Source organism: Phyllostomus discolor, chromosome 5 (assembly GCF_004126475.2).
Source record: "Phyllostomus discolor isolate MPI-MPIP mPhyDis1 chromosome 5, mPhyDis1.pri.v3, whole genome shotgun sequence".
Lineage (NCBI taxonomy): Eukaryota > Metazoa > Chordata > Mammalia > Chiroptera > Phyllostomidae > Phyllostomus > Phyllostomus discolor.
This window is the reverse complement of record NC_040907.2, coordinates 57,438,224-57,571,502: the sequence shown is the minus strand read 5'-3', so window position 1 is coordinate 57,571,502 and position 133,279 is coordinate 57,438,224. Positions and strand designations below refer to the sequence as shown.

General features: G+C 36.1%; 1 protein-coding gene across 1 annotated transcript; it reads left to right on the top strand.

Annotated features, from left to right (window-relative positions):
* Positions 1-29,625: 29,625 nt before the first annotated feature.
* Positions 29,626-132,960, top strand: PIGK (phosphatidylinositol glycan anchor biosynthesis class K). Its single transcript, XM_028512916.2, is given in 17 exon segments — positions 29,626-29,718; positions 33,085-33,138; positions 35,326-35,417; positions 57,855-57,990; positions 60,122-60,233; positions 63,076-63,172; positions 65,554-65,572; positions 65,575-65,650; positions 65,653-65,672; positions 66,390-66,465; positions 66,468-66,499; positions 71,112-71,126; positions 71,128-71,169; positions 71,171-71,221; positions 71,223-71,287; positions 91,943-92,030; positions 131,961-132,960. Coding segments are annotated over 17 exon segments (1,185 nt in total). The 3' UTR covers positions 132,078-132,960.
* Positions 132,961-133,279: the final 319 nt, after the last annotated feature.

The window sequence follows — 133,279 nt, the reverse complement described above, 5'->3', positions numbered from 1 at the left end:
AGAGAAATTCCAGTTTGAAATAGTTGATCCATGGTAATGCCGGGTACTGGCGATATAGTTATATAAACCCGCATTCTATTTCAGCTCTATTCACATCCAGAAACGCTATCTTCACCCTCACCTCAGCTGTACTGTGCAGTTCCCCGCCTTGGCACCCTCCTGGAAGAGAGGAGGTACATCTAATGGGTGGGTCAACCAATGCCACTGGGGAGGGTGTTTTCTTCCTCTTAAGTGGCCCTTACACTTTCTCACTAGTAATTAGGAGAACTGACTCTGGCAACAATTTGTTGAGTGCTTAATATGAGCTAAGAGCCCTTTATCTCTTCATGGCCTCTGGCTTCCCGTGACTGGAAGTTCAGGTGTGAACACAGGGAGAAGGAGTCTCACTTCTCTCCTGTGCTACCCTTCTTGATAGGAAACAGAATTCGACTTGACAATTACATAACCTCTCTACTGTTCCAGCACCACATGGCAACATCAAAAGGATCCTAAGGAGACTGGGAAATCAATTCTACACTTGATTTTGAACCAAGTATAGGAAAGATTCCACCAGTGTCTTCATGGAACCTAAGCAGACTAGTACCTTAAAATATTCTGGAACCAGTTAAGCTCACAGCTGACTTATCATCATTTCCCTTTATGTGTTTTGAACCATGAGTCATCTGTTCCTCTGAAATTGTGGACACACTGGTGTATTTTTAACTTACTATGAGCCACTCTTCTAGAATAAAACAGAGCAGAAATGCAATGTGCAATTGCCAAGGGGGAAATGGTGTACAAGGTGTCTCATGTAGAGCTATGTCCTGGGTCTTTCAGGAGCTGCTGAGGGGCTGCCTTCCCAATCCAGGAAAATAAACACAGCTCCCAGAGTGAATCAATCCTTGGGGCTCATAGAGCCCTTGGTTACTGGACTACCTCTTTTCTGGACCCTGTCCTATTCACCTTTGTAGTTGGTGTCTAAATCATGGTAGAATATGCATACATATTTTTTCAAACCATCCATCCAAGCATTCATTCCTTTACTTAACAGATATTTATTAAGTACCTATTATGTACAAAAGTCTATGCTAGGTGTTGGGGATGCAGCAGAGATCAAGACAGACAGATGCTCTGGTGTGTCAAGGGTAGGGGAAGTTGGATTACACATGAAAAATTACACAAATAATTCCAGCTTCAATATTCATACATGCTCTAAAGGACCAGAAAGTCCTGACCAAACCCTGCTAATTAATTAGCAATATAACACGGGCCAGATTACTTAACCTCTCCAAGTTTCAGTTTTCTTATTTATAAAATAAGAGATGTATGAGTTAATGTCTAAAGTCTCTTTGTAGGCCTGAACTTTATGATTCTGTGCTGGCTTAGTGAAATGTTTTATATAAAGAGTAGTTGATTAAAATTATTCATTGAATAATAATACCAGTAATAATGATCAGAAAAGTTCATTTTATAAATTTTCAAACTCTTCATGACTATAATGGAAACTTCACCACACAGAAAGAAATAAAGTATAGAACCCACTAAATAAACAAAACAAAACAAAACATAGTGACATTAAGAATTAGAGTAAAATGAACGAGATGTCTTGAACCTTAACTATCTTGGTGTCATTGTGGATGAGGAATGGGGCAGTGCGAGGTATTAACTGAAATCTTTTCTAGCTCTGGATCATTTCAAACAGTGTGGGGATTAAAAAAGGGATAACATTTTTCTGAGAATAAAATTACTAAATTTGCCAATGCTGTGTTTTAAAGGGACCAATTCTTGGCAAGCAACTCCTGGTTTGTTCCCCCGTGAAAGGGGAAAACTGAATTGATGATCTTTACCAGTGAGATACACAGAGGATGTGGAAGATTGGGAGAGTAGAGTGCTTAGGGGTTATCCCCCTTTCCCTATGGAGGAAGAAGGGGAGGAGCTCACATGTTTTTCTTAGCTGAGGCTGAGGGAAGACAGCCCAAGAAATTCCCTTGTAAAGTTTGTGGGGTAGCTGGTAGAAGAACAGACTAACATCTCAAAGCCTGGCGGTTTTCCACTGACTTGTGGCTTGTTGAGCTACCCTTGGGCTGTTAGAGTGAGGGACAGCACACTGGGAAGGGAAGATGTGACTGGAAAGCCAGATGGCCTGGGAGCAGGCACTTTCTCTGCAAGTTCACTACTCCCAAGACATACAGGACACACTCACGAACAGATGGGACTGAACTGTGCCCCAGAGTGTCCATGCGATGGGGGTGGGGAAGAGGCTCCCTGGCTGGGGACTGCTGCAGCAGGAGGCGAAGAGCACACACACATCAGGGGTATGAGGCTGAACAGAGATCCTCCCACTGCGCAGGACCATCATAAGGTATCACCTGTGACCCAGGGGAGTTTTAGGAATCTGAGCACTTTACCAGTGGAGTCTGCTAAGTAGCCTCGCTCACTCCATCCTGGGACAATGGATTGGCAGCCAGAGCAGTGGTGGTAACCACAGAAAGAGGACAACTTCACCACCACCAAGGGTGAATATGTTCATAAAAGGGAATAATGATTGCATCTTCGGGTTCCAGAGGCCAAAGGAAGCAGCAGCTGAACAGGTGACCTCACCCAGGGACCAGAGGAAGCAGAGGACCTGAAGCCTAACATCTGTAACTCTTCTCCGGCATGTCCTCACCTAGGATCACTTTAACTGATGTGTTGAGAATAGAGGAGGGCAGCAGAGCCTGGAAGCAGGGAGACCAGTCAGGAGCCTACTGCAATATAGCAGGTGAGAAACGATGGTACTCAGACGGTGCAGCCCAATCAGCTGGGGAACACAAAATGAAAACCTCAATGAGATATCCTGCCACGCCTGTTGAAATGGCTATTATCAAAAAGTGAGAAGAGATAACAAGAGTTGGCAAGGATGTGGAGAGAAGGGAACCTTTGTGTACCATTGGAGGGAATGTAAATGGATATGGCCACTGTGGTGAACAGTATGGAGGTTCCTCAAAAAATAAAAAATAGAAGTACTATATGATTCAGAAATCCCACTTCTAGGTATATATTTGAAGGAAATGAAATCATTATCTCAAAGAGGAACCTGCACCCCCAAGTTCATTGTAGCATTCTTCATAATAGACAATACATAGAAACAACCTAGTTATCCATCGATAAGGAAATGGATAAAGGAAATGTATATTATAATAGAATATTATTCAGTTATAAAACAGAAGGAAATCCTGCCTTATGAGAAAACACAGATGAAGCTTAAGGACATTATGCTAAATGAAATAAGTCAGACAGAAAAAGACAAATGTATTATCTCATTTATACATGGAATCCAAAAATGCTGAACTCATAAAAACAGAGGGTAGACTGGTGGTGGTTGGTGGGGGAAGGGGCTGGGGAATCGTGGAAATGGGTGAAGGTGATCAAATGATACAAACTTCCAAGTTTGTAACTATAGTTACAAGATGAGTAAGTTCTGGGGATGTAATGTACAACATGGTGACTATAGTTGGCAATATCACATTGTATGCTTGAAAGTTGCTAAGACAGTGGGTATTAAATGTTCTCACCACAAATTAACAAATAATAATGTGAAGGATGGATGTGGTAACTAATCTGATTGTAGTAATAATCATTTTGCAATATAGACATGTATGAAGGCTTGAATTTATATATTATATATCAATTATATCTCAATAAAGTTGGAGGAAAAAAACTGAAGTCTTGACCAAAACTACTAACAAGTTATTTATTTAACTACAAATTATGGTCGAATTTCTTGCTTAATATGCTAAACATAATCATTATTTTTAAACTAAAGTTATCTGTTAATATCTTTGCAGTTTGACTTAGAAATTTTCTCAGAATGATTATTTTCTTCCCTGTTTTGCTACTTAGTGTTTTCAGATGTGATGAGTAATGGCATATTCTGTTTCACATTAGGAAAAAGATAAAACATTTCTAACCTAAAAATCCCATTATCTCACCACATTCCCCTGTCCTTTTCCTCCCACCCTTGCCTTCCTGCTTTAAGCACCACCTCACACTTGCTCCAGGCCTCCTGGAACTGGATCACACTGTGTGGAATTTAGAGATCATTCCCTCTGACGTTTCTGAATGTTGGGAAAGGCTTCTTACGCACACAGGGCAGTCTTTCCATTCCCTCTTGGCTGAGTAAGAATGGGCCTTGAGCTTGGAATGGTTACTTTTTTATCAAGAGATAAAACACTCACAGCCTATTCTAGACTTTTCACCTTGTGGGGGAATGTCCTTCCCTGTGTCAGACTCAACGTGTACTCTTCGTTTCACTAAAGTGAATGTGTTGTATGGCATCTGGCCAGGCCCCCAATACATCTGTCCCCTGTGGGAAAGGGACGAGAGCTTCCTGTGCAGTATAGGAGGGATTTGTGCAGGCCAGGTGCTGTGTTGGCTGCTGAGAGGGATCCACTAGCTGTGGGAGGCTGATGCTCACCCTGGAGCTGATCTCTTCTCCACGTCAGAAAAGCATCGTCATTCCTCTGGTGCTTGACCGCACCATGTTCTCCATGGCAATTCCGATGCCAAGATGCAGTGGGCAGAAGTGCCTCGACCTCTACTCCTGACAATAGGTAACAGAGGCTGCTTGCTCAACACCAACTCTTCAGTCAAATTACTGTTCATGTGTTTTATTTTATTTTTATTTCATGGAAACCTGTGGTTGGCTTGTACTTTGTGCCTGTGGGGAGGCACCTGATGAAGACATAGGACAGATACAGAGAGGGCCCTGTATCACATAAGCCTTGAAATGAAGGCATCAAGCCAAATCGCCATAACTCATTCAGGGTAAAGAGAAAGCCTCAAAAGTTATACAAACTTCACTCTAATTTTCAAATATCAGAGGGAATGCCCACTTAAAAAAGCACTGCTAGACATAGTATCTTCATTGTACTGTAGCTACAACCATCCTTTTGAAATCCAAAAGACTAGGAACTATTGCCCGAGCCAGCAGTCCTCTACTGTAACTTGTATATACACTCTCCCAAAGTAAAAACAGTTCCCCAAGTGTCATATAAGCAGAAAAAAGAAAAAAGTTCACAATAAAATAACATGTGGGATAGAAACTAGCTAGATAAAATTATTTCTAGATTAAAGCCACCCATTTATTTCTTCATTTTTAATTTACAAAAAAATATAAAATTTTGCTCTAAAAGAGACAGTGTAGCTTACTGGATAAGAGGGAGACTCTAGAGTCTGACTACCAGGGTTTGAATCCTGATTTTGCTCTTTCCAGCAAGTTACTTAAGCTCTTTGGCAAATTACTCAGTCTCTCAGTGTCTTAATTTCCTCATTGAATGCTGTGGATTGAATTAATAGTACCTTGGAGAGTTGCTGTATTTAGTAAGTTAATACACCTAAAGCCCTTGGGCCAGGCTCAATAAATGCTGGCTGTTATTAGTATTGCGAAATGGTTGCATGAAACCATCGGGCACGCTAACACAGAAACGGAGTACATATGTAGACTTTCTGTAAAGATTTATACTGTTTTCCCCTTAATTGAAGCTATTTTCAAATATATGTAAAATAGAACTCTTTTCCCCCCAAACTGAAGAGAGCTCTAGGCATGCACTCTGGAAGGAGAAGGAGAGAAGTCCAGGCTGCGAGGACAAGCAAGCTGAGAAGTAGAAGTGACTAATAAGCCCTGCTGGGAGGCTTGATTTTGAGCTCATAAACTCATGGAGTCAGGGATTTAAAACCTTCAGAAGTTATAGAAGTGAAAAGCAAAATGCTGCTTTTTCACCATCTATGCCAACATGCTATGTCATTGCCAAGGGTTACTGCTGTTAATCGTCTTATTTTTCCACAGAAACTATAAATATGGAAGCATATTTATTTTAATTGTACATATATAAAATAAAGTGTCTATTTGTCTCTGTGTTACTGTATCATATGACAGTAACTGGAAGATTACACCACGTTTGAGAGGAATTCACTGAAGATGATTTGACTTAAAATACAGAGTGCATGACTGAGATAAAAGTCACTTTGGAGAGTGACACTTTTGGGTCATTTCAAAGACACAGGCAGTTGTCCTCTAAAGCAGCAACACTGAGGTGCAGGAAGTTTGCGTGCCACCAACTTGGGAAGAAGTACTACTCAGATTAAAAGATCAAAAACACCCCCTGGCTGGTGTAGCTCAGTGGATTGAGCGCGGGCTGGGAACCAAAGTGTCCCAGGTTCGATTCCCAGCCAGGGTACATTCCTCCTGGGTTGCAGGCCATAACCCCCAGCAACCCCACATTGATGTTTCTCTCTCTCCCTCTCTCTCTCTCTCCCTCCCTTCCCTCTCTAAAAATAAATAAATAAAACATTTAAAAAAAAAAAAGATCAAAAACAGAGAGACCAAACCGAGATTTTACACATGCTTCCCAAGTGGAAATTCACACGCAGTAGGCACTCCAAGTGGCAGGTGATTTCCAATGAAGCTCTTTGTTACATAAGATGTTTTGGCAGAATCCTTTAGCATGAGTAGCAGCAGGGATTTATTTATTTATATTGGTTACTGAATTTTTCAGGCTACCCTGGGCAGGTTCACTAATTTTATGTAGATTCTTTCCTCCCTCACATATTGTAATTTATGATGCATAAAACAAATGTACACGTATGAATGTCTCCTTTGTGCAAGGCATAGTAAGTAAAGGGTCAGTTATAACCAGCCCCTTTCTTAAAATTTTTTAATTCATTGATGTTAGAGAAAGAGAAAAGGAACAAGAGAGAACATTCATTCATTCATTATTATACGTGCTCTGACCAGGGATCAAACCCACAACCTTGGCATATAAGGATGACACTCTAACCAAATGAGCTACCAGGCCAGGGCCCATCCCTTTGTTCTTGATCTCACAGAGGTCAAGTCAAATTAAGAAAAATTTTCCACTAATGGTCTAGAGGGTTAGTCAGGTGTAACCCACTTTGAACATGAAGCTCCTCACTTTGTAGGGAGGAAAGCATAAAGAGGGCACCATCAGATACTATGTGTAGGGTAAGTGGAGGCAGTCTGGCTTCCTTGCCCAGGTGTCTGGGTAACTAAGGGGAGCAGTGTTCCTATAGCCTCGGAGGGGCCTGATAACTAGTGTTCTCACAACCTTGAGACTGGGTCCAATAAACTGTTCCCACAATGAAGTGGGCTTGCATGCACAGAATTATGTTATGTAATTTTCTGGCAGTTTTCTGGCTTTGTTTCCCTTTAGAGCTTAAATAAGTAGGAGCTTCTCACAGGACAGACACATAGCTTGCAGTGTGCATGGCTTGCCCACCCATGAATAAAGGCTTGCCAAGCATCCGCACGGCTCTGTGCATTTTCTTCCTTCTACCAGAGGCAAGAGTGGATCTGCCCAGCCTTGACTGGTTACAACACACCATGGATACACTTTTAGAACAGTTCTTTATTCGTTTTTTCAACACATATTTACTTAGTACAAATATTTGGTCCATAGGCCATGGTAGGTCATTTTAAGGACTTTGGCTTTTACTCTGGGTGGGATGGAAGGGATTAGAGTTTTTTGAACGGAAGAGTGAGGTGATTTGATTTACATGTTAACAGGTTTACTATGGCTACTCTATGGAGAACGCAATCTAGAGGGCAAGGACAGAGAAACCAGTTAGAAGGCCATTAAGCTATTACAATAATTGAGAGAGATACACAGAGAGAGAAAGTGGCTTGGACCAGGGTGTTGATGGTAGAGGTGATAAAAATCAATTGTAATCAGTATATATTTTGAAGATACATTGGATTAGACGTGGGGTTTCAGTATGCTGTTGATGGAGAGTTGGATTTAACAGGAGTAATTAGGCACATATATACCATATGCTGGAATATGATGAAATGAGCATGACTACAGGAGAACTGATTGTAATGACTGAACATGGAAGTTGGATAGGGTGGGATGTGGGCACCTGAGATGAGGTGAGGGAAAGGAAAAAGCTGGTAGAGTCAATGAATTGTTGATTTTGATAGGGTCAGAGATATTTGGAGATAGGGTTCTAGGACAGTGAGCCAGAAAAACAGGTGGTGGTGGGAAGCTGGATGCTGAAAATTCATATTATGGAACAGTTGCAATTTTTGTTAATAACATAAATAAATATATACTGCAAGAATGAGTGGCTGATCTAAGGTGATGGGCAAGATCACGCAGTCAAGTAGGTAAAGAAATTTAGAGGCTACAGTATTGAAAGAATCACCAATCTGTATTTTTTCTTTTTTTCTATTGATTATGCTCTTACAGTTGTCCCATTTCCCCCCCTTCACCTCCCTCCCCCCTGAACACTCCCTCCCACCCACATTCCCCTCCTTTAGTTCATGTCCATGTGTCATAAGTTCTTTAGCTTCTACATTTCCCATACTATTTTTGCCCTTCCCCTGTCTATTTTCTACCTACCGTCTATGCTACTTATTCTCTGTACCTTTTTCCCCTCTCTCCTCCTCCCACTTCCCTGTTGCTAACCCTCCATGTGATCTCCATTTCTGTGGTTCTGTTCCTGTTCTATTTGTTTGCTTAGTTTGCTTTTGTTTTAGGTGTGGTGGTTAATAACTGTGAGTTTGCTGTCATTTTACTGAACATGTTTTTTATCTTCTTTTTCTTAGATAAGTCCCTTTAACATTTCATATACTAAAGGCTTGGTGATGATGAACTCCTTTAACTTGGCCTAATCTGAGAAGCACTTTATCTGCCCTTCCATCTGGATTTTGAAGTGACTAAGAAGACAGTAACAGTGAGCCAGGAATTAAAATCTGGATGTCCGCCAGAAGAAGAGGTAGTAGGTGGTACAGTCAGACGGGATGAGATTCAAAGTCAGAGAATATCAGGGAGGAGGAAAGGAGAGTGTCTTGGAAACGAAGCAAGGAGGACACCTGTCCCACATCTTATTTTGCTTGCAAGCCCAGTATGTCCAGGAATATGGAGGAAAAATGAACGCCACTTGAGAGGATCCCAGGGGAAAGCCAGGTTTACAATGGCAAGAGGTGAAGGAAATGTTGGGAGAAGAGACAGAAAAGAAGAGAGTTTGATGATGATGATCCACGAATTCCAGAAGGCATAGGGCTCCCCCTCTCATTGCTGACACTGGAAAGCAGAGGCTGGGAGCCTGCCGGTCTTATTCCAAGAGCCCTCTTGGCAGACATAAACTTTCCAGGCTTTGGTAAATCATGAATCTACGTTAGCAGAATATGTATTCTTTGGGATTTTTTAAGCGGAAATGTCTTTTGCATTTTAGAATTAATGCACATTATCTACTTTACTAAGGATCTAGATGTAGAACCATTCCACCTACCCACTATAGGTGTTCTGTAATGGGCATCTGGAGGGATTTATCAAAAACAGAGAAAAGACCCATTTGGGTGGATGATGGCCCCCTAGGACTAAGATTATTAAGCAAATATCAAGGAACAGAGACTTCCGGAACCTCTCAGTAAGTCCCCTGTTTGGTAAAAAAAACAACAACAACAAAACACTAAGGTAGAAGAGAGTCGAAGGTCCTGGAACGTTTTGTGGTGCAACACTGATAGATTTCAGCAATTCCATGAGATATAAGTTCAGAGCCAAAGGCTGTACTCATCACCTAGTTTTTGGTAGGCTCCCCCCTTGACCTCTGGAAGCTGGGACTCCATACAGCTTAAACTGATCAAATCTGAAAATGCACGATACTAAAGCAGCACATTGCTCTTCTTTCCCCTCTTAAGTCAGATTTTCTTTGCAAAGCTTTGTTTTGTTATTAAAATGCATCTTTACTACACTTCACTCACAACCATCAGCTGGAATAATGTACTGGATTTTTAGAAGCATTTTCTCCCTTGATACATCATTTTGGGGTAAAAATTCATCCTATGTCCACGTAATTTCAGAAGCATTTAATAGACTTGTTTCCAAAACATTCCATTTCTATATTCTTAGAGTAGAAATTGAATGGTACTTGACTTTTTTTAAAGCTATTGTTAGAAGTATTGAAAATTGCATGGATATATCATTTAATTATATACAACAGAATAAAAACATATTTTTTCTCTGATACCCGTAACCTCATATAACCCTTGTGGCCCCATTACATATTGCTTAGGTACAATATTATCCCTAATTCTCAGCAGTTTTGTGCCCTTTTTATCTGTATCAAAAGTAGGAGATGGTAATTACTCAAGGAACAAAATAGTTGCCATGTTTGAATGTGTGGCAGGTGCAAATTTCAGAGACAAACTAATGTGTGTGGGAGATGACTCACTTTATTTTCCCATAAATAAATTAAATTTCTATTTTTAGCTTTTGTTTTTGATGGATGGAAGAAAGCTCTATCTTGTAAAATCTGGCAAACACAGTAATTTTTCAGTCATTTAGGTTTAAATGTAGTCCAGTTCAGAGCACTGTCCCTCTCCTTTTCTTTTATTTGGCATCTAATTTAAGGGGGGAAAGAGAGGCATCAGAAGTTGGGGGGAGGGCACAGGCATTATGGCATTGAATAAACAGAGGATTCTGCCCTGGAATGCTCTGAGGTGGCTGGTCATCACTCATTCTGGCACACGCTAGATCTGCACGCGCTTCCCTGTCTGCACAGTCCCCACTGGTGTCTGCAGATGGACTGTCAGTCACACCCTTTGGGCCTTGGGCTCTCTGCTTTATGTATTTTATTCTATGAAGCAAGGAGAAGGTTTGGCCATTGCCCCTCCTCCCCACCCAGCTCCGCCCTCACTTCTCTAAGTTTGTGAGAAACTCAGAGCTTTCTCTGGGCTTCTCTGTCCCACTGTTTTCGCCCACTGTGGTTCAAGGCACTCCTTTGGATTCTTGAGCTTCACCTTGAGAGCTCCAGATGTGAAACGGACACAAGTCCCCTCTGTAAAACCCCTCCCCCAATGTGTGTATGGTGGGCGTGTTACAATCCACCAGCCTGACCCAAAACCAGCTCTTGGGGGGAAAGGGATAAGGCCTCTTGTAAGGACCTCCCAGAATCTAAGCTTTCTCCTGTCACTCTGGAAACTTCTTCTCAGAGGATGGTTGGTGTACGTTGTGTTGCCTCTCTTATTTTAGGTCTCAATTCTTCTAGAGCTCAGCCTTTTAAAATTCAAAAACTTACTAGTTTTAAGAAACCCCTTTGGAATTCAAAACATAAGTGCTGACTATTTCTTTTTACATCCCTGCTATCTTCTGGAGGCAGCGGATTCCCCGACCAAGTGGAGGGAGCTACTGATGCGCAGAAGTGCTGGGAAGTGGGCAGAGGAGGAGGATGTAGAGAGGAGTAGGAGACCCACTGGTGAGCCCCTGGAGCTATTATCCCACAGCATCTGCTCTGACCGAGTGACTGTCTCCATTTATATGGTGTTCCTGTCTAAGCTGTGCAACATCAATCTATTTTAGTTTTCTTCCTACCTCTTCAATTAGCTCCTTTTTCTCCCTTCCTACCCCTGTCTCAAAGAGAGGTTCTGGTTGAAGCTTTTGATTTTTCTCTTTTCTTAGCCTCTGTGAGATTTCATGCATTTCAACACCTTCATCTGGGATAGCTACACAGAGTGCCTACCTCCACTCCTCACCCTTGGCCTCACATTTCTGCTTAGACCTCTCCTCACCTCACCAATAACATGCCAGAGACAAACTATTTATCCTGCTGTCATCTTTCCCACCTAGCCCCTGATTTTCTCCCCATTTCTCATAGCCACTATATTCAAAACTCCTCTTCTTGGCGTTAAGCAGTCAACAAATCTCATGTATTCTTACTCTGAAATACTTATATTTGCAACCCCATCCCATTCTGGCTCTGACCACTGGATGGCGGCATTTTGTGATCTCAGTCCCTGCTCTCTGACTTCGCCTGGCCTCCTGCTGCTCCGTCCTTCCTTTCAGATCTCCCGGTTAGTCTCCCCCTGTCTTGCTTCTGTACCTTGGCTCTCACATCTATCTTGCTTCTTAGATGAGTGGACGGATTTTGGATGTCCTAACCTGGCTGTGTTTCTGAGTGTCTTTTAGGGTATTTGTTTTTCAGGTTCGTGTGCCTATACTTGACTGATGAGGATTCTGCTTGATAGAGCCTACCCCCGCAACCCTACCTAACTGGGGAAGAGCTCACCGTGCTGCCTGAAGTGTGCCGAACACCATCCTCAGATTAATGGTAGTCTTATCCCGCCTCTTCCTTCCTTTCCAGTTCCCAGGGATTCTTCATCACTTACAAGAGAAGATTCAAACATGTTAAATCTTGCATTTAAGTTCCTCCACATTATGCCACCAACCAGCTCTTTAGCTTGACGACTACTGACTGTCATAAAAGAACGCTTAGTCAGCCCCACTAAATTGGTCTAATTACCATCTCTCCTGCACTTTTGCTTTTGGACATCTGCAGTTTTGCATCTTTTCATATATCTGAAATCCCTGCCCCAGTTCCACCTAGGGAAAACATGCTCTGTTTCAAATTTTAGCTTAAATTCCTTCCTGAAGCTTTTTGCCAGCTTACTCTATGCCTCCTACTAGAAACACAAAACAATACCAGGCACTGAAATAATAAACAATTATAATCATATAAACAGAAACATAAAATAAAAAGATATCTATATATAATGGCTGCACTTAAGTAATGTTACTGGTTGTTACAGCAATTGGATTGGCCAGGCTCCAGATGGGTTTCTGTGGAAAATGGGGGATGATTTTTAATTTTTCTAGCAAAGGTCATAATGAACTAAACTCTCAAATTTAGTCTTTCTTTCTGGGCCTCTTCTTTCTTGATGTTTATTGCACGCATCCTCCCGAAATCCCCCCTCCCCCCAGTTCCCTCTCTCCTCATTGGTCCTCCTTCTTCCTCAATGACTATCTCTTTTCAGGTTGTTTTCCTGTCTTTCTTTGCCCAAACCCTGATCCACAGCTGCTCTCTGAGTGATACAACCTTTGACTTCACACCAGCTTACAACTCACCCATAGTGACACCCACCTTTGGCTCTTCTACTAAGTAAGGTCCATTCAGACCAATGTTGCTAGTCTGGAGGTCCTGGAAGTAATTCAAACTCTAAATGTCCCAAACCAAACTCACTATTAGGCCCCACAACCCCAGTTTGCTTCTCTGTTTCTGCCATGTGTGATGAAAAGAGCATCATCTTCTCAGTCATGCACTCTGAAGGGATCCTGCACTGCTCCTTCTCTTCCCTCAACACCAATTCACTCCTCTCCATGACCGTGAAGTCCTTCAGACCATCTGGTTACACTCCAGGGCATATCAAAACTTTCACCACGGCCTTAATGTCCTTTGCAAACTAGTCTCTTTGTAATTCTCCAAACTTTTCTCATGCCACTGGTCTCCTTTTGCCAAATTCTAAGTCATTCATTCATTCTTTCTTTTTTTAACCCATGTCTGGCTCATTGGGATTCTTCATATCTTAGTTCAAAGACCATTTTCTCAGAGTCATCATTGACCTAACTGAAGTAGCTGCCTTTTTAAAATTTTCTATTACCCACCCATCATTTCTATTTCTTTCTGTCCTTGTTGTAACTTTGAACTGCATAGGGTCACTCTTCCACTGGCAAGTAGGCATCATGAAAACAGGTGTTGCCTTTTTTTGTTGTGGTGGTTGCAGGTGATTACCTTGTAGTAGGAACTTAATAAATCTTCATTGAATTAAAAATAGGTCATCGAATTCTGTTCATTCTACATTCAGAATGTCTTGTGAGGAAAATCTCCCTCTCCATTCTTACTGATTTTTCTCTAGCTTAACTCTATTACTGGAGAATCATGAAGGATAGTAGTTGAACATGCAGATTCAAGAGTAAGACTTTTGGGGTTTGAATCCTAGCCTCAGCACTGGCTATGGCACCTTAAACACATTACTTAACAACTGTATACCTAGGTTTCTAATCTGTAAAATGGAGATAATAATAGCATCTGCCTTACAGGGCTGTTAGAAGGATTAAGTCACATAAATTAGGAAAACAACATATGCACAGAGTAAGTGTTATGTGTTAGCTATTATTACTTTTCCCATAGAAACTATTATTGTAGCCTCGCAACTATCTCCAGTGTCTTTACTGCTGTCTTCCTAAAACATACATTTGATCATAGTACTTTGCTACATGAACATTTTTAATGGCTATGTGCTGTTCACAGTGTGAAGTTCAGCAATTGGCATTCAGGACAACATCTTCACAGTCTAGCACCATTCCCCGCACTCAGACCCACGCTCCTGCTTTCTAGTCATGTAGGTTTCTCATACTTCCTCCAAAGTTCACAGAACGGCTTTCCTTGGTTCTGCATCTTGGCTCATGTCCCTGCCTCTGCCTGAAATGCCAGTTGCCCCTTCCAAAGAGGCAAATTCTTGCTTTTTCTCCCTAGCTCTGAACACTCAGTTCTAATGTTGCCTGCTCAGTGAAAACTTCCCTGACTCTACTTAATAATAATTATAGCAATACCAAAAATAATGTCAGCCATTAAATTTGGTGAGGACTTAATATGCCAGCCACTGTGCTCAACACTTCCCATTTATTATCTCATTTATTCTTTTTAACAACCTTATGAGATAGAAATAATGTCAGTTTCCATCACACACATGGAGAAATCGAGGTTAGAGAAGTTAATTGGGAATTAATTTTTCTGTACTCCACTAGGATTTTAGATACACCTCTGTTAGAGCACTAGGTCTCTGCTACACTATAATTTATTCGAGTGTCTGCTCTCTGCCTTCCTTCCAAATGAGCCCCTTGCAACTAAGAGCTGTGCTATTCAACTTTTTTTTATAAAGATTTTACTTATGTATTTATTTTTTAGAGAGGGAAGGGAGGGAGAAACAGAGAGAGAGAGAAACATCAATGTGCAGTTGCTGGGGGCTGTGGCCTGCAACCCAGGCATGTACCCTGACTGGGAATTGAACCTGCGACACTTTGGTTCGCAGCCCGCGCTCAATCCACTGAGCTATGCCAGCCAGGGCCGCTATTCAACTTTTTATCTGGAGGACTCACTGATGTTCGTGACACAGTAGTTATCAGAAAGCACTTTTTCTTGCTTGAATTGTGTCTTGTCTACAGTGTCCAAAATCAGTTTTAGACAAATTTCTCTAATGTTTAAAAATTTCTGTTAATCCTTGTACTTGACTTCAAAATTGCCTCAACAACTCTTTTTTTGAAATAAATAATATGTAAGAAGAAATGAGAAAAAGAGGGAGACACATGGGAACATTAAAATTTGTTTTACTTATTTGAAAATAAACTTAGCCCTCAAATAATAAAGGGCTTTAACAGTAAAAGAAATAAAATGCAAACAAAGCATTTATGTTCATTTTGTGGTACTGACACAAAAGGAGTAAAAATGCATTTTATTGTGGCTAAATTTGTCCTGATATGTCTATAACTAATGGTGCCCTTAAGAACTAAAGTAATTTTTTTTCTAGGAACAATAGGATACGGCTACAGAAATTTATTGATGTAATAACCCTACATATCTCTCACTGATGGGTACTTCTCTATTCAAAAGGTGTCTCTCTTATTGGAAAAGAAGCTTTTGAAACCATACATGGAAAGATTGGGCTTTTTCAACAGAACCGACAGATAAAATTAGAAATTCTACAAAATGTCTACTTTATGAGGGGGGACCCCCCAAAACTCAGAATTATCTTTTGGAGGATGGGCCCCTTGTAATACAAGCTTCCCCTGCTAGGTGAGTGTTCTAGGAACCCATCTGTACCAGTGCACCAGCTGGTCTTGTCATGAGAGCTGTGTTCAGCTTCAGTGAAATTTTTTGAAGAGTCTTTCAGTGTGTTTGTTCATTACATGATGTGTGATTTACAAGCACACCTGTCTACACTGTACTGAGTATTCAGCAGTTTTTGACAAAAAACAACATGACCGCCATACCCCACCCTCCCTACTCACCAGATCTTGCCCCAAGCGACTTTTTGTTTGTTTGTTTCCCTGGATGAAAAAAATCCTGAAGGGAAAATGTTTTGCCAACATGGAAGAGGTGAAACAAACAAACAAAATGGCAGAAGCACTAAAAGGCATCAAAATTGATGAGTTCAAAAACTATTTTGAGCGGTGGAAAAAATGTCTCAATAGGCGTACTGCATCAAATGGAGAGTGGTTTGAATGTGGCTGAAGTTTAAACGTGTAAGAATAAATTTTTTATTTTAAATAATTTAATTCAAATAATTATTTATGTTTTATAAATGAATTCTGTGGGGTTTTTTTGGGTCCCCCTCGTATGTGAAAAATTAGTTAGTTTTTGCCAGTATATGCCACTTCAGCGAGAAATGTCTGGCAATGTGAATTACAACTTAACTCTATTTATTTTACTATTCCCATGGATATAAATATTAGAAGAACTAATTTGAATTTTGGAAACATTTCACTGAAGTTTTGGGAAAAACTCAGGAAGACAGTGGAAGTAAATTCTACAAAATGATGATGCACTGCAGTTACACATCAGACTGACAGTCATTTTTGCCTCTGTAGATCTTCAGTTTGATGTTCTATTGATGCAGGAAGAGAATAAAGAAGAGAACTTGCTGGAGGCAGGGAAGGAAATATTAGTAACAGACATTAATTACTTGTTATACATCAGACACCATGCTAAGGGTTTTAGTATGCATATACTTGTATATGCAATGTCTCAAGGAGTAAGCATTATTATTATTTCCATTTATGTGTGAGAAAACCAAAGCTTAGTAGAATTGCATAACTTGTTTAAAGAGACATAGCTAGTAATGTCTAGCTGAGACCAAAACCCAGGTAGTTCTGACTCCATTGGCTGCACCTTTAACCACTATGCTGTAACAGACTCAAGAGGCCAAAAGGTGGGATCTGGAGGTTCCATGTTAAGTTTTAGCCTCCATAAGTAGTAGTTCATGCTGTTTACATTGATATAAGATTCTCAAATTCTACAAAGAAATTCACCAAATAGGAAGTTGAGAAAAGCATTTCTAGTCAAGACCAATCAGTGTTGTCTAGGGGGTCTTGGAAGAGGCTCCATGTTTTAGGTATGCTCCTTAGACAATAAGAAAATTAAATGCCCAAATAAAAAGATTAAGGTGTACATATAAAATCACTAAATTTTTGGTGGCAACTGAAGAGGTCTTACTCCCAAAACCATTATAAAGATCAAGTCTTTAAAATATTTTCAAAATTTTCCAGAGGAGGGAGTTCACAGCCTCTTTAAAATTATGGTCATCAATTTCTTTCTGAAGTATAATTGAAATTCATCAAACTGAAATCAAAACCTCTAATTTCAGTAAATGGAAATGATGAACATTTCCTCATTCATGTAGATTCAAGGAAACTATACAATATGCTGACTATAACTCTGCAGGGACATAGTGACATTTGGGTAAGTTCAGGGTCATTACTGGGAAGAATTTTTAAGCTGGTGAAAAACCTTATGTTTCAAAGAATTTCATCATTGTTGATGAATCTATCAAGTGTTGATATATAGCCAAAACAAAAGATTTAGGTAAATATTAAGCACTAATGAATTATCCATGCCCTTTAACTTTTCTTCTCTCCTTTTGGCTGACTGTCCCATGTAATTTCTCTGCTTATTTGCAGTTAAAATCTAGACATCTTGCTGTTTGTTAACTGATGTGGTTAGAAATGTTTGTCAGTAGTTAAAACAACACTCAGTTAAAATACTTATATATCATACATGGAAATATCATTTTAAAATGGGAACTCCCCTGTAGGTAGCTAACTTTTTTTCTCTTGTTAAAGAGAGATTCTCTCTTTATCGTTAACCTTTGGCATTTTATTGATGATGTGTCTTGGAGTGGGCCTCTTTGCATCCATCTTGTTTGGGATTCTCTGTGCTTCCTGGACTTGCATGTCTATTTCTTTTACCAAATTAGGGAAGTTTTCTGTCATTATTTTTTCAAATAGATTTCCAATTTCTTCTCCTTCTGGCACCCCTATGATGTGAGTGTTGGACCTTTTGAAGTTATCCCAGAGGCTACTTACACTATCCTTATTTTTTTTCTTCTTTTTTCTTCTTGTTGTTCTGATTGGTTGTTTTTTGCTTCCTTATGTTCCAAATCATTGATTTGATTCTGAGCTTCATCCACTCAACTGTTGTTTCCCTGTAAATTGTTCTTTGTTTCAATTAGTGTATCCTTCATTTCTGACTGGATCTTTTTATGCTGTTGAGGTCCTCACTAAGTTCCTTGAACACCCTTTTAACCAGTGTTTTGAACTCTGCATCTGACTGGTTGCTTATCTCCATTTTGTTTAGCTCTTTTTCTGGAGTTTTGATCTGTTCTTTCACTTGGGTCATGTTCCTTGTCTCCTCTTTTGGGCAGCCTCCCTGTGTTTGTTTCTATGTAGTAGGTAGAGCTGCTATGACTCCATGTCTTGGTAGCATGGCCTAATGTAGTAGGTATCTGTAGGGTTTAGTGTCACTGCCTCCCCTATCACTCAAACTGGGTACCCAAGTTGTACCCTTCATGTGGGCTGAGCACATCTTCCTCTTGTAGTTGAGCCTTGATTGCTGTTGGCAGGTCAATGGGAGGGATTTACCCAGTCAGATGCAAGAACTGGCTGTGACCACTGATCATCAACCTCCACTCTTTCTGGAGGCCCAGCTGTTCAGGGGCAGGGTGGTGGTGTTCTGATGTGGTCTATAGCTGTCTACTGGGCACATAGGCTCTGGGATTTCCTGGGTAGCATAGGCCAACATCAGCTCCCACCTGTGTTCCTGTATTCCTGTATTCTGCTCAGGGCCACCCTGCCTGAGCTATAAAGCAATCAGATTTGGCTGCTACCTGTGCTGGACCTTAGCAAGAGGTATGGGGGCTTGGGGCTCACTGAGTCTGGCTGTTGCTTATTTGAGAGGATTTAGGAAGTTGTGAAGCATGAACCAAGACCAGCCATTCATATGGAAAAGCAGCTTGGGTGGGCCCATAAGTTTGGTGGGACAGAGTCTCTAGGTATCTTCAGGGCAGGATAAACTGTGTTAGCCAGGTTGGTGGATTATCAGGTATGGCACCAGCCTGCTGGCTCTGTGGCTCCATGTGGGTAGGGTTCAGAAAAGGGACAATGGCCTTTGCTCACCCTTCTGTTGGGAAGAAAGCTGTCCCCCAGCTCTCACCTTGATTCCAGTCACTTCAGTTCCTCCCTGTATGCCACTGATGCCTTTCAAGCTGCTACCCTGGTGCTGGAGTCAGAGAGAGTGAGTCTGAGTAGGTCCATGTGTGGGTTATTTAGGAGGAACTGCTTGGGACTCCATAAGGTTCTTCCACTGACTCAATTCTCCACTGGTTTTTGCAGCCAGAAGTTGTGTAGACTTGTATTCCTGGCATTGGAACCCTGGGCTGGGTGTCTGGTGTGAGACTGGGAGTCTTTGTTCCCAAGATATCCCTCCTAAATTTTTATCCACCACATGTAGATGTGGGACCCGCTTGTTCCACATCTCTGCCTCTCTAACTAGTCTAGATGGATGTGGTTTTTTTAGTTCCGTAGTTGTCCGACTTCCATTCAACTCGATTTCTGATGGTTGTGAGTGATGGTTGTTTTATAGTTTAGTTGTAATTTTGACATGGTGTGCGAGAAGGTGATCCATGCTTATGTACACTGCCATTGTGACCCTCTTGGTTAATTTTCTTATTGTTAACCAAGAGTTTTAAAGAGTTCTTGTATATTTTGAATAATAATCTTTTATGAGATGTGTTTTTTGCAAATATTTTTTCCTGTTTTATTTTTTGAAATATAAAACTCTCCCATGATTTCTAGAGTCAGTCTTTTCCTCAGTTAGTATTCTTCATTATTTACATTTTTTAAAAAGATTTTATTTATTTATTTTTAGAGAGGGGAAGGGAGGGAGGAAGAGAGAGAGAGAAACATCAATGTGTGGTTGCATCTCGCGTGGCCCCCACTGTGGACCTGGCCTGCAACCCAGGCATGTGCCCAGACTGGGAATCGAACCTGCGACCCTTTGGTTCACAGCCTGCGCTCAATCCACTGAGCTACGCCAGCCAGGGGCTCATTATTTAAATTTTTTAATCCCCCTCCTTTGTTTATATATTTTTTCAAAATACATTTATTGAGTATATTTAGCAAGTCCTATGTCATGAGAGTACAAGATGAATAAGGCATGGATGGTCCTTGGCTTCACAGAGTATAGTCTTTCCAGAATGAGAGATAGTATAACAATTGCTACAATAAAAATACCTGCAGGTTATTATGGCAGCAAAAAATAGTTGTGACTCTTCTGGGAAAGATAGTGTCAAAAAAATAACAATAACAATAGTGATAATAATATCTAAGATTTATTTATTAAGCCCTTACTTTGTACTTGGCATAACAGCCAAGAGTTTTATATACATTATCATATTTAAATGTCAAGTATGAATAATTTAAGCTCATTAAAGTAAAGATATCTGTTCAATAGAGGACAACATGGACAAAGTTGAAAAACCAATGACAGTAAAGGGAGCATACCTGAAATATATAAAACCAATAAAGGATTAAATATCTGTACTTTGTAAAGAACTCCTGCAAATAAACAAGATAAAAAACTCAACTTTAAAATGGACAAAGAATATGAACAGCAATTCACAAAAGAGGACATCCAAAAGGTTAACATGAATATGAGGACATGCTCAAAAGTATTAATACTAGGAGAAATGCAGTTTTCAGTTTAACACTATTAGAAATGGGGTGAAAGGGACAGGCTAGGTATGGGAGCAGAGGAATCCTCATCCACTGCATCATAGTTTAGATGGAGTGTCTATTTTGGAGAGAAACCTGGCTGTGCCTCATGAAATTAAAAATGTGTGTCTTTTGCCCAGTGACCCTGCTGCTTCTTTACTCACAGAACTCTAGCTTTTTTTCTGGATGCAGTGTTACCAGCTGGGGGACAGTGATGGATCTTGGCTAGTCCTACCAATCCTGTGTTCCTTTATTAGGTCTGGATGTGGGCATGTGCTCAAGCCCTGGACACAAGGGCAAGTCTGTTAGGAGGCTACTAAGATTGTCTTTCTTGATATGTAAGGTTATGATATTTGGAGCTTCAACAACCAGTTGCTACCACAAGAAACAAATCAGAGTCCTGCAGCCAATAGGCTGAGATGATAGAACAGGAAGATCCTTGGTCTTTCAAGAAATCATTGAGTTTGCAAACCAACCTTGAAACCACCTTTCAGTGGACTGCTGATCTTATCAGATAATTAAATATCCTTTTGGCTTAGATCACTTTTAGTGGGAGTTACTGTTGCTTTAGGGCAGAATCATTCTCACTTATGTTGTACTCAAGTGTTTATTGAATGAATAAATACTGAATGCTATAATCATCACAAAATGAACTGTTCTTCTCTAGTTTCTATTTCTACAATATAAGAAGTTAAAGAAGTGGAGGAAGTAACCAATGCAGATAGAATATGAAAGATATTGGTTGGTTATGAAAATAGCTATGTTAGATCCTGTATTACTTCCTATGGCTGTCATAACAAATCACCCCAAACTAGGCAGCCTAAAACGGCAGAAATTTACTCTGACAGTTCTGGAGACTAGAAATTTGAAACCAAAGTGTTGGCAGGGCTATCTGTAGGGAAGAATCCTTCCTTGTCTCTTTCTAGCTTCTGGTGGCTGAGAGGAATCCTTGATATTTCTTGGCTTGTACTTGCATCTTACATGTCATTCTTCTCTGGGTGTGTCTCTCTGTGTGCTTTCCCTTTATAAGAACACAAGTTATTGGATTTTGGGGGTGTACCTTAACTCAGTATGATGTCATCTTGATCCTTTTCTTGATTACACCTGCGAAGACCCTCTTTTCAAAAAGGTCACATTCTGAGATTTTAGGTGTTCATAAATTTTGAAAGGACACTATTTTATACACTATAGATCCAAATATTTTATTTATTTCATGTTTAGGAATATCTGAACTCTAAGTCTTCCATTTTTATGACATTCTGATTAATAACTTTAAATATAGTTTCTCTTATTTGCACTATAGCTGATTTAAATCTATTGCAAAAAGTAACTTATTCTGTCACCATTATTATAAGTCATTTCTATACTGTGATATATTATTTGTCAAGCATAGACACATTTATGCCAATTGTCTTTAAAGAACACCACCACTCAAAGTGTTATAGACACCTAAGTGTACTAAGAAGCAAGAAAACAAACATAAAAAGAATCACTCAAAATTGATAATATTTTACTTAACAATTTTGGTAGCATGGTATGTATTAATAGACTCCATTTTTCTTCCTTTTGGTTTTCCTAGAGATGTTAATCCTTAACTACAAACAAACTTAAGGCACATTTATTATAGAGATATTATTCTCCTCTCTTCCCTTCAGAAGGTAATATCAAATTATAGTGTAGAAAATTAGCACTCATCTGAAAATTGTAACAGAAGATTCTAATGTTGAAAAATTTAGAGTTTTATTTTTTAATATTCACTTATTTCATTTGTGAATTCCTTTGAGAAAAAATCCTTTAGTGATACATTTTGTATTGATTTCAAAATAGTTTTTGACTTTTGTTTCCCTAGTGCGTTCCTTAATTTTAATATGATAAAAATACAACTTCAACTGGCAAAGAAGCTGTGTCTTATTTCCCTCAAGGCCAATATTAAGTGAATTTTACAAAGGCTTCTTTTTAAAAAAAATTTGTTGATTTCAGACAGAGGAAAGAGAAAGAGAGAGAGAGAGAGAGAGCGAGAGAGAGAGAGAGAGATAGATTTGTTGTTGTACTTACATGTTCATTGGTTGCTTCTTGTATGTGCCCTGACCGGGAATCAAAACCCACAACCTTGGCATAGTGTAATGATACTCTAACCAACTGAGCTACCTGGACAGGGCTCACAACCTCTTCTTGATAGATATATTACCAAATGGTAATATATCTAATAGTCTCTTAATGCAAACTGGACAAGAAGACTATTTAACCATCATTTTATTTCATATTTTTGTCCCGTGGCTTCAGTTTATTAACTTAAATATTTCATTTGATTGAAGTATGTGAGAGGCAGAGAGAATACCTGATCATTGAATTTGGCTAAGTCAACTGCTGAGCAGACCATTTCCATCACTGAGCTGCTGCTATCACCAAATATAAAGAGTGGGAAGAATGTTAGTTACTCCTCTAAAAAACACTAAAAGTGTTCATTAGTTATGATAATAAATGTAATATTTGCTTTTTCAGGAAATTAATAAAAATTTATTCCCCATATCTGGTAAATTTCCATTTATCCTTTAGTTCTTAGGTGAAATTTCTCCGGAAATCATTCCCTGACTAGTTAGGCTGCCCTAATACATGATGATGTCACTTGTACTTCTTTGTTGAAGTTATCACAATTAATTAATAATTTGTGTAATTATCTACATAATACCTGCCTTCTCTACTATGTCTAAGTTCCATGCCAGCAGGGATTATTCCCAGCTATATTCTCACTTCCCAATACCTTCTCTAGCACAGAGTAGAATCTTAAAAATAACTTTTAAGAGATGAGTGGATAAACACAAACAGAATGTTCACAATCTCAATACTCAAGAACAACACTGATAACATTAAAAAAAACACTTGAAATGATCTTAATGTCCATCAGAAAGGTGCTGGTTAGGTCCATGATGGCTGTTAGGTACAGCCTTGGTCTGAAATGAGGGAAATCTGTGTTAAATATGTGTGACATGTGCTTTTCAAAAATGATCCTACGTGCCAGTATAAATATTTTTCCTGGATGGATGGTTACCCAATAAACTGGTGAAGACGGTGACTTTTGGAAAGAGGGACTACAGATGAGGGCTGAGGAGAGCTATAGCTTTTATTTGATACCATACGGAATTATTTCACTCTTTGCATGATATTGTATTATTTTATGCTTTAAAAAATGAATTGGAGTTATCTGGGTGTTTGTAGAATCCCATATTTATTTTCCTCATAATACATTTTGGCATTAAGTCAAAGACATGTTTTGTTTTTGTTTTTAAATATGCTGGTATTTTAGTTGGTGGCCTTCTTATTTTTGTCTATTTTTTACAAGGTTGAAAAATTATTCTATATACAATTTTCTACACTGTCTATTTACTTAGTATTATCTAGTTTTCCTTTTAATGATTATTTTTACTTAAAATGATACATAAAGTCATTAAAACAGAAAAATTGAAATAATAATGAAGAGTGGAGAATAAGTCCTCTGAGACCCAGTCCTCATTCTCAAATCTCAGGGGATAACCGTTGCTACAGGTTAAAGTGCCTGTAGTGGTTTTCTGTTGCTGCTGTAACAAAGCACCACAAACTCGGTGGCTTCAAACAAAACACCTTTATTATCTACAGTCCTAGAGGTAAGAAGTTCAAAATGCATTAGTAGAGCTGAGTTTCTCTGGAGGTTCTTGGGGAGACTCCACCTCCTTGCCTTTGCCAGCTTCTAGGAGCTATTCACATTCCTTGGCTGGGGGTGCTTCGTCACTCTGACCACTGCTTCTGCCATCACATCTCCTTGTCTTCACTGGCCTGCTTGTTCTCCTTTTATAAAGACCCCTGTGATTACACCTGACCTACCGGAATAATTCAAGATAATTTCTCAACGCAAGATCCTTACTCTCATTTGCAAAGTCCCTTTTGTCCTGTTAGGTAATGTATTCACAGGTCCTAGGGACTAAGACATTTACATAATTTGGGAGCCATTATTCTGCCTACCACAACACCTTTCTAGCAATTTTCTATAAAACACACAACTCCATCTCTTCTGCACCACTCCATCATCTTCCTAACAGAGGCCTTTCTGGATGTCCCACTCTTTACAAAACACATGATAATTAAGACATTTATTAAATGTCCTTGGGACTTCAGAGAGTCTCATAAAATGCTTGATAAATAAAAGCAATATACTGATGAATAAAAATCAATTCAATAAAATCAATTGTACTTGTAGGAAATTCTCAGCTCATGGAGCACTGAACTCTATCAATTAGCTTTATACCAATGGAAGCAGTGGCCTCTTGACTGATGAGGGAGGATTGCACCACTAATAAGATACTAAATTTTTCATCACTAAAGCATGCAACATGACTTTCTCTGTGGGTCATTGTGGCATCTTAATGACAACACAAGATTTCAAAAAATCAGACTTTGAAGGGCAGCTGCTGGACTCCAGCATTGTAGCAATGTTATTATGACTTAGTTCTGAAGCTAATGAGGAGGTCCTGAGATGGAAATTGATCACAACAGAACACTGAACTATTATTAAGTGGCTTACTGGAAGGGGGGAAGAAAAATATCTGAGGCCAAACTGACATGGAGTTTAAGGTGGTTCAGTATTAAAATCAGTACTAGGAAATGATACAAATACACTGGAAAGAAAGCCCTTTTGCTTTATTTTAATTTTTCTTCTATTTGTATTTTATTATACATATAATTTCCTTTCACTGAATTTTACTTTGCTCAAAGAAACATTTTGACTGTTAGATATGAAATATTTCCATCAAAACCCATGGTGCTGATTCTTGTAGCAAACAGACTTGCCTGCAGTGATGACCCCATAGTATAAAGCACATTGTAAAATCTCTTTGGCGCCACATTCTGATCCTGATTAAACTTATCTTTTCCACTCACTTTATTTTGTGTGAAGATTTACTTAGTAGTCACCAACATACTTATAATAAATTTATGGAAGTTTTTCAAATTACTTCAGGTAAATTTGAACCCTGATCTCACTTGTATTTGAATCTTAAAACTGGTCTACTTCCTGTGATTCTTAAATTTTAAAAAATGGCATTAACATACATTCATTCAGTTGTACAAGTCAGATATCCAAAAGTCATCTTTGAAATTGTTCCCTCTTCCACTTCCCAAATATAATCCATCATTATGTTCTGTAGGTTGTAATCTTAAAGTAATCTGTAGCTTCTTAAAGAACCTTTTTGGTTCTGTCCACTTCTCATTGTTTCCACTCTTACCAGTCTGGTCCAGGCCACCATTGTCTGGACTGCAGCAATGACCTCCCAGATGCTCTGCAGCCATTCTCCTTATCCCGGCCAACATGATCTTTACCATCCTGAGGCTTTCCATGACTTGACCCTGAAGATTGGAAGGAGGTGGCACCTGCTCGGCAATGTAGCTTCTTCTTGCAGCACTCTTTCTGTTCTTTGAACTGAAAGCACAAAGCCACTTAAAAGTGTTTTTCCAATAAGCCAACCTCCCTTCTGCCATAGGTACTTTGCAAGAGTTGTTTCCTCCGCCTTGAAAGCTCTTCCCTCCCTGCCACCTTTATTTCTGTCCCATCTGTTTTTTCAGGGAAACCTACTCTGGTTTTTCTTACAAGGGTGTGTCCCCAACTAGGAACTTTCCTGTTAGACTTTTACATTTGCATAAATGCTTCTATTGTTAATATCTGCCTCTTTTTAGACACTAAGCTCCTGGCAGGCAGGGACTTGCTCAGGGTTTGCTCTCTTTTCTATTGCCCGTGACTAGTACAATAATATGGTACATAATTGATGCTGAATAAATATCCACTGAGTCAGTAAACACCACAATGGCGTCCTTGGTACAGAAAGGAGAGAGATTAAAAAATGAAAAAGAACATATAGCAGGGGCACGGGTAATAGCAAAGAGCAAAACTCAACAGTGACCTAACACTAGAGTCAATACAACCACTGTGAGTAATTACTTGGATGATAGTAAAAAACAGCATGGATAGACTTCATGGTGTTTTTATGGTGAGGGTCAGGTAGAAAAACTTGTAATAGAGAAGCCATGATTTTGTAGGGATGTGTGATTTTGATCTGATAATCAAATGCTTGTTTTCTCTTTTAGTTGCTAAGTTAAGTCAATTATTAATTTAATGAATTATCAAATTGAATTATAGTTCAAATGCTGACTCTGGTTAACAATTCTTTTTTTTAAATTGAAATAAAATTGATATATAACATTGTGTTAGTTTTAGGTTGTACAAGGTAATAATTTGATATATGTATATATTGCAAAATGATTACAACAATAAATTTAGTTAATATCCATTACCACATAGTTACAATTTTTTTCTTGTGATGACAACATTTAAGATCTATTCTCTTAGCAACTTTCAAATACAGCAGGTCCTTGAATAAAGTTGCTTCATTCAACATCAGTTCATTATAACATTGATTAGGGGGGAAAGTATCAGTTTCTGGCTGGAGCTACTGTCTGTGTGAAGTTTGCATGTTCTCCTCATGTCTACTTGGGTTCTCTGGGAACTCTGGTGTCCTCCTACATCCCAAAGATGTGCATGTGGGGTTAACTGGTATATCTACATTGTCACCGTCTGAGTGTGGTTGTGGGTGAGCAATGGAAGGTCACCCTGAGTCACCCAAATGGTCTCCAGTCACCTGCAAACTGAACTGGAATAAGCAGATGGGAAAGTAATGATATTACTTGTTTTTAATAACCTTTCTTAAATAAATGTATAGTTCACACTGTATCAATGTTTAATATTTGAAGTGTTTTGGGTCTTCGAAAGAAGTTTGGTGATGTTATTTGTCACCAGAAATACGCCATAGGAACTTAGCTCTTGTTTATATGGATTAGCCTATAGTAGAGATTTTCAATTGGTGTGCTGCAAGAATTTTTAAAACATGTAATACCAGACTATTTAGTCAAAGGCACTGACCTCTCTTCCCTTTGTCAAATTAAAAGAATTATAATAGCCAACACAACAATAGCTTTCCAGTGTGAATGCTATGTCTTGAACCATAAATGTATCAGCCATGTAATGGAGATGCATCCTATTGGTCATGTTGCATCATAAAGTTGGGTCTGATTGGTTAATTTTTGGTAGCAGAAATCCTTATATACATTTAAGAACCTGATTTTTTATAAAGTGACTTTGGAGCAAAAAGGGTAGATAGTTATGATTATTATTTTTTTGTAAATCAATCAGAATTATACCTATTTTTGTTAAATTGGCAAAAAAATATACTTTTCGGTGTGCCACAGATTTTTAGTAGTTTGTGTGTGCCATGAGATGAAAAAGGTTGAAAATCATTGCCTTATGATATTAGTTTTGTTTTACATCATTTTGCTTCGTCAGCATTCAAGAACCTATTGATGACATTAAGTGAGGACTTACTGTGTAGTTGTCTCCTCTTATTTGACCCCCCATGGATGCCAGGAGCCACAGATGGTACTAAAGCCTAAGCATACTACTTTTCCTATACATTCATAACTATGATAAAGTTTAATTTATATATTAGGCACAGTGAGAGATGAACAATTACTAATAAAATAGAATAATTATAACAGTACATTGTAGTAATAGTTATATGAATGTGGTCCCTCTCTCTCAAAGCACTCTATTGTGCTGTACTCACTCTTCCTGTGATGATGTGGGATGACACAGTGCCCTTGTGATGAGACGAAGTGAGATGAATGAGGCAGGCATGGTGACGTAGCATAAATTTACTCTAAGGGTTACTTGAACACAAGCACTTCAATGCTGCAACAGTGGATTTGATCATCAAGGTGGCTACTAAGTGACTAACACCTGGGGAGCATTTACACTGTGGTTACCCCAAATAAACGATGACTCATGTTCTTCGTGGGATGAAGTGGAACACCATGACATTTGGTCCTTCAGAATGGTATGCAAATTAAAACTTGTGAGTTGCTTATTTCTGGAATTTTTCATTTACTATTTTTGGATTGTGATTGACCGTGGATAACTTAAGTTGGGAAAAGCAAAACCATGAATAAAGGGAGCCTACTGCATACAATACAGTACTGTTAACTATGGACACCATGTCGTACATTACATTCCCAAGATTTATTTATCTGGAAAGTGGAGGTTTATAAGTTTGTACCTTCTGACTGCCTTGACTCCTCTCCACACCGCCTCACCCTGCCATTGCCTTCGCCACTGTTCCAATGTAGAAGGGGAAAAACTGCCATTCTCTGGAGCATTTTCCCAATCTGTCGAGATTTTGCTTCCTGGCAATTGTCATCAGTTTGGCTCAAATAAACTAAAAAATTCTTACAGGTTTGGACCAGGTTTGCTGTTTCTTGCCTTGATATAACATAAACACATGTTTATGTCATGCTATTTGAAAAAAAACAGAATTTAAAATTGAATGCATATAATAGACATAATTGAACAAACATACATGGTCTTATTAAATCCTTAGGCTGTCTTTGAGAAGAGTTTTAGCGCCACAATTATGGAAGAAAAAATATATATAACTAATTTTTACATGTTCATACTTTCAATAAGTAATAGACTCCAAACCTGTTGCAGCATATAACTAATTTCTACATGTTCTTACTTTTAATAAGTCATAGACCCTATTGCAGCACCCACCAGTTGCAACTGATGCCGTTAATCATCTTTCTGTGCCCAGAGGCTTGCTCTTCGCGCATTCCTGCTTCATATATTCAAAGAATCGGCAGCCCTACTCAAAAGAGGAATTAGCTTCATAAGTTTATGGGATCACAGGTTTTTCTTCCTCACCTTTCAAAACTTTTTTCAAAGTAACTTTTATAATGCCAAAATTGAAAATGCAGTAAAGATGAAGGACCAATGCCCTCTATCTTCACCCAGCAATCTGGAAGACCCCAGCTCTGTGAACCCGCTAACTTTGTAGACGCCGGCTACTGCTGCGGCTCTAAGAGGTGGGGCTGATGTCGCAAAGCAAAAAAACCCAACTCAGTAAAACCCTCCGCGCTGCTTTACGGCACTCGCTCCGCCCCCTTCAGGTGCGGGAGGCTCAAGCCGGCCAAAATGGGCGCCACCTGCTTTTTCGGTGGGGGTGTGACTGCCTTGGCAGGCTTGTTGCTCTTGTCTTTCGGCAGCTTGGCCACTAACCAGACGGAGGTAGGAGTGAGGCCCTCTGCGCGACCCGGCCCTGGGAGGACAGCTTTCTCGTGGCTGTGAGCGCCCAGCAGTTGTCCGATACACCTCCGGGAGGGAAGCCTCCCGGAGTCGTTAGCCTTTTCCGAAGCCCACTGGACTGTGGGGAGGGTGTCACAGGGGCCGGGATAGGACTCTGTCGGTTTGTCTCAGCCTTTTAGAACGGTGAATTAAAAGAATTAAATTCTGGGGATGGGGAGGATCTCAGCCTTGGCTCCGACAAGTGCGTGCCCCCTTGCAGGTGAAACGTGAGCACACAGGGCAGCGCTTAGTTCTGCTGTTAAATCAAAGCTCTCCCCTTCGGTAGGAGTCAGGTGGGTGCGGTGTTGCATTTTTGGCTCACGGGGCCTTCTGGCCTTTCGTAAAGCTTTGACTGTCCCCTGCGCTTTGATAAGACCTCAGTCTTCTGCAGTCTGCATCTCGAGGATCATTTTCAGGCCTGCATTTCAAGCTGGTTAAGGGGCCTGTGTAGTCCAGACATTTGAAAATCTGTGTCCAAAGTTTTATCTTCTGCCTACCCCATTTCCTATGGGGTTGCTCTGAGGCTAGAAACCTGCGGTTTTAAAAATAAACTCCTCTCTTTGCCCCACTTTTTAATCAAAGCTAAATTCTGTGTTCTGAACTTTTAAAATTGCTTTTACGTATTTAATCCCACTGGCTTAATGGAGGCCTGGCCATTTCTTGCCTGGGCTACTGCAGTTACTTTATCTTGTTTCCCCCAGGCTTCCAAACTCTTTTACTTAGATGCTAGGTAAGTCTTCATAAAATGTAGACGTTAAACATGATCACGTTATTCTTCTGATTAAATCTTTTCAGTTCTTTCCCATTGCATACAGAATCAAGTTAACGCAGTGATCTGCTTTTCCAGTCTTCATATTGGATGGAGCCCATCTTGCCCATAGATCAGTGGACTCCAAACTTTAAATGCAGTCTCCACCAGTTCAAAGGATACTGAGCATACACACTCTCTGTATTCATGAATTACTGCTAATTTACATATTCAATGTTGAAGCATATTTTTGAGATAATAAAAACATGAATGGAAGTCTCTTTTCCTCCTTTAGTGGATTATCTTGTATACTTCATTTTGGATACCATTACCTGCCCCATCCTCCCTTTTTTGATTGTTACTGTGTTTTTTCACTTTACCATGTTTTACACCTCTTGTTTCTTCTGCCCATTTACTAAGATGTAGTAAAAGCTTAACCTCTATAGAACCTTTCCCTATCCCTTTTCCTTTGATTTCACTGTTGTAATTTGTAAATAAGCTAGTAGTATAGCACTCATTGATTATAACCCATGTGTGGTTTTTATTATCTATTATTTCATCATTTTTCACTTGGAGTGCAATAGCTCCCTAGGTAGTCCATGTCAAGTCATTCTTCTTCCTTCCAATTTGTTCTCCAAGCCAAAGCTATAGTAACTTAAAAATGCGAATCTGATCATGTCACTTTTGTACCTCTTACTATTGCTTTAAGAATAAAGATCACAATCTCGACTATGACTCATAAACAAGGCCCTGCATACTTTGGCCCCTGCCTACACCTCCAGTTGCCTTTCTCTCAGACTTTTACTTGTGCTAATCTTTCAGTTTCTCAAAACCTTTAAGCCCCATCTGCCATTAGGGTCCATGTTTCCTCTGTCTGGAGCTATCTTTCCTCTTCTCTTCATCTTTTGGGCCCTAACCCAATTGTCATTCCTTTAGGGAAACCTTCCCTAACACTCCACCTGCCTGTCCCCACCAATCAGGTCATTTTCCCCTGTTACACTCTTTTATAATACTGTGTATCTTAGTTACCTTTACAGAATTTAAAGGTGGTTGTTATCTGCTTAATGTGTCTAGCAAGTTGTATAGTAGCCTCTTTGGAGACAACTACCAGGATTGTTTTGGCCCATCATTCTATTCTAAACACTCAGGACAGTGACTGGCACATATGGCTCAATGAAGTGATGAATGAATGAATGAATGAGTGAATGAGTGAATGAATGCATGCATCTACATTGTAGTGTAATGTATTTGCACGCTTGTGTTCTTTATTGCACTTTGGGATTGAGAGAAAGCAGCAAGCTTTTCAATGACTTTTATATCACTGTATGATACATAGTATCTGGCACATAAGAGGTACCAGATACCAACTATACATAGAATGAATAACTTTGCCTTTATTGTCTAATCAAACACAAAAGAGTTTTGCCATCTCAGATTTTTCAATAAAGTCCTAATGATGTAAGAATTTTGGAGCTGGAAGGGACATTAAGCTCTCATTTTCCACATGAGAACAGTCAAGTTTAAAGAGCTAAATGACTTACCAGAGTCTTGCAGCCACATGAGAGATATAACCTGGGCTGAAACCCAAATCTTCACATTTCTAAACCAGTACTTTACCCACTATCTTATATTGCTTTTTTTTAAAGCATCTAGGTAGCTGTTGAAAAAGGTTTTAAAAAAGTGTGTGTATGTCTATATGTATGACACACACATTTGAGTGAATTTTTAATTTCATTCTCCCTGAAATTTTATTGCCAGCTGAAAAGAAAAGAGCTAACATTTGTTATGCAGTGACTAGGTTCCAGTCACCATTTCTACATTCTGTGAGTCAGGTAACATTACTGTTTTATGGATGGGGAAGTGGAGACACAGAGAAGTGAAGCAGCTTTCCTAAGTTTATACAGGTAGTGAGTAATCGGGCCCAGATTTGAATCCAGGCAGTTTGACTGGTCTGGTAAATTAATACTGCTTAGGAGCAGATCTGAGGTCATTATGGTTTATATTCATTATTATTGTAGTATATAATAAAAATCATGTTAGTTAGGTATCTGGATGCTGAGGTTTTTAATGTTCCATGCCAGCAAATACAATTCATATTCACTTTAGCATGTTAGTGGAATGGTACATGGCAGTATGCTAGATAATGTACTCAGTCAAATATATTGGTGAGTTTAAATAAAGAAATTTGAAACGCCCCACAGAGTATGAATAAATATTGAATGAAATTTCAGCTGGGGTGGTATTGTTGTATATATAATCAAGATAATAAGTCATTTACAATTTGAAGACTGAATGGAAAATTAGAAGAATGTAAGGAAGAGATGACTGGGACAAATTGTTTAAAAACAAACAGACCCTCCCCCAAGAAATCCCCCCTAACAAAAAATAAAGCTCTTTATTGGTCCATGAGGTCAAAAACTAGAATCTTTATATCCCTGCATAATGACAACTTACTGTTATTACTACTGTAAAAACTCCATGAATCTCACCTGCTCTTTACCAGTCTTTATTCTGGGAAACGTGGCTTTCTTCTAATCTTTTGTTAATTATTTGACTGGTAGGATCAAGCAGAACAGTTCTTTAGAAGTGGCCACACAAACAACTGGGCTGTTTTGGTAAGTATATGCTGTAAAGGTATACTGTGCTGTTCACCTTAGATATGTATCTGGGAAATTTTTGTGTGGATCAATTTTTTGAAAATAAAATTTATTATATTTTTTACTAGAAATTCTTTATTTTGATTTGCTATACTTTAAATTGACCATATCAATTAGTAATATTCTTTGCCTTCATATGTCTGTCAATTGGTAATGTGTTAATAACTATAACAATAAGTCAGGGGTGCTATTTTTAAAGGAAGCATTATGTAAAATGAGTTATTTTAATGATAAAAACTACTAGTTGTATTTCTTATTTATAATACTAGGTTATAGATACTCTCTACTTAGGCTATTTTATTTTTATTAAAGATTTTTTCTCTTTATAAAAGCATATGATCATTGTAGAAAATTCAAATTATACAGAAGAATTTAGAAGACAAGATTAATTTTATTTTTTGTGAATTTCACCTCAATTGAAAAAAGACAGGAAAAATATCTTCAAGTTCCACATGCCAGAATCAACATTTTGGTGAATGTTGTTCTCTCGTCATAATTAAGCATAAAGATAGATGATTTTATGTAACGGATCATATTATTATACCTGCTATTTTGCAACCCCATAGCAGTATATCTTGGGGAATCTTTCCTTGCCAGTAGACATGGAGATACATTATCTTTTCCAAAGCATGTATTTTTTTCTTTTTTATGAATGTATCATAATTTCTAGTTCATGGGCATTTAGATTCTAAATTTTTCATTATTTTAAACAGGGCTGTGTTGGACATCCTTATGCATACATCTTTGTGACCTTGCCTGATTTTCTCTTTAGGATAAACTAATAGGCTGAGAAGTCATGGAGCACAATTGCCCTCTGAAAATGCTGTACCTCTTTTTGTAATCTCAGGTCAACTGTACATTATTAATTTTTATCTTTTCTTTTTGATCACTGAGCAACAAATTAAATTTTGTTTTAATCTGCATTATTTTGATTCTTAGTAAGTTTTGCTTATCAGCTTATTTTTTTTTCTTTTGCCATTTTTTCGTTGTTATCTTTAACTTATCTTTAACTTACATGGATTCATAAATTTGTATTTTTAATTTCCAAAATAGAATACATGCAAATGTTTCATTTTTCTTGGGCTTGGCAAGTATTTGGATAATACTTTTGTTACTGGAGATTCATTTAATGATATTTACATGATTAGAAGATACAATAAATTTGACTTACTGAGAAAACTGTATGAAAGGGTCCACTGGAAGAAAGGATAAGGAAATACAGAGAGGCAAGAAAGGAAGCTGATTTTTATGAAAAAGGAAGGGAGCAAGGAATGTGTAGCGTTTCCAAGCCAGTAACTGTTGTTGGAAAGGCAGGAAAATGGGAAGCTAAGAATACAGTGGGAGTGTAAAGGAGGTAGGTACGGGAATTCAGGCAACTGACCCCAATCGCTGTTGCCTCTGTTGGAATGGATTCTAAAGGGGGCTGACTTTTGAGGCATGGTATTAGATTTTTCTAGTACCTTTGATACCATTTTTAGGAATGGTTCTTTGTTTATTTTTTTGAAATGCCATTTTGTGTCACTTTAGAGCTTGAATTTACTATATCAATATAAAAATAATTGCAGAACATTCTACTAGTGAGGTTTTTTTAAGCATAAAGCTAGTGTAAATTATTTCTAGTTTTCTGTTCAGTTCAGCAGCTTTATAATGCATTCTCTTATGTACATAAAAACTGTTTTGTATGTTGTGTTTTAGTCTCTATTTTACATTTTTTACAAATAAAATTAGGAAGAATTCCAGAGTAAAAGAAATATTACATAACCCAAGGTAGCCAGTTTTTTCCTATCATGTGAAGAGATTTTATGTGCACTGTCTTTGATTTTAAAGAATTTAATCTTTTAGAAACAAGAACATTATAGAATCATATAAATTGAGGGTAAATGAGTTGGTTCACTATTTGATTGAATTTGCCAAAGATTTGTTTTCTCTTAAGCTAAGTGGTCTTTTTATTTAACACTAGTTATGAAAGACTTCTTCTAGAGATTGGTTTTGTTGACAATTCTTTATATCCTTTACTGTTTCTAAGCCTGAATTATTATATACTCTTTCTTTAGGCATATCTGTGTTCTATCTAAGGAGAAATAATTGTGTAACTTCGTGGCTTTTTTTGATTCATAAAAATAATACATTTTTTAAATACTTTAGGTGTGTACATCCCGATTCTGGTTTAATTATCGACATGTTGCAAATACTCTTTCTGTTTATAGAAGTGTGAAGCGGCTAGGTATTCCTGACAGGTAAGAATTCTTAATAAAGCTTACCTCTGAACCTCAGTGAAAATCACCCTTAGGTGATTGTTATTATATTTGCATTTTTGTGTTACTTCTGAAAAAAGATAGGGAAACTTGAAGTTTTTTTTATTGTTGTTAGAACGTGCCGTCATATACAAGGTAACTTGCTTAAGAAAGGCAAATTATATAAAATATCAGTCAATACTAAGGTAAAACAGTTTGATAAAGTATGATTGTTTAGTATCGTTTGTTTAATCATTAAGTGCCTCAGTGTGTGTTTTTAATTGCAGACAACAGAGGACAATTCTGACTAATTCAAGTGGAAAAGGAATTTACTGAAAGCATATTGATTAGTGCACCAAACTGATGGGAAGGTGTAGTTTTCAGTAGTCAGGAACAAGGAAGACTAGGTAGCAGAGAACATCTAAAAATCCTGACATGAAACCAGCCCAGTGACAGTAATGCAGTGCGAATTGCTGAAATCTACACTCAGCTACTGCTGAGCTCATGCCCTTGACTTTGGAAACTTAATGTTGGTCCTGTTGCCTACTATCAAAATCCAATCTTTCCTGTCCTAGTTTCTTACAGTCTGTAGCTCTTAATTTAGAGCCCTTGGAGAGATGTCATTGGCAGAGCACAGTGTAAGTGCTTATGTCGGGCTGGGGTGGGGATGGTTGGAGGGAGTAATGGGAAGAACAACTGTGTGGCATTGCCAGCTTCTTTGTAGGGAAGTGGCTCTGCCTTCTATGAGGACTCATGAAGTAGGATATTTCCTAATTCCATGAGGGAGTTCAGGTACTAAGCAGAACCCCCACACCTCCACCCTCAGATACATGTCCTCTGCGTTTGGTTTTCAGATGTGATAGATCTGCTTTTCCTACTACCAAAGCAGTTATAGAAGAAAGTGCAGTCAGTTCAGTTAACTTTGATTTATTTAGCTCTGTGTTCCTCTCTACCTGTGAGGCAGTATGTAAAGAACTTAGCAGTCAGACAAATCTGAACTTGAAGTCTGGGTTTAGTCGTGGTTTTGGTTAAGTCACTTGGTCATGCTAAGCCTATTTCCTCATATGTAATAAGGGTACCTTTTTACAGAATTCAGGTACTTGCAATGAAGGCAAATAGAGCTGTGCGGAAAGTGCAGCAGGAGTAGAACAGCAGTGAATGCCTCAGGAAACAAAGTTCTACTCCATGTAAATATATCATTTTAGCCTGAGAAGCTGACAAGAACTATAATTTAATTCCTGTATTTTAAGTAGAAAATAAGGCAACTTTATAATATTACCATTTTTTAAAAAATTACATTAAATTGAGTCTGAAAAAGGATGATTTGTTATATCGAGTATACAGGTATTATTCTTGTAATTAGCCAGTTATGATTTGCCAGTTGGTTCTCCTTAGTAGGTCATACAGTTAATCCTTTGTTTTTTAACCCTTGATGCTTCTATATATACCATATGCACTCTTCCAGGGTGTTACTGTGTATGGTTTGGCAATAGTTTTCACTGTGGTAAATGAATCTTTCTTTGCTCTATAAGTCATTAGGAAATGTTTAAGTGGTGGAACTAAGTTTTAGATGAACTTTTTAGGAGTAGAATATAACTATAGGATATATTTTATATATTATAATTAGTAGGTTTGTCCCTAGGTTTCTGAAGAATATTCTTTAAAAGCTTATTCTTGTTTCAAATGATTGCCTGTCTATATCTCTGTTTATAAAGTCTTTGTTGGGAAATGAATTGGGGATTTAAACAGTTTGTTATTTAACAAACAGAAATCAAAGAAAAAGTCTATGTGGCTTTTCACGTACTATGGTGAATACTTCTGTCTGATGACTTGTCCCACTTTACTTCTACCCAGAATTAAATATAAAAATATAAGTAAATTTTATTCAGAAAATAAGAAATTATGCAATAACAGCTTGGAAACTTAAAATAATTAAGAATAGTGAATTTTAAAATATGGTTTGAATTTGTGTTATGCATTATGGAATCTTTTCAAGGTAAAACAACATTATTATAACTTCTGTCATTGCAGTATGTATCCTGAGAAAAATGATGGTCACTGTATTTAATGACAATTATGAGTAGAATTCTGGGTTTTAAAAAACTTGGTTTGCTTTTTAAAGGAGCATTTTACTTTTGTTTTGAAATGCAAAGTATTTGCATTTAGTTTTCCCACATGTTTCAGTGAGAAATTAGTTCATGTCAGAAATCATTTACTAAAATGCATGTCACCTGTGATTCATGTTATGCAAGTTCACATCAGTGTGATAGTTCCATAGATGCTGTTTGAAATGTCGCATTAGTCATGTCGCTACTTTTGTTCTGGTTTCTCTCTGATCTTCTGTGTTTCACATTCTCTGACCACACTGAACTATTTATTATCTCTGTCTGGAATGGTTGTTTATTCTTCTGGCTCAGTGCTACTCAAACCTGGCTGTGATTCTGAATCACTTGTGGTACACGTCGGAAATACTGATTTCTCAGCTGCACCTCTGAAGATTCCAATTTGTTAAATATGCAGTGAGGTCCAGACATCAGCTCTGAAGGTGATTCTGATACACTGTCAAGTTTAGGAAACACAGCTTTTCACTTTTACCTGACTTCCAAATTCACTTTAATAGTTGAAAAAGCATTACCTGACCCCCTTGTTTTTATTCTGTGGTATCTTGTGTATACTTTGATTATAACATGATTATACTAATTTAGTATGTTTCTTTTATTAGATTATAAACTCTTCGAAGGGAATGAGGATTACATTTTATTTCACTTTTGTACTTGCAGCATCAAGCACAGTGCCTGCCACATAATAGGTGCTCAGTAGGTATTAGATAAATAAACACATGACTTGGAAATACTTCACCAGTTAGGCAAGGCAGACACAAGTTTGTACTTTAAAAGTAAAAACATTCCTATCACAGAAATTATGTTAGTCTGATTTTTAACAGACATTTGTTATATGTCTGTTAAACAGACATATAAAAGACATTTTAATAAATAGGTTTGCATAATTTTATAGTACTGTTTCAAAATATTGACTCAGGGAGAAAGGATTTTATTGGCTATGTGGGAAAATAAAAAGATAGGCTCATAAGATCTTTATGGCCGCTTTCTAGCCTGACTATTATTTTTATACTGGAAAGCTCTGTGGATGATGTCTTGCACTTTGTGCTCATGCTTTCTGTAACCTTACCCAGCCTCAGAGATCTTGTTGTTGTTTGTGTGGTTTTAGCTTCTGAAACATTTCACTATTTTTAGGAAATTTTTTGCCCTCAATTGTTTTGAGCTAAACCCTTATTGCATCACCTCCAATATGTTTGATATGCGTAAAATGAGGAAAAGGCATTATTAAGTAGGGATTAGTTTTAAAGTCAGGATGTGAAGCAAAAATTGAGCCAAAATTAGTCTATACAGTTTCTTAAGTAGCACATAAAGTTCAGTAGAGTATTGTCTTTCATCCAATCTAACACAGCCAGTTTTTCCTCCAGTGCTAGAGCAGATTACTGTTTTCTTTGGTGGAGGACTTGATGAAGTGGTGCACTGATGACTAGGTTATGAAAAGCATACATACGTTTAATATTAGACTTGTGATGTTCAAGCTGTGAGAGGCAGTAGAAAGTGACTGGGGGAATGTGGAATCATTGTTCCTATCTCATGTTTACTTTGAGGAATATACTTGGAGTATTATGGTAGGTGAGATTTGTTTCTCCTTTAAAAAAAATACAATTTACCTCTACTACAGGTTGGGTGGATGTAAGTTTTTATAATGATCCCTGTCTGATAAACTGTTTCTGTAATTAAATCCAGCAACTTTTTGGACTATTTTCCCTCTACATTTTAATCATTATGTGAGATTAATATTCCTAACTTAAACCTTTCATTCTTCATCTCCCTTTATTCATAAACTGTAGTGTATGCAAAATAAAGCTCAAATCCCTTATGGTGGTATGCAAGGTTTTTGCACTCCGGTTCCAAATACAATATTCTGATCATTGAATTTCTGATCATTTAACCTCAATCCAGTTTCTTCTGTAAGTCCATGTATTAGCTAGCCTCTGTCATTGTCTTACACTGGTCCCGCCACCAAATTTAATCCATGCATTTTCTAAAGCTTTCTTGGTTCTTCTTGCATAAATAATATTTTATTTATACTTGCACCATGGAATCTTTTTGTATGTATTGGTCTTATTTCTTCAGTCTGGTTCTAATTCCTTACAATGTATTTTTTTTGTATATTGTGCACAGTTAGATGTGAAAGTACGCTGAAGACCCCTAGTTAAGTGAAACCTGGTTGCTCCAGACTAGACAGGAAATATTTATAAATACTGCAAATTTATATTCTCTTCAAATGTTGTTTCTCAAACTGTACTGAGCTAAATGTGCTGTATAGTTGATTTGATAAACTATTTCCCAATTCCTACTTCAGGGATCCATGGGTGGGATGATCTCATCAGGGAACCTTAAATTCATTCTTCTGTCAAGTACACATTGATGAGAGTCTTGCCTAAGGCAAGTTAACTTCAGCTTTACTTATTCCCCACCTTTCTACTGTTTAAGTTCCCTTGGGATACACTTTTTAGTTTTGGTCTGTTGTCTGTTTTAACTTCTTTCTTAAGTAATAACCATTGGAATTATAAATGTAAACTCTGGTAATTTTTTTTGTAAATTAAAAAAGGAAACATTACTAATTGCCTATTGTTATTTTAAAAATGTCAGAAATATAGCTTTTGATTACTGTTTTTTATGCTGATGTGGACTAGATTATATACATAAGAGGGTATTTTCTGAAGTAGAGCATTAATAATATCTTTCAGAAGTGTTTTTGTATGTATTAAAATAACATGGAGGAGGGCATGACTGTTGTGGTTCCTTGAAAATACTTGTGCATTTTCTCTAATGAGATCAGCCAAAAGGGAACCCTATTTCTGCCACCCCCCACCTGCTCTGTACCAAACATTCATCGTCCATCATAATTCAGGCACTGTGTTAGGGATTTTATAATGAATTATTTCATTTATTCTTTGAGGCCTTAGTGAGATTGTATTTTTTCCCATTTTACATATTAAAAATGGTTACTTAGTATGGTTAAATGAATTAAGGTCCATAAAGCTAGCATTAAGTAGTAGAAACCGAACTTGAATTTAGGTCTTTTGACTTTATGACTGCAGCATTTCTATTATATCATAACTATTTCCTCCCTGAGAAATTATAAAAGTTAATATTTATGTGGTGTTTGTAATTAGAAATTTTAAAAAAATATCTCATTTTAGTTTTATGTCATTCCTGTAGAGGTTGGTATAATTACACACACCAATTATTGAATACCCTATTAAATTAAAAAATATATCTGCATGATGAATATAGTACTGAAGTGTTATAAAAATAATATTAATTTAATAAATATAAAGAATGCCTCTGCTCTGTTCCCATTTTCTTATTTTTTCCAGTTTTTATTATTGTCTAAGTCTTTGTTATTTCATGTTTCATGTACTTCATGCTTTACTTCTTCATGTTTGTAACTGTAATGCATGCTTCTGTATTTCAGCAGCTTTGTAGCTCTTTATTGCTTGTCACAAATTCTTTCCCCTCCGATCCATCCTACACACAGCTGTTAGAATTATCTTTCTCAGATACTGCTTTTGTCTTTTTACTCCCACGATAAGAACCTGCAGTGACTGTTGCTTCTCTGTAAAATCCAAATTTTTCAACCAGCCTTTAGTCTTTAACTGCTGCTTTGTTAATTCTAGTATACTCTATTCATTTTTTTGTGATGACACCTGCTATATGATATTTAGTCATTCCGGTTTCTATTTGCTTTTTCTTTTTTTACTATTTATCCCACCGAGAACACTTAGAATATCCACTGTGCTCTCCTTTCTTACCTGTATATTTTTCTTTTCTTTGTGTCACTGTCTACATCTTTCTAGAGTACTGTGTATAGTGAGCTAGTTGAGTGATTTTTGTTTTATTTTTAAAGGTTTTATTTATTTATTTTTAGAGAAAAGGGAAGGAAAGGAGAAAGAGAAGGAGAGAAACATCAATGTCTGGTTGCCTCTTACATGCGCCCTACTGGGGTCCTGGCCTGCAACCCAGGTCTGTGCCCTAACTGGCAATCAAACCAGGAACCCTTTGGTTGGCAGCCCATGCTCAGTCCACTGAGCTACACCAGCCAGGGCTAATTGATTGATTTTTAAAAATCATTACAGTTTATAAAGTTTTCTAAATTAAATATATATTTAAAATGTTATTTTATTATATTTTTATTACGATTTTGCCTTATTTTTTATGAACAGAAGGACTGGAACCATAGTAAATGTGCTTTGTAAATAATTTGCAATATATTTTTGTAGTTACTGTCAAGATAACATCAACTCATGCCTTTGAATGTTCTGGTTCTTGTTTCCTGTCACTTCTCAACAGTTTTTTCTCATGTACTCCATAAAAATATAAGTAATAATGTTTGAATATGGATACTTAGAATAGTTAAAAGGTTGAAATGTGCTCTAAGGAGGAGAATAATGACAAAGGTAAAAGGAGCATTTCTGCCGGGGCCATCATGCTCTTACGTTTAGATAATAAGTAGAACCCATTTGCAGGACTAAGAAGATGGTGAAGGGCTTTATGGTGCAACAGGGAAGTATCTTTATTGGTCTGCAAGTAGACAGTAAGGTTTTGGAATGTTGAATATGTGAGATGCATATTCCTTCATCAGTATCACAATGTCTACATTATTGACACTTTCCTCATATCTGGCAACCTGATTTTCTTTATTGTTTTTTAGAATCATCTTTACTGTTCTTGGGTTTTGTTTTTTCTTTTTTTTTTTTAAGATTTATTTATTTATTTTTAGAGAGGGAAGGGAGGGAGAAAGAGAGAGAGAGAAACATCAATGTGCAGTTGCTGGGGGCCGTGGCCTGCAACCCTGGCATGTGCCCTGGCTGGGAATCAAACCTGCGACACTTTGGTTCGCAGCCCAAGCTCAATCCACTGGGCTACGCCAGCCACGGCTGTTCTTTCATATTGGCTTGCAAAGTACTTAAAACCATGCTCCTTTCTCTTTTGTCATTATTATCTTTAGAGCACATTTCACTTCTGATTTGAACCACTGTGACTTTTCGATTAAGTTAGAATAGGCTTCTTTATGGTATTAAATATTTCAGCTTATGAATAATATGTACCTTCATTTAATTATGTGTTCAACATCTTGCAACCAAGTTTTATAATTTTTAATTTTTCTCCATAAACATTTTTGGTGGAATTTTTAGTTCTCATATTTTTGTTGATATTGTAAATAGTTCCTTTTAAAAATATATGGTATATTTTTCTTCTGTTTTGTGTGAAATTAGTTTTGTATATTGTTTTAGCACCTTGCTGAACTCTTATTAATTTTAATAATTGACTATATTATATTAATAATTTGACTATAAAATTTTTTTTGCACATCATATATGTGATAAGGGGTTAATATGCAAAATATGTAAAGAACTCACACACCATAGTAGCAAAAAGACAATCCACTTTAAAAATGGGCAGAGGATCAGAACAAACAGTTTTCAAAGAAGACATACAGAAGGCCAACAAGTTCATAAATAGGTGCTTGACTCTGCTAGTCATTAGGGAAACGCAAATCAGAACCACAAGGAGATATCACTTCTTGCCTATTAGAATAGCTGTTATCAAAAAGATGTGATAGCAAGTGTTAGTGAGGATGTAGACAAAGGAAAACCCCTGTGCACTGCTGGTGGGAATGTAAATTGGTGCGGCCACCATGGAAAACAGTACAGAGGTTCCTCAGCTACAATGATCCAGCAGTTTTATTTGGGTATTTGCAAAAACTGAAAACACTAACTCAAAAAAGATGTGTATCCTAATGTTTATTGCATATTATTTACAGTAACCAAGACATGGAAACAACCTAAGTGTCAACATGGTTGAATGGGTAAAGAAAATGTGGGATATATAAACAATAGAAAATTATTCAGCCATAAAAAAGAAGGAATCCTGCCATTTGCAACAACATGGATAGACATTGACGGCATTATACTAAGTGAAAGTAGACAGAGAGAGACAAATTTTGTAGGATTCCACTTTTATGTGGGATCTAAAAAAAGCTAAACCGGAAGATTCGGAGAACAGATATTGGTGATTGCCAGAGGCGGGAATGGGTAAAATGGGTGAAGGTGGTTAAAAGGGATAAACTTCAGTTGTAAGATTAGTAAGCCCTGGGGAGGTAATGCATAGCTGTGGTGTCTGAAAAGAAAAGTACAGGCTGTGGAGTCAGATTGCATTAGTTTAAATCCTGGTTCTTTTATTGAGTTAGACCAGACCACAAAGTCGAGTTGAACTTTAGAAATGGGCAGGAATGATGGCTCGACTTATGTTGCTTTTGCTTCTCATTGTTGTGAAATCAAAGAAGCAATGAAAAAGAAAAATGAGATACGGATATGAGTAAGTGGCTGCAGCTCCTCTGTATTTCCCTAGTTCCTTACTTTGGTGATCCTGAGCCTACAGAGTGAGAAACCATCCAGGTCAGAGGAATCAGAACAGTCACTAGCGGGGGTGTCACTCAAAGTTCTACCCGCTATTATGTAAGGCAGTGCCTTGCTGTGCCTATGGTTCATACTTACATGTTTTACTTCCTGTTGTATCATCAGGACTTTAGTAAACCTAAATGTGACCTGAGAAAGATGCTGCTATTTTTTTGATCTTGGACAAATTATTGAATCTCCCTCACATTTAGTGCTCTTGTCTGTAAGATAGGGGAACAATACCTGCGTGAGGGGAATCTTCTTGGTTCATCATTCTGGTTGGGAGTAATTCCCAGCACCTTTTTTTTTTTTTTTTTGCATCATCCCATAATCTCTTGAATCAGCCTGCCATGTTCCCTGATTATTTTCTTTGCATTGGCTTAACATCAAGTGACTTATACTAGTTTTATTATTACTGTAGCAGTCTGAATTATCCTAAGGAAGGTCATACATAGGTAGAGGCTTGTGAGTTGAGCCGTTTTCAGTCATGAGTTGCCTGTGTACAGACCAGACTGGAACAGTGTGTCTATTAGTAGGAGAAGCAGAAAGAGGCAGATGTAAAGTCATGTGAGAGAGAAAACCCTGGAATCCGTAATGTTCCACAAATTTTTAGTATCGATATATCTAAAACTACTTTTGAGTTCTGTTCTCTGTAAGGCTTTATTCTTGAATTTCTGTAAAATTGTGTGCCATTCTAATATCCATTCTTCTTCTTTGAACTAGCTTTAGTGATTCCTTGAAATTAAGAGAACCTGACTAGAATAAATAATAAGGTGTATGTAAAGGGTTAACAGAACTCCCTTTATAAATGAATTTGACTTTTGTTTACTTTGTAATTCTGTTCCCTTGGATATCTGATAATGGTATGCAACATTGCTTATGGTAAAAACGTTTTCTTATTAATTAGATAAGTGCAAATGGACTGGGATAAATAAACCATAAATACTTGAGGAGAAAACCATACTTTTGGGTGTCTCTGAATGTGATGATTCTTGTAATTGGGCTTGTTCCATTTAGGAACCCTGAAAACTATATCTCTGGGGCTGTTGCTAAGGTATTAACTCCAGTGGGGTATGAGGATTCTAAGCCAAAGTGGATATAAATCTCATTCCCTCATACCTAGGTTGTCACATGAACAAAGAGAACAGCTTAGGAGGATCACACACACATATAAACTTATGCGGTGCTGTCAACTGCAGCCTCTTGAAAGAGAAAGTCCTGGACAGTTGCTGTGTGCATTGTTGTGAGTGTACTCCCATGGAAGAGGAATACCTTGTGCTGCTGAACAACTGTAAACCTACTTTTGCCCCACCCTGTAGTAGTTTCCGATTGCTGCTATAACAAATTGCCATGGATTTTGCAGCTTAAAATAATACAGATTACCTCTGGAGATCAGAAATGCAAAGTGGTTGTCAGGTAAATCCATTTTATTGTCTTTTCCAGCTTCTAGAGGCTGCCAGCTTTCCTTGGCCAAGCCCTGTTCTTCATTTTGAAAGCCAGCAGCATAGCATCTTCAGTGATTCTGTTGTCACATTTCTTCCCTCCCCTCTGCTTCTGCTGTCACACTGCCTTCTCTGACTCTGGCTGGCCTCTTGCCTTTCTCTTAGAAGGACCCTCATGATTACATTGGGCCTACCCAGGTAATCCTGGATAATCTCCCCAATTCATGATTTTTAATTTAGTCTTCTGCAGAGTCCCTTTTGCCCTTTAAAAGTAACAGATTCATAGGTTCTGGGGTTTAGGACATGGAGCTCTTTGGGGGTTGTCTTTAAGCCTACCATGCTGTTTTATTGGCAAACATCATTTGCTGTTCTACAGTCTAACTGAATTTGATACCAAGTGTGGTCATCTTTTAAGTTTGAGTGTTTAATGGGTCCTGTCAAGAAGACATCTGGTAGGTGGGGCAGAGAAGGCGTATTTGGAATACTGGAAAAGTGAGCAGTCCTGAAACCCAAGAGGAGTTTCAGAAGGGAATAGCTAACAGTGTTAATGTAGAAATGTTGTATAAGAGGTACACATGGTTTCTTTTGAAACTAGTGAGTAGAAATATTATTACAGTAGTTTGAAGAGTTAACAGAAAGCAAAGAAGTAGGAAAAGTGACCGAAAGATATTGACTGAGAACGAAAAGGGAGCATAGACTGAGGGGACTTGGAGCTAAGACAGATTTTTGATTTTGACATAGAAGGAATTTATAGGTTAGGGGAAGATATCAAAAGAGAGGAAGAGTAAACACAGGAAGACAGGGACTAAAAGTAATTTAGGGGTTCTTAGTATCTCCATTGACTCATCTATTTATGCTTTTTTTTCTAAACTAGGTTGAAAACTATTGGGGAAGTAATAAAAGGACCCTAATGCATTTAAGGTCATATGACTTAGGTGCTAGAATATACTTGCCAACTTGTATAATTTCATCTTCAATGGAGATACAGGGAAGAGAAAAGGGCAGGGGAGAAATAGCCTCCAAGGAAAAAACACCTAAGTGCTTGGGTGGTGGCAACCTCAAATAAGTCAGACTCAACTTGACATTTCACCATGAAAAGTGGTGATAGTATTTCTTAAAAAATTCTGAGGACTTCTAATGGAGAATTGATAGAAACAATGTCATAATTCTGTCATGTCTGACTCTTTCAGGGGTGTTAAAAGAATAAGTAAAATTAACATTTGTGAATCTAATTTTCTTTTTTTGGAGGAAGGATATTTCAGAGTTTTATATTAATAGCTTTTAAGAATTTGACCTGAGTATGAATGGGACATGACTCAATTCAGTAAAAATGTAACCTGATGTTAAATTTTTACACCCACCCATTAATTTATATTTAAGATTACATCTATCTCCAAGGCTACAAATCATGGAATTCAGATATGTTATTTTAGAAAGTAAAACCTCTGTTAAGCAGAATTTAATTTACTGTCAATTTATCTCAACCATACTGGAACAAAGGACAACCAAATATCTTAGTAGGAAGGTTATTCTACAACTATAATTTAGGGTTTATTCTGGGCAAATAAAATCTAATTTAGTTTCCTGCACTTCATTTATCTATCTGTATTGTTGTATGTAATAAAAATAGATATTCAAATGTTAGCTTTGATATACAGATAAGGGTTGTTTTGCAGGTTACACTTATTCAAGAAAGTAGTTTACATTGTCTTTTTTTTTGCATTTCATTAATTATTTAAATGTTTAGCTCTTATACAAGGTTTTTACAAGTTGGTGAACACTGACAAATTATTTCTCCCACGGAACTATAACCACACATTACAAGACCTTATAAATAATTAACATTAGCACACATCACCATTTGATCAGTTATATAATACAATAAATTGTCAAGTATCCAAATAATGAGTTACACAGCTCAAGAGGCACATGAAAATTCCATATCTGCTCAGTATACTAGCAGAAACCCACTTCTTTTTTACATGTGAAGTTGAGAAGAGAAGGGAAAAAACAATGCTTCAAACAAATAGTAGCTGGTAAACAACATCTAATAGGTATGAGAAAAGAACAAGAATTTAAAAAATTTATTATTAAGCATTGTTTCTAGCTATAATAAGAAAGCATCTGCCTTTAAAAATATTTACTAAAGAACATATTCTACATATTATTTACAATTCAAGTATCTTACTAGAAATAGTTAATAGCCCTACCTGTTGTCAAGTTGCACCCAAAAATACAAACATTAGATTAAGTCTAAAGCTTCTTCTTCTTCCCCTCTCCCTCCTTTTCCTTTTTTTCCGATCTGGAGACATTAAATATGTATTTCTCTACAATGCAGATTTTTAAAATGGAGGTTTCCATAACAGCTTAAAATGACATTCATAGACATTAAGTACACTGTACAACTTAGTAAAAAGTATAACAAAAATTAATGATTGTGAAAACCTGATGTATACGTGGTATGAATGTGGCAGGTACAAACATAAAGTGAGTAAGCAAATAGCCATATAGGTTCTGTTTCAATGTTTGAAATGACTGAAGAAATAAACCATATAAGATTTAGAGAATTCATTGTTCCCAGGGTTTTAGTTCTATGATACTAAACATAAATTTTATACTGGATATGTTGGTACCTAATCTGTCTAAATTTCTCATGTATTGGTAAGGTTCTGACAGGAATAGAGTTAAAGAAGACTTTTTAACTCAATACTGCGTGATTTCAGTAAACCTGAACTGGTACAAATGATAGGCACATTTTAAATACTGAACAGCAAGAATCTTGGGTTGATTGTAACACAGAGGTTCTGTCCACCATTTAACCTGGTAAAACTGCTTTTCTTTGCTGCTATAGAAGCTTATTTAGACTTTCTCACCAAGTTAATTTCTTGGCTAATGTGTAACCATGTCTGAAGTTTCACTTCCAGGACTGCAGCGGGCGGCACCCCAGTTTTATTGGCCATCGAAGTGTTTGCAGCACAAACCATTTCGAGTGACACTTCTCTAAACATACAAGTTGCTTTATGTTAAAAGCTCTAAGCTGCTTTTGTCTTATTATTTTTACTGCATCTTCATGTTTCTTTCTATCTTCTGCTAATGCTTGGCCAGTAAGCATGGTGCTCTCCCAAGCTGCAGCATAATGAATAGCAGTACAACAACCATGTTCTTCATAAAACTTGATTTTTTTTTTTACAAGACTTAGCCAGTCATCACCAATCTGGTTGGACACTGGTGTGCCTTCATCAAAAGTCAATCAAGAACATGGATGTCTTCTTTTTCCATATGACAATGCCATACCTTGCTTTAAATACTCTTACTATTTAAAGAGTAAAGAACTGTGGTAACTGCACACTTCTGAAGTTTCTCAGTAACTTTGTTTAAGGTCTTGTTGTTTGTGTCACTTATAAAAAAATGTGTGTTTGTATGTGACTTCATGGGAGGCAGTTCATTCAAGCCATGTTAATTTAGTTACAAAGTGCTAGGGTTATTAAAGAATTAAAAAAATTGGATACAGAAATGATGTAAAGAAACTTCAGCATGTGCCACTTGAAATTCTCAGTGCTTCAAAGTTGGGAGTAATGGGAAATGAAATGAACCTCCTAACAGGAAGCTAATTTTCATTCTGTAGTGTTGAGCAAGAGAAAGGAAGTGCGCTGAGGCTTATTCCACCTGCGTCAGAACTGGGAAAGGCTGTGCGTATTTCAGTTTGACATTTCTGTGTACAGGTTAACTGCTCTTATGCAGCTTCTTGGTAAAATAATAATGATTTTTTACAGTTCTTTTGTGCTCATAAAGGTTATGCTGTGTTTGACAATAATCTTCATTGTCCTTCAGAAACTCCATGAATGGGTGATGGCAAAAGGAATATGTTTACTCATTGAAAATTGTGGTTTAATCACACACTGGTACCCAGGTGGCAGTGACATAGGCACAGTGCCTGTGGCCGCAGGGCAGGGGCCCATGGTGGTCAGTTGCAGGGTGGAGGTGGCAGTGCAGGTGTTGGCAGAGGCACCAGGCTGATACCGAGTTTTGAAAAAGACTGAATTCCGTTCCTCAAGCATTCTTAGTCAGATTTTATTGTAATTGAAAAAAGATTTTAGGAAGATTTTCATTTTTTTAAAGTCAAAAATAGACTTAAAGTCGATAGCTATAAAATTAAATGATTTATTTAAAATTTAAGAAATATTTGTAATGAAATTTAAAGCATAAATACAGGGGTGGACAAAAGTAGGTTTACAGTTGTGAGGATGCGAAAGTTTATTCTGGTATTATTAACTTATTAATTACTGTAAACCTACTTTGCTCACCCGTGTAGTTTTGAACCATGGAAAATGGAGATATTAAGATGATGTTCTTATGAGGAAAAGTGATGTCCCTTTAATATTTGTTGATATGAGTACAGAGATTATGAAAGCTTATCTTTGACTCTGCCCACTGCCTGAGAGTGGTGTGAAAGGCAATGTATTCCTTTGTGCTAAAGAATGTAGTAGTGGATGGAAAGTGTGTGGGCCTCACTGAATTTCTTTTCTTTAGAATGGAGATAGCAATACTCTTCACAGGATTGTTTCGATTTAATGAGAATTAAGTATCTGAAGGGACTATAGCCCAGTGCTTGTCCCACAGTAAACTCAGGTACTTGCCTCCATTGCCTTGTACCTCACCCTGTTACCTCTAGTATATTATAGGTACATTTTGAATATTAGTAATCGTCACTCCTATGTTAGAACTGGAGGAAATTTTAGGAGTTTATTCCCCAGAATTCTGCCTGCCCTTTTATTTTTAATTTGCTTGTCTACTAAGATTCTGTGTTCAAATATATTTTTGGAAGTTCTACCATGTTGTTTAACCTGCCTTTTCTGAATTTAAAGCTGTTTTCCCTTTTACTTTCCAGAAATGATGTACAGTGGTTAGTTTTATAATTTTATTTTGTTTCCATTTTCCCATAACTTCTAATCTATTTTTTCATAATCTTATTGAAATGTGGAATCCAAATTTGATAATTTGGATAAAATATTATAGTAAATGCTTGCACAATTTAATATGGAATGGTTAAATAAAATTAATAATGTCAGTGAAAATCATTATATTGCTTTTAAAAGTAAATTGTTGAATTTCAATTGAGATGTATTATTTTCCAGTTAATTACTTTTTATTTTGTCTGTGACAATCTCTATTTTATATATTTCCCTTTATTTCTTGTCCTAGTTGACTTTTTTGTCTTTTTTTTTTTTATTTTAGTCATTGTTCAAGTACAGTTCTCTGCCTTTTATTCTCATTCCAGCCCACCCACCCAACCCTCCCCACCTGCCTCCCATTTCCACCCCCCACCCCCTGTAGTTTTTGTCCATGTGTCCTTTGTATTTGTTTCTGTAAACCCTTCCCATTCTCCCCTGAAATTCCCCTGAAACTCCCTCCCCTCTCCCCTCTGGTCACTGTCAGCCTGTTCTCTATTTCAGTGTCTTTGACTATATTTTGCTTATTTCTTTGTTTTGTTGTTTAGGTTCCTGTTAAAGGGACTTTTATAATCAAAATGAAGAGCAGCAGTGGTGACAAAAACTTTTTACCACCACTATATTACTTCCTTTGCCAATTAGACTTTTAAAAAAATATGATAAAAGTGATAACTTCAGAGTAAGCATAGCCATCCAGGTCCTCTTAATGAAAATATCTAAACTATGTTGCTTAATGCCCAGTGAAAAATAAAAGAAGCTTTTGATTTTCTTGTTACTTGAGAATGGAAATATACCAGAGAAGGCATATAAATGATGTTTGCATGTATTTTTCTGGCAAAATATGTAATTCAGGCATTGTGGTAAAGTCCCAAGAAACTACTTATAGCTTGCTAAAGAGATTACATATAGATTGGTAAAATCTGCTAGTGCTAACAAAATTCCAAGGCACTTGTCATAAAAGTAGTTGAGTTGGGGAGACTGACTAAATTAGTACAGATATTTACTGGAAAAATTAGCAAAAGCCAAATTTTTGTCAAACATGAGAATATGTGAAAGATTGCACATAGTGATTTTTATTATGATGGACTATATGTGATATATCAAGATTAAAAAATTTTTACTATCATAAAAATAGGTTAAACTAAATCAGTGGCATTCATTAATGCAGCATTTTTTTCATTTTGATTGTTTCTGTGAGCCATTAAAATGTTTGAGAAGTATAGTAACTTTTAGTCTTGGTAATAGACTGTACAGATTTGAATTCCAAGCCTTGAGGTTGGTGTGCTTGAGTAAGTCAGTGAACTGGTTAGTGAGAAGCTCCGCAATAGAAAACAGGAGAAAGGGATAAAACACTTTTCTTCACAGTACTGATTTACTTTTGAAAGGAAAGGGGAAGAAAGTGGGTGTCTCACTCCTGCTGGTCGCCCCAATCCTATTATAGGAAGAGTGGTTAATATTGGTGAGTGTTTGGAAGCAGTGAAGACCTGGGGGTAGGCTATAGGTGCAGGTGATTGAGAGTGAGGATGGCAGGCTTGGTGGCCGAAAAGACCCCGTGAGAGAAGGGCCAGCTGTAGGATGTAACCCCAAGGCCTTTCTGTAGGAAAGATTTGGGGGCTTTGGGGAGTTGATTGGAGACTGTATAGAACTTTAGCCTCTGTATTTCTTCGAAGTTCTGTTCTCTTAATTTTTGCAGTTAAGTGGGCACTTAAATTTTTCAGTTATACTTTATTATGTTTAAAGGAGAAAATTATATGCTTTAGTGCTACCTACAATTTGACAGTTTGCTAAGGTCTCTGGATGGTTACAATTAGAATTTCAAGGGCCTATTTTTTGTCATATTATATGCCATAAATATTAAATAGCAATAATGAGTTCATGCATTTAACTGAATCACCGGAGTTGATTAAACTGTCAATATCAAACAACAGCACATCATTAAATTCTTTCAGATGCCAGTTCACATAGTCTCAGGGTATCGCAGAGCAGTTAAAAGGAAGAAGGACTTGTGGATACCGACATCAGTGTGATGATTGTGAGGAGGGGGAGGGGTGTATAAGGAGAGTGAGTGGTAATGGAAAATATGCAATTAAAAACAAAACAAAACAGACGTTTATGTTAAAGAAAGTGAGTTTGAATCCAGACTCCACTCCTCACTAGCTGTGTGACCCATGACATGCTACTTAACTTTAGTGTGCCTAAGTTTTATATCTGGTAAAATAGGGAGATAATATACAGGGTGAGGCAAAAGGTTTATAGTTGTTTGTATGGAAAATAATACAATAATTAATAAGTAATAATACAAGAATAAACTTTCACATACACAGAACTGTAAACCTACTTTTGCTCTGCCCTGTGTATCTTGAAATTAATGTATGAGATAGTGTTTACAGTGTGCTTATTTTGTTAGTGCACTGCTTGAGATATATCAGGTTCTCAATAAATGTCATCATATTAAAACACATGTGATTTTGAATGTGAGTGTGCTGCTATTGACTTCCTATCTCTGCAGTGTAGTTTTTTTAGTTTTACTTCTAGTAATGTAAGTTCAGAGTACCTGGCAACATGTAGTCTAATAATGCCAGTTGTCTGACATTTGATGAGTTAAAAGTAATTTGTTAAATCTTAACAGTCTAGCACCTGCAGCTAATAGATTTGCTATGATTAGCTGCATAGTACATTGGTGGTGAGATTTATTAACTTGGAGATTCCCCAAGATGTGGGAGAGGAGAAAGAAAAGCCTAAAAGTGAATTACTTTGGCATACAGCTAATGAAAATATAACACAGTTTGTTGCATTTGCTTTGTCCCACAGCCATTAAAATCCTGAAGAAGCAATAATATACAGAGTATCCTGAATAATTTATGTCAGGAAAAACAAAAGTGACGCTTATGAGCAGAAACCAGAGATTTAAGAGAGCGTCAAAGATCCTTGTGATCCTCAATCCGCTGCTTTACTTGCAGCCACTGTTCTAGGTTGGAATGGTGATGTTACTGAAAAGAGGCCTGGTGGTCCTAGCTCTGGTAGCTAAAGATGCTATGTAGTAGTGGTACCTGATCAGTAGTATGGCTATAGAATGTATAGCAATGTTTTTTTTTAAAGATTTTATTTATTTATTTTTAGAGAGGGAAGGGAGGGAGAAAGAGAGAGAGAGACAGAGACATGAATGTGCGGTTGCTGGGAGTCATGGCCTGCAACCTAGGCATGTGCCCTGACTGGGAATTGAACCTGCAATGCCTGGTTCACAGCCCGCGCTCAATCCACTGAACTACGCCAGCCAGGGCGATAGCAATGTTTTTTAAAGATTAAACTTATTTATTTTTAGAGAGAGGGGAAGGGAGGAAGAAAGAGAGGGAGAGAAACATCAGTGTGTGATTGCCTCCTGCACTCCCCCAAGGGGGACCTGTACTTCAACCCATGCATGTGGCCTGACTGGGAATCCAGCTGTAGACCTTTTGGTTTGTGGGAATGACGCCCAACCCACTGAACCACACCAGTCAGGGCTGTATAGCAATTTTAAGTGAACATTTTAAAGATATCTGAACCCATACAGTAATTTATTTAAATTTCAATTGGTGAAGTTTTTATTAAGGTAATAGTGGTCTATCATAAATGAAAAATTATGGCTTTTGAAATTTTACACTCTAATAGTCTGTGTTGGTAACAGATTATTCACTTATTTAAAATGTGTGTGTGTGTGTGTGTATATATATATATATATATGTATATATATATATATATATTTACCCATTGGTTATTGGTTTCTGAATGGGCCCAGAAAGAACCAGGAAGAATTTCAGGGAGGTGGGTCAAGAGAGCTAGCAGTCCTGATGCAGGGCTTACCTGTTCCTTCAGTGTTGGGCAAACATGGTAATAGGAAAGTATTTTAGACCATTTTTCCCCCACATATGTTTCCTTTTGGACAAGTTTTAAATTTTCATTTTTTAATTTATGATCTTTAAAATCTATATAAGCATGGTCAAGGTATTCTATTTCGATTATATCCAAAGAGTGATAAGGGAAGAAAATATTAGCAGCTTCTTTTTTTAATCTAAAAAAGGAAAGAAATTATGCTTCACTAATATTATATGTACTTAAAGTAGCAGATATATATGACTTAGAAATTAGTAGATATATATGGGTTTGCCCTCACAGTTATTTTAAACTTTTCTGGAGTACCTGATTTTAAAAATGTGAAAAGTACCTATGTAAATAACCACTATATTGTTGGGATTCAAACCCAGTTTGAACTTCATACAATTTCAGTGCTCACTTTTTCTTTTGGTTTTGTTGAGAGAAGGCCACGTTCCCGTGTGCGTTGCTGTGTGATGTAGGTTTTGCAGGGGTGTGAACGAAGTGTGAAAATTGAGTCAGCACACCTAGTAGTGTAAGACTGCCAAACTAAAAATATAATTTTCTTATATCGATTGGATTATTTGAGGGATCTTATTTTAATAAGATACAACTTCCTAATATTATTTACTGGGAATTAGTAGTTTTTCTTCAGTGTAGATTGTTTTGGTCTTAATTCCAGCAGTGATTTGATATCCACTCAGTGAAGACTTAAATCACTGCTATGTGGCTAACCTGTTATTCAAGCGAAAAAGAGACTTTAAGGAGTCAAGTTGGATCTCATGATAACTGGTGTGCAAAGAATATTTATTGGCAAAGTATAGTTAAATATAAAATCTTATTCTCCTGAATAGTAGACAGAGTCTGTAAGTTATGAATTGCATTTTGTATAACATATTTTTTGTGAACAGATTTCCAGTATCATCAAATTATTTTGTCGTGTGGATGTCAAAATGTAGAAAAAAATGAACTGTAGAGCCAGGCCTGATGTTATACTTCTTTCTCTTGTTAAAGGTAACAGTAGTCATTTAGTTTTAGCAAAATAACATATCCTTCAAATGGAATTAATGTTTTTAGAATATTAGCTTGATAGTTTTTTAATTTATAATTTTATACTTACAGTTTTATAAGAACTATAAACCTAAGGAATTTACTCTTGTGTATATATTTAAATATCATTAGCAAGTGAGAATTTTTTTTCCTTCGTCAAGCAGTTCTGAACAAACAGTGAGCAGAATATGTGGTTGGACTTCTACACTTTTGAAATCCAATCTGTTTCCTGTCATGGTTTTCATTTATTGTCCACAAATAAAATGAATTTTAAATGTATATTGATTATGTTAACAGAGGGTTACAGTACTTATATTGAGGCTCAAAATTATCTGTAGGAAAACCTGAAACTAATATTTTATGTCAATTGTAATTGAAAAATGGATTCCAATAAAATGATCTGTGGGAAAAATACTGATTGAATTTATGATTTGAAGCTGAAAATACTACTGTTTTATGATACTGACATTGGGTAGGTAGTGAATCTTAAACCAAAAATATGGCCTAATGGAACACTCACATTTATATTGACATTGGGAGATCAGTTCAGTTTGGTTTAATAATGGCTTGTTTGGGTGGGTGGGCTGGAATGGGAATAAAGGACAGAAAGATAGACTTGAACGATGATTAAAATAAAATTTTAAAAAATAATGGCTTTTAACAAAAATATATGATTAATCATAACAATGTCATTTAATTATCTCAAATTATTAAAAAAGATATTTTCTATTTTAAGAGGAATAACTTTCATAATTATGTGAATATGAGTCAGTAACAGCTGAATAACTAATCTTTGAATGTGACAGAGTTGGAACCCTTTCAAAATACAAATCTAGCCAATTTCTAAGAAGAATCACAATGATTCAGTTCTGAACTTCAATGTATTTGGAACATATGCAGCAGAACATTTCCTTCTTGTTATCTCCTGCCAGACTAGTTACATATGCCATATTAATTTCTCCCTTACCTTTGCGAAGCTCAGGTATATAGTAAAGGATTGCCTGATTCATGTTCAGCAGGCTTAATGGTAAGATCATGATAAGTAGTTTAGAGGAATTAATGTAATTTTCTTTCAAAGAAAATATATGCAAAAATGAAAGTATTTCATTCACCCAGCGGATATTGATTGAATACCTACTGTATGTCAGGCTCTGCTATGAAGCCTGAGTGTCACAGTGGTGAACGGGAGAGATGAAGCCCTGCCCTCGCAAAGTTTGTGGGCGTGCTGCTGGGAGATGATGGGATTTAAGGTTGTAAGTGACCTGTAGAAAGTAAGACACATAATGAGAATAGAGTACCTTAGCTGAGATTAGAATGATAGGAAGATTTGGAGGAGACAAGTCAAATTTGGTCAGTAGCCCCTAAAGTGGGAAAGACTTGCCATATTCATAGAACAGAAAGGTCAGTGGCAGGGGTGTCCAACCTTTTGGTTTCTCTGGGCCACACTGGAATAATAATTGTCATCTTGGGCCACACATTAAATACATTGTGACATGTAATCACAAAAAAAATCTCATAATGTTTTAAGTAAATTTATGATTTTGTGTTGGGTTGCATTCGTTGCCATTATGAGCCACAGGTTGGACACCCCTGCTGTAGACGAGTGGTAGGGGCTAAAGTTAGAGTGATACAGAACCATGTTAATTGAGCTTTTTAGACCTTGTAAGGCACAGGTGGTAAACACAGGGCCCAAGGGCCGAATCTGGCCCTCCACCTTGTTTTACCTGGCCCAGAACCTTGTTTCTACCTGGCAGCAGCGCCAAGCTTTCATTTAACTGTTAAGGCGTTGTTACATTTGTACAGTCCTAAAATTATGTTTGGCCCTTCGAAGGCAACCGAGAAGCTGATGTGGCCCACAGTGAAAATGAGTTTGACACCCTCTTGTATTGTAAGGAGTTTTGATTTTTTCTCTAATTACAGTGGGGAGTCCTTAGAGGGTTTTAAAGTAAGAAAGTTTGATGATCTGACTTATTTAAGGAAGATTACCCTGGTGGTTATAAGGAGAATGAACTGTAAAAAGGTGCAAATGGGAGCAGGAAGCCAGGTGGGGGAGCTATTTTAATAGCACCTCGTTGAGAAATGATGGTGGCTGGCTGATATGAGGGAGATGGAGGGGACCAGTGAAAAGTGATTGGATTGGAGATGTGTTCCTATGATACACTGATTGTACTTGCTGATGGATTGCATGTCTCCTATTCTTAATTAAGCATTTGTGCTTCTGAAAGTCAGGTTCTTTGGAATATCATAGTTTAATGCGGACTGTATAAGTCCTGAGGATGTCAAACATTACTAACTTGTTTCTAAATGTTTGGGGAGGACAGTGTAGCTCCTCCAGCTTCCCCTTTCTATATGGCATAACGTATACTTTGTTGTGAAAAAATTTAAATTAGTGACTCAAATTCTACATATAAATTCATGCCAGATTGCTCCAATTTCTCTACTTTAAAACTTGTACTACATAAAAATATGAAAAAATAGTTCTGTTAAATATGTACTCAATAATTATGTTGAGTTATTTTTAATGAAGAAAAGAATGCACATAACTGCTACATGATACAAACAAAATGTGGCTGTTTTTAACTTTTTCATTTTATTTAAATAATGTATTCTCTGAATTTTTTTCTAGTCACATTGTTCTGATGCTTGCAGATGATATGGCCTGCAACCCCAGGAACCCCAAACCTGCCACAGTATTTAGTCACAAGAATATGGAACTAAATGTGTATGGAGATGATGTGGAAGTAGATTATAGAAGTTATGAGGTAAATTGTTTGACTTAGCAACATTTTTGAAATGTAGTTATTGTTATTTTTAAGCTCTAAAACACTGGTTGAATAAAATAGTCTTATTTTTTGTCTTTAAACTTTGTATACAATTATCACTAAAGCTTTTGATATAATTCTGTCTTGAGTTCATGCTAAGGAAACAATATATAAATAAAACTGTCACAAGATGAATATCTTAAATATGTATTTAGGATAAAACAATTTTATCTTGGTTTTTATGAGAGTATTTTAGAGAGTTTTCCTGTGTTGAGTTTCTTTTATAGTAAATGTATTATATTTTTTTATATTTGACCTAAAATTTAAGTTTTATATTTTTAGTAAATATATTCATTGTGGAAAAATTAAAATGACTAACCAAAAACTCACCCATATTTTCACTGCTTAGAGGTAGCCACTTTTAATATGCTTCTAGTGTTTTTATGCACATATGATTAAAAATAAAAATGTAAATTTGAATAATGCATTATACTGTATTTTCTCCCTTGAAACTTCATTTTAAGTTTAGTAGATTGTGAATACATTTAAAATTTGAGGTGTTCTTTGATGAAATCTTCCTGGATAATCCTTCTTTTACCAAGCCTACCAAAAGTAAGACACAATTTCCTGTGTTCCTAGGCTTGTTCTGAAGAAATTTTAAAAGCATATCTGTCTCCTTCCAGGCTGTAAGCTCCTTGAGGAAATGGCCTATATTTTATGTCTTGTATCTAGCAAGTAGCTGTAGCCCTTTGCAGACATTGAAAAATGTTGTTCAGTGACTAAATGTGTATAAATATTGGAATTTTTACTTGTTTGTTTAGTCATTATAAAATGTAGACCCCAAAATTTCCTTCCTTGTTAGCCAATAAGAAGTCCTATTAAACACTTAACATTTGCTGTCTTCTGGGAAAAAGGTAAACCAAACATCTAACACACACACACACACACACACACACACACACACACACACACATTTAGACACACATATATCCATGATCTAGAGAAAAGTCAAACAAGAAAGCTAGAGATATTTTCTGCTTTTTAAATTTGTAGCTGTATAATATAACTAAATTAGCATTACATTCTCCATGACTTTAAATATGCTTTCAAAAAATCCCAGAGGTCCAGAAATTCCAGGTTGGGAAATCTGGTTTAAAGTGGTATGACTTTTTGGGGGGGTGTGTATTTCACCAGGAGAGAATTTATTATGGTTACCAAGTACCATATTTATCTTTTTTTATTGTTGACACAATTACAGATGTTCCCCTTTTCCCCCCTTTCCTCCCCTTCATCCAGCCTCCATGCCTCCTCCCCCACTGCCTTCACCACATTGTTAAAGATAGCCCTTATGAAATTTAAGTAACAAAATGCCCTAAAAAAATCAAAGGTACATAATAACTTTGGGATTATTTATGGATCTCTCCTCAGGGTTTTATTTCTGTGATTTATTATGGACCTGTCTTTCTGGCTAATATTGAATTGACTAAGTAGTTGTACAGATTAATTGCAATAGTTATATACCTGAATTTATTTACAAGTTTGTTTTTTTTAAATCTTCCTAAATAATTGCTTATGAAGACAGATTTATAAATTTAAGGTTTTGACAACACTTTGCATAGCATTTAAAGTTTTAAATTTAGAATTAACTTTCTTTTTTTTTTTAAAGATTTTATTTATTTATTTTTAGGGAGGGAAGGAAGGGGGGGAGAGAGAGAGAGAGACAGAGAGAGAGAGAGAGAGAGAGAGAGAGAGAGGCACATCAATGTGTGGTTGCTGGGGGGTTATGGCCTGCAACCCAGAAATGTACCCTGGATGGGAATCGAACCTGGGACACTTTTGTTCCCAGCCCACGCTCAATCCACTGAGCTACGCCAGCCAGGGCTAAATTTAGAATTAACTTTCATTTTCCTCTAAGTATTGTTAGTTTGTAGTACTTAAGTAGAGGCAGTTAAAGATAAATATTTAAATAAATATATTTTCAGTTTATTTCTTTTTGTCTTTTATTTTCAGTTTAATAGTAAGTAATACATAGAGAAGGAAGAAAGAATGTTTTCAAAAGTAAAGACAGATTATCAGGTTTTCCTAAGTTTTTTATCTGATTTCTCCTTCTCTTTGTTTTTTGTTTTTTCAGGTAACCGTGGAGAATTTTTTACGGGTATTAACTGGGAGGATCCCACCTAGTACTCCTCGGTCGAAACGTCTTCTTTCTGATGATAGAAGCAATATTCTTATTTATATGACAGGTAATTTCAGGATTTATATATTTAATAATAGAATATTTTGTAACTCTTGCCAACAAGGAATTTGCATGGAAAGAAATGGGAACACCTTAAATGATTTTTGGTTAAAATAGTTTATTTGTTAAATAGTTTCTTTTTCTTATAATATATAGCACCTTGAAATAATATTTGAAAACATTATAACATTTTGTGCTGTCCTTTAGTTTCTTATTTCTATTCTTTTTACTATTACCCTGGTAAAACTCATTACCTTTTACTTAGTGTCCTGCTGTAGCCTCTTTGCCTTCAGTTTTGCCTCCTGTTAATCATTCTACCAAAGTGTTTAATAGAAATTGCGTATCTGTCCCTCTTCTTCTTAAAACTCTGGTTTCCAATGATGGAGTTCAATTTTTAGTGTGCATAAGGATTATCTGAATGTAAATTCTTAGGCCTTTTCCTAAAATTCTGATTTAGTTTTGGTCTAGAGTGGGGCTTATGAAAATACATTTTAAATATGCTCTCTTGAAATAAACTTCTGTAGTCTTTTGTCTCTCCTTTGAAGACCATTGTGGATAAAGTCCTCCATAATATAGTTTTATTATTTATTGATTTATGCCATATGCAATAGATAATACATATTTATAGATATATTATTTATTTAATTTTAGTTCTTACACTTTTTGTAATTCCCTTCCAAGCACTGGACTCTTTCTGTCCTCACATTGTTTGCCTAAGCTATTGCCTTTGCTTATTGATGCAGTCTCAGTTCATTTTGCCTACTTGATTACTCCTTATTGTGTTAGTCTAAGTGATTTTCCTTTCTAAGTCTAGGGTGACTGTATTTCCAATTGCCCGGGAACGTTCTAGTTTATACCTGTTGTCCTAGTGTAATTATTAATAGTGCCTCCTTTCTTCCTCAGTAGTTTCCTGGTATGTATAATATATTTTATAATTGCCCTAATAAGATTTTCATCTCCATGGCTGGTGTATGCTCTTCTCTTTGCACTGCCATGCTAATCTATAGTTTCCATTTTAGCATTTAACTTACTGTTACTTTTTTGTCTGGATATTTATTGACTTTCTTAGCTTTTGAGCTCCAAGGTGTCAATGATAGTGTGTTTTTCATTCTATCACCAGTGCCCTGTCTTACAGTAGTATTCAGTAAATATGAATGTTGATCAAGTGGTATTTAAAAATTTTTTTTCAGGGGCATTCCATTCAACCAATGATAAAACAGGATAAGACAGGTGCAGAATGATTTGTAGATGTCACAACAGGGTGGATACTGACCCCTACTTTGTGATTTACTTTTATTTATCTATCATGCTGCAATTATTTATAGCTTTTCAAATTTAGTCACTTTGTGAACTTTATAAACTCAGCAGAGTAAATAAATCAGAAGAAATTTTATTTTAGTTTAACAGTTAAAAGAAATTTTTAAGGTTTTTTGGTAATTAGGATGAAGTATAGCCTGGTAGCTTAGCTTTATTTGATATACTACTAAACTAGAGATTTTACATTTTTTTTCTCTGAGTTGATTTGTATGGAAGAAATTACAGTAGTCTAAAATAGGATTTTGTAAACTACGGCCCATGGAAGGGTTTCCTGTTTTGGAAATCAAGTTTTATTAAACACATAGTCACATTCATCTGTGTTGCATGCAGTCTGTGGATGCTTTTACACTGCAACAGCGGAGTCCCGTAGTTGCAACAAAGACCAGGGGACCCAGGAGCCTGAAACATTTACCACCTGGCCCTGTACGGAAAAAGTTTGCCAACCTAAGGAAAATAATAGGAGGGTTGATAATTATAATATGATAATAAAAGTGAAAAATAGCTAGTGTTTATTGAGGCACTATACATAAGGCAGTATTGTAAACCATTGTGTGCAATTCATTTCATCCTCACAACAACCCAGAGGTTTAGGTGCTGATATTTAGAGCTGATACACAGTGGGTTGTGCATTGCATGTAAATGTCTGAGTAGAGAAGTGAGTGGGAGCTGAAACCCAGTATATATTTACACTTACTAAGCTGTGTACCCTGCATAAAGTTGTCTAATGAGAGGGAGAACTGTTTTTCCCCCCCACAGAGACAGCCGCTAACCACGTTTGAGCTCACAGGACTACATGTATTCAGAGGGGACACTAAAATAGACAATTTTTTTTCTACTTCGCTGCCCTTTGGCAGGTACCTCTATAAAATCAGTACAAAGGAGCTATGTAAGTGTGGAATTGATGGTCTCACTGAGACATTTCTCACTTTGCAGCTGAGGAAACTGAGGCATAGAAAGAAGTAATTTGTTCAAAATAACTGAGTCATTAAGTGGATAAGCTAGTATTAGAATCCAGGCAGATTTGTTCTATAATACATTCTAAATTTCACAATCTTCTGGTCAACTCTTTCTGGGATGGTGTTTAATAGTAGTAAAAGCATCAATTTTAAGTGATAACTGCATTTCATAGTAGTATAGCATTCTATGTACAAGTATAATACTGTGAATAGTACTCGCATACCATGGGACTAGCTAGTGTCTTCCATTCTTTTCTCACCAAAAAAGATTCACCTGGTGTTTGAGGACTTTTTATTTATGGAAACACATTTCTGACATCATAATGGAGCCAGTGAAAAAATATAACATGCTTTCATATAACTGAATAAATAGAAAAACTCTTAAAGATATTGTATCTACTATTTTTATATAGTCTATTATTATTTTCTTTCCAATTTGTATAAAATTAAGTTTATTTGTTTTCACAGTATTTTTTACTTTAGAATATAAAATAACAAATGTTCTTAATAATTGTTATGACTTAAGTTTGCATTAAAAAGTGTGTATATTTTATATTTTTTGACTCTCCTTATAAGGACATGGTGGAAATGGTTTCTTGAAATTTCAAGATTCTGAAGAAATTACCAACATAGAGCTTGCAGATGCTTTTGAACAAATGTGGCAGAAAAGACGGTAATTAGCAAATAACTACTTTTCAAAAGTTAAATTAGCACCTAATTTTTCCATGGTTAGTAGATTTGTAGGTCTTATTTTATGAGACTTTAATTTATTTGAATCACTTCTTTTAGATTTGTATTTGTTATTTCAACTGAATGGAGTTATTTTTAAAAGAGAAACTCAGGGTTATTAAAGAGCTTCAAAAAAGTTAACCTTGTTATTTAGCATTCTCCTTGGATGAAATAAGATTCCCATTAACCAAGTTCCTTATTAATTAGGGGGATTATGAACATAGACTTTTTTTCCAGCTTGTACCTATTCTCACTTTTTGCACATTATCTGGCCCACAGTGTGATAACAATCATTAATTCTTCTTTGACAAAAATGTTGAAATTATGATGAGTATAAAATTTGTAACTTGACTCGCATTAGGGATGATATATTGTTAGTAGTTTAATGGTAAGCATCTCTTTTGTTAAAAGTTGTCATATGACCTTATTAAGTGAATTTAAAATAGCAATAAAACTGCTTTCAACTTGAATACCTTCAATAACACCTGTAGGTTACCTTCTAAACATATGGTACAGAGGGGAATATGATGCTTATTTGCTTTGAAAGAGTTTAAAATATAGTAGAACAGAGAGGTATATGTATATAGCTATGCTACAAATTCAGTATTATAAATATTGAATTATAAGCCCAAGTAGAATATATGAGATTCCCAAGAGGTAGAAGAGGACCAATGCAAGAAGAGCTATGTGAACCTTAAGATGAAGGGTCAGCTCCTCTGTTATGACAGGAGGGAGGGGCCAGGATGGGCAAAAGTTCATCAGTTTTAACAGAGAAGAGAAATTCCATTTTAGGGCTCTCATTTGCTCTGGGAGTTCTGGGAAGAATGCAAGAGAATGGATAAGTTTTGACTTTTCCTGTTTAGCTCGAATTCTCCCCCACCCCCCCCAAAATTATAAATATTGAATTAAAGCACACACAAAATATATGGAAATATCAAAGAGGAAGATTTTGCTAGTTACTGGTTTTTCTTATTTTAAAACTTAACATTTATTGAATATATGGTAGGTATTGGGCACTGTGTTTTACATGTAATGTCTGATTAGTTTTAATAACAACTCCATGAGATAAATGCTTTTATTATTACTGTTTTTCACAAATGAATAAATTGAAGTAAACAGATGAAGTAACTTGCCAAATTTTGCATAGCTAGGAAGTGCCAGCACTAGGATTCATGCCCATGTGGTCCAGTATTGTACTGCTTCACTTAACCTTAGATGTTTCTGATCCTCAGGGGCCTCCACTGTTGCTGTCTCAGAAGACATGTCATGTTAACTGTGCCTTCTGTCACCTGCTCAGATATTGTGATTCAAGATTACTTACTTTATTTTCTAGGTGCAGTGTTAGCTATTTGCTTAGATCCAATGTCTGAGAGATACCTCAGAGAAAACTTACCTACTCCTACTTTCACTAGTTAGGCAGGTCTTATAAAACATAGAGCTTACTCTATTTTTTCAACTTCAAAAAAACCTTCCGTAGCTTTTTTGAAACTTATAGGATATAAGACCCAAACTTTATATGGCATTCTTTACATTACACATTGACCTTACCTACCTTTCTGAACAGGAATTTTACCTTCATTTCCCCAAATTATCTAAATCCTAGCTACACAGATCTGTTCTCCTTTCCCAGACATTTATACTTATTCACATTTAGTTGCTTAGTACAAGCTTTGTCTGTGCTGAAATGCGTTTTTTTTTCCTTTCTTTGTTGGATCCAAATGGCACTCTCTCCTCATTGCCCAGCGTCAGACATCACCTTTACCTTGACCTGTCTTTCTTTAGAGTCCTTCTGTTCCTTTCTCAAGCTCTTGGAGCACTTTGACTTTGTCAGGTGCTAGCGCTGTGAGGGCTTACTATTCCTAGCTTGGTCAGGCAGGTCGTAGGCTCTCAGTAAATAGTTTTAACACTTACTCCGTTTAAGAGTCTATTTTGCAGTTAGATTTTAAGCTTTTTGAGTATTTTGGGGGGGTTTTGGCTGAAGGTAGATCAGTTTCTGGGGCAGCATGAATACCAGATAGGTATTCGTTGAATTCAATATTCAGTATTCATTTAGATTCTGACTTATGGGGCATAGATAAGGGAGGGGGAAAGGGTTTGGGGCACAAAAACTACTCCCTGTTGAGGTGGTTTTCCTGGACAGGGGTTATACCTTTAATATTTCTAATATCAGGTTTATAGTGGGAACTACTGAAAAGTCTCAATTTTTAACTAAATGAAAATGACTAAGATATAACTTGAACATGTTATGGGAGTATTGTAAAAATATTAGTCTGTATATCATTAACAGACATGGTTCATGTCAAGATATTACCACTTTTCTTTCAGCTACAACGAGCTACTGTTTATATTATTGATACTTGTCAAGGAGCGTCCATGTATGAGCGATTTTATTCTCCTAACATAATGGCTTTAGCTAGTAGCCAAGTGGAGAAGATTCACTCTCGGTAGGTACATTTTCTGATTTGTAAACTGCATTGTCTTTGGGAACGTGCAGCTGTTCTCAAAATTGCTTATTATGCTTAATCCCATCTGCTATTTTTTTAGACTGTTTAACACCTTGGAAGGAAATTTTGATTATGTTTAAAACATTTGTTATAATGATGCTATTAGACATACACTTTTTTTGCTTGCTTTAAAAAAATTTTTTTTATCGAGGTATAACTGACATACATTTATATTGGCTTCAGGTGTATACATGATTTGCTATTGTATATTTTGTGAAATGAGCACCAGGATAAGTATAATTAACATCTGTCACCATACATAGTCACAGAATTTTTTTCATGTGATGAGACTTTTAAGATGTACTATCTTAGCAACTTCAAATATGCAATTCAGTATTATTGATAGTTGCCATAACTATAAATTACATACCCATAACTGCTTTATTTTATAACTGGAGGTTTATTACCTTTTGAACTCTTGTCAGCCATCCTACCCATTCCCTATCTCCATGGCTTCTGGCAACCACCCATCTGTTCTCGTCATCTATGAGCTTGTTTTATTATTGTTATTTTTTATTCCACATATAAGGGAGATTATACAGTGTCTGTCTTTCCATCTGCCTTATTTCGCTTAGCATAATACCCTGAAGGTTCATCCATTTCTTTCTTTTTTATGGCTGAATAATATGCCATTGTATATGTTTTGCTTTTTTGTAGCATCAACCTGATCCTGCAATTGGAGTTCACCTTATGGATAGATACACATTTTATGTCTTGGAATTTTTGGAAGAAATTATCCAGCTAGCCAAACTAATATGAATGATCTGGTAAGTATTTAACTTGATTTTATTATAGCTCATAGGTATGCTAATCTTAACATGATCAGTGAAGTCTGTTACTCCTGTACTACTAGGGTACTATGTAGTATGCTGAATGGTAGACTTTGAAAACTTTTGAATCTCCCTTTGCAATAGTATCTGCTTTTTTACTACAAGAGGCCTAAAAATTTAGCCCAGTTAACTTGCTAAATTCCTTGAGGTACCTGCTATTTTCATTCATTTGCTCTATTCTTTTCCCTACCAGAAATGTACTTTTTTTAGATTCATATAAAAAATTCCACCATTTTTCAGGAGTCAAATCAGATCCTGGAGGTCTTCCCAAATTCTTTCCTGTTTTCAGGGCTTTTATACCATTTACCAAGTCTTATCTAATTTTTGTCTTCATAATTGAGTGTGAGTGTCTTAATGGGACAACGTTCTTGGAAGAGAGGGAACCTTTCTTACATATTTTATGCAGTTTTATTTACAACTTCTAATACAGTGTTTTGACATGGCCTGTTGAATTTAGCTCACTTTTTCCCCTGACTTCATTGTACTGGCTGTATTTTTTTTAATAAATCTACTTTGAGGTTGCCGTTGAAAGTAGGCATAACAAAAGCTTGAAAGAGTAATTCTAGATTAGATAACTGTACATCAGTGACATTCACTTTTATCCCAGTTAATTTATAATCTTTTTTATTCATTCAAATATTACTTGAGTAACTGCCAAGTGCCAGGCACTGGCTATTCCCTGGTGAAGAGGCAGACACTGTTCCTGCCTTCAATTTGGCTTCAGGATGCAGCAGGGCTGAGTAGATGGGACTCTGGACTTCGCACTTTAGCCAAGTAGCTTTGCACTGATCTCTTTTATTACATAGAAACCTTTCAGGTAAGTTTTTTATTACAGGGGTTCTACTGCAAATTCTGAAAACCCACTGCTGTAAGCTATCAAATTGGAATAATAGAGGACTATTATATTTACTATTTACATTTTTTAAAATTTATATATTTTTATGCCTGTTACAGTTGATACAAATTTGAATATTAAAACTTTTGATAATGCTACTTTATCTGTAAGAAAATTATAGTCACCTAAATTCCAGTTACCTTAATTTTAAAAGTTTATTCACTCTTTTGGATTATATATTTTATATTTATGTAATACATGACATTCTGTCTCAAAAGTTCACAATAAATGCACCTCACATTTTAAATGTCTAATGAATTTAAAAAATACTTCTGCCATTGAAAATATGTTTGAAACACTGAGGAGGCTAATTTTTTATTGCTCAAAATTGCTAGTTTTTTAAAATTTAAGTATAGTCTATATACAGTATTATATTAGTTGTATTAGTTCAGGTGTACAATATAGTGAGTCAACATTTTTATACCTTACAATGTTATCACCCCACTAATTATCTGAATATCATCTGTTACAGTGCAAACTTACCACAATATTATTGACTGTATTCCTTTCAACCATTTTTCATCCATCACCCCATCACCCTCCCTTCTGGCAGCTATGCCTTTGGTCCTCTGTTTCTGTGAGTCTGTTTGTTTTCTTTTTTGTTTTCTTTTTCAGGATTCCACATATAAGTAAAACCATATGGTATTTTTCCTTCTATGTCTGACTTATTGCATTAGCATAAAACCCTCTGGTCCATCCATGTTATCATAAATGGGCAAGATTTCATGATTTTTTATTGCTCTATAATATTTCATTTTTAAAGAATTTTATTTATTTGTTTTTAAACAGAGGGGAAGGGAGGGAGAAAGAGAAGGAGAGAAACATCAATGTGTGGTTGCCTCTTATGCACCCTCTACTGGCCCACAACCCAGGCATGTGCCCTGACTGGGGTTGAACTGGCAACCCTTTGGTTATCAGACCGGTGCTCAATCCACTGAGCCATGCCAGCCAGGGCCATAAATATTTAATTTTAAATAAACATTCCCCACTAATTTCATCCAGCCCTTCCACATCAATTCATTAACTGAATTGTAGTTGAATGATTATTTTAACATCTTGTTCAGTAAGAATGATCTGTTTCCTTGAAGTTAAACACTACTCATATAGTGATTTGACAATATATCTCTAGATATTATGTATAAATACCCATTTTCTGTTGGATTATGTGTACATAGTAAAATTTGTTGAGTATCAGTTGCATTCAGAGAACTATATTAAGGGCTTCAGGGGGCAGAAAAACTAGACTTGTTTAGTCCCTTAAAAATGTATAGTGTCATTGGTAACAGTTGAAGAGCACATTTATAGAATATCACCTGTTATATGAAGTCTCTGGATCCTCTAGGCAATTCTTCTGTCTCTGAGCATGTAACTCTTGCTTTGTACCTTTATTATGCTTTTAATATTGCTCTGTAATTGTTTGTCATCGTAATGTTCCCTTGAGACTGAGTTTCTTAAATAAGAGGTATAAGCATCATCATGCTTTATACATCTTATACCCCATGGATATTAATTACATATAGTAACTGGTTTTACTATACCGTTACTATATGTGTATATAGTATTGTTGATGCTCAGTGAATGTTTATTGAATGAGTGGAGTACATGACAACAATGCACGTTTATATGGGTCTTGAATACAGTGGGATTAGTGATTAAAATTTGTCTTGGAAGTGGTAGATTTTCAGGTTTGAAAGAACAAAAGTATAGCATACTCTAGGAAGATGGAATAGCTGCAGAGGCACAGAAGTTGGAATACTAGATGATCCTTATCTTTGGTAATAAACATAGAAGCTGGCTAGAGTGCAGAGATTCTGTGAGAGATTATTGAAATTTAAGCTGAATAATGAACAGGACCTGTGGGTCATTATGCTGTTGAGGATAAGAAAATCAGATTAAAAAAAAAAAAACATTCTTGAAGGGAGGAATGACTTCAAAGTATTATTATACTTTATTAATAAAGTATTTATTAATTATTATTGATTATTTATCAACAGAGAAGAAGATAATATTATTTAGTGTTTCCCAAGCTCATTCAATTATACTTTTCTTCTTCTGGTAACTATGAAGCTCACCAAGTTGCTCATATAGGAATGACTTCACAGTGTACCTAGGACTTCAGTTTCTGTCTATTTTGTCTTTTACTTTATTTCTTCAGACTTTCATCTGTTTTATCCTTCCTTACTTTATTTTCTTGAGTTTCCCCCAGCCTTTTTTCCTTCTTTGCTTCTTAATTTATATCCTGATCTCTTCTTTGTATTTGCTTTTATTGCTTCCTGAACCGGGAAGGCAGTGTGATATTAGGCAGATGACTTAATTTCATTGAGCCTTAGCCTGAAGTAGAAAGAATAATTTTTATGTGGCTCAAACTTATTGGTGAGCTTAAATGAGATTGTCTACCAATTGCATACACAGTGCTTAGAGCACCGTTTCATAAATTACAGCTGCTCTGCCTGCCACACCCCTCTCCTGTCATGTTTGTGATGATCTGTTTAGATGGTCTTGTCTACACAGGTGGGCAAGTGCTGTGGCCCTGGGCCCTTACTAGAAGGCCGTTAAAGTATTCCTCATACATCCCATGCTTCTGCCAAACTAGGTTATTTGCCTTATACATCTCTGTGGCTGTGCCTTTATTAGGAATGCTCTTATACCTCATCTGCAATAGTCCCTTTTGTTCAGAAAATAGCTTAAATCCCACTCCCTCTTTTTTTCTTAACCTGAAACTATAAGAAGTTTATTCTGAATTAGAACCTATCACCTTTTTTTCTATCTTGCTATGTTTATTCATCTCTGACTAGAAGCCTTGAGGACAGAACCATGTCTTAATCAATTTTTGTTTCTGGAAGGTAACAGTGGGAAGTGTATGTAATGATAGGTACTTTTTATGCTTGCTGGGTATGCTCTGTCTTTGGTAATTCACTGATGGGGAATATTGGGAAATAAGATTAACTTAAAAATTATTATTAGAGCTGTGTAGCAATGAAGTCATGGTTTTTTGACTATATTCTGTATAGCACTCATGTCTGAAGGTATTGTGGGCTTATTTTCATCATGAATAAATTAAGAAAGTTACTTGATTTATGGACTGGTCTCCATAGGTTCACAGCAGGAGAGCAAGGGGGATCTCTAGTGGGGAGGCTGTGCTTGAACTTCCTGAGAGCCATTGCACCTCTAGTCTCATCATTTTTTTTTTTACATATTGATCTACCATGTAACTTTTTATTTGAATTAAAATTTGAATGAAGGCTTATGATTAACAAAAGGTTTTAAAAAAGCCACCTGGGTAGAGCACCCGCCTCCCTAAGGCGATGCAGATGCAGGGAAAAAACTAGTCTCTTGTCATAATGTTGCATGTGAGTTCTCATAGACTGAAGGGTTCAAATACACTGTGTACCAATGATTCAAAAGGTGGATGTTTTCCCCTCACCCTGACAGCTTTCATTTTATCACCTGTTTTATGTCTATGTAGCTTTCTTAAAATGTCAAGCACTAGAATAGCTGTGCAACTTTTATCTTTAGAAACAGTAGTTGCTTCAGGTTGGGGGAGCTATCAAAATACCCTGCAGTCTACTGTGTTGTGTACTGGATTTAATAAAAAGTTGTATGTATATGTAGGCACCAATGTGTATTTATTAATTCTTATATATTTTTTCGCAGTTTCAGGTGTGTCCAAAAGAGTCTATGTGTGTCTACTCCTGGACATCGCACTGATCTTTTTTCAGAGGGATCCTAAAAACGTCCTAATAACGGATTTCTTTGGAAGTGTAACGGAAAGTGGAAATTACAACAGAGACTATTAGTTTGGCAGCCGGATTTAGGAATCATGGAAGCAGGTATTCCTCTTAACTATGATTTGAATAGAATATTGTAGTCTTACAATTTGTAAATTTTTATGTCACATAAAGTAAGAAATGAAAGTTGGTGTTTTCTAAATAAAATTACATATTTCTACCCCAATTTTCCACTTATGTAGGCCCTATACTTTTCAGACTTATGGACAAAAGCTACAAATATCAGTGAAAGCTATGATCATGTTGTGGAAACTAGGATTATGTGTGGAAACTCCAAAATACAGTGTTTGTAATGGTGTGACTTCAGACTTGTTAAAAAGCACTAAATGTTCCGGGTAACTGGCTGTCTCAGAGCCATGTTTTTCTGTTGATGGACGTGTATATAATGTTGCAGAAGACCTTCTTGAAAGGACAGATATGTTAACATTTCAGATATTAACCTCTAATGAATGTGTGTGCTGTCGCCTATTGAATAGAACATATTAATTGATGTGACATTGAATAGGGAAGTTGGCAGCTGGGCATATAGAGTGTAATTGGGGGCCCTAGGAATCTGGCAAATGCAAGGCAGATAAAGATGAAAAGGAAAAGTGAGTGCCAAAAGAATATAGGTGCCAATATATACTTCAGACTATAACACAACGTTCTGAAATTCTATGTTCAGAATTTCTTTGGGCTCCAGCAATCTAATTAGTTCTTTGAATGCCATGTATTTTGGTTTCTTGAATGTAGGTGGTTTGTGACCCTGGTTCAATTATATCTCTGGCTATTCCCTAGTGCTGTATTCTGTTAATCTGGAACAGTTTATCTGGGACTACTGTACATTTGAAGTGACCCTCCACCAACAGGTGCTACTGTTTAAGATTGTTTTGAAGCCTGTTGGTAATTCGTTATGGAATGAAGTGAGAGAGAGGCATAAAACCAGGAACTCTCTTCTTGTGGAATGGATTGCATGTGAGTGAGCAGTGAGTGTGTATTCATACACATGCATAGGGGTTTGTGTGTATTTGTGTGTGAGAGAGAGGTTGAAAGAAATTGATTGATTTTGGGTGTGTAATTTTTAGAAATATTTATAATCTATTTTTATCTTGGTAAACATTTTAAAAGGTGAAATACTCTTTAGGATTAAATAGTACCTCGTTAACAGCCAATTTCTTGAAATACATAGGTGATAGGTTTTCCTAGGTATTCGTCTTTGTTATTTGTGACTGTCTAATGCTGTCTGTTGAAAACTCGTGTTCCAGGGGACATTTCTGGATTGCCAGTAGGCAACAACATACACTTTACTGTCAGTTTGGAAATATTTAAAGACTTGTGATTGAGCTTATGAACATATTAAGAATAAATTAAAAAACTAGCACCTGTGCTTTATGAAAATTTATATTGATATTTTATTTTTATTCTGGATATGCAAGATCTTAGATTATTTTCTTTTATAATTTTCTGGAGCTATTTAGTTAAAAAGTATTTTCTTAAGACAGGAGACAGTATCCTATAGCAGAATCACTTTTATTTGCTGTTTAAATGATGACTTTCAAATACCTTTACAAAGGTATCTGTCTTAATACTTAGCAAGTAAAATTGAAATTGAGCTACTATGTCTTTTACCAAATTCATTTTGTAATGTCCTTTACCTTCAGTCTGTGAGGTATGGTATATCTTCTCTTAACTGTATGAACTCAGTGTTACTTTCCATAATAGTGAAGGACCATCTTATACTTGTTCTGTACTTATTTTCTGTTCTCTCCACCTAACAAAACATGAAATATGTAGTAATTGTACTGTAAAAATGATTTCAGTGGATTCTACAGTTTTGTATATATTCTGGAAGAATTTTGTCTCATAAATTATTTCCATGTACTATTTCCGATGCAAAAATACTTGTTGCTGAAGAATATCTTTAATCAAGAAATCCTTTTAGGGATCAAAGCCACATAGGAGGACTGTTGAATTAGAGCACCCTCTAGTGTTTATAGATAATTTTATTTAGAATATTACAGATGGTTTCATGATCACTGGTTTAGGTTATCCAGTTAGTTTAGAATAATTGAGTTCCCAACATGCTTCAGGAATTTCTACGTGGATCTACAAATATTATCTTGTTTGTGGGTGCTAGTTATATGCAAATGTGAATGACGATGTTTGGGAAAAATATATTCACGAGAGGTCAGATATTGTGAAAACCATTTTATTAAGAAAATTATGGGCTAGAATGTGTATATATATATGTATTCAGATCTTAATTTTAAAAGTATCAGTACAGTCACTGCTATTAAAATTGGCAGTTGGCAGTTATACTCTTAAAAATACTACTTTCTACATTTATTAGAGAACCACCAGAATTGGTTTGTTCACACTGTCTATATTTCATAGTTTGTGTACTAGAGTACACTAGAGTAAAGGCCTGATTATGATGACTAACTTAGTACATAACATTGATTGAAGTATCTATATGAAATAATTGTTTTTCTGTGTCTTCTGAAACTTAGGTATTGAGTAAGGTATAGTCATGTAGTTAGTAGCAACACTGTGCATATGTTTTACTAATTGTGTTATTATTTATTTGTAAGAACAAATGGGGTAAAGTCCAGGACTGATTCTAATCATCTTGGTTTATATAATTTGATTCTAACTTCTTCATTTGAGTGTACATAGGTTGACTTTCGATCAGTATGTAGACAAATAAACATCCTACCCTCCTGAAGGAGTTGAGCTTTCAAGAATCTAGTCATAAGTCCATGTCAGAATTACCCAGATTACCAGTTTGTGTCCTTACTCTCTAGGGAAAATAGCCTCCAGTTTATGGATGTAAAAATATTTGTAGATTGTAATGTTATAAAATATAGAAGTCTAAATTTTTTAGCCATTGCTCAAGAAAAGATAGAATACTTTTTTATAGATTAGTAAACTGAGATTGAGGAAGGTTAAGAAACCTGTCTAAGTCACACATCTAATAAATGGTATAGCCAAGATATGAATGCCTAATACCTCTGAAAATACATATATCTTATGATATAAGAATATACCCTTTTATAATTTACCCTGAGTTACTTGGCTTGTTTTCTTTTAAAAGGATGTAAAATATGAATGATAGGTTAGTAAAGTGCCACAAAGTAATTACTCACGTAACCCTAGGAAAAAAAGAAAGAAAAATGCCAGTATAGTTGAAGTAGCCCTATCCCTTAGGCCCCTTCCCGATCTCTACCTCCTTACACTGCCTCAAAGTTAACCGCTATGCTGACTTTTATGGAATTTACTTTCTTTTTTTTTTTTTTAAATATATTTTATTGATTATGCTATTACAGTTGTCCTATTTCCCCTTCTCTCCCCTCCACCCTGTACCCCCTCCCACCCACATTTCCCCCTTTAGTTCATGTCCATGTGTCATACTTATGAGTTCTTTAGTTTCTACATTTCCCGTACTATTCTTGCCCTCCCCTATCTATTTTCAACCTACATTCTATGCTACTTATTCTCTATACCTTTTCCCCTCTCTCTCCTCTCCCACCCCCCTGCTGCTAACCCTCCATGTGCCCTCCATTTCTGTGGTTCTGTTCCTGTTTCTAATTGTTTACTTAGTTTCTTTGGTTTTGCTTTAGGTGTGGTTGTTAATATTTGTGAGTTTGCTGTCCTTTTACTATACATGGTCTTTCTTTATCTTCTTTCTTAGATAAGTCCCTTTAACATTTCATAAAATAAGGGCTTGGTGATGATGAACTCCTTTAACGTGACCTTATCTGAGAAGCACTTTATCTGCCCTTCCATTCTAAATGAGAGCTTTGCTGGATAGAGCAATCTGGGATGTAGGTCCTTGTCTTTCATGACTTGGAATATTTCTTTCCAGCCCCTTCTTGCCTGTAAGGTCTCTTTGGAGAAATCAGCTGACAGTCTGATGGGAACTCCTTTGTAGGTGACTGTCCCCTTACTTCTTGCTGCTTCTAGGATTCTCTCCTTTGTTTTTACCTTGGCTAATGTAATTATGATGTGCCTTGGTGTGTTTCTTCTTGGGTCCAACTTCTTTGGGGCTCTCTGAGCTTCTTGGATTTCTTGGAAGACTGTTCCCTTTGCCAGATTGGGGAAGTTCTCCTTTATTATTTGTTCAAATATGTGCTCAATCTGTTGCTTTTCCCCTTCCGATTCTGGTACCCCTATAATTCGGATATTGGAACGTTTAAAGGTGTCTTGGATGCTCTTAATCTTTTCCTCAATTTTTTGAATTCTTATTTCATCGTGCTTTCCTGCTTGGTTGATTGTATCTTCCTTCTGGTCCACTGTATTGTTTTGAGACTCATATTCCTTCCTTTCACTATTGGCTCTCCTCCGCGTGTCTTCCTGCATCTGTTTTATGGTAATCTGCATTCTTTCATCTAAATTTCATCCAAAATCAACCAGTTCCGTGAGCTTTCTGATCACCAGTGTTTTGAACTGCGCATCTGATAGACTGGCTAATTCTTGGTCGCTCAAAAAGATGAGTCCTGGGGGACTGATCTGCTCTGTTGAAAACATATTTTTTTTTCCCCTGTCTCTCTCCTTTTATTTTCTGGTCTGGTTGCTCTTGTTACGGTGGGGGGGCGGAGCCTTAGGTGCTCACCGGGGCTGAGCACCCCAGTCGCTAGATTGTGATGTTATATGTGGGGGGCGGGGCGGGAGCGGGAGCGGGGCGGGAGAAAACAATGGCGGTAGTTCCGTTCCCCTGGACTCAGACCCTTTTCTGGGCTTCTGGGCCGCGAGTTCTGCCCTGGTCCACAATCGCTACCCCTCTGGGTCTGCCAGCCGCAGCTTTCGTACTCAGGGATCACCGCTGCCTTCTTGAGCCCCTGGATGGCTTTGCGCCGATTTCGCGCCAAACCTTCCCCCGACCTCCGCGCGCCGTGGACCCAGCCCCACGCGCGCCCGGCTCGTCTTCTCCTACCAGTCCGGATGAACGCGTCTACTTCAACTTCTTGGCTGCCCGACTTCCATTCAGATAAATCCTCTGCCGGATCTGGGTGTTATTCTGATAGTAAATTATTGTTGTAAATTATTGGTTTTCTAATTTTGGTTGTACGAGGAGGTACGGTGCGTCCACCTATTCCTCCATCTTGCTGGAAGTCTCTGGAATTTACTTTCTTTGCTCTTCATTTTAGTTACATCACTTACTTAAAGATTATGTTTTGATTTTCTTGCCAATATTATGTTTTTGGGATGCATTTATGTTCTTGTGTGCAACTGTAGTATGTTCATTTTCTTGAGTTTTTAAAAATTGACATATAATTTACATACAGAAAATCACCCTTTTAGTATACATTTCTGAGTTTTGGCAAATGCATACACTGGGACAATCACCATGCCAGTCTCTTTATGCAAGGATTCTTAACCTTAACTCAAGGTCATAAAGGCTTTTGTTTCTTTTCTTTACTTAATCCTTACCTGAGGAATGTTCATTGATTTTTCTAGAGAGAGAGGAAGGGAGAGAGTGAGAAAGAGAAAGAAACATTGATTGGTTGCCTCCCATACATGCGCTGACCAGGGACTGAACCCACAACCTGGGTATGTGCTCTGCCTGGGGACTAAACTCACAAACTTTTGGGGTACAGGATGATGCTTCAACCAACTGAGCCACACTGGCTAGGGCTTTCATTTTCTCTTGAAGTCTTCAGTTTTTGTGTTTAGGTCTATGATTTACTTTGAGTTAATTTTTGAGTATAGTATTAGGGGTTGAAGTCCTTTTTTTCCCATATGGATATCTAGTTATTTCAGCACTATGCGTTGAAAAGATTTAATTCCTTATTGAATTATGTTAACATCTTTGTAAAAAAAAAAAAAACACGTGACCACATATGTGTATATTTCTGGACTTTCCTGTTTCATTGCTCTGTAGGTCTGTTCATATCACTTTTACACTGTCTTGATTACTTTAGCTTTATAGTAAGTCTTGAAATCAGAATGTGTTAAGTTCTAAACCAGTTTTTCTTTTTCAAGGTTCTTTTGAGTATTCTAGATCCTTTGTGTTCCAAATAAATTTTAGAATCAGCTTGTCAATTTCCAAAAAGAAATGCCTCTGGGAGTTTGGGAGTAGGTTGACTCCATATGTAAATTTGAGTAGTATGGGCACCTAAACAATGTTGTGTCCTTTGATCCTAGAGCACAGCTTTACATTTGTTTAGATCTATAATTTATCTCTGTATTGTTTTGGTTTTTAGTATAGATGCCTCTTGCAATTTTCATTAAACTTATTTCTAAGTATTTTTGTTTTTGATGGTATTTTAAGTAATATTTTAAAAATTGATTTTCCATATATTTCTCAAATGTAGAACAATTAATTTTCATATTGACTGCATTCTGGGACCTTACTGATTTTGTTCTTGATCAGCTTAATACCAATCAAAATCCCAGCAGGCTTTTTTAAATAGAGATTAACAAACTGGTAGTAAAATTTATATGAAAATATAAAGGACCTATAGTCTTTATTATATCATTGAACATGTGAATTCTAGTCACTATTTATGTTTACTAGGAAATAAATATTTAAATGTATGTAATCAATGGAAACATCTGTTTTGGAGTTGGGCAAAACAGATTGTGAGATATATGAAACTTTGTGACCAAAGTGTTCACTGATAATCATATAAATTGATATGATTATGAAATCTTGTGAACCAAAGGCTCACCAAAATGCTTCAAACAATAGATGGCAGGATTTCCCTGTCATCTCCCTTACTATTCTACATACTACTACATTTTTCAAAGTGATAAATTTACTCATCGGTACAATTCTGTATGATCTAAAGTATCTTATTGGGCCCTGACTGGTGTGGCTCAGTGGTTCAGGCATCATTCCACAAACTGAAAGCCTGCCAGTTTTAATCCTGGTCGGGGCACTTGCCTACATTGCGGGCCAGGTCCCTAGTTGGGGTCATGTGAGAAGCAAATTATTGATGTTTCTCTCACTCATCGACAAATCTCTCTCTTTCTTCCTTCCTCCCTTCCCCTCTCTCTAAAAATTAATAAATAAAATCTTGAAAAAATAAAGTATCTTATGGGCTGTTTATTTTACATTGTTTATAACTATTAATCACTTTAATTATTCAGGATTTCATTAAAGTAGATTTTCAGAGCATAAATTAAATGTGATTATTTGACCGATAAATCAAAACTGATAATTAAATTATCCATTCTTTCATTTTACATACACATAATGTTTTTATTATTGTAGTTTCAAAATAATGTGTTGATCTTTTCATGGGAAGATTTTTAAAAGTAATTTATTACACAATCTGTGATTAACAAAAATATCCATTGATTTGATTTATCACTTTAAAGAATGAGTGTGTATAAATGGTAGAGAAGAACATGGTAGTATATTCCTTTGTATAAGTACAACCTCTCTGAATATAAATTAGTAAATACGTTTACCAGGGGTAGTAATTTTTAATGAGTGTTTATTAACATTTAAACTGTATCCAAGTTAATTTTAAACACTAAACATACAGAATCTTAAATTTTTTAGTTTTGAAAAATCTCAAAATGACATGGTATTATTTATAAGATAGAACATTGGAACTTAATTCATTGGGATGTTTAGTGATTAAAGGTCTGAATTATATGGAAAAGTAAGGTTACAGGCCTTTTAAGGTTTTTTTTAACTCTGCTTTGTGACTCTCTTGGTCTACTTACTGATTATAATATTACTGCTCTACTGTAAATTAAGTTTCAGTGTCCTAAATGCGTTAAATCAACTTTGTGCTTACCATACACCATTATAGACGATATTGCAGCACAATAATCAAAGTCAGTGCCATTGGAATCAGCTCCTGAATTCAGAGCCTCTGCCGATTACTATCTAGCTGTTCATGTAACCTTGGGCAAACCACTTGACTTCTTTAATTCTGTCTCCTTATCTGTAAAATGGGAATATAACTCTGCTCCAGGGAAATTAATTTTCATTTTGTTTCGAAGTTCTTAGTTCTGTGCCTCAAATATATAGTAACATGTTCAATAAGTGTTCAACATTATCGAAAGAACATAGTACATATACTGGTAAAAATTACTGCTAGAATCCTATTTTTAGTACATTTTTAGCTATGTGCAGAAATTATTCTGCTTTTATTATTCTAGTATTAAAAAGTACTTATTTCATACCTGGAGGTTTCTCTTTTGGAGTACTGTGAAGAATTGGGGAGTTGTGTCTTACCAGAAGATGGCAGTAGCAGTACATATTTGTTTATACGGAACACTTTTTTTTTTTAATGATGAAAATTGAAAGTAGGTTGAACCACCAAATAAATCATGATATTTGTTTCTTCACATCACTGACAGAAGAAAAAGACTTTTGATATTGAATTATAAATTTAAAAAGAAATGGTAAAAATTTCTGTATAAGTTGTCTTAATTTAATAAGCCTAATAATATAGAATTTAGGTTATAAAATAGGTGAATCTACAGCATCTTTTTGAATCAACTACTCTTATTTGTTAGTGGGGAGAACGCATTTGAAATATTTAAAACTGATTTATATATAACACTTTAGGATTCTGCTGTTTAGGCTATTAGGGGAAGCAAGAGGCAGAGGATATTTACATTAATACAAATCTGTATTCCATTCCAGAAATTGCCATTTTGTTGAAATCATGGTATGCTTTTTTACCTGATTTTCAAGTATTCTGTAGGTAAGGTACTGCCAAATTATCCCCCAGGCAGTGTGTTACAGAAGTGAGAATATGGAGGTGAATGGACTTGCATTCAAATTTAATTTACTTTTTTGCTTTATGTTTTCAGGCATATTAGTTAAAGTCTCTGAAACTCAGATATTTTATATGGGAAAGGGTTACTCTCTACCTTCAGAGTTGTTGTGAGGATTGGGGATAATGTATATAAAATGAGCATACTTTGTCAATGTATTTCTAAGAGCATGCCATGTAAAAGTCATCGCAGCCATGCTCATATCTCTCTCCCAATGCAAAGAGGTTACAGCGAGAGTGTCACCATCTTTGTCTGGTGTACTGTATGTAGCTCTATTTATGTAGCTTGATTTGCATTTTTATCATCCATGCTGCATATTGCCCTTTCTGGCCTTCCCATACTTAGCTATGTAGTTGATATAAAAAAAAACAAAACTCTATTTCAGGGCTTTATGCCTATTTTATTGTGTTTCTGTTCTTACCAATAATTATCTTAGAAGCTTTAATTCATTATTGTGAACTGTTAGTCTTTTATAATGCTCATTCTGATATCATAATGTTAGCATTAAACTGACTATAGGTTTTATTGTGGGGACGCAAACATGAACCTGGAAGAATGACAGGACCATGAGGTCTTTGCTGGCAGTATTCTTCATGATTGATAATCTTTTTGGGGGGCACACCTCTTAAGTGACTTAGAATGCTATGATTTTCTCAGGGATAATCAATAATTTGAAATTGCATGGCAAAATATATTTTTTAAAGATTTTATTTATTTATTTTTAGAGAGGGAAGGGAGTGAGGGAGAGAGAGAGAGAGAAACATCAATGTGCGGTTGCTGGGGGTTATGGCCTGCAACCCAGGAATGTACCCTGGCTGGGAATCGAACCTGGGACACTTTGGTTTCCAGCCCGCACTCAATCCACTGAGCTACGCCAGCCAGGGTGCAAAATATTTTTAATAAAGTCAAGTATATCTAAAACTGCATGTAAAATCATTTATGTGAGTTTTCATTAAACTAATATAGTAAATATTATTTAAAATACATTTTTCTACAAATGCAGTTGATATATTTCTGCAAGAGAGGGACACGTAATTAAAAGTGTTTATTTTAAAATTAATTTTCTCATAAAAATAAAGAAAAATCAGGAGGCTGAAAAAAACCATGTTAGTTTTTGGCCATGTCTTATTGATATAAATAGTAATTAAATATTTATGTAAGAAAGGGAACATGTTTCTTCATGAAACAAATATTAATGATTGATTCTATTCTTCAGCTTTCTTTGTTTGAAATTTATGTATACAAAGTTCTTGTCATACTCAGTGGTATTCTAAGTTTCTCTCTTTGATGAAATTGTCACATTATTCTGAAAGTACTTTCACTGAGGGAAGCATGCAGCTAATGCTGTTATGGAATGTCTTTTCAGTGAGATTGAGTAACCTCATTTTAACTTCTATATTAAGTGCCTTTCTTTGTTTTTTTATCTGATGGGATTAGATTCTAACGTTAATATTTTTAGTACGGGTTCTCAAAAGTGAAAACAAACTAAAATTAATGCAATATAATAATGCAAAGTATATGATCTCAGACTACCTGAATTTTTCACATGAAAACTAAGTGTGGGTGCCAGCTGAGAATTACTTTGGTTGACCTAGTTTAATTGATCTGAATGACATTGCTAGTCAGAGGTTCAGACACTTGTGGGCAGTTTAAACTGGGTTGTAATTAAAATTAGTGTATCTAATATTTATTTCTTTATACCAAAGATATGTATGTTAAGAGTATATACATATTCTCTCTCTCTACCTCTCTCTCTATATAGGTAGGTAGATAGAGAGGGAGAGAAAGATGGGTAGGAACACATTATGTTAGGTTTCTATTGGGTGATTTAAAGATTGCATGTTTTTGAACAATCAGTTTGTACTTTGAGTTAAGGTATTGAGGTGGGTACTAATGAGCTATATGGTGGGAAATAAATTATGAGTATAGGCAATCTCTGGCTTAGAGATGTCACCCTCAATTTTTGCTTCTTGTAATAAAAGAAGTTGTAACTGCTCTAAGTGTTTTGCATAAACATGATGTATACATTTAAAAATTTTTATCTAACGATAGGGAAAGCTCTATTGTAGGCTTTAAAAATAACTGATGTTCATAATGATTTCTCTTTAATACAATATATATCTTCTAAATCATAGGAGATGGTTAAAATATATCTTGTAGAATTTTAGTGTTAAGGGTAGTTTTTGTTTCTAATTCTTTGCAAATTGGGCACAGTGAAATCTTGGGTATTCAGAGTTTAGGTAAATACTAGTAATAAAGAGTACCTGAAAGTTGTCAGTGAGTTCACTCTGAATATGAGAAATCCCATTTTTACCCTAGATATAAAAACATAACTTGACTTTAATGGCCTTTGGCATTCATAGGTTGAACTTTCATTAGAAGAAAACATTTCTCAATGAAAGGACACTCTACAATGTTCAGAATTAGGTGTAACATTTTACTTTTTCCAGAACAAAAAATATAAATGAGTTAGAGAAGTGGTTTGTAATAACAAAGAACAATCAGTTGACTTCACTTTTGGAATCATTGCTGACTAGATTTTTCTGAAAAATTGTTGTTATAAAATATCTAGATACTCTATAAAAATTACCAAAAATACATTTTTAAATACATAGTTGAGCTACCAAGAAAGTAGTTGTATGGAAACAAAAAAATATTGTTTCATGAGTGGTGTTTCCAGACTGAAATGGAAGTTGCGGCACCCCCTTATTCAGTAGAAGGGGCCATAGGGGTCTAACTTCCCGCCACTTTTCTAGGTAGTTGCAGCTGGTGTTCGAAACACACAGCTTCCCTCAGCAGTTGGCAGGGAGCATAGACACTCTGCCTCTTTGCAGTGCCCACTTTGACTGACTGTAAAAAGAATATCTGTGGGTGGGGTCCCTCTGATATAGCTAACTCATGATGTGCCCAGTAGAACCTTAATCCCAGCATACTTTTACCAGGGATCATAGGTTTTACCCTGCTGTAGTCCCTTATATCTGTGAGGCAGAAAGTATTTGCAAGAGCCCAATGCTGAACAGTGGCTCTCAAGAGTTAGCCCCATTTTCTTCAGTAACAGGGAAATCTCTTGGAGAAAAACATGTAAGGGGCTAAAACCCAACCCAAGTGGTAAGTAAGCATGGCAGGTAACACTCCCTAAAGGATAATTACTGATATAGAAATGTAGAGTTTTGAGTTAGAATGGTCTTGTGTGAAGGTCAGGACACAAGGCTGTGGGGTCCATTTATGGGTAGCTGGAGTTAAGAAAATTCCTGTAAGCCCTGGCTGGTGTGGCTCAGTGGCTTGAGCGCTGGACTGCAAACCAAAGTGTCACTTCAGTTCCCAGGCAGGGCACACGCCTGGGTGGTGGGCCAGGCCCCCAGTGAGGGGCACTTGAGAGGCAACCACACATTGATGTTTCTCGCCCTGTCTTTCTCCCTTCCCCTCTCTAAAAATAAATAAGACCTTTTAAAGAAAAAACAACAACAAAATTCCTGTCAGCTTAAAATTGGTTATCCAGCTAAGCTATCATTAAAGAATAAATTTAAAAAGGACATTTTCTGTCTCCCCCGCCTCACCTAAGGATATACCTATTAATTTTATAGAGAGAAAAGGAGAGAAAAACTTCAATGTGAGAGAGAAACATTGATCAGTTGCCTCCCATAGGTACCCCAATGGGAGACTGAATCCACAACCTAGGTGTGTGTTCTGACCAGGAATCGAACCCACAACCTTTTGGTGTATAGGACAACACTCCAACCACCAGAGCCACCTGGCCAGGGCAAGGACATTTTCAAACATATGAAAGTTGAGAGTATTTTGAATCAATACATCCTTAAATAAACAATACCTCAAAGAATAAACTTTTTGAAGAAGGCAGAGCTGGAAGAGAGGTGTGAGTAGAAGGATGAATGCTGTGTCCATAAATTAGTACAAAGGTAAGTTTAAACAAAAACTGAGTCTGTTTTATAATTATGGTGATAATGGTAATAATTATTTGGGGAGTAGGACTAAATACTAGTATATCTAATAACAAATTACATAAGGAGAGGAAATAATTGGTTTTTAAGTGTTCTGAGGGTTTCTTTTTTGGGGGGAAGAAGAGTAGTAAGTTTTAGTAGTTTTAGATAGTAAGGTAAGTGTTCATTTACAGTTTGAGAATGCCCACTAAATGAATAGAAGTAGAAAATGTAAGATAAAAGACAGTACAGAAAAAAAAATGGAGGTAAACAATCAATGAGGCAGCAAAGGAGTGAAGGTGAAAAACAGAACATAACAGGAAAAAAACAAGTTACAAAGTACAAAGAAATAGTTATGTTGCTTATAACAATAACTTGAAATAAATTGATCTTAGTTTAAAACAGAGATCATCATATTAGGATAACAAGAAATCTAATTACAGACAGAAAACATACTGACATTAAATAGCTAAAAATAAAAGGTTACCAGGCAACTGCTAACTAGAAGAAAGCTTATATAGATATATTAATGTTAGAGAAAACAGAGTTCAGGAAAGGGCATTAGAAAGCATAAGTAAGGCATCTTATGGTAAAAGGTTTAACTCACCAGGAAGATAAAGCATGTTAAACTTTTAGTTACCTAATAACATATGCATAATGTATTTTTTAAAAATTTATAAACTAAAAAGAGGTTGACAAATTCACCATTGTAATGGAAGATTGCAATATCACATTACCAGGAATTGATAAGAAAAAATCCCCCCAAATGCTTTGAAATTGGGGATGGGAGCAACTTGATTAGTAAGCTTGCTCTGATAGATTCAATGATTAGTAAAACAAGCATTCTCTTAAAAAAACATAATTATTTTTAAGAATGGCACATAGTTGGCCAAAAAAAAAAAAGCACATCTTCACAATTTAAAACATTGGAATCTTATGGAACTTTTTTTTATTATAATATATTTGTTATAATCAATAGCAAAAAGAATTGTTTAAAATATGTATGTGTGGAAATTTAAAAACATTTTCGAGTTATTCATAGAGTAAAAACATCAATGGAAATTTTAAAAATACTTAGAACTGAATGATAATGAAAGTATTAAGTATCAAAAGTAATAGGAGACAGTTTCTGATTCTGGATAAGATGGAATAATTTGCAATAGGCTCATGTTCCCACCAAGAACAACTAGAAAAGCGAGATCAGCTGTATTTTTAAAGATATCAGAGAAGTACAGAAGCTATAAGGAGACTCTAAAACTCCATATTTGGGTAAATCTCAGAGTTGTGCTGAAACCTGTAGACACTTTTCCATGGGGTTATACTGATTCTGGGAGTAGGTTAGAATGTGGGTTTGGTCAAGGCACGTAGGTCATTTCTTGTGGATAAAGAAACAAGCAAAATGCTTGGTGATTATGTAAGTCTGGAGTGACACAGTTGTTACTCAATTACAAAACCAGTTTCCCTTTCAAAGTATTTGCCAAATTCATACCACAGTACATAGCAGCTGACAGTAGCTGACAGTAGCTGACAGTCCTGGCGGTGGTGGTAAACTGACCTGACAGTTGCCAGCTGCTTTCCCCCTTGGGTATAGTTACTGATTTTGGGTGCAGCAGGAGCAGAGATCAGCAGACTACGGTCCTTGGGCCAAGTCTGGCCTGCTGCCTGTTTTCGTAAATAAAGTTTTATTGGGAAAACAGCCATGTTCATTTCTTCATTTATTTATATATTATCTATGGCTGCTTTCATGCTATAGTGGCAGAGTTGGATAGTTGTGACAGAGAATGTATGGCTAGAAAGCCTAAAATAGTTGCTCTCTGTCCCTTTACAGAAAAGTTGTTCACCTGTATCCTAGAAGAATCTGGGCATGACTCCTAGGGACAGAATGAACTTTTAAAATACAGCTTTTGATACTTTAATGGGCTTGGAATGCCTAATCCTGAAGCTTAAATATTGATCAGACAAAAAAATAAAAACTTTTGTCGGGTTAAAATATTTGTAAAATTAAGTATATTACAAAAATAGTGCAAAAGACTGATAAATGGAATTAAAGTGTAAAATACTATTCTTATTGGAGAAATGGTAAATGTGATCCATTTGATTAGATCAACATTGTCAAAAACGGATGTTCTGCAGTCCATGATAAGCACCATAATAATGGTATGAGTATGTCTAGCTATCTAGTTGATAGACGAAAAAAGATTAATAAAATGTTGGTTAATTCAAAAGAAAAAAGAAAGAAAAGGAATATCAAATAGATGGGAAAGAGAAAATAGATAGTAGTTATAAATCCACTATATTAGTCATTAAATTAAATGTAATTAAATCAAATATCCTGTTTGAAAGACTAGCATGGTCATACTAAATGAAAAACAAAACACTAAAATGTGCTGTTTACATGTGACATCTTCAGTAAATGGGCACAGATACTACTTGGAGTGTGGCTGAAGTAATACTTAGAGGGTATTTAGAAGAAAAAGTAATTAAATGTTAAGCCATCAAGTAAAAAAAAAAACCCTTGTTATTTTTAATTGTAAAAATATTTACCCTCTTCCAAAAAACGGGAAACAAATAGTAGGTTAGATGGTTTTACCTGTGACATTTATCAAACTTATATGGGTATGACACACACACACAGAATTAAGAAAGAGTGTTACCTAACTTATCTGGTGGAACTAGTTAATTTTGAAACCCAAACTAGACAACAAGAGTATAAAAAAATATAGAGCCAGCTTGACTTGTGATAACAGGTATACATATGTTAAATAAAATTCAAATCTAGTAATGTATAAATAAAAATACTTCAAAAAAATAAAAAAGACAAAGTAGAAGTTATCTGAAAACTGCAGGGATATTTTAGGATTAGAAAATATTAATTTTTCATCAATTAATGTATTAATGTATTTCATCATATCATTATATTTTTTGTAATTGTTTCTGTAGAGGCAGAGACAGCACTTGATTAAAACTCATCAGTCATTAATGGTTAAGAAAAACAACATGGTTTAGCAAACTTGAAATAAAAGGGAGCTGCCTTACTAATAATAAAGGTCATGCGTTTAAAGGCCATGTATCTAAAGCCAGTAGCAAATGTGATAGTTTAAGGTGAATCTATAGAAGCATTTCAATGAAAATCAGACCATGAGCATACATGCTGTAATTCTATCTATTCATTGTTGCACAAGAAATATCAGCTAATACAAGAACACAAGGAAAGAATAGAAGGTGTAAGAATCCAGAACAGGCAAACTTTCCTTTAGGACTCAACTTTTCTGTTTTCTGTGTCAAATTATGTCTCTATCTCCTGGCTCATCATCTTCCTTATGCTTCTTGAAAGTTATGTTTTAATATCTTCTCTCACAAATTTTTTAGTTCGATAATTGGGAGAATGGCTTTGCCATGAATTTAGGAGGGGCATCTCATTTCAAGGAAGGTGATGCATTAGATTGTTGTCTTGTTGCTATAAAATCTGTCTTCACAAAAATAATCTCCAGTAACTCCTGGGACCTGTCTGGAATTGTAATAGCATTTTGTGTTTGTCTCTATTGACCAATAAAATTGACTTCTCTTCTTCCTTAGAGTGTCTTTAAACTTTCAGGAGTGTTGTAGGGTCTCAGGTTTGTCAAGTATATCTTGTGCAGCAGTATGTGCTGTCACTTGCATGAATGCTTGGGCATTTTTTAAAATACCATTTAGGAGTAGGAATTGTTCTATCCTTTTTCCTTTTTTGTTCCCTACCAATATCAAATTAAATTAATTTGATTTCTCTATATACTTTTAGTTTCAAATAATTTGTTTGAGCTTTCATGTTTAAGAGGTTATACTACCTTTGGCTAGCTTTCTGTGTTTGTTTTTGATGTATTTAAATAGTTTCTTCTTGATGATTTTGGATTACCCTGGATGATGTGTCTTGAATTGTTTATTGATATTAATTTTTAGTTTGTATTTGGCACAGCACAATATCTCTACTCTCTCCTTTTTGTTGAAAATAAATATTAGGGGTGTCAAAATCATTTTCACCAGGGGCCACATCAGTCTCATGGTTGCTTTCAAAGGGCTGAAATAATTTTAGGACTGTATAAATGTAACCACTCCCTAACTGCTAAGGAGTTGAAATTACATTTGGCCCTTTGAAGGCAACCATGAGGCTGATGTGGCTGTTGGTGAAAATGAGTTTGGCACCCCTGATATGTATACACCATATTTTCAGACTATAAGATGCCCCCCCCCCCATTTGGGAGGAATAATGGTTATTAATGCTGCTGTTGAGTTCTGTTTACATTGGTGAAATATTATGTTATTTATATTATTAAATATTTTACCACATTTTTTGCTTCAAAAATTTTTCCCAATTTTCCTCCTCTAAAACCTAGGCACGTCTTATGGTCCGAAAAATGTGGTATATACCTACCCCTCCACACACATTTGCAGTGATTGAAAAGATTCTTTGGCCTTCTTTAATAATAATCTATGTAATTTTATACATGATAACCTAATCTCAGTGTTACAACAGAGAATAAAAAGTTCACCTGTTTCTGAATCAGAGATGGCCTTACATGTGGGCACAGTAAGTAATTTTACAGTGTAATTTCAGGAGTGCTTAAACAGCACAGAGAAGAGAGAGTTGTAAGGACATAAGGCATCTGTGAAAGGAAAAGAAAACAAAAGAGATGGGGGTTTGTAAAGACTAACTTTCTAGGTTTCAGAATTTTGCCAGCAGTATTTTATTTATGCAGAGGATTTGGGCAATATTTCAGTTGCATTTTGATTTGAGATCCAGAATCCTTCATGGTATAAACAAATTGCATTTATCTTTGTTTTCTACAAAAACACAGTTAAAAATAGTAAAGTAAAAACAAGAATGCACAGCTTTTCCATGCAGAAAATTCCTCCCTTATTAAATTATATAAGTATATCTTTTTAATGAAGGGTCTTGAAAAGAGAGAGTATGTAATAGTTTTTCCTTTTAGGAGGGACTCAGATTGTTAAATGAAAGCACTGTTGGATGGGTTTAAGAAAGAAAACTTTATTATTTTATGAGTAGAAATTCAGGGTCCCTCAGAATGGCCACCACATATAAACTGGAATTAACATTTGTAGTTTTCTCAGTTTCTCAATTATACTATAAGCATGGACCAGAGCCCTAGCTACTGAGGACCTGAGAGTTGGGGCTCAGAAAGTGAGTGACCTTAGGTGACAGACAGTCTTGGGAAAGCACTAATTTTGAGAGACTGGAAGGTACCTTTCCAGGTAGGGGGTGTATCTTGGAGGCTCAGTGGTAAAGAGAAAGAAAGAAGCAGCTGAAGTTGTGTTCAAAGGAAATAAGGTAAATGAAAAACAAAAAAAGAGAGACAAATTCAGTTCCTACCACCATAACAAAAAATACCATTTATTGAAGAAACTACACTCCAGTGTAGTCATAGAGGAGGGCACTCTTGAACTGGGAAACCTAGTAAGTCAACTTATCTCCCTTCTTCTTCCCATAACAGGAGATATTGCTGGCCCTGGAAAAAAATTATAAGTTATCTTTAACAGAAAAAGAAGGAAGTATCAGTACAAAGTTACTAGAGAGAGAACATGAAAGGAAAAATAAAAAGAAAAGAAAACCACAAAACAGGAAAATGGAAACACGGCACTCGAACATGAATAACCTATATTAAACACATAATTACATTATGAAATCACCCCATGTACAAGGAAATGAGACACTTCAATATTCACAATTGAAATGGACAAATAAGACGATGTATGAAACAGGAGCTGACTGAACTCTAGAAAGAAATTGATGAAAAAGTACCAAAAATCATTTCAGAAATGAAATCTAAATTACAGGGTACCCAAGGGATGATAGATGTTACCAAAAGTTTAGTAAAAGATGTGAAGAATAGGAATGAAAAAGAGTGAAGAAAATGGAACTTGAAATAAGAGAGATAAAAGGATAGGGGGAGTGATAGAGAAAATCTAATATATTTGGTTCAAGAACTTGAATTAGAACAAATGAAAAATGAACAGAAGCAATATTTTAAATTACAATGAAAAAACTTTTCAGAAATAAAAGGAGATCTGAATTTCCATATCGAAAGGACTCTCTTGTGTCTGGGAGAACTGATCTAGAACAACTAACATTTAGCTGTATCTTAGTACTAGACCTTACAATACAAGGAAAAAAAGACCACCTGAGTCTCCAAACCAAAAATAAATAAAATTTTAAAATAAATTAAAAATGAAAATAATTAAAAAGGAAAGAAAATTAGCTTGACATCACACTTCCAGTAACACATAAAAAATGATAGGTAACCATTTTCAAGAAATTAAAAATGAGTAATAGTTTTAATTTATTGTGAAACATTGAGTAAGTAAAAAGAAAACTCCTACATCTGTAGAGATACCCAAGATTATTTGTGAATTGCATTTTGTATGACTTTTTAAAAATGTCCTGTGGTTATTAAGTTTTCAAGCCTTTTTGTTTGATGTATGCTGAAGTATTTAGATGTGAATTGTCATGTCTACAACAACAAAATAAAGAAAATATAGGAACATGTTTGGAATTTTTCCTAACAGCTACTTGGCATTTAAAAAATGTCACTCAATTTGCTAGATTTCCATTTTTTAATCCTTTATGTGTATTATGTTTATTGAGACATTTTGTGATTAAAAACTTTCCATCTTAATACATGTTACTTTAGATTTTTGAAATATACAACAAAGAGTGTCTTTTTCATACTTCTATATACTGTTAGAATTACTTCAGTGATTCAATCTTGATTTTTTAGCAGATATGTGTTGAATCTGCTGGTGCTTTAACAGGGATCACTCAAGACACTGGCACCAATCTGTACTGACTAGCCATTCATCAAGTTCCTCCCCATAACAGATATGTAGTGAAAAAGAAACACACACAAGTATGTCAGTTTCACACACACACACACACACACACACAGACACACACCTACCCCTGACTGGGGATTGAACCTGCAACCTTTGTGTACAGGATAATGCTCCAACCAATGGAGCCACCTGGCCAGGGCTCAAGGTTTCAATTTTTATTAAGTTGCTAAGTTGATGTGTAATTTACAGAGAAAAAAGGTAAAAGGAACTTTAAATATGTTTAGGTCTTATTGTTTTGACATGTGATGTTTATTTGTTATTTTGAAAAGGATTGATAATTTTTAAAAAATTTCTAATTCTCTTCATTTGGGGAGATTTTATTTTTATTCCTATTCTGCACTGTACTATTGTAGACTGTAGTAGCCAACTCTGCACTTTACAATTTTACATGTATTATGCCAATTCTGCATCTTATTGTAAATGTAGATATTAAAGAAAATATTTCCATATAAAATAACCTCTCAGAAAATTATTGTTTATTTTATTCCTATATTTATTCTGCAAACATTTACTGAGTTTTTATTATATGGTAAACATTGGATATACAAAGAAGAATAAGACATGATTTTTGTCTTCAAGGAGGTAAAAAATGTGCCTAGATAGGTCTAAATAAATTATTATACTTGAAAGATGGGTAAATGCAAAAGGAGTTGATGGTTGATCCAGACAGGAAACAGAATGGAGAAAATCAGAGTTGAGGAGCTGCAAGGCTCATTGGTGGGAGGGCTGGCAGTAGTTGCAAGTGGGTGAAACAATAGACTGGTACCTAGAGAAGGAGGAGCTAGTGATGAGGCTGGAACATGGTTAGAACACAGATTTTGAAGACCTTTACTATGATAAAAACACACCATATGAAAAGAGAGTTCTTAGACATTTTTAAATCTTTGAGTGAAAGATAAGGACCTGAGAATATTTGGTAATGTTAGTTAATCTTATTTACATGGTTATTAAGTGCAATCTGAATGCATTTATAACTATATCCTTTGAAAATTCCCATTAGGTGCTTCTTCATAGATTATAAATAAATACTGATTATTTCAGAAACATCAAGTATATATTTTAATATCTTTTGTATCTGCCATATTTAAATATTTGCCATATTTAAAATAGTACTTACCCAAATGCTTTGTGTTTTTTAATCCCTTTTCTCCAGCTCTAAGGAAGACTGGATGGATGATGAGAAACTAATGGAACCCCTGAAATATGCTGAACAACTTCCTGTAGCTCAGATAATACACCAGGTTTGCTTTCCAGTTTATTCTTTTGAAAGAAACAAGATTTTTAATCCCTGAAAAATAATTGCTTTTGTTAGGTTTTTCAGAATCATTGTGCTGTAGCTGAAAGGCATTCTAGGCCATCTATCCCTGTTGAGACTCCACCTATTACATTTGAAGTCTCATTCAAGCACAGTATTAAAAGGCTACTTGCTGTGTATCAGTAGGATTTTTACTTATATAAAACACGGGGTAAAGTCAGAATGATCTTTTGTGCATTACTTAATAACAAGACTTAATTTCAGAAAACTTTCATTTAAACCATTTTATATAATACTCGTTACTGACAAGAAAAAAGAGCTGAAAAATATAATTTGGAGTGATTTTTTGACTAGCTAAAATGAGAAAACAGTATTTCCCTACTTCTTCCACCCTACCCCATTATCATCTCTTGTGAAGTGTAATTTTGAATGTCACGTGGGCAGTTTTTTCATTTCCAATTATAATGACTCTACGTCCCTTCTACATAACTGTAATCTTAGAGAGAAGGCTGTGTGGTGAGTATTTAAACATATTTTGTACTGTGACTTTGACAGGACATAAAGTCTGCCCTGCTGGGCTAGAATCTAGAATTTTAAATGGGTTGTTGACAAGAGTCTGGCCTTTAGACATATCGGAATTTTCAGAATCTATAGATTATAGGAAATATTAAAAGTCCTTGGAGGTCAGAATTTTTCAGAATTTTAATGAAAGTTATTATTCTGAGTCTTTCTATATATCTTTGTTAATCACAAGAATTTTTATGACAGTGGCCAGAGGGGAGAGAAGAGGGAATTTCAGGGGGGAATGGGTAGGGATTACAGGAACAAATTTGGAGGACACATGGACAAAAACTAGGAGTGGGGGGTAATGGGGGGAAGGGGGGAGGGTTGGGTGGAGGGGCTGGAAAGGGAGTAGGGGGGAGAAAACTGTACTTGAACAATGATTGAAATAAAAAAAAAAAAGAATTTTTATTTAGCTGATGTGAGTAGAGTAGATGTGCCTGTTTGAACTTTCTGAAACACACAGGCTTTTACTTTAAAATGTTGGCCATGTTGATCTTTACAGTGATGTTAAAATTCAATTTTGAAATTCTGTGAGAAATTACAAAAAAAAATGGTCAGAAATTTGCCTCTTTGGGAAAAGCTTGTCTGTACCTGTTGATCTGGTCCCACTTACATGTCAGGAATTCCCTAGTGTTGTCAGAGCCTAAGTGACCTAACAGCCTGCAAATGTCACATTTTAAATTCTGCCTTCATGCCTGACTCTCGGCATTAATGAATTAAATAGCAGGGCAGGCAGCAGTCAATATGTTCTTTAACAGTAAGAGTGAGCAATGAAACAGTTTGTGGTTTGTTCAGAATAGGTAATAGATTCTGCCCAGAACAGTTCACCTAGAATTAAAATCTGAAACAGAAACAAGAATTAACCTTTAAGATGGTTGACCAGAGGAAATGTCATTCATATTTTTGTAGCAAGAATGATCCAATATATTTGGATTATGTAACAATCGCATTTTGCTATTATACACCATATGGAATTCAAAGATGAAAATTTTGACCCCTTGTAAAAATTTTATTATATTTTTGGCAGCATAAAAAGCTGTATTAATTAAGCACTAAAATTATGACATGGTAATTATCATTCTGTAGTACTTGAATTTATAAAATTTTAATTTTTTAAGAAAGTTATGTGATACAGATCAGTTTCTTTTATTTTTATTGAATAATAATTCTGTTCTCAAGTGGTAACAGGAAAGGTCATTGTTAACCCAACTTATCTATCCCTCTTGTTGCTGCCGGTCATTGACAGCAGCGCAACTCCGGGACCGTTGCAAGTGCTGTCTGTCCGAGGGCCTTTAAGAAACATGGGTTATGTTGCTGGAAATTCATTTATAAGTGGGTTATTTGACCGCAGTTTTTTCCCGTGAATGCTGTGATAATTAGGTTCAGCTAATCCACAACAAACCTTTTAATTTGTGATATATCTAAATTATAGTATTATTATAGTATATATGTAAGCTCTACCTGTAATTACTTTTATACTCTAAGTAACTGTTTTTCCTCTAATCTTGACACATGCTTTATCTGTGCCTATTTTGGAGCATGTATCATTTCTGTTTGAAATGATGTTATTTATTTATGTCTTTATATCTCCTATTTGATTGTCTTTCTGGGCATTCTTGTTTTCTTGATATCCTTTCAGCACCTTGCCTTGTATGCGTGTATCTGAATGGCTGGATGTGTGTTTTAATGGTACACTGAGAGTCAAGAGCACTTTCTGGAGCTGTCCCAGATACAGAAGTGAGGCCTTCTCTGGTCACAGTTTAGAAGCTGCAGGAAAGGAGGAGCAAGGAACAGGAGCTGTAACACGAGGAGCAACTGGAGAGCAGGAGAGAGAGGAAGGGGTCTCAGTCAGTTGAGTCACTTCTTGTGTATGTCATTCAAACCTCATTTTATTATCAGGAGGTAGACAAGATTCTTTTCATTGCTTTTTTTTTTTACACTGCCAAATTATTGCCATTTTTTAGGTATCCTAGAAATATGATTTTACATCTAGGAAACCTATGAGACTCAAGTTATAAATAATAGAATTAATAAGAGAATCTGTGAGATAGCCATACATAAGTAAAATTGATAGCTTTTCTGTATTGTAATAAGCATACAGAATGGAAAATTAGAAAAAATTTTCCTCACACAATGAAGAGAACTATAAAATACTTAGAAGTAAATTTGACAAGTATACCATAGGACTTATGTAAGAGGGGGACGCAAAGGAACCCTGGAATTATCTTCTGGAGGGTGGGCCCCTTGTAGTACAGGCTTCCTCTGCTAGGTGGGTATTCTAGGAACCCATCTGTATTAGCTGGTGTTGTTGTGAGAGGCTGTGTTTGGCTTAAGTGACTTTTTTTTTTGAAGACTCTTTCAAGGCATTTGCCCATTTCATGTCAGGTAATTTATAGTGCACCTGCCCACACCTTGCTAAGTGTTTAGTGGTTTTTGATCAAAAACAACATGGCCCCCGTGCCACCCTTCCTATTTACCTGATCTCACCTCAGCAACTTTTTTTTATTTCCCTGGATGAAAAAAGTCCTCAAAGGCAAACATTTTGCCCATGTGGAAAAGGTGAAACAAAAAACAAAAAAAGGCAGAAGCACTAAACTAAAAGACATCAAAATTGAGTTCAGAAACTGTTTTGAGCAGTGGGGGAAAAAGTCTCAATAGGTGAATTACATCAAATGGAGAGTACTTTGAGGGTGACTGAAGTTTAAACATGTAAGAATAAATACAGAATTTTTTATAAATAATTGGATTCCCCCTTTGTATGGTAACCATGGAAACATGCCATCTTTCATAAACAGAAAGATATACCAAATTATTTGATGGTATGGGGAACTTAATATGATAAAAATATGATTTTCCCAAATTAGCAATTCTAATTAGAATAGAAGCAATGTTTTTTTTAATGTTAGGGGAAAAAATGACCACATAGTTTATGTGGAAGAACTAATATCCAATAATAGCCAAAGAAAGAATATAAAAGAGAGATGTACCTGCCTTACCAGATGTCAGAACACAAACACTATAAGGTAACACAGTGGAGAAGAGGCTTTCAAATTTTCTCTGTTGTAATTCACTGTAAGTACATTTTACACACACAACAACACTTGATACATATATTTGTATGTATTTAAAAATAGGAATGTTTTGTGAAATATATACCCTCATTACATATGATGTACACTATTATTTTTCTGTTTTCTATTTTTAAAAATACCAAATAAAGTCTACAAAATTGATTTCAAAAAGCAACAAATAATCCTTATACGTGGCTTACAGGACACTAGAATAGAGAATCTAGAGGACAAAAGTCATTATATTTGATCATTTAAAGTATGATTAAGATGGTATTTCAGTAGGAAAAGGGTTAAACCCAATTTGTACTATATATGAAGTAAATTTTGTATAAAGACTATAAAGTATAAATTTTAGAAGAAAATTTAGGTAACTGCATTTATAATCTGCAAGTACAGAAGACCTTAATGAACACAAAAAATGTAGTATTTTTTCTGACATAAGGTACAACATTAGAATTAAGACAAAATGTTTACAAAGAAGACAACAATAAATTGATGGCAATGTAAAATATATAGAGAACCCCTAGAAGTTTATAAAGGCCAACAAAACAATTTAATATAAATAAAAGATGAAAAAAGCAGTTTAGAAAAAACAAACTAAATGGCCAGTGAATGAAAGAAAAGAGCCACAATCTCAGTAAGGAAGTGGACATTACAAATTCAGTGATGTTATTTTATGTCCATTGAATTGGCAAAAGGTAAAATTATGCTGTGTAAAACAGTTTGACATTTCCTCAAAAGGTACAACCTAGTTTCCATATGACCCAATGATTCCAATTAGATATATAAAAGACATGCATCCACACAGAAACCTGTACATGAATGATCATAGCAACATTATTCATAATAGCCAAAAGTTGGAAATAACCCAGAAGTCTCTCAACTAATGAATGGATAGATAAAATAAAGTATATCCATATAGTGGACTCTTATTTGGTAATAAAAAGAAATGGAGTGCTGATACTTGCTACAACATGGATGAATCCTGAAAACAGTATGTTAAAGAAGCCAGTCACAAAAGACCACATATCATATGGTTCCAGTTATATGAAATGTCCAAAGTAGACAAAACTGTAGAGACAAAAATAGATTAGTGGCTGCCTGGAACTTAGATGAAGGGGGGAATGCAACTGACTTCTAAGTGGGCCCAGGGCGTCTATCTTTTGGAGTGATGAAAATGTTCTAAAACTGGACAATGGTGATCATTGCATAGCTCTCAGAATATATTCCAACCATTCAATTATACATTTAAAGGGTGAGTTTTATGGTATATGAATTATTGATATATCTCCATAAAGATTTTTTTTTAAAGTTAAAATCATCCATTTCTGGCAGAGATGCTAGGACGAAGGTACTTGTGTACCTGATTGGTAGATACCTGAATTACTTTTACTGTGTTAGAAGCCATCTTGCAACATCTCTTCATTATTTAATATATACACATCCTTCAAGCCAGTGGTCCCATTTATGAGTATCTAGCATGTACTACTAATATATAAATAAAAGAATTACTACATGAGAGTCTTAGTACAATGATATTTATACTAGCCTTACTTGTGGCTACAACAAATTGGAAACAATGTGAATGCCCCTCAGCATAGTTGATATAGGTGTATATGATTTTCAGAAGCTACAATTCAGTAAAGCAAATGTTTTTTCTATAATTTCTTGTAATTGGACTTGTTTTCTTATCAACCAACATCTTTCTCCTCCTCCTGTTTTTGCCTAGTGGTAGGAAATGTAATCAAGTCACTTACACATAGGATTTTCTCCCTCTTCCATTCCTTCTTGGGATTGTGGAATTGCTGCTGCTTAGGTAGTTGAAACAGCCTCATGGCATTGAGGAATTCAGTGTGTTTCTGTACTCAGATGTACTGTTATATTTATGGTTTTGGATCAGCAGCTGTGTCTTCTGTTAATCACTGAGATAACTGTTGTGCAGAGCACCACTGTTAACAATCTCTCCATACAGTTGCATTGCGCTAAAAATGTTAGAGGAAGAGAACAGAGTAGGAAATGGGAAAGAGCAGTTCCTTATTTGTTGTCATTCCCTTCGCTATTTCCCCCCCACTTCTTTCTTTTCTTTTTGTCCCATTCCTCCATATTTCCTTTGCCTTCATTTCTGTAAGCTGAAGTTATGTGAATTCTTCCCAGATGTTGGTGAACTTAGTATTTTCATTGGAAAGTGAATTAAATGTAGTATCTGCTGCATACTAGATAAGTATGATGATCATGGATTGTTGAATTAGGGCTCTTTGACATGCTAAGAAGCAACAGTTAAGACATGTCTAAAAGTTACAGAAAAGCTTGATGAAGGTAATTGGTTGACAAACCTATTTATGATACTCAGGTTCCTTCATAGCCACAATGCTAATATTTATTAAACATTTATAAGTAGGTATGCAAATTGTAAGTACTGGTCTTACAATGAAATAAAGTCCAAATCATAAGAAAGCATAATATGCAATTACTAATGCAAGGGACATTACTAAATATGAAAGTACAGCTAATCCTTTTTAAAGATTTATGAAGTTTGTTAGGACTTAGAATGTTATGAAGAAATAAAAAATACATCCAAAAAAGTAGTTTGGTTAACCTAGCATGTTTATGTTGATAATTTCTCCCTAAAGGTGATTATTTTTTCTCTTAATTTGTTTACTAGGAAGGCAGGTACAGAATTGTCTCATGAGACATATATGGAGAGAAGTTAATTTTTCCCTATAAGTCATTTTATGTTTATGTCACAGATGTTAATTTTAAAATTAAAGCTTTTTAAAAATAGCTTAAATTTAGGATTAATATTTGAAATAGGTGAGTAAACTCTGGTACTTTTATAGAACCTTGGTACATTTTCTATGTATAAAAAATTACATGTGCATGGGTCTGATAATTTTTTAAGACTTACATTAATTTCACTTTTATTTATAAACAAAAAATTGATTAGGACCATGTAGAATTTATTGAATTATAAAATAATGACAACTAGTGAATTAAAAAAAAGAGTCAGAAACAAGTTTTTTAAAAAGAGGAATTTGCATGTAGTTTGGAATATATATTAGTAGTCTCAAGTACAGATATATCTTAAACTTCCTTTCAAGTGAAATATTTTAGAAGTGTACTTAAAAATGAAAAGGTTAATAATTAATGAATATGTATAATTAAGCTGTTATTCGTGTTTTAGTCTCATCTAGTTAGGAATGTGTTTTTCTTTTGTAAATTTGTGTCAAGAATCAATTTTAGTTAGCCCTGGCAAATATTAAAATATTTTGGCCAGTACTATTTAGGTATATAAAGTGGCACTGATAAAAAATGTAGGTAAGTCTTAAGTGCAGAACAGATTGACCAGAACAGGTAGACTAAATCACTTAACTAGCCTAGAAATTCCATTATGTGTATGGATTATATCAGTTATAAAGATCACATCACAGATCAGTGGGATATTAAAGGATTATTTAATAAATTATGTTGGAGAGATTGATTAAGTATTTGGGGGTAAAAGATTAGATTCTTGCTTTATAACATGGAAAATGTGAATTCTAAATGATTATAGATCAATGCTAAAAATGGAAAATACCAAAACAATTAGAAAACTATATTGGTAAATATTTATGTGTAAGGACACTTTCTTTTTTTTTTAAGATTTTATTTACTTATTTTTAGAGAGGGAAAGGAGGGAGATAGAGAGAGAGAGAGAGAAACATCAATGTGCGGTTGCTGGGGGTCATGGCCTGTAACCCAGGCATGTACCCTGGCTGGGAATCGAACCTGCAACACTTTGGTTTGCAGCCCGTGCTCAAACCACTGAGCCACGCCAGCCAGGGCATGTAAGGACTTTCTAAGCATGAAAATAATAGCAGAAACTACAAAGGAAAATTGATATATTTGACTTTATAAAAATGTAAAACTGTGCATCACAATGATAAGATATATCAAAGTGGAATAATATTTTCCTCACATAATTAACATCTTTATATATAAAGAGAGTTCACAAAGGGATAAGGATAAAATCTAACATTCCAATGGAAAGGAACAAAGAACTTACACAGACATGCCCTAAAAGTTAAAATAGCCCTGACTGATGTGGCTCAGCGTGTTGGACATCATCCCACAAACTGAAAGGTTGCTGGTTTGATTTCTGATCAGGGCACATCCTGGTTGGGGGCATGCAAAAGGCAACCAATCAATGTTTCTCACCCTCTCTTTCTTTTTCCTGTTCCCTCTCTCTAAAAATAAATAAAATCTTTTTAAAAAGTTTAAATAAACATGGATAATAAACTGATTAAAACGTGAATAATTCATTAGAAATCTTAAAAATTGCTCATTTTAGTCATAAAGTACCATTTGAAATTTAAAAAAATCTCTTAGATTAGCAAATATATGAAAAGTAACAGTACTTGGTAATGACAAAGCATGCACTATCGAAGAGGAGTGTACATTGTGCAAATTGAGGACAATATGCTAAGGATTTATACCAATTTATGAAAATAGGTTAATGAGCTATTTAACATGGCTGACTGAATATACATGTTTACTCTCCTTTCTGAAAAAAGCCACTAAAATAACAGTAAAGACATATAAATGTATAAACCCCAAAAGACAGAAAATGTAAGAATAGAATAATAGGTGGGAGACAACAAAAATGAGAAGGAAAGTAGTTGAACAAATGGTAATCATCTTAGGAGAGTGGAAGAGCTGAACCCAAACCTCCATCATGAAGGAGCCCTGTTAGAACAAGCCAGTTCTAGTGTTGCAGGTTCGATTCCCAGCCAGGGTACATGCCTGGGTTGCAGGCCATGACCCCCAGCAACCACACACTGATGTCTGTCTGTCTGTCTGTCTGTCTCTCTCTCCCCCCCTCCCTCCCTTCCCTTTCTAAAAATAAATAAATAAAATCTTTAAAAAAAAAAAGACTTCTCAGTGTAAAGGACAAGAACAGAGATTTAAAAAAATAATTAAAAAAAAAAAAGAACAAGCCAGTTTTCCTGCAGAATCCTGGAAAAGCAGGCACCTGGCATCTCAAAGTTTGTGTACAAAGAGGTACTCCCAGTGTCTCCCTCCTGTTTGGTTCTTAGACCACTAGTATCCAGGCTTATGTGCTACCAGGCAGACAGTTGGACACTTCCTTCCTGACAATACTAGCCTAATAGAAAAATAGTGCACATTTTGATATTTGCACAACCCTAGTTTAATAGCCAAGTCTCAGTCTGTTCACCCCACTGGGAATCCTAGTAGTTGATAAGTTCTGCTAAGATGGATAAGAATCTTCTGATTCATGTCTTATTTCCTGAAGATACAACCAAGGATCATCAGACTTTTAGGGAATGTCTTCATTATGAAAGACAAAGATCAAAATAAGCAAATGGAAATTTACAAATTAGCAAATACAGATAATGCTAGGAACAGAAGAAACCATCATCATTACCATTACCACCACTAGCACCATTACCACCTCAAAAAGAAATGAGAAAATATTTTATTTATGAAACAAGATACTGTACAAAAAAGGAATATTCAGAAAACAAGGAAGAGCTCTTGGAAATTAAAGCTAGGAAAGTAGAAATAAAAATTTCAACAGAAAGTTTTAAAGGCAAAGTTGAGAACGTTTCTCAAAAGGGACTTATGTAAGAAAAAGAAGATAAAAAATATGAACAGTAAAATGACAACAAACTCACAACTATCAACAACCAGATCTAAGAAAAACCAAAAGCAGTGCCCTGGCTGGAGTGGCTCAGTGGATTGAGTGTGGGCCTATGAACCAAAGGGTTGCTGGTTCGATTCCCAGTTAGGGCACATGCCTGGGTTGCGGGCCAGTTCCCAGTGTGGGGTGCTTAAGAGGCAATGACATTGATGTTAATGACATTGATGTTCTCTCCCTCACTATCCCTCTTTCTAAAAATAAATAAAAATAAAACCTTAAAAAACCACAAACGAACTAAGCAAACAACTAGAACAGGAACAGAATCACAGAAATGGAGATCACTTGGAGGGTTATCAGTGGGGAGGCAGAGGGGAGGAATGGAGGAAAGGTACAGGGAATAAGTAACATGAATGGTAAGTACAAAATAGACATGGAGAGGTTAGGAATAGTGTGGGAAATGGAGAAGCCAAAGAACTTACATGTATGACCTGTGGACATGAACTAAGGGAGGGGAATGCAGCTGTGAGGGGAGGTGTGAGGTGGAGGGGAATAAAGGGGAGAAAAATGGGACAACTGTAGTAGCATAATCAATAAAATATATATATTTTAAAGGTGGGACAAAAAGAAGGAAAATTGAAGGAATAACTGCTGCTAGAGTCTCTCATAATTCTAGAGTCACATTTTTTGAGCAGAGACACTGACAGTTTTTTGTTCTGAATTATCTTTTCCATGATGTTCTTATACTGAACAGTCTTAGAGGATCGAAATAGTGACTCCCTTAGGAGCCAAGGGCAGATTTGCTTGCTGTCTAGTGTAATAAAGGTAATGTATTTCTCCAAGGCAAACATTGGACAGATATTTTGCATCCTCGTGAAAGATTTTGGATTTCCTAATCTGGGAGTTCCTTGTCTGTTACATAAACAGGTGCATAGCATCTGTTTAGGCCTGCCACTGTATCATCCCTGTGGGACTTGGGGGGCAAGGAGAACTGGCACCAACATGAAGCTCAGGCTGCCATGAGTAACAGTTCCTTGTCTCTGGCCCAGGAATCTCATGTTTTCTGCTAGTCAATATCAAACGGTTCCAGGCCAGCTTGTTACCTGGAAGCAGGGTAACATTTCAGACCCTTTACAGTTTTAGACAATAATTGATGAGGTCCAACATCTGACTAATAATAAGTACTGAAAAATGGGACAAAAAAATGGAGGAGGGTATATTAAATAATATGGTAAAAATTTTCCAAAACCCACTGGTTGGTTTACTAAGTGCTCAATACTTTGAAACAAATAGACTCCATGCTGAGGAATGTGATTTTGAAATTTTAGAGCAGTAAGAAATGCAAAGACCCTAAAACATCCCAGAGTGGGGGGGAAAAAAAGGCCACAATCAAAAAAACAAGAATTGTGCAACAAAACTACAGTAATCAAAACTATATGGTATTGGTAGAAAAATAGTCACATAGACTTATGGGACAGAACTGAGAGCCCAGAAACAAACCCACATGTATGTGGGTAACTAATTTTTGATAAAGGAGCCAAAAACACAGTGGAGAAAAAAAAGATCTTTTCCATAAATGGTGCTGGGAAAATTGGAAAGCCACACATAAAAGAATAAAACTAAACTGCTATTTAACACCATACACAAAAATTAACTCAAAGTGGAGCAAAGATGTAAATATAAGACCTGAAACAATTAAATACACAGAAGAAAACATAGGTCTAAACTTAGGGACCTTGATCTCTAAGAGGACTTTATCAATTTGACCCCATAGGCAAGGGGAGTAAAACCAAAAATAAATGAATGGGACTATATCAAACTTCAAAGCTCCTGCGCAGCAAAAAAAACCATCAACAGAACAAAAAGACAACTAAGCAAATGGGAGAAGGTACTTGCATATAATATTTCTGATAAGGGGCTATATACAGTATACATAAAGAACTTTTATAACTCAACAGCAACAAAAAAATCCAGTGTAAAAATGGGCAGAGGACTTGAATACTTTCCCAAGAAGACATAAAAATGGCCAACAGATTTATGAAAAGATGCTCAACTTATCTAGCTATAAGGAAAAAGTAAATAAAAACTACGAGATACCACCTCACACCTGTTAGAGTGGCTGTTATCAACAAGACAAATAATAACAAGTGTTGGAGAGGTCGTAGAGAAAAAGGAACCCCCATTCACTGCTGCTGGGAATGTAAACTGGTACAGCTACTCTGGAAACAGTATGGAGCGTCCTCAAAAAATTAAGAATAGAGTTACCACATGGCTCAGCAATCCCTCTTCTGGGTATCTACCTGAAAAATTTTAAAACATATACTTGTAAAGATATATGTGCCCCTACGTTCATTGCAGCATTATTCATGGTAGCCAGGACATGGAAACAAACAAAACATCGTTCTATGGATGATTGGATAAAGAAGATATGATACATACATACAATAGAACACTAGTCAGCCATAAGAAAAGTTGGCATACTGCCATTGGCAATGACATAGATTGATCTTGAGAGTATATGTATCATGCTGAATGAAATAATTTAGATGGAAAAGGAAAGAATCATATGATTTCATTCATATATTAGATATAAAACAAAGCAACATGAATGAACAAAACAAATAAGCAAAAAACATTTTGTCCCAGACAACAAACACCATGGTGGTGAACAGAGGAAAGGAGGGTGCAGTGAGGTTGCAGAGGGTGAAGGGAATCAAATACATGGTGATGGAAGGAGACCAAACTTTGGGTGAATTGACATGATGCAGTATACACATTATGTAGTAGTAGTGCACAGTTGAAACTTACATAATTTATTAATGAATATCACCCCTATAAGTTTAATAAAAATAAAATATAGAGAACAAGAATGTTATCTATCACACTTCTCAAGAGCAGCACTTAATAAAACAGTGAAGTAGTATCTTAAAAATTATGTGAGAAAATTATTTCCAATTTAGGATTTTATTCACTGCTAAATTATTCTTAAAATATCATGATGCAGGGGAGAGTGAAGTCTCAAGTATTTTTTCCCATTCATCCTTTCTTAAGAAATTTCTGGAGGAATGGTTTATTGAATGAAAAACCCAAAACATGAAAGTGTATCATCCAGGATACATGAGATCCATCAAGGTTAGATGCTAGTGAAGTTCCCAGACTGATGGTGAAGGGAAGTCTTGGGGTGACAGCTGTGTAGCAGCTTAAAGAGTAAAGACTCTAATATCTCAATAAACCTGGGGGGCAAAACCTTTGTATGCTTTAAACAGTTTCATCTTACTATTTGACAGAGGTATACTGTCCACTTTTTTTCACTGTTCTCATCCGTATTCCAGACTTTCTCTGGATCTCCCTATTTTAATTATAAGGCTTCTTGCAAATCTTTAATATTTTATACAATTAGTAGATTGCAACACCTTTTTTAATGCACCCCTGCACATTGTACATAATGATGATACAGTGTAACCTTACTGTTCTCTTTCATTAAGACAAGCTGCTCACAAAATTACTGTTAGAGCTATGTATCCATTAAAAATTTAGTGTGCTAGAGAGGGTCCTGTCGGGCACGGGCTTAAACCATAGAAGGCTATTTTGTAAACTGCTCTGTTATACCTCTTTAATCCTAGAGATCTTTTTTTTTCTCCCATATAACTGTTCCATATAATTTCCTGATATATCCATTTTTTTCCCCTTTGGGGATATTGTTGGCATTTGAGTGGGGCAATTCTTCCGTTATGCAAGAGGGGAAGACTGGTCAGTGTATCAGAGGATGTTTGGTGGCCATGGTCCTTCCGAACACTGGTTGCCAGTGGCCCTCCTCAATCATTGTGATACCACACAGTGCCCTCTCCTTTTCTGAACTCCTCCCCTCCCGTGCAGTACTACCGTGGAAGGCAGCACTACCTTATGTTAAGGACCATTGCAGATAATTGTTTGCAGTGTGTGCCCACAGGGCCTTTTATTTGTATAGTTTAGGCTCTTAATATTATAATTGTGACATTTAAAAATAAGTATACAGATGTTCTTCAACTTACAGTGGTGTTACCTCCTGATAAACCCATTGTAAGTTGAAAATATCATTAAGCTGAAGATACACTTAATACACCTAATCCACCATATACATCATAGCTTAGCCTCACCTACCATAAACGTGCTAAGAATGCTTACATTAGTCTGTGTTTGGGCAAAATCATCTTACTGCTGCTGCCCAGCATCACAAGAGAATATTGTACCACATATCATTAGTCTGGGAAAAGATAAAAATTCAGATTTGAAGTGTGGTTTCTCCTGAATGCTTATCGCTTTTGCCCCATTGTAAAGTGGAAAAAGTATAAGTTATGCTGTCTTAAGCTGGGGACCCTCTGTAACTGAGAATCTGTCCTCATTTCCCTGCATCCTGAGATGTTGTTTTGGACGCTGCAGTTCCAGCTGTGCACGTGGATTTGGGTAATTTTTCATTTCTGTCCTTGTTTACGGTAACTCTGTATATTGTTTCACTGTAGGTATTTTGGCATTTTAAGGTTTTTCTGTTGCAAGTAAGGCCTGCCTCATTATACCTAAAGGTTGACTGAAATGTCTATGAAGTAAAAAATCTGATATCTTTAAAAAAATTTGCCTATTGAATTATTGATATTTGGAAACTCGTCAAAATGTTGCTAAACCCTTTTGATGAGTTTCCAGATATTAATCATATTACTCCCTCCCCAGGGGCTAAGATTGCTTTAAAATGTCATAGAACTTTTCCTAATAGTGGCATCTTTAAAACTGAGGTCTAGTGAAAAATAATATTACTATTCATTTATTTTCAATTTATAAGGCAAGTAATTGAACTACCTAGAGGCCATGTGCTTTTCTTTTAATATCAACTGGGATATAGTTTTAAATTTCTACAAATTAATCTCAGCTATCACATTATAATTTCTACTTGTCATTTCCAAAAGTCTCACTTTTCAAGTAGTAAATGAAACTGGGAGGGTGTTTGAAAATAGCGATCAGTATTTCAGTACTATTTCATCATCACCCTTTGTAAATTGGCAGAGTTTGTCCATCTATGAATTTGTGATGATAGTTTCTGTATTTTAAATTTCTGTATTAGAAATGAAAGTTGTGATCCTTACTAGTCATTAAACAGATACTAGTTTTCACCAAATTTTTAAAGGTTTAGAAGTTGAGTTGATGTTCGTGATGAGGCCATGAGATGGGCATGCTCATAAATTGTGGGTGGGAATGTAAGTTAATGCAACCTTTCTTAAAAGTAATTTGTATTTATTGTAATACTAGTAATTCTTCCTCCAGGACTTTATTCAAAAGAAGGGATTAGATCAGGACAGAAAGATTTACATTTCAAACTGTCATGATAGCATTTCTTGGGAAACAGCATAATGTATACAGTTAATGGAATTGAGTCCAGCCTCTGTCACTTAATGACTGTTTGGCTTTGGGCATGTCTCCTAGTTTTGCTTTCTCAAGTCACGTATGGGAATGCGATGATGACAACAATAACAATAATAACAGCAGCGCAGGCAGCGGCAGCTTCATATGGGTTAAATGTTGCTGGATATATCTCATTAGACCCTCCTCCAGTTTTCCATACCAGGTGTTCCAAATATTTGCTACAGTTTTTATGGCTCTTCTTCACTTCTAGTCCTTTTAATGCTTAGCTGATTACTGAGCCCCCTAAGTCTGGAGAAATTTGAGGTCATTAGACAAAAACCCCTTTAATATACTTTGAATGCACCTTCAAACTTATTTGTATCTTTATGAGTCTTTATATTTCTGTTCATCTCAAAGGAAGAAGGAGGTGAATTGTATCAGATAACCCTGCTTACAGTCAGGAACATCAGTTATGCTTTTTTCTTGTCTTTTACACTCTCTACTACTGACTTAGGGTTTTTAGTCCTTAAAAAAGTCTTCCTCTATTCCATTTTCCCTTTCTCTTCTTCCAGCTTCACTTTTTCCTTTTTTCTCTTATTGATGTTTTAAAAATAAACTAGTTCAGCACCAGAAAAACAAAGAAGCCAATTAAATGAGCAAAGAACTTAGTAGACATTTCTCCAAAAAGGATATACAGATAGCCAATACTCACATGAAGAGATACTCAACATTGCTAATCAATAGGGAGATGCAGATCAGAATCACAGTAAGATACCTCTTCACATCCATTAGGATGGCTGTTACCAAAACAACAACAAAACTGGAAATCCTGAGTGCTGCTGAGTATGTGGAGGAATTGGAACCCTTGTGTATGGGTTCTGCTGATGGAAAATGTAAATTGATACAGCCACTACAGAAAACTGGATGGTAGTTCCTCAAAAAATTACACCTGAATTACTATTGATCTAGCAGTTCCACTTCTGAGTACATACCCAAAAGAATTAAAAACAAGGATTCAGATATGTGTACCCCAGTGTTTACAGCAGCATTATTCACAATAACCAAAAGGTAGAAATAATCCAAATGTCCATGAATGAATAAATGGATAAACAGAATGTTGCATATACAGTCAGTGGAATATTATTCAGCCTTAAAGAGGAAGGACATGTTGATGTGTGCTTGAACTTTAAAGATTGTTATGCTAAGTGAAGTAAGCCAGACACGAAAGTACAAAAAGTGTACGATTCCACCGGGAATAGTCCAGCTCACAGACACAGCAAATGGAATGGTGATTGTCCGGAGCTGAGGGGAGAGGGTCTGGGAGTCCCTGTTTAGTGGGCACAGAGTTTCAGTGTGGGATGAAGAAGAAGTTCTGGAGATGGTGGTGGTGATGGTTGCACAATGGTGTGAATGTACTTAAAGATACTGACTTGTACACAAACATGATTACTATGGTCAATTTTATGTTATATTTATTTTACTACAATAAAAAAAGTAAACTAGCTCTCTTCATCTCTTCCCTCTCCTTTTTTTACCCTGACCTACTTTATTGTAGTTTGTATCCCAGTAACTGCTCTCTGACCTTGCAATGTTTACTAAAATTTCTCAGTTTTCATATCATCCCAATCTTAGACTTCTTTGTGGTATTGCGCTCTGACCTAGGTGTCTTTTTGGTTTGTTTTATTTTTGCTCTTGGACCATCACCATATACTGCTTTTACTCCCATCTCTCTGATTTCTTCCTCTGAGAAACTTTTGCTGATTTCCTCCTAAACCTATCTTTAGGATTCTGTGTTTTTTTTACAAATTCCTGCTGAGCATGCACTTCCTACTGTTGAAACTGCCATAATAGTTTTAAGTTGTCACTTACATGCCAGTGACCCCCAAATATTCTCATCACCTTATTGGGTTGCAGAACAACCTTGAATTGCCTGTAAGACAGCTCTGCCTGGATCTTAAGCACATTGTCTAAAGCAGAATTTAACCCTTTACTAAATGGTTCCTCTATTATTTTTTATATCTTAATGCCACTATATTCTTAGTAATATTGGTTCAGATTCCTGGACTTTTTTTTTCTTTCTCTGTCTCTCCTCTCTCCTTCTTTACTTTTCTCCTTCCTTCCATAACTCCTTCATTCTCTTCATCCCTTCCTCTCCCTCTCCTAATGTTTATATATAATTGGTTTTAATTCCTTTTTATTCTAGTTCTTAAATGTATCTGAAATTCATCTACTCCTTTTTTTATTAGTTGTGTACCTATAAACACCATATTTTACAGTTAATCATAATCTTCATCATAAATAGTACCATTGAAAAAGTTATCACTCATTTTATGCATGGATAAATTGAGGTTTAGAGTAGTTTAAATAACTTGCCTAAGATCTTCTATTTTTAAGTGGCAAAGCCAGAATTTGGATATAGATCTGAGTTCAAAGCCCTTTCTCTAACTACTGTGTTGTGGTTCCCCCTATGAACATTGTAAAGTTTTCATGAAGGAACTAGTACCCAGCAAATTGGATGAATGAGGTGTCAACAGATGTAATGCACATTATGGTTAATTGCAACCATATTTTCGAAGAACTAAATATCAACAGAGCTAGCTCAATATTCAGCACATGAGTATCCATTTATTTAGAATCTGTCCTAAAGAGAGTCAACCTCTTTACAATTCTATTCTTGATTTCCTTCTTTACCCCAGTCATCCTTGGCTCTCCCATGATGGCTTGAGACAAGGTAGAGATCTGAAGGGATATGGGCACAAAAACGGATAGGAGAGGATGCTAAAGGTTAGCTTTGCTTATTTAAAATTTTACCAATAGCTGGTTCATTTGAATCAAGAGTAAAGTTTCTTCTATGTCTGGGGATCTATATTTAGTTCTGATAGTTCAGCAACATTAGGGAATGATAGGCTTTTGTGATCTATTCTGACAATCTAACAGTATCACATGATTTCAGAAATATCTTTTCTGATTTCTATAAAACGGTGATCATAAATACCACATTTGGAATATAACTCATTCACTATTTGCCTGTACTACTTCTTTGTCTGTTCTTCACCATTGAGGGCAGCCGGATGGTGATTTGTAAGAAAAATGAGTGTCAGAGAGCCCTGATCTCTAATTCTTATGAGTGGACCTTGAATACTTGAGAATTAGCTGCACGTGACTAAAGTAAACAGTCAGTAATTAAAAACAACTAGACAAGTGCACATTTCTTTCACAAGTCAAGTGCTTTAGAATTCATCACATTTAGAAAGAAAACATCCCTAATGAATATTAGACATTTGACCCTTTGTGTTGCTGTGAAGATTAAGATCTTGGTTGTAATTAACTTTATTCTCTTTGCATTACAGCTTTAGTTACTAAGACAAAAGGCTTTCAGAAAAGTTTTTGGTACATCATTGAAAACTCATTATAAAATTGTTCTTTTTAAAATATATTTTGTATAAATAGTAAAGACCTATTAATATCATTTTGTAATGTATTTTCATGTTAACAGATATCTTCATGTAATCATCATGGCAGTTCTAAATTGAGTTTTGGTCTTTTAAAATTCATTGTAATTTTGTAAATGTGCCCAGTATAAATGATGTTTTCATTTCCTGTGTTCCATTTTATCAAAATGTATCACATAGCTTCTGGTATATTCTTAGATTTTCTAACTATATTTGTCCTAAGAGTTAAGTGTAGACAATAATATTAGGAGCAGAAGTGTGCTTTGGTGGAGGATTGTTGGTGTTTGAGTAAATGTTGACTTTCTGGGGGTTGAGGCAAACAGTTCTGGAAGTGATGGTCCTTTCTCCAGATCCTGGAAAGGGAAAAGTGATGTGCTCCTTGGCTAGTTTCCTAGCTGGATGTTTCTACCTGCCTTTAAGATAGAGAATCTATAAAAGTAAGGAAAAATTCATTATACAGTGAAGAAAATAGAACCAGACAACCCATCCCTAGTGCATCCTGTGCTTCTAGTAGGAAGGTTTTAATTTATAGTGCAATGCGGTGAGTTACCATTTTAGTTAAAGGAAAAAGGTGAGGAAAATACATTGTAGTTTTTATCAATTGGCTGTCATTGTTATATGCCTATCCTAATAAACTTGACAGCAGTTAAATCCAGGGATTCACCAAAAGCAGTTTTAGAGTACCATGGGAGAAAAAAAAAGAAAATGAATCCCAAGCAGATAGATCCCTTCTCATACAGATCAAGGAACTAGCTGTTTGGGTATAGACGTATTAAAATACGGTACCTTCATCTTCATGCTGTATACTTGGCAGTAGTTACGTGCTGACTAACAATAGATCGAAACAGTGCAACTAAGAGTTATTTAATCTGTCATCTAAATTGAGCTGAAATCACCTTAATGTGCTTCCCAATAAGAGCTGAGATTCTCATTTACTTTAAAACTGACATATGCATGCCAAAAGGCCATATTTTATAATAAAGGAATCTATATCTTTAGTAACAGGGTTTTAACATTCAGAATTAACTTTTATTGTACAGATCATGTTTGGTAGGGAGTTGGTCAAGTATATTTCAAGTATAACTTCTAATGACTTTTACATAAGCACTGATTTCTTTCAAAGATTATTTTTACTTTGATATACATTCAGTTATATTTATCAGCCTCTAATCAAGGAATTTAATTGTTGATTTTGTTTGTGTATCTTTTTAATTTACCAGTTCTATCTCCAAGGTTATTAAAGTATTAATAACCTTTCACAAAGTATTGTGAAAACAGAATAATATCCATGTTACCTAATTTTGATTAAGAGACTTCTAGTTTAAAATGTGTCAATAGACATCTTAACCTTGTGGAATAAACATATTTACTTTTAGGTAGTGTTATTAAATCTGTTAGATTGCTAGAGAGAGATGTAATAAGTATAAATGGAAATGTTAGCACTAATTAACTTATTACCTGCTAAATAGCTCTATTATACCTAAAATTATTAAAATTTACAATACAATAGATTTAACTGACATTTTAACAATTAATATTTAAGAGTTTCAGGCTTTTTTACTTTTTTCTTAGCCCATCTCATTTGGCTGTTTCTGCCAAAAATAAAATAAAATATTCATTGTAATATAATAGACTGTAAACCTTAACCTGCCGTTATTAGCAGGTATAGAAATGGAAAAGGGCCGTTTCGGAGTGCTGTCGCTCATTAAACCACGTAGAGGACCTTTATCCACGGGAAAGATCACTATGAGTATGGGATAAGTAATTATAAGATTTGTTTTCCTGCAAATATGTTAAACATTTTTATAATGACTACCATGACTAAAAGAGACATGTTTGTTTAAAATATTTTGTCAAACTTTAGATAATTTATTTTAAAAGAAGTTTAGTTTGTAATCATTTTAGGTACAAGCAAATGGTGTCTCCCCCCCCCCCCCCAAATTAATTTGACTGAAATTAACTTGTGTCTCTGAAGAATGACTTCAGTTGAGCACAGAGGGGGGCTTCCTCGTTTGTTCTGCAGACTATGTATTTCAGAGGAGAAAATGCCAGTCTTCAGACTTAGCACTTCAAAGCATTGTGATGACTCAGGAGACCCACAGTAAAGCAGCTATAAAAACTCAGCCTAAAAACAAGGAGTTGGAATTTAACTTATTCTTAAACTGGAAAGTAAAAGTTTATAACAGTAATTCTTTAAATCTTTTTCATTATTTACCTATTTAGAAATTGTTGTACAACTGGAGACAAGAATATTAATTATTTGTGTATTAGTGGGGCTTTTGTTTTTTGTTCTTTTGGTATGACATGAAACACATTTTAAATGTACTTTTGGATTTTTAAGTGGAGTAAATTGTGATAATTAAATAGTTGACATTTTTCATATCAGATTGAGAAAATTTGCCCAATGGCTTGAAATCATAAAATAATATAAACATATACTGATTTCTCACTGCTTTTGTAGAATCCTATTATCTCAATGTTAGAAGGTCTTGTAGACTTTTTAAAAATCCATCTAATTCCTATATCTCTTACATTGCATCCCACCAAACAGTTGTTCAGTAGAGGATAACCGATAGATAAGTCATACCCCTTAAAGCAGCCCATTCTTTGAACTAATTGGAAAATTGTATGTCTAATTGAAAACAGTGTATCATACTTTCTACCCATTCATTTTAGTTTTAGCACTGAAGGCTACATAAAACAAGTCCAGTCCTGGTTCTGTCTGATAATCATCATCAGAAATTTGAAAGGCTGTTACTTTTCTCCTCAGTTATCCAAGACTCTGTCTCCAGGAAGACATTATGACATAGTGCAAAGACTGTGGTCTTTGGAAAGAGTCAGGACTAAGCTCAAACATAGGCTTGCCAATTAATGGCCTTGTTACCTAGGACAATTTACTTACCTCTTATGGTCTAGTTCTTCATATATAAAACAGGGTTAATAAAAATTTAATGAAGAATTTTTACAAGATAATGTAATATACAGAGCACCAGGCATATTCCAATACTCAGCAAATTTTGGCTTTTGACAAATGTTCACTCTTCCTCCTCTTCTCCTCCTTTTACTACTACCCCCATCCCCGTATTTAGGAGAATTTATTTCAGAGCACAATTTATTATTGGGGCAGAGAGTGAGTTTAAAGCAGGAGTGTCAGATTCATTTTCACCAGGGGCAACACCAACCTTGTGGTTGCCTTCAAAGGGCCGAATGTAATTTATGACTGTATAAAATGTAACTAACTACTCCTTAACAGTTAAGGGAGAGCTCTGGGCTGTTGCAGGGTGGAAACAAGGGAGAGGCCAGATTCATTTGCCACCTGTTAGTTAAAGTAAGGAAACAACAGGAATCACTGACTAATGGCAGGAGAGAGTAAATCAGCACTTACACCTTTCCCTATAACCATTAATTTTGATTGCGTGACTAATCCACTGATCCGTGCAGCTGATTGGTAAAATCAGGTATACATCGGGTATACATAGAAAATTTTATTTAATAAGAATACAACTAGTGACATACTTGAATAATCAGAAGTTTTGTGAGTGTGCACTTGTTTCATTCTGCTTATGTGAAAGATATAAATAGCAAGCAAACAAGGTGATGAAAAGAATCTGTGCACTAAATACCCAATTTCTTTTTTAAAATTTTTAGTTGTTTATTTATTTTTAAAAATTTGCATTTTTTCAATCACAGTTTATATTCAACACTACTTTGTATGTTTCAGGTGTATAGCACAGTGGCCAGTCAGTCACATGCCTTACGCAGTGATTCACCTGATACTTCAAGTACCCACCTGGCACCGTACATGGTTATTACCATGTTATAAGCCATACTCCCCATGCTGTACTCCACATCTTTGTGACTGTTGTATAGCTACCAGCGAGTACTTCTTTGTTCCTTCACCTTTTTCACTCACCAGCCCAACGTCCCCACCCCCTGGCAACCATCCATCCGTTCTCTGCATCTGTGAATCTGTTTCTATTTTGCATGTTCATTTATTTGGTTCTTTAGATTCCACTTATCCAGTTTTGTTTATATTTCATATTTCTACTATACAGTTCAAATTTATATTCATATTTGTAGCCATGGGATTTTACATTTGCTTAACTCTGAGTTTTCCCTAGTATGTTCACCTGAAGCACTACTTCTACAGGATATTAATAATAATTAAAAAGGGCTTTATAGTATAAGTTAGTGAAATGCTTACACACAAATTATATGTTTCTTTACTGTAGGACTTGTGATTATCTTTAATAAGCTGATAATGTGCTGTGAAGTTATTAGAGGTTTAATACACCATTTTATCTTCTTTTGAGTGCATGCTTTATTCATATTATTATACATACATATATACGTGTGTGTTTGTGTGTGTATAATTTGTCAATATAGACAGGCTGAAATAAAATCACTACATGGTTAGGGGAGAAAAATCTTCCTTCTGCACTCTCAGCTTCTGTGTCTGGGCCTGAGAAGTAAACTGATGTGAGATAGATTAATAGGTGAAAAGCATAGACATTTTATTTAATATTTTTATGTGCATATGGGTATCTTCATAAGGAAAATGAAGACTCAAAGAAGCAGTTAGAACTGAGAGCTTATGTACTTTAAGAAAGAAACAGTAAGTTTGGGCTGCGAACTGAAGTGTCACAGGTTTGATTCCCAGTCAGGGTACATGCCTGGGTTGCAGGCCATGACCCCCAGCAACCGCACATTGATGTTTCTCTCTCTCTCTCTTTCTCCCTCCATTCCCTCTCTAAAAAATAAATTTAAAGAATAAATAAAATCTTTAAAAAAAACAGTAAGTTTGTGGAGAAATGATAAGACAATGGGGTGAGTCAAGGGCTAGGGGCAGTCAATTGTGGGGAATGGCTAGGAAATACATGGGGAAAATAATGGAAGATGAGGGTCTTCCATTACTTGCCAGGCAGAGTTAAGGAGGCAGAGTTGAGTACTTGCTACAGAGATTGTATGGCCTGCAAAGCGCAATATTTACTGTCTAGCTTTTTGCAGAGAAAGGAAAAAAGACCCCTGCTCTAATACCTTGAAATCATTTCTTTATCATCATCATCATCAATATTTATGAATGTTGCTGGTTTATAAAATTTACATATACCTTAATTTTACTTAAGAAGTAAGAATTTGCCTACTTTCTATGCAAATATAAATGAGAATTATATTTTTCATGTCCTACAAGTATAAATACAAAAGAAACTATGTATACATTTTTACTTTACAAGAAAGAATAACCATATTCATGTTAAAATGGCTTGAACATAGCAGGCATTTAGGAAATATTTGCTGAATTCAGTATTGTTGAAAAATCCAAAAAAAGTTAACAATACAGTACATAGAGATTCTTCTAGATTTGAAATAAAACAGCATTTCTGAATCTTGAAAACATCTGTCAACCTATTAGGAAAACATATTTTAAGTATGTCTTTCATGTGTAGAAAATAGATATATACACATTAGAAGTGCAGAAAATGATGAGATAGGATCTTTATATGTCATTATGCACTTAAAATATCTTTTGCTGCATGGATTACAAAAAAGGTAAATCACAGTAATTTTTAAGGTTGCCATTTATGTGTAGACATAAAAATTAGAACATATGTATGGAGGTATTTCTTGCTTTAAATTATCGAATTTGCATATGATTACAAAGACCTCTGCACGCCAGTCAGTCGTGCCTGCCTGTGGGTGCCAGTGTAGAGTGAAGATGGAGGCAATGAAAGATGCGTTTGTGAATGCTGCCTTTGCTCCTTGCACTCAATAGGTAGGAGAGCCAGTATCTCTGGGTGTGGCACCTTCTCTGCTGATACAGCAAACCTGCCTTCCCCAGTTATACCCACAAATCATAACACCACCTGCACCCCATATGTGCTTATTGGTCTTGTGCATATTTTAGTTGTCCCACAGTGTCTGTGAGGGGGTTGCCTGGTGGAGGAGAGGGCTGGGCACATTGCTGCCAAGGAATTCTGCAGTTTAGTAGCATTATATAGTGGTTAAGAGGACTGACCTGGAAATCAAAATAAACCTTGTTCCAATCCTAGCAAAATCACTTAGTCAGTTTTCTAATATTTAAAATAAAATAGTAATAATTATGTCACAATGCTGTACATAGATAATGTATATGAAGTTCTTACCTTGGGTGGAGTTTTTGTTTGGCACTCCATGAATGATAATCATGATTATGGGTAGCAGTAGTAGTTCTTGTAACAATTGTTAATATTCCTCATCTGTAAAACAGGGTAATAATATTTGCTACCTTAAAGGCAATGAGTTAGCATATTTGAAATTCTCAAGATAAATAATGTATGGCATATGATAAACATTTAGAAAATATTAGGCATTATTATCTGCAGTTTCTGCTTGACTCTTGTGTTCTTTCTTACACATTTTTTATCAGTTTTCACATTCTGACTGGAAATCCCCTCCCCCTTTTTAGACTCACTCTCTCCTCCTTTCCAAATCTATATTAGGGATGTGGATATATTTGTAGACTCTACAGAATTATGTCTTTTTTACTTTCTGGCTTAAACTTGCAAGGCATAAATTGTCAAATTTATTGCCATAAAGTTAATTTTTATCCTTTTATTATCTTTTGAATGTATAATTTATAGTGATATTTACTCTTTCATTTTTTTCTTTATTAAAAATTAATATTCAACTTTCAAATAAGAGGTTTTTGTTTATTGATATTTTTCTCCTTTTCTTCTTTTTCCTTTTATTGTATTTTACTCTTTTTTCTTTTCTTTTTTTCTGGTTACCTTGGGTTTCATTTATTCTTCCTTTTCTAGTTTTTTCAGGTGGAATTTTAGATCACTGATTTTAGAAATGTCATTTCCAATACAAACATTTAAAGGTATACACATTACTGCAAACATGTCTTATATGCATCCACACATTTTGGAATTTATTTTCATTTTTATTCAATTCAAAATATTTTCCAATTTCCTATGTGATTTCTTCTTGGGTGATTTAAAAATGTATTGCTTAATGTCCACGTATTTGGGGAATTTTCCAAGTACCTTTCCTATTACTGATTTCTAGTTTTATTCTACAGTATGGAATATTCTATGTGATTTTTGGTCCTAAATTCACTGAGACTTGTGTCACAGACCATAATCTGGTCTGTCACTGGTGTATTTGCAGGGGATTTGTGTGCTGTTGTTACTGGGCGGAATGAAGTGAATATCAGCTATATCAGATTGGTTAATGTTCAAGTTTTGTATATTTTTACTGACTTTTTCACCAATTTATATATTTTGAAATTTGCTGAAATATACAATTATAAATTGTCAGTTCTGTCAGTTTTTTCTTTGTATATTTAAAGCTCTGTTTAAGTAATACACATCTAGAATGTCTTTTTGATGAGTCAGTCTCTATCAGTATTAAGCTCCTTTTCATGTCTATGATATTCCTTGTTCTAAAGTTCACTTTATTCTGAAATGAATAAAGCCTACCCTGTTCTTTTTTCAATGGAGGTATGTCTTTTTGCATTTGCTTATTTTTAATTCATTTGTGTCTTAAATTTCAAATAGGTTTCTTATAGGCAGAATATCACTGAATTTTATATTTTTATTCAACCTGACAATCCCTGCCTTTCAAGTGGGGTGTTAAAATCCTTTCACTTAGTGTAATTATCAGTATTTAAATAAGTTTAAGTGTTTGGTTTTAAATCTACCACACTGCTATTTGTTTTTTATTTGCTCCATCTGTTTTTAGTTTCCTTTCTTTTTCCACCTTTTGCATTGAATGTTTTGTATTATCTCATTTTGTCTCCACTTTTGGTTTATTAGTGAATCCCTTTGTTGCTGTTGCTCTAGGATGTATCATAAACATCTTTAAATAGTCTACTTTAAATGATATTATATTTTTCCTGAATAACACAAGAAATTTAGAATGATATATTCCTTATCCTCTCTTCTATCCTTAGTGTGATTATTGTTATATGTTTTGATTCTACATAAGTTAACAAACCTCACAATACATTATCATTTGTGCTTTAAACAATTACCTTGTAAAGAAATTTTTTTTCAAGATTTTATTTATTTATTTATTTTTAGAGAGGGAAGGGAGGGAGAAAGAGAGAGAGAAACATCAATGTGCAGTTGCTGGGGGTCATGGGCTGCAACCCAGGCATATACCCTGCCTGGAAATCGAACCTGTGACACTTTGGTTCGCAGCCCATGTTCAATCCACTGAGCTACACCAGCCAGGGTAAAGAAATTTTTAAGTGAGAAATCTTTTTATATTTATCTACATATTGACCATTTTTCTCTCCTCACTTATATGTGTAAGTCTGCATTTCATCTGGTATAATTTTCCTTCTCACTGAAGAACGTAACGTTTCTTGTAGTGTAGGTCTGCTGTAGGTATACCTTGTATAGTAGGTTTTTTGTATACTACCGTGTAGTGTAGATCTGCTATAGTCCTTGTCTGTTGAATTCTTGAAGTTTTTGTGTTACCGAAAGAGGTTTTTATTTCACCTTCATCCTTGAAAATATTTTTTTTTGTAATTGGTACATTTTCCCGAGAATTCTAGTTAACAGTGGTTTTCTTTCAGTACTGGGAAAATGGAGACAACTGTATATGAACAACAAAAAAAATGTGGAAAAAAAAAAGATGGCTTTTTATTGTCTTCTGGCCTCCGTCGTTTCAGACAGTGAATCTTTTAATCATTCTTATCTTTGTTCTCTGTAAAGGGGTCTACACATTCTTAAAGGGCTAGATAGTAAATGTTTTTGGCATGTGGGTCATGTAGTCTTTGTTGCAACTACTCATCTTCAGTGTCGTGGGAAAGCGGCAATAGAGAGTACATAAATGAACAGTTCATATTGCCTATTGACTGGCTGTGTTCTGGTCAAACTTGGCTTGCATAATCGTGCAGCTGGCTCCCATGCTGTATAGTTACTGAACAGTGGTCTGTGAGAGCAAGTCTGTTATCTGCATGCTTTTAAGGTATTATTTTTATCATTGTTTTTCAGCATTTTGATTATGATGTTCCCTTTGTGTGGTTTTCTCTGTTTCTTAATGCTTGTTGAGCTTTGTAGATTTGGTGGTTTATAATTTTTATAAAATATGGAAAAATTTTAGTCATTACTTGTTTTAGATATTTTTCTCCCTCCCCACTTGGGACTCCAGTTGCACGTTTGGGGTTGGTATTGTGCCACAGCTCACTTGGGCTCTGCTGATTCTTTTCCCTGCCCCTTTTCTTTCTGTGCTTCATTTTGAGTCATTTCTTTTGCTATCTTACAAGTTCTCTATTTCTTCCGTGGCATCTGATCTGCTGTCAAGTCCATTCAGTGTATTTTTCATTTTATATATCATATTTTTTATTTCTAGAAGTCCTATATGAGACTTATTTATATACTCTGTTTCTCTCTTCATATGTTCATGTTTTCCTTTACATCAGTGTATAGTAGCTGTCGTAAGGGTTCTGACTACTAAATCCAGCATCTTTTTAGTTTATGGGTCAGTTTCAATTGATTGATTTTTCTCCTGGCTGTTGGTCATATTTTCCTTCTTTCTATACCTGTTTCTTTTTTCGATTGGATGCTTATATATATATTTGGTGTCGGCTGCTAGATTTTGTATTTTTGTTTTATTCATGTAGCAGTTGTTCTATTGTGTTCCCAAATCAGCTTAATCTCTTTAGGATTGCTTTTAGGTTGTTTTAGGCAGACCCAGGGTAGGGTATTTATTTATTTATTTTGTTTTGTTTTGTTTTTTTTTGAGAAAGCCCTACTGTCTCTGGTTTATTGTGATTGAGCCTCACTATAAATTGTAACCTGTTGCTCTGCCAATTATGAATACTGGGAGTTGTTTGGCCGATTGTTTTTGGTGTTTTATTTTGTGGTCCTCTTCCAGCTTCTTGTTATGCATGCATGAATTAGAACTTTGCCAAAAATTCAAGGACACCCTGTGCAGACCTCTAGAGCTCTGTCTCTGTGCAGCTTCCTCCTCTCCTGTAGTCCTATCCTGCAAATGCTAGCCACCCAAACCTTCCGGAATTCTAATCTGTGTCTCCTCGACTCAGTAAGATTGTCCTGCCCTGTCTGGGTCTCGCTCATTGTACTCGAAGTTTGGAAACTGCCCCCAGGCAATAAGTTTGGGCATCTTATTTGTTTCTGTTCCTTTAAGGACAAGAAAACTGCAGCAAATTGTCCAAAATCTGAAAACCATTGTTTCTTACCTTTTGTACGATTTTCTAGTCAGAATGGGCAGATAATTCCTGTAGTATTTAATTTTTTAAAAATCCTCACTTGAGGATATATTTATTGATGAGAGAGAGAGGGAGAGAAAGAGAGAGAGAAAGAGAATGAATCATCAGTATATAGCCTCCTATATGTGTCCTGACCGGGGACTGAACCTGAAACCTAGGTATGTGCCCTGACCAGGAATCGAACCCGCAGCCTTATTTAGTGCATGGAATGATGCTCCAATCACTTGAGCCCCCCCTGACCAGAACAATTGCTGTGGTTTTTAATCCTACATTGGCAGAAATAGAACTCTGATTACCTCCTAACATACACAGATAGATACTATTTATAAATGAAGCTTTACCATTTATTAGTGGGAATGGTGGGTTATTATATCTTTTAGTTAAGAATTAAAAAGTAGATTGATTTAGTTCAAGCTTCAAATTGTTTTATACATTTTTTTTTAAAGATTTTATTTATTTATTTTTAGGGAGGGAAGGGAGGGAGATAGAGATAGAGATAGAGATAGAGAGAGAGAGAGAGAGAGAGAGAGAGAGACATCAATGTGCGGTTGCTGGGGGTTATGGCCTGCAACCCAGGCATGTACCCTGGCTGGGAATCGAACCTGGGACACTTTGGTTCCCAGCCCATGCTCAATCCACTGAGCTACGCCAGCCAGGGCTGTTTTATACATTTTTTAAAGAAATATTTTTTAACTTCTTATTGGGGATTCTTCAAATAGATTGCATTATTTGATGAGTGAAATTTTTTTTTCTTAAGTCATAAAACCAGGAATATAAACTAGTAAATTAGTACTTAATGTTTATATTAGAATATTTTATGTTTCTTATATTCAAGAGGAAAATAATATATAAGAAGTTGATTGCTCTGTTCAAAGCTTGTGACCTTGATAAGGTATAGAAATGATATCATAAATAGATCAAATTGTAGTAGAATCACACTCATGAATTAACTATAGCGTAAAATATAAGCTAAGGATCATTGGTGCCCAGAGAAGAAGAGATTAATTCTTACCAAGGTATGAGAACAGTCTTCACCTGGAGGTGAGATCTGGAAGAATGGGAGGAATTAGACTGGACTGTTTTATTCTATTTATTTTTAAAAACTATATGTAGTTAATATCTTAATTAGTTATCCCCAAGGAATCCAGGGAATAATTATCACATGTAATGAATAGTTTCATTGTACGTTTTGTTTCTTTTCCATTGCTGTGTAACAAAACAATTTAGTGATTTAAAAGCATTTATTATCTCACAGTTTTCATGGCTCGGGAGTCTAGATACAGCTTGGCATAGTTCTATTTTTAAGGTCCAACAAAGTTTCTACTAGGTATCAACCAGGTTGCTGTCTCATCTTTGGCACAGGGTCCTCTTGCAAGCTTTCTGATTATGGACAGAAATCAGTTTCTCATGTAGTGGAACTGACAGGCTCTCAGCTCCTAGAGGCAGCTTGCCATTCCTTCCTGTGGTTCATAGCAGCAGAGCATTTTCCCCGCCTCTCTGACTTGGCCTCTGATAACTAGACTCTCTTTAAAGGGCTCGCCTGATTATGTCAGCTCCTCCCCCCAGATAATCTCCCTTTTGATTAAGTCAACTGATTGTAGGGACCTTCATTACATCTTCAGAATCTCTTTATCTTTGCAGTATAATGTAAATTAATCATAGGAGTGATACCCTATCATATTCACAGGTTCTATCTATACTCACAGGGAAGGGATTTTATAGGATGTATGTACCAGGGAGAGGACATCTTGGGGGCTCTTTTAGGATTCTGCTGACCATACTTTGATCTGTATTATTAATATAATTTGAAGAAGACAAATACCATATTATTTCACCTATATGTGGAATCTAATGAACAAAAAAATTAACAAACACAATAGAAACAGACTCGTAGATACAGAGAACAGACTGACAACTGTCACCGGAAGAGGATTTTGGACTGGGTAAAAAAAGGAGAAGGGATTAAGCAAAGAAAAAAACTCATGGGCACAGACAACAGTGTGGTGACTACCAGAGGGAAAGGGGGTGGGTGGGGATAGAAGATGGTGAAGACGGAGAAACAGTGATGGAAGGAGATTGACTTGGATTGGTGAGCACACAATACAATATATAGATAATATATTATAGAATTGTATACCTGAAACCTATTTTACTAATGAATATCAGCCCCATAAGTTGAATAAAAGCAATTTAAAGAGTACAAACTTTATAGAGAGGATGTAGACTAAATATACTAACATATTACCACTGACTAAACCATTAAAAACACCTATTTTTGAAAGTAATCATCATTGAAACCTTAGTAGATTGTTTTTTTTTCCTTTTCTTAAAATATAGTTTAACTGAACTGATATGCTCATTATTATATCTTAAGAATCCCATTGAAACCTTGGAAATTTTTCATTTGCTTGCCAATAAACATATACAATTATAAAACCCTAGCTTTCTCTTTTAAATACTTTTCGTACTTAGATCTGTGCTGTTGACTGTTGTACAGTTCTGTAGTAGTGTTGTCCTAGCAACGTGACAGGGGAGGCTGAGCACTGTTCACAAGTGGCAGTGCAGTGTTGCCTAGCTACCTATCTTTTTAATTTGACATACTAGGCATTTAAATAGTATGTAGCCCTTAAGCTTTTAAGTGTTTGCTCATGACACATTGCAGTGTTTAAGTATGCTTTTCACCTTTGTATTATAGCTGTTATTGTGAAAGGTTAAAAAAATAAAAGTATTTAATAGCAGTCAGTACCTTAACTACACAAAGTCATTTTATGAGAAGCTCTAATACAGACACAAATTTAAAATAAGCTATAATTAAATATGAACTTACCTCAAATTCAACTGTGGGTACAAAATGCAGTAATAATTATATAAATTTGTCATTGAATTATAAGTAAAATCATTTTAGAATGTCTAAAATATTACCTGTAGTTGTTTTAAAATAGCAATATTGTTATACTCCAGGAACATCATTAAATATATACTGAAAAAGCACTTTAGTATATTATGTTGCTGTCATGCTATTTATTACCTTTTCTTACAGTAAGATGGTCAGGCACTAAACAGCGTATTGCTATACTTCTCCTAGTTTTGAAAAAATGAATATTTGAAGATTTTTATAGGTAGACTCTTTTATACAAGTTTTTCCTGTAAATTCTCCCTCCCCCCAAATAAAGACATATGCATCTATTGTAGAAAACATTTTCAAATGTATAGATACATATAGAGAGAAGAGATTAAAACTACCTCTAATCCTTTTTCCCCCAGAGAAATACTATTAGATTTAGTATATTTCTTCTTCTTTTGAATAATTTATAGAAATAGAGATCAACCTTGGCCCGCATGGCTCAGTTGGTTGGAACGTTATTCCTGTAATGGAAAGGTTGCAGGTCGATTCCTAGTCAGAGTGCATACCTGGGTTGCAGGTTTGATCCCCCAGTCAGGATGGTAAGATCCCAGTCCAGGTGCATATGAGAGGCAACTGATAGATTGCTTCTCTCATGTATTGATATTTTTCTGTCTCTTTCCTCTCTCTCTAAAAAAAAAACAGTGAAAAAATGCTTAGGATGAGGTTAAAGAAAAAGATCATATTTTATTTTATTTTTTAAAAATATATTTATTGATTATGCTATGACAGTTTGTCCCCATTTCCCCCTTCACTCCCCTCTACCCTGTACACCCTCTCCCACCACTTCCCCCCCTTTAGTTCATGTCCATGTGTCATATTTATAAGTTCTTCAGCTTCTACATTTCTCATACTATTCTTACCCCTCCCCCTGTCTATTTCCTACCTACAATCTCTGCTACCTATTCTCTGTACCTTTTCCTCCTCTCTCCTCCTCCCACTCCCCTGTTGCTAACTCTCCATGTGATCTCCATTTCTGTGGTTCTGTTCCTGTTCCTGTTCTAGTTGTTTACTTAGTTTCTTTTGGTTTTGCTTTAGGTGTGGTTGTTCATAATTGTGAGTTTGCTGTCCTTTGACTATACATGTTTTTTTTTAAAATCTTCTTTTCTTAGATAAGTCCCTTTAACATTTCATAAAATAAGGGCTTGGTGATGATGAACTCCTTGAACTTGACCTTATCTGAGAAGCACTTTATCTGCCCTTCCATTCTAAATGAAAGCTTTGCTGGATAGAGTAATCTGGGATATAGGTCCTTGTCTTTCATGACTTGAAATACTTCTTTCCAGCCCCTTCCTGCCTGTAAGGTCCCTTTTGAGAAATTAGCTGACAGTCTGATGGGAACTCCTTTGTAGGTGACTGTCCCCTTATCTCTTGCTGCTTCTAGGATTCTCTCCTTCATTTTACCTTGGCTAATGTGATTATGAATGTGCTTTGGTGTGTTTCTTCTTGGGTCCAACTTCTTTGGGACTCTGAGTTTCCTGGACTTCCTGGAAGTCTATTTCCTTTGCCAGAATGGGGAAGTTCTCCTTTATTATTTGTTCAAATACGTGCTCAATCTGTTGCTTTTCCCCTTCCCCTTCTGGTACCCCTATAATTCGGATGTTGGAACCTGGAGGTTCCTAAGCTTCTTGTTTGTTTTGAATTCTTATTTCTCCATTCTTTCCTGTTTGGTTGTTTCTTTCTTCCTTCTGTTCCACTCTATTATTTTGAGTCCCAGTTTCCTTCCCATCACTGTTGGTTCCCTGTGCACTTTTTCTTCATTTCTTTTATGGTAACCTGCATTTGTTCATCTAATTTTGTGACCAAAATCAACCAATTCTGTGAGCTTCCTGATCACCAGTGTTTTGAACTATGCATCTGATAGGTTAGTTATCTCTTAGTCACTCAAAAGGATGAGTTATAGGGCACTGATTTGTGCTTCTGTTTGAGCCATCTCTCTCTCTTTTTTTGGACTGGTCGCTCCTGTTACGGTGAGTGGCGGAGCCTTAGGTGTTCACCAGGGCTGGGCACCCCAGTCGCTAGATTGTGACATTGTATGTGAGGGCGGGGTTGAGAGGGAACAATGGTGGTAGCTCTGTTCTCCGTGGGATCTCAGTCCATTCTCTCTGGGATCCTGGGTTGCGCACGTCCTGCCCTGCTCCACAATCGCCGCCAGGCTCGCTGGGTCTGCCAGCTGCTGCTTGTGTACTCAGGGTCCACCCGCTGCGATCCTGCTCGCCCCAGATGCCTTACACGCTCCCGGTTGCCTTATGTGCCCTGTTCTCTGCGCCGTGATCCCGCGCCCAGCTGCTTGTCTCCGCCCCTCCTACCGGTCTGGATAAATGGGTCTATTTCAACTTCTTGGCTGTCTGACTTCCATTCAGATAAATTTCTGTCAGTTCTGGGTGTTATTCTGCCTCTAAATTGTTGTTGTTCCAATCTTGGTTGTGCGTGGAGTACGGGGCATCCACCTATGCCTTCATCTTGCCGGAAGTCCCAGATCATATTTTAATACTATTTACATCTTGTTTTATTTTCTAATTATTACAGAGTATTTTCCCAAATCATTAAAATTGTTTGAAAACATTTTAATGACTAATTATGTGGATGTACAGTATTTCTCATTGTTTATATAATTTTCTGCTTTTTTTTTATTATTATGTACTTAACATGGAAGAAAACCTTTGAAATTTTTGTTACCATTTCTGAGTTTCTTAATATAGATTCTAGCTAGGAGTACAACAGATCCCTGAAATGAAAACATAAACATAAGAACATTTTAAAGACCTCTGAACATGGTAATAGATTACTTTCTGAAAAGTAGACCAACCTTATTAACATTTACTACTTTAATTTTAAAAGGAAGAAATAATTCATATATCATTAAAAAATTTTTTTTTCAAAGATTTTATTTATTTATTTTTAGAGAGGGAAGGGAGGGAGAAACAGAGAGAGAGAGAAACATCAATGTGCAGTTGCTGGGGTCATGACCTGCAACCCAGGGATGTACCCTGCCTGGGAATCGAACCTGCGACACTTTGGTTCGCAGCCTGAGCTCAATCCACTGAGCTATGCCAGCCAGGGTCATATATCACTTTAATTTGTTTTAAAGATCAAGAAAATTAAATTTTTTCTAATGTAGTGAGACAATTGTAATTATTCCTTTCTGAAAAATTTCATTTTCCTGTCCAATTTATTGACAGGAAATATTTGTCTTATTAATTTTGGGGATATCTTAATGTACTGAATTCATCTCCTTTTCTGTCATATTATCCCATTTATTGGCCTTTTAATCTGATTTCTATACTTGCAAAATACAGATTTTTTTCAAAAAGTTTTTATTAAAAAATCTCTACCTTTTCCTTCCTATTTTCATTCATTGTCTTTAAATTTACAAAGTCCTTTACCGTGCAGATTCTCTTGCATTTTATATCTTTTTACCCCACTCACCTGTGGTTGGTCACTGGCTCAGCTCTCAGAGGACTCTCATTGTGTCAAGTCCCAACACACAGCTGGACCTTCCCAGAATGACTCTGCCTGGCCTAATGCTTGCTACCCCTGAACTTGCCACTGCTTTCAATGGGGTTTCCTAAGCACCAGGGTCCTGTGGCTTCCCTAGGAAGCCAAGCAGATGCAAGCCTCCACCCTCGTGGAGGGAGCTTTTATCGCCTTCCTCTACCAGCAAGTCTGGGGCATCACACTTTCCCTGATGCCTGGCTTTTCTCCTCACCATGACTTTGCTCCATGTGCCACTGCCTAGGTGCCATCCCCTTCGCTCCACTAACCCAACTACAATACCTTGTCCAAGGCCAGCCCTCCCAAGTCCTTCCTGAGTAGCCACCCACCTGACAGTTCCCTCAGCTTCTTGGCCCTTGGACTCCTGTGCTCTCCACATGAGTTCCTTTGTACCTGCTCTCCACCTGTACTACTAACATAGCTTCCATTGTGATGTGTCCCTAGGTGCCACTATACAAAACTAATTAAAATTTCTTTCCATCTAATTATCTAATATTTATCCATCTAATTCTAAATTATGTAAAGTATATTTTTGTTTATAGTGTGGGTTAGAAACAAAACTGAGTTTTTCAAATGTTAATACATTGTTAGTGCACTAGTAAGAGTATTCCCTTGCCTATTGACTTGTAATAGTTTTTATTGTATTCTAAATTCTCAGATATTGGACTGATGGCCTACTTTCTATTCTGTTTCACTGATGTATTTTGTATCAGAACAACATTATAAATTAGCTTTATCATATTATTTTTGATAGTACTGTTTACCCCTCCCTATATATAGATTGTTTACCTTACGTCTCATGCTATTGGTATTCCTAATTATTTAATGTTTCTCATTGCTATTGTGAATGTATTTTTTTCTATTCTATTTTCTGACTTGTTTTTAATGGCATATTAGAAAGATATTTCTAAAATATGTTTATCTCAAATCTGAGCTCTTTATTTTCAACTCTTGATTTTGTAGTTGGCTGATAACTAATCAAATTATCTGCAAATAATGAAAATTACATTTCCTTCCTAAATGTTATGTTTGAATTGGCCAGAAATTCCTGACTGATGTTCATAATGTTAATGGTGAATATTCTTATCACAAAAAATTAAATCATGGTCAAGGAAGAATGATGGCTAACTTTCTATTAAAGATAAAATCACAGTTGAAAACAAATCATTTTTAATGATCCTAGATTAGATTGATTGCTTTGCAAATTTTCCATGGGTGAGGTGCATCAGAATCCTGGGAGATGTTCGTTTCTCCAGAAGGGGGCTAACTTCAAATGGAGAGGAGCTGGACCTCAGATCTAGATTGCAGTTGGGAGGAGGAAGTCTGGAGGGAAGCTAGGGGAGTGAGTCTCTCCATTCCCCCACTTCATTTCCTTGAGAGCAGTCCTGGCGTGGCAACCAGTGGAGTCAGTCTGCTGCACGGAAGACTAGAACAGAGAGCTAGAAGTGAGCCTCACTGCAGTTCCCTCGGCGTGAAGGTGGTGGGTGGCCAAGGGCGTTTGTGAAATTTATCTCCAGGAGACAGCATAGCCGTATTTTTCCTGGACAGCTTTATCAGAGGCTGTCTGTAAATCCTGTTCAGATGCAACAAGTGGTTTTTGAAATTCTTTGTGAAATTTAGCTCAGATGAGTTAATGGGGATAGATTTCTCATTCTAGGAGGATCAGAAGGGATTATCTTGACAGCCCTCCCCCACCTGAACAAAGTTCATGGTGGACTAGGGGTTGAAAAGCTGCCCTTCACTCTGTTCTTATTTATACCATTGTTGCAGGAACCTCAAACTACAAGTATGTAGATGGGAACTTAATTTTCTTATGAAAATCACATGTCAGGGTTTTTCCTTCCACGTTGTCACCTCAGTGCATGTATTCCATAGCTTTTCATGCATAACAAATCACTTCAAAACTTAGTGACTCTAAACATCAATCATTTATTTAGCTCATAATCTACAGATTGGCAGTTTAGTCTGAATTCTGGGCAGTTCTTTTCCCAGCACGTGAGAACATGTTCTGACTTCATGGGTCTATATAGGGTCAGCCCTGGGTTGGTTAGGTGGTTCTGCTTCTTGGAGTTGGCTTGTTGTTGGCTGGGGGACCTGACTCCGTCATATGGCATCTTCTCCTCCAGAAGCTTTGCTTAGATTTTTTTGTTGTGGTAGAAGCAGAGGTCTGAGGGACAGAGCTGAAGGAAGCCAGGTCTCTCCAGGCTAGATTTGGAATTAGGACACTGTTGCTTGTGCGTGTTCTGCTGGCCAAAAGAAACCACAAGGCCATCTGATTCAAGGAGTAAGAATATAGATTCCACCTCTTGTTGAGAGCTGCTATAAAGCAGCACATTGCAAAAGTGCATGGACTCAGGGATGTATGGAGAATGGGGGTCATTTTTTGCTATCAGTTTGACTATTAGGTGAATGAAGGACTCAAAGATGTGCTTAGGACACTTATCTTTTTCATCAGTGTAGATTTTGATTTTGCTATTATAAAAATTTTATCACCCAACTCCCTTTTTATCTAGTCTGTTGTCCTGGTATTGGTATTATTTTTCTCTGTATACTATTAAAATTTTTTTTGGTTCCTTATGTATCTTTATTCAAGCCCATGCCAAATAAAGGTTTTCTGAAATTTTCTTTTACTTCCTTACTACATCTTATTGAGAGATATGTTCTCTGCATCTTCACAATACTTCTTTCTCATGTGTGGAAATATTTTTACTCATGGATTTCATCTTATTTTTTCCTTTTTCTTTGGACATTGTTGGTGTTTGCCTGCAAGGCATGCAAATGCTTCTTATTGTCTACTTAGTTTTGAACAGCCTTCTCAGATTTGCATCTGAAGAACAGGTGACTGGTTACACATTTCCCAGTGACTGGCAGGCAGGCATTGAATGTGGTTTGGCTAAACTAACCTAGGATCATCTCCTACCATGCTACATGTACCTGATTTGGGGGCACTTTAAAAAGATGAAGTATATGAAAAAAAACACATTTGTTAATGTGTACTACTAAAAGAATTGTTTCTTGTGTTCTGCTGTCTCTGCAGATGATCTTATGTGGATACCAAAGCTGCTTAGATGCAGTGAACTAATACTAGTTAGTACCTGGGTACCTTCTGACATGATCTTTAAACTGCAGGAATAAAAAGGAGGAGAGCTGATAGAACTATTGTGTCTCACAGAGCAAAGCAGTACTTTGCTTCTTGTGTACTCATCATAAAACTGGGCCAACATTAATTTGTTTCTAGACTGGGTTTCTAGGATGTACAGATAATGAAAGTGTCTGACGTTTCTCATTAGAGGTTACATTAATTTTTTTGTGCCATTTTATTTTCTGATGTCCTTTTCTAGGCCTTTGTAGTTTCCAGAGAAGATGGGAGAGGCAGCACTAGGGATTCTACTTAGATGCCATGTTAGACCAAGAGTCCAAACAGTAATTAATAAATAATTCATTTTCCATTTTTTGTTCCTCAAAATACATAATCAAGATGCAGTAAAAAATAGCAACTGCACACAGTTTTAAAAGGCTGAGATTTGTTGCTTTTGTTAGCTTGTTCAAGTTATAATGTGAATAAATACACCATTTCATTATAATTTTGAAGCAATTACATATGTTTTTTAGTCCTCCATCATTACTTTCAAAAGTCTTCTGTTAGGAAACTGAGGCTCTAGCACTTTCGTCTTCTGCCGGCTCCTGTCCTGGGCATCAGTGGGGTGAGTGTGAGACACTTCTTGTCGAAGGGCCAGGAAGCAGTGCCTCCAGAGTTCCCTGAGCCAGTCCTTGTAATAACAGATCAAAATAGCTGCCCAGGCTAGTCTTTGGGGATGGTTACTTCCAAAGAAGTCATAGTTATCTTGTCTCTGGCAACTGTTTCTGGGCACTCAATTTAAGATCAAATGGTAAAATTATAATATAAAAAAATTCATCTCATTGACAAGTAACGAGTTTTTACAGCTGCAAAAATAAGATTTCTTTTTATTATTTAAATAAATAATTCCAGTGCTATTTAAGTAATCTCTCATGAATCACAGAACTTTAAATGTTGCTCACCTTTTTTATATTTAACATGACTTGCTTTAAACACCCCCTGAAAGTCACAGTGATTAGTTAGGTCTAAGCGAAGACCGTGAGGCCCTGGTTGTGTAAGGGAAAGCCGAACTCCAAGATGTGGACTCGGCTAAGGGATTTATGAACTTTCTTGGATCTAGTTTACATGATGACTGTAGCAAAGGTCATATTATAGTTTCTGTTCACTCTAGACTAAAATATAATTCTCATTATGACTGTCCTTACAGTCTTAGCTAGTAATTCAGGAAGTAGAACTCATAAAGAGATCATAGTTACAGACCTCCAATTTCAGGGCCACAGTGAAACTGAGGACATGACAGTTAAAGGGGGAGCCTGGTTTGCCGTTCCCCCCCTTGGCAAGGAAACATATGAGACACTTGGCTGAGTGTCAGGGCGTCGGGAATGGAGAAGGGCATGTAAAATGGACTCAGCCAGAATTTGACCCCAGAAGGTATTCAGGGAGATAAGCAGTAAAAGTAACTAAGAGTAAATAGGAGTAAAAGTAGAAGGGACTACAGATTCAAAGAAAAGAATATGTCAGCTGAGAAAATCTGGAGGAGTTGGCATTTGAGCTAGTTTTCAACAGGCATGGCAGAGCAGGGAACATCCTGTCTCAGGGAGTAACATGACCAAAGGCGCTGGCCCCAAACAGGTACTTGTTGAATACCAGAATAAATGGAATCAGTAGCTTTTGTTTTTCTACTGGTTTTCTCAGAGTGCTGTATAAACGTCTCCTATGTAAGTGTGCCAGCCACTGTGCGGGTAGGTGCTGGGAATGTAACAAGATGCCCTTCATAGAGCTAGTCTGATAGGAAAGACAGATAAAGCCAACAAACCAACGACCATGTAAACTCAGAGTGAGGGCTGTTGGACTAGTGAGTAACTTGTCTGAAGAGAGATGGTTGGGCAGGGCAGCCCTTTGAGGGAACAGAATCCGCTGTGAAATCGATGTTTGTAAGAGCCACTTTGAGGTGTTTACCCTGTTTGAGGTCTTGACCATTGTTGCTTTTCCAAGACATTTAATGTAGCTAAATTACTCTCCCTTGAAACACAGCTTATTTCTACTTTCCATCAGTATCTGCTTTACCTTTTGTTGAATTATTTACCCTTTGTTAAATTTACCTTGTCATTCTTGTTTTGCAGAAACCGAAGCCAAAAGACTGGCACCCTCCTGGGGGCTTTATTCTGGGGTTGTGGGCCCTCATTATCATGGTTTTCTTCAAAACTTATGGGATCAAGCACATGAAGTTCATTTTCTAGACGTGATGTTCAAGGAAAACTGCATGGAAGATTACATACAACCTTGGATAAAAATTTATGTCATATCTTTTAAAAATGTATTGCTCTTGTGTGAATTGGCAAGAAGTATAAAGAAACTAAGTTTGGTGAACTATTACTTTTTAACTTAAGAATAATTATTAATGTAAGTGCTAAATGGCAGTGTATCTATTTCTGTTTTTCCTTTGGTGTATTATTAAAAAGATCAGAATGTACTCATTAACTCTTTTTGAAAATAAGAATTTCCTTTTTACCTCTTTTCATTTGGAAAAGAAAAAAAATGTGAAGACATTACGTTCTCACCAGCAGCAGAGGTAACTTCCGATAGTGTTTTTGTGTATGTTCTCCCAGTCTGTTTTTCCGTGTACTTATTTTCTTTCTAAAATAGAGGTCCTATAAAACATACCATTTTGTAACTTCACTTTTCATTTTATAGCACGTTATCAACCCTTCTCCTCTCCTTGGATATTCTTCAGGAACACATCGGGAAAGGCCGCAGAGTACCTATTTTATGAATGTACTGTAATTTATTTAAGTGTCCTTTTGTTGGACCACTTACCGTGTTCCTCAGATTTTCCTTTCCTTCATTATTTACTGTGTGAATATTTTACTGTCAGTCACCAATGGAATTCTGTAAGTTTAAGTATACATACGTATGAAAAATTAGCTTATCTATGGTACTGACAGTCTTTAAGACCTTATTGCTGTCAGTTTATCTGGAAAACTTAAGACCTTTGGGAATTTCACATATTGACTGCTCAAGAGAAACAGACCCTGTCATTTTATATTTCTAAGCATTCATTCATTCTCTGATCCCCCAGAATTGATCACTTTTGCTTTAGTTTCCATAGTCAAAGGGACATTTTTTAAATTATGTTTAGGGTAAACCTTGCCCTCTGCTGGATCCACAGGGTTAAAAAAAATTATTTGCTTATTTTTAGAGAGAGGGGAAGGGAGGGAGAGAAACATCAATGTGTGGTTGTCTCTGACATGTCCCCTACTGGGGACCTGGCCTGCAACCCAGGCATGTGCCCTGACTGGGAATTGAACCAGCGATCCTTTAGTTCCCAGGCTGGTGCTCAGTCCACTGAGCCACACGAGCCAGGGTGGGTCCACAGTTTTCCTGAGATGGTCCTCTAAAATGGATGGACTGGATGGAAAATTTATGCTTTTTACATCTGACT